Below are 130,561 nucleotides of genomic sequence, written 5' to 3'. Positions count from 1 at the left end.
TTTCACTGACTTACCGAGCGAGCCGAGGTTCCCCAAAGTGCTCCAGATGTCTCTGCCTTAGGCTTGACTACTTTAGTTCTGTGTGGTGCCAAGCTGAAAAATAGTGGGAGGATGCTGAGACGTCCATGGCATGTAATCAGAATTAATTATGCTCTATAGAGCCCAGTCACAGAGATTCCTACTGTACGGAAACTTATTACCTCTTCCATTATTATGAGGTGGGGTTTTTTTTGGTGCATTATTTCACAGGGAAAATGATTTTGTAATAGGAGAGCAACCCCTTTAAAATCAAGGCAGAGCCTGTGTGCTTTTGTATGCAGAACATACAGAACAGTAGAGTTCTGAATCTATAGTACATATGAGTATGTACCGTATAGAGTACATGTGTTAGTTTATATATAATAACGCCATTACTTTGTCTACATGCTGCTGAGATGCCATTTTTCTTTTGCTTTAAAATTTTTTGGAGCAGTATCGGTATCAATTTCCATGAAGCTGCGTTCCAAATCTGCCTTCAGGTGCTGCTGAAATTGAAATTTATGTAAGCTTTCCAGTTACTCCAGAGAAAGTGGACTTTCAATCCACATATCACCACTAAGATGAAATTCTCATTCGTGAGCATCATCAAGTACTCTTAGTGTAAAACACTTACTAGCTCACACTGTTTTCAGTACCATCCCTGGTTTTGCCTTTGTTGTTTTCCGTATGTACAAAGTTTGTCCTTGTAAAGTACAGGAAAAGCCAGCCAAGAGTTTCACAGAGATAGTTTATTTAGCTACAGCTTTGAAGGAAGAATTGGGCTTTGTTTTTGTCAGTTTAATTAACTTACATCTTGAACTGTTTAGGGAAGTGTTTTTTTATGTCTTTCATCACATGCAAAAGCCCTTTGAGCTTCAGTAGAATTATGTGCACAATAGAGCAAATTTTGTTCTCTAAGAAACTAATATACTGTGTAGCTACTGTAACTCTGAAATGCTTGGGGTTATTAATTTAAGACAGTCTAGGTGTCTAACCTAATTATACATCTGTATCAGTGTTATACATTTTAGAGCACAGCCACGCAGCAACCTGTCTACATCAAACCTTGTATTCTTGCAGGGATCCTTTCACTCAAAAAACGGTACTGCCCATATTGTGTTCCTTTTATAAAAAAAAATAAATAAATTCCTCTGTTATTACAGGGGGCTACAGGAATGGGATTTCAATTGCCTTGAGTATTTCCCTTGAGAATAAAACATAAGAGTACAGCTGAAAGTCAATGAGAAATGCTCTTGCCTCACAAATGTATGCTCAGAACAAGGCTTTCACATATCAAGGTTTGTTAGGGTTTTTTGTTGGTTTTTTTTTCAGAAATAGATAGAAAATGGTTTTAATATTGGTTCTTAGTTATAAGGAAGTCTTATTCTTGCTTTCTCCATTTCTGTTCCCATCACTAATTTGAATTGTTCTGTGGGCTGTTTCATGATTTGTGTGTTGTGTAATAGAGATTGGTTTGCTGTTCCTATAATGAAAGGTAATGTCCACTATTTTGTTATCCAGGTCACTGATAGTACCTTGGAATTCATCCTTGGAAGGATGCCTTGGAACATGGACAAGGGTAATGTAAAAAGAATTTACCAAATCCTTTTTTCTCTCTCCCCATACTGTTACAGAGCCACCAAGCTGAAATACATGGATCCTAATATGTGTTTAGATTAAGTGTAATATTCCCCCCTTTGTTTCTTTCCATGAGATCCAACCTAAAACCAGCCAGCATGGCAACAAAAGAATCCATTGCGAATCTCAAATGTACTTTGTATGGTTATAGTGTTAGAAATAAGGCATATTTCTAATTGGAATGTGTAGGGTAATTATCTTGGTCACCATGAAATGATTTATAGAAAATTTACCACAGTTTGAAGTGTCAGGCTGCTACCATTGGAACAGGAATGTGAGAATCCTCATGTGATTAAACTTCAGTTGTCACTGCCTTACCTGACAGTAAGAATTTAATAATCATCGCTGTGCCCTGGTGGTATGGTTGGGACTCTGAAGTGCCAGATTCAGACAAATAAAATGCATGAAGCTGCACTTTTGAAACAGCAGAACGAGTGAGAAATCTAAGAGTACTGAAATTATACCTACAAAATGTTGGTCAGGGCTGAATGTCCCAGAAAAGTTATTTCTGTTCATGGCTCATTTATATGAGGTCATGTAACTGTTTGTTGAAAACATTTATAATTTCATCAATGCCAATGCTCTAAATACTTATTCTTCAAAATATTTCATGTTACCGCAGTTTCAAATTGATGTCAACGTAGCCAAGTTGAAGAAAATGAGGGAGAAAATATGAATAAATTTGAAATAGCAGGCAAAGCAAGGCAGGCAAGCTTGTGCTGGCTGTAGATTCAGCTGGGTAAAGACTTTAGAGTCAAAGGCTGCCAATCCAGTACATTTTGTGAACGCTGACTTGAATTTACAGGGTTTGGAAGTGATGTCATTTTAATCTAGAAAAATGCTTCCTGGAAGTTGCCTAGACAGGAGTGAAATGATGAAAGGAATACTACCCTGAGGACAGAGCAGGAGCAGAAAAGCCCCAAAGAGTTACAGCTAACAGGGAAATAAAACAGGTGTGGTATTTTATTAGTAAAGGTGCTAGATTATTCATAATTTTCTTTTAGAACATGGATTTAATACCATAACTATTTCATATTTGTTTTGGAATTGCAGTCAAAATATAAATCTCTCATTCTTTTTGCCGGATTGACTTGATCAAGATGGGCTGGAATTGGAGTGGGACAGGGTTTTGTTTATATGGATCAATCACTCTCTGGCAGAATTTTTGTGTCCTCCTCAAAATTATGAGATATATACAATTCAGGTTTCAAAATTTCCCTTGGCAGTGTTCTTCAACTGGATCAAGAAATAGTTTTTCTAAATTGAAACAAAGTGTCTCCTAAGAACCCACAGCAACATATTTCCTTGAAATATTGTCAGAAACCTGAGTTCTGTGTTACTCTCTCCCGTTCTTTTTCAGCTTCTTTAAGCTGAATGAATGAAGTAAAAACAGATAGCACAGCTAGCATTTATTATAATAAAATATCAGGAAATATATTCAGGTTCTTGGACTAAACTACCATAGCAGTAAGACCTTGCAGGTCTATGAGGTGCCCAAGTGAGTAGATGTACACTTAAATAAGACTGGGAAAAGTAATGCGGAAAAGATCTTTTAGGGAATTATGACCTGGGGTTATCCTTTACCAGAACTTCTCTGACAGGTACATTAACACTGTTAATTTGAAAATAAATCTAACCTGTTTGTTGAAAATTGTACTGTAGACACTAAGACCTCCTTGTTGAAACCAAGTGGTTTAGATTTAAGAACCAGCAACATGCAAGAAACCTCTAGTAACAATTTCCCTTGTGGAACAACTTCGTATATCACATGCCAAATTATTATTTTCCTGCTTTATTAAAAAAAAAAAATAAAAGGAAGAGTACTTTCCCTCAAGAGACAAAACTGGTTTTCATTTGCTTGAAGTGACAGGTGAAGAGAAGCAGAAAGATAGTCATGGTAATGCTAGAAATAGAATCCAGGTCATGCAGTACATTGAACCCTTCTCTAACGTGTGTGTACTACTTTCACAAAAATTGGGAAGTTGGTGGGAATAGCAACAGTGTAATGAAAGCAAAATTGGCCTTCTTTGCCTCATACTGGGAATTTGCCTACTTGCCAAGAACCCAGTGTTTTCAAGGACATTTAGCTCCTACATCAAGGACTTCTATGAAAGTCTAAACAGGTTAAATCAGCATGAAGGATAAAGAAGGAGTGATGTGATGTCACTGATCTGTAAGCAGATCTCAGCCTCAGAACTAATATTATGGTTTAAGGCTTTTTACATGAGATGAAAAGACACATTCCTGAGACTTGAGCCTGTAATTTCAGGCACCCTGTGCAGCCATTCAGGCCCATGTGAAGTGAGTGGGTACAAAATGCTGTCAAATCACCTACTGCAAACCAGGCCCTCAGAGCTGTGTGTTACAGTGGTATTATGTGGTCTACTTTGTAATATTAGAAGGCTACTGAAATGCCAGTGGTACCATTAGATAGACACTGGCTACATTTTCCAAGAGAAAATGGACAAATACTCTTTCTTTTTTTGGCATTAAGTGGCAACTGTATGTACATTTACGTATTTGCACCTATTGGTTCCTTTTGCCTTAAAGCAAGCCAGGTATGTCTTTAGACAAATCCAATCAATTTTTGAACAAATCCACAGGATCCTGAGACTGTGCCAATTAAGTATTATTCCTCTCTTTTCAGTCCTACTAGTAGAAATTAGAAGTTAGCAGAAGTGCCACTTGGAAAGGGACTGCAGAATCAATTCTCTTGTCTCTGCATTGCCCTGGGGACTGTATGTAGCTTATAACCACTGTAAAGTTTACTTTCCTAAGATTTGCTTATCATTTATATATAAAGGCTGGATTTTGTTTTCCTTAGATTGGTTTTCCTGTCCCTGTGTCAGCCAACACTCCTTCAAAATGTGAACATGAACCTTAGCCTGCAGCTGACTGCTGGGAACCACGTGATAAGTAAATTTATTGTCACAAGCCAACATCTTTAAGAAATCCTTTTTCTTTTTGACAGTGATTCAGATAGGGGCAGGTGGGTGCAATGTGCCCTCCTGTCCCCTTGCTGGTTGATAGCAAAAGTTACTGCATGGATATTTCCAGTGTTTGAACTAATGAGGCTGAGGGTTGCAATGGATGTGTGGAGTGCAGAGTAGCTCTTATTTTAGCAAGTTATCAATGATTTCCATCCTGTGCAAGTAATTAAGTCTGAGTATTTTTGGACACAGTTTGATCTTTCTCTAATTGGGGGATTTGAGTCACTGTGGGGATCAAAACAGGGGAAGCAGGACATAAAAAAAATAATAGCAAGAGGCAAAAAGGTCAAGTGTTGAATTAAAGCAGTTAAAGTGGGTGATTTTTAAACCCAGAAACAAGTAGCTTTTCCACACTGTTTTGTGTTGTAATATATTTTAATTTGTAGGCACATTCTCACTTGTGACTCCTTAGCAGAAAGAACTTTAAACAGTAGCTCACAGGTATGAAAGACAAACCTGAATGACAAGCATGGCTCTCTGAGGAGGAAAAAAATCCTTCATCCAGGTATGCACCATTCTAAGCTCCCTTATCCAGGGTGTCTGGTAGTTTTGACTGAAAGGTCGCCTCATTCTGCCATAGTTCAGAGCCTACTTTCCTTAAATCTCATCGTTGGATAAATACCATCTGGTCCTAACTCCTTGCTGTACCTCAGAGCATTAAACTCCTCTGGCTGGAAGAGGAGTAAATACCACAGTGCCCAGTGTTGATTGAAAATGTAATCTCTCCTCCACGGTCTGCTGTGGAACAGGTGATAACACTCCACCAGCGGTGCTCCCTGTTTGAGTGACAGCAGCTCAGGGGTTGATCCCAAAACGCTGCTTTCCATCCTGCATCAGAGGGATGGGCAGCTACGAGAGGGAGGAGATCAAAGGAAGATGCTGCTAAGCAGGAGGAGGGAGCACATCCTCCTGTGCAGCTCCAGAGTCATTTGGGGACAAGAGGAAAAAAGCCTCATTATCTGGTACAGCAAAAATGTTTCCAGCTCTACCAAATAATTCCTACCCTTGAAATGCTGTTCAGTGCCGAGTGAAGGGCTGAGCACTCTGAGTGTCATCATTCCCAGGGGAGCAGGAGACAATACTGGCAACGGGTGGGTTAGTCTTAAGCCTCCTGGTAATAAATGTCTCCTAAAGAGGCCACATCTCACTTCTCTGAACTAAGACAAACTAAGATCCAGAGACATTCATTAGGAATTAATCAGAATTTATATCAGAGGCATGGTGAAGCCTGAAGTCGGATTAAAGCAGCCACAGGTGCCAACACTCTGCTTTTCCATAGAATAGAACATGTTTAACTCATGGCAAATTCAGGTGTTCTCTGAGGTTGGGGATCCCATAGTCTGTGTTATGAAATGAAAACGAAAATCCTATACATACTTCTGTTGCAGTTTTCCTGCCTTGTATATAAGAAAAGCTAATTTTCATAAAAAGGAGCGAGGAAATACCAACATTTCTAGCAATTGAGAGGTGCTCAATAACAAAAAGAAAAAAAAACAACAAGCAAACGGGATATTTGGAAAAAGTATTCCTGTTACGCTTGCTGGTAACAATCTTGGAAGCAACTGACAGAGAAGATGAGAAAGTGTGGGAGAAGGGAGATATGACATTATTATAAATTATTCCCTGCAGGCAATTTAGAATATATTAAAGATACAAAATCTTCTGCCATGAAAATTAGAATAACTCTTCTGTTGTCAATAACAGATAATGTCCCGTTGAATTAATATGTGTTTTGGGAAGGAAGAGGTTTGTAGAGGTAAAAATATGGGAAAAAACCCTCATCACTCCTGTCTCCCAATGATCCACTCTATGCATGTGCGACCAGGTACTGACACAGAGGTATGGACATCACATTTCTCACTTCACTTTCCAAATTAAGGAAAGCAAAAAAAAAACCTTTAAGGATCTTGTCCATTTTATTGGTTTGTTTGTTTGTTTGTTTTTTTGTGCGTTCAGGTCAATTCTATCAATCCCATTGCAACCACTTTCAGTGAAGTTTGAGATTCATATTTGGCTTTCAGTAGAAACAGTAACCCATGAAAAGCTGGGAGAAATTTTCCTAGGGTTTCAGAGCAGAGCCAAGTCCAGCTGGACTGGTACCTCAGACAAATTAAGGAGAAAAGGTAAAACTCAGGAGACCCTCACATATTGCATTAATTTTTAAGACATTCATGTCCTGGTTTTCAGGAGTAGACTGCAACTACAGCTCCCATTAAAACTTATGAGATCTGAGGTGCTTATTCAGCAGAAGAGCTTCAGTAGAAAGCCAGGTATTTTGTGGTAACATGACAGACAGACACAAGGAAGTGTCTTTCATGCAGAAAGCATTTATACACTTATAATAGAGATATTTCCATCTCCCTCAGTATTCTTCATTATATTACCAGATCTGCTGTGTGGAAACTGCCTGCAACAATGAGGGCTTTGTCTAGGAATCCCACCCCCTCAGCTTCCAGGTTCAGCTAACAGGGATTTCTTTCCAATAGAGAGCTTAAAGAAAATTCATCTGAATAACCAGAGGTGGAGAAAGCCCTGAGAAATTGAAATCCTAAGCATCAAAATTAGTCCGTAAGGGAGAAGCGATACAAATGGTTTCCTTATCAGATGGAACAGCTGTTGACAGAAATATGTGCCTGGCAAGCCAGAGATTTTGGAAAACTGGGAATCTGCACACTGTGGACTTTGATGTGGGAATAGAATTCATCTGACGAGATCCAAAGGTTATTCAAGGGCTTGTTAAAATCAGATGAGTAAATATACATTAAATATACATCCTGTGTGTAAAGCCAGTATGTTGAAAGACTTACAGAAGCATTTAAAAGAAGCATTTAAAAACTTGAATTGTAGCTAAAATTTGGTTCTCAAATTAAAAAAATCCCTTTTACACGTGTCATCAACAACAACAAAAAATAACTAACCAGCAATATTAGATCAAAAAAAGAAAACTTCAAGAGCTTCACACACTTAAACTTCCTAACATAGACATTTGCATTGTAAAAAGGGTAATGTGGAAATTATTGTGAACATGAGCAAAGTTCTAAAAAAGGCCAAAAATGATACTCTGACTTGTCCCCAAACCAGTGAGATACATAGAAAATGATGGAGATATTTTGAGGAGGAGGCAAGAGCTTGTTTTGGCCATCTTTAGAGGTGACATCACCACAGAAAGGAGGTAGATATTGAGAGGGGAGCAAGAATGTGTGTATCAGCATTTTTACCCTTTTCTCCCTGTGACATTCCCACAATTAACACAACACAGCTCATTAGATCCTGAAAGGACTGCTAGGCACTGTCCTGAGCAGTGTCTCCCTGCAGCCCTATTAGATTAGATATGCTGAGCCAATCAAATAATCAGCATCCAGTTTTGTGGAAACCACAAATAAAATCCAGATACAAGGTACAAGGGTGCCCTTCACTTGCAAAAGCTGGAAGATCCCTGTCACATACTGAGATGTTAAACCTGACTGTACATCCCATGAAGAAAAATAAGTAGGAAATTTTGTGTTCCAAGACACACAAACCTCGCTTGTTCCCATGTAAGTTCCCTGCTTATATTTCTTTACTTTTCCCATCCTTCCTCTTTTCCCTCTGCTGCCATCCCCACGCAATGCAGCAATAATTACCAGTAGTTCTTGCTGAGGCATCTGGACTCAGTTCAGCAGCAACAGAATATGATTCAAATGAAGGAAATTCAGTGGAACACTCCTGCAAGGCTCTGATCAGTGCATCCTGTTTGTAGCTGTTCAATAGAAATATCCTCTAATGTCTATCTAAAATCAGAAGTGATTTTTTTTATACTGGCACAAAATTGTGGAGATTTGTGAATACTATTGATTTATTCAGCTGCTGAATCGAAATAGAAATGGGAGAGGTAATGAAAATGAATGTGAGCAGCATCGTGCACAAAAACAATTGACAGTTCAAGAGAAACAGACCCAACCAGAGCATAAACACAGCCTTAAATGTTATTAAAATATTAAAGCGGTACATTGGGTCATTCATGCCATTTGATTACTTTAACATTTGCAACCACATGGGACAAGGACTTGACATGAAGGATGGAGTGGCTTTTGCACAATGGACTATTCAAATTGAAAAATTGGCCAAGTGCATGACGGACAATTTGCCTTCCTTTGAAGCATCTTGCATTTGCCAAGCAGAGGGGACAATATTGGAATTGATGGATCATGGGATTAATGGAGCATGGCAGATCCTATGTTTCTATTAAAACTGACTGGCAGAGGGCATTGTTCCAGACACAAATTTGGGATTAAAAGTAAATGTATATGTTCTTCCAAGCCTTCCCTATATAAAAAAAAATTACAAGGTGCATGATTTCTGTTAAAATTCATTAATTTTATGTAGCTTGATTTTTTGGTGCATCACTCTGATTTACAGATTTATTTATGAGACACATGATTTAATATTATTATTAATTATATTACTATATTAGAATAATGTAAGGTGTTAAAATTTGTGTGGCTGAGAAGTGTGGTGGTCTTGTGACAGAAGTACTTCTAGGTAATATGAAGGGAATAGTCTTGGGAAAGCAGAGATACAATTCAGTGTTGGCTGTCTTTATAACCTTTCAGCCAGTGTAATGCAACAAACCTACCTAGCCCACAGCCATAAAACCTCTTATCAGAATTAAGCCAGAATTAAGAAATTAAAAAAAAAAACTCCATTTAAACCTTTTTACAGGCAAAGGCAAGGCTGGAATGGATAAGTATCTCAGAATGACATCATCTTCCACTCCGTCCTTTTTGTGGCCCTTAGAAAAAGGGCAAGGCAGGGCATCTGGTGCCTAGCTGCCCATTAGTGCTACAAAATGCTCTTCCTATATCTAAAGGGACTTATCTTGAAAGTAATTAGGTGTTTTACCTGCTTCTGTCTTGACCTTTGTTGGAAAGCTACTCTAGAACCTTTCATCTTTGTGCAAATAAATCATTTTCCATTGCTGAACACTCTTTTTGTTGAACAGTTTTGTTCGACAATGAACCACATTGTTGTTGTCTAGGGACTACATGCAGCAACACGGTGGATTTGTGCATGTCATTTTTTCAAGCTAGAAAACTATTGCATTATAAAGGCAAAGAGCCTTTAAAATCCATCTCCCTCCAATTTACATCATAATTATTAAATTGGCTCAGAGCTCAGGTGACCATCCTGCAGTGAGCCATAGCAGGAGCAGAGAAGACTATCACACTGTATAACTTCTAAATTAAGTAATGAATTAAGAGCCTTCCTACCTCCCTTATGTATCAGTGGGGAAAAGGAGCAGCTCTTCCAGTCACTCTAAATGCCTGCATTAGGGAATGTAACTAGGGATTTCCAGTTTAGCCACCAAAGTTTGGTCCCTGAGGTCAGGTGGTACATTATGGTCAGAAAGGGGAAGCTCTGAAAGGGATTGCTTTACCAGCTTTATCTAAGTTTATCTTGGCACACTAGAGGCATGGTAAGAACTTCTGAGATAACAGCTCTACCGAAATCCACTGCTGGAAGTGGGGGTTTAAATGCCAAAAGGGTTATTGCAAGATTTCTTCTGATTCCTATCAGACTTGGATACTTTCTTGGAGAAGGATGCGGGGAAAACGCAGGTAGAGGACACGAGGGTCCCAAGTACAAAAGCTGCCTTGGATTTCTATTCAAAGCTTGTAGTGTTCAGCTTCCTCCTTCCTGGTAATCCCAACTCATTCAGGGAGCTTCACATGTCAGAGTGATGTGAACGTGACAAGTGGGCACTGCTTAGCAGGGCCCGTGGCCAAAGTGCAGAAAGGAGACCTGAGTACGCCTGAATTTTGTGCTTCTTAAAAGTGTTTTCACTTTAGACCTTTCAGCGTTGTGCAAGCACTCGCCTGGGAACGCTCGTGTTGCCATATGAACAGATGCTTAATGCTTACAGAGTGCTTCAGGTTTTTTCCAAAGAGCTTAAAGGACATAAATAATTGCTATGGTGTACCCACTACTCAAAATGTTAAGTTCATTACAAGTTTAGGGCCAGATGATCTGCCTGCACCTTAGAAAAGGTTTGAAAGTGCTTTCAAAAGCAGTCATAGCTGGCAGCTGTAAAGAGATGATGATTATTTCTTCCCTTTACAGCAGCCAGAGAAGACACTGAAAAGGCACAAGCTGTCACAAATAACAGCTTTCCTGTCACAGGACAGGCAGGATTTTGTGAGAGCTGGAAAATGATGAGCCAAGTAGTAGTTTTTCACACTGATGACAGCTTGGGCACAAGCTGAAGTCATCTCTGAGAACCCTGAAAGTGGAGGTAGCAAAGAAGATAGCAGGTAATAAGCCAAGACAGTTACATGAAGAGGTTTCTTCTCAAGTTTCCAGGGCTGATGATTCCTGCTGCTTTCTGAACATGTTTCTTTAGAGCATGGAGGTAAACAGGTACGTCCCTTGATGCTGCAGATGCCTGCAAATGAGTCCTGGCTTCCAAAACACAGTAAAACCTAAGTTTTACTACATCTTTCAGCTTGAAGGGATTTATGAGAAGCTTGCCCTCATCTGTGCAGCTCTGTGCAGCCAGGGAATATGAGGTCTCAAGGGCTTTCCTTTTTATTAGAACAAACCCATTAGTTTTATGAGCTTTTAAGTAAAGCATTGGCAAAAAGCAAAAAAATAGTAGCTGATATAAAAGATGCATACCTCTTTATCTGTGCATGAGAAATTAAATAATTTTCATTAATTTTCAGGGATAAAAAAGGACTTTGACATACATCTAAAATCAGGCCAGGTTGGGGATAAGGCAAATAAAACATTCTGTGCGGGGCTGCTCTCAACCAACCAAAATGTTAATTTCTCATTCACTAAGTCACAGCTCAGGGAAATATATTTGGGTCACTGCCCAGCTCCTTTGCTCTGAATTTGGATTGGCCATCTTGCTGCTGTATTAGCAGTCCCTGTGCTCTATTCCAGAGAATGCTTCTGGGAATACATTTTTGTGTTGTGATTGCAGTAACAGTAAATACAACTGGTCTTTCAGATTATGAAATACTGAATATGTACAGGTCACTCCACTTAGTCTGGCTGCCTTTTAAGTGCATTTCCTCTCCTGCCTTTTGAGACAGTAAGGTCAATAGGTTGGCCAAATGTGATGAGAGTTTCTTACTCAGATTGTGGAAAATGTGTATTCGTATACATCCATTACTAGTGTACAGAACAACATATAAATTATGCATCAACCTTTCTTACCTACAAAGCCAGTAAAGTAATAATATAATATGTCAGGGGTTGATTAGGGGATACCACATTTAAATGAAAATCTGCTTTGCTGCAATAGAGGTCTGTGAAACCACAGATACGTAGGACCGTGTATAATCCCAGCCATAAATTCTGTTCTCTGAGATCAAGTGTAGTAACTCACACAGATATTTGTATAGCCTTTCTTTGGCATGCCCAGCAATGCAGATTTCACAAATTCTTTAAACTATCTCCTTATTGCTAAAATGTAGATGGAAAAGTTAGAATTTTTAAAATTATTTTTCCCTTGCCATGAAAAAGTAGATTTAATTTACAAAATGAGAACTCTGTAATTTGTTCTCTTGGTGCACTCAGGGCCCCTGAAAATGCTAAATAACCTCTTGCTAACTTATTTCCCTACTCTTCCCCTTAATATTTTATTTTTTAATTTCATTGTGCAATGTGTAGATCAAAAATGGATTTATTGACTGAAACCATTCTAACCTAATTTGACCTATTCTGAGTGCAGCTGTGGCACCTTAATATCACAATCTTTTGAAACCATAGGCTTCAAGGACAGTTTCCCTACAAAGACCTCACACTGGGAGTACTTTATCCACTTATTTCCATAGGCTGGTATATAAATAATTATTTTCACACTGGATGGACTATTACATTTCTATTTTCCAGGTGGAGTGGTACAGCTTTGACATGTAGAAAAAGTTATTTTGCAGAGACTCGTGGAATAGTTTGGAAGAGACCTTAAAATCACTTCGTTCCAACCCCCTGCCATGGGCAGGAACAGCTTCCACTAGACCAGGTTGCTCCAAGCCCTATCCAACCTGGCCTTGAACCTTTCCAGGGATGAGACATCCATTTATAAGGCTCCTTTTTTTCTCCCCAGTTACCCCTTGGCTGCAACTCGTCCATAAGTGGGGGAAGTATCAGGCTGCTTCAGTATCTTTAAACAGATGAAACAGAGAGGTTGTGCACGCTCTTAATAATAATAAAACAATTTTTCTAGCCATTAATAATAAGTAAATAATGTTGAATTGATAAAAATAGAAGATCTAGCCCACTCAAGCATTTTTTTTAAGGGATCATAGTTCTAGCAGCATGGGATTGGACTGCTTTGCTTTTGTATATGGATTTATCAACATTTCTGAAGGTAGTATCACTGTTTTAGTAAGAAAAACACTGTATATTTTCACTGGCAGACGTGCAACATTTTTTCACTAAAGCGAAGACCACATCACCAGGCATGGGGTTGAATGTACAAACTAAATTAACAGGATAACTTCACCATCTTACAAAGCCTGCAAGTCTTCATCTCCTGACCAGCCAGCTGAGGGAGATGCAAAATACTTGGCCAGACAGAATGTGTGCATAGCCTTTATAGGAGCACATGAAAGAAATTTTTTTATGAAAACAGCATTTTTGCAGAGCCTGGTGTGGAAGAGGAACCTGCCTGCTGCTCCTGCTCCACCTGCCCATGAAGGAGTGGACTGGGCCTATTTCCACAAGTACCAGTAAGAATTTTCAGAATTAGGGTATCCTCTCCTCTCCTTCTCTGAGAAAAGGTGTTTGCTGGGGAATTACAGCTTTGCCTCATTCTTTCTCCCTGTTTTGCCACAAGTCTTGGTGATGGGCTGGAATGATGTCAGTTGTCCTGATAATAAGAAATGCTGATTTCCTCACTGCTGTGAAGTAAAACAATAAGCTGCTTTTTGATAATATTTGCCTCAAACCACACTTAGACAATGCTCTGAATTCCCCCTGAGAGGCTAAACTAATACTTTAAACTCAGCTCTGTGGGTTATTTATAGATCCTCTGCTGGCTGGTGATAATGATCCTCCTCAGGCTTAAGTCACAGGCAGAGTAATCCCCTGAATTGGAGACCTTTTATTAATTGTTCCTGTAATTTTGCTTTGTAGGAGGAGAGCTACGTCCTACCTGCGTGCTTAGATGCTATTAACAAAACACCTCAAAGAGCATATTGTACTGTTCCGAAGGAGCCTTACCTCAGAGAACAGGGACCTGCAGTACCTTGGCTCAGATTCCTAAGAAACTGCCCAAACTTTATCCTGAGGAGAAGAAAATTCTCAGGCTTTATCCTGAGAATTTGCTTACTCCAAACCACCATGGCTGAGGCATCCTTCACGTGCCCACAGCAGCAAGAGCCAAGAAAGAGCCAAGAGTAGTTGTCCCAAACCACACAGCCAAGCAGCTGTGTTGTCCAAGGTATTCAACACTGTAGAATGCTAAAATAATTATTTTCCTCCTTTTTTTTTCCTTTAATTTTTAATTAATTTGGAATGTAGCAAGCCCTAATCAGATAACAGAAATGATCGCTCATTATTCAGAAAGAAACAGATGCAGAACAAATGCTCCCTCCTCTTTAATGTGCCTTTGGGAACAAAGAAGCAGGAAAATTGGAAAATTGAAATTGGAGCAGAGAGTCTTAGAGCCTCTGTAAGGGAGGAATAATGTTGCCTTTGCTATACAGTTCCTCTGACCTCCTTCACTCAAGCCTCTTCCATGATGTCCTCACTAATGGTGCAGGTCCTGCAGAGGTATTTGGGAGCAGAAGGTGTTAATAAAACAGTTCTCTGCTTTTATTCATTCCCTGAAGGCATGTGTAAGTTTAGGGAGGGAAAGAATATTCTTTACACTGGTGTATGGAAAATGAATGTGTACTTTGGGGTTTGTCATCATGTGTAGCAAGGTGTTATTTTCATGTGAATCTCACTCTGGCAGACAGGTATTTTCTGAAGTGATAAAATTCTTTTCATCACAATTTTATTTCCTTCACCAGATTTTACCCAGTTTTCTGCATATGTATGTGATGAAAATGATACCACATTCCATGAAAATCTCGAGAAAGATGGGAACACTTGAAAAATCATTGGCATTATAGATTTCCTACCAGCAATTCCACTGAAGAGTGCAATGAGAAAGCAAATGGCAGATTATTTCCCCTCATTTTTCATGCTTCCAAAAGAGTTACAGGTGAGAAGTATTATCATAATGAAGTCAGTAAAAATAAGCTTTACACTGCCCCACAAATTAAGAAGGGTCAAAACTTTGTTAGAGGGTCAGGTCCTACACTAAAGGAAAAATAATTATATAATCAGACAGTTCATTGGTGACACAATGGAGCACTACTTGCACCACCAATAGCTGCTAGAATGCAGCTCCATTCTGGAAAATGTTTTAAATTAATTTCTAATAGACCATGCCTGCTGTACAACAAGTTCTCAGGAGATTCCTTCAGAGAAACATCTTACTGAGGGATCTGAGGAGAAATCTCTCTGGGAAAACTCTTTTAAGTTGCTTTTAAAATTAGAATGTTGTACTGCCAGATAAAAAGACAAAGTTAAAAGTGCTGCAGATTTTCTGATAGAAAGAGTACTTCCTGAAATTTCTTTGTAGTCTCCAATGAAAGTTGAAAATATACAACTTTCAAATGTTGAAGAACTGGTCTCTGTTAACCTGCTTCAGTATTTCAAGCAATGGGAACCCAGGAAGAATAAATTGCCCAAATCAGGGTTTTGTGTACGATGTGGGTTAACTCTCAGAAAAAGAAATGCAAACATCGCAAAGTTAGGAATTACTCAGTGAAGAGGAGGAATATTCAGAATAATTAAACGAGGAATACTGATAATGTTTGACTAGGTGATCCTTCACAGGTATTTTGTATAAACTACACAGTATTACAGCACTGCACTGATATGTGTGCTTATGCTTAGAAATGAATATTATAGAAGATAACAAAAAAATAATCTTTTTAACCAAATTTGCTGTATCCATATTAGCTTCATGAGGCTCCACTGGTAGTTATGGAAAGGACCCACATAACCAACCACCCCATTTGATTTCAAAGAACTAAGCTAGTAGGAATACAGTGGACACAAAATATATTATTTAGTCACAGTTTTGCAAAGCATCTACAAAATAAGTATATAAACAAAACCTCAGAGATTTTTTCAAAAACTCTTCAAATGAACCTACAAAACAACACTTAGCACAGAACTTCATTAAGGAGAATTAATGACATAATCTCTCTGTGTGTTTACTTCTTCAGAACAATTACTTGAGGCAGGAAATCTTCAGATAAAAACCTTTAATGATGCTAAGTCTCCTATCTAACCTCCTTCCCGAAAACATTACAGTTAATGATGACAAATTCTTTCCTTTTGTATCATAATAAAATTCAGCCTTTATATGTGGTTCAATAAGAACAAAAGACAATTTGCCCTCCTTCTTTCTGATTATAGATTGACACTGGTAATTAACTTATGAGAAGTTTAAGAAGGTGGAAAAAACTGTTTTTCTTCTTTTGTCAATGTAGTTTTTATTTCTTCTGAACTTGCCAACAGATCAATTTTTTCAATTTAATGAAAGACCAGCGAATTCAGAAGTTCTGGGGTACGGTGAATGAGGAACTCTGCATTTGCTTTTCTCTTTCACAGGCTGCAACCTACGAGATGCAGTCAGAGCAGGTGAGAAGGATAAAAGTATAGCTACAAATGGAAGAAAAACTACGTGGTGGTATGTACAATCCTATGAGGGTCAGGAGCTGTGAGAAGGATTTATGAACCAGGAAACTGGAAGGGAAAGCAAATACTGCCAGCCTGGAGTGTGGTATGGAGGTACTGTAGCGGGAAAGCTCATTTTCAGATAGTCCTATCTAAGGGCCACATGCTGCTTGGGAGCACATAAGTGCCAGCAGACCTGCTTACTTACTGATACCACCAAATATATTGGGAGTTTATCACAAGTTTTCAGTTACTGTGCAAAAAATGAACTTGGACCAGTTCTGTTTGTATCTAATGAGAAAAGAGTCAGTTTTGCAGAAGAAATGACAGAGCTAGGGATTATGCATAGAGGACTGCAGGCTTGCTCTTCAGTTTAATTATAATTTTGCAATTGAGTCTAAAGTAAGTCCTGTCAGTGATGCTAGTGGCAATGAGTCCTCTAGTACTCAAAGGATTTGCAGAAACCTTATGCCCTTTAAAGGACATGCAGGTAGAAAAGTCTCTGGTGCACTTTGATAACATCATGTACTCCTGAGAAGGTGACACCTGGGTTTAAATCCCAACAGTAATTTTAGTGTTTCCTATACTAAGGCTGTGTTCTGACAATCATTGCTGGGAAGGTGGTGGCAGATTGAGACACACAGAGCTTCTGGTTACTGCTGTGCCAGAGCTCACCCCGTCAGTTCAGCCTGGGGAATGAATTCCTGGAGTGCTCCTCATCAACACCACTGCAGAAGCCAGCCCCTCTCATCTGTGCTGCTGCTGTGGCTGCTTGAAGTAACTCGTCTGATTTAACGCTGGAGTGGCTGAGGAGAGCTCATGTAATCTGTTCCCTGGCTGAACTGTGGGGATGGAGCTGCTGCTGACAAATAGGAGAGACTTTCTGCATAGATCATCTGAAGGACACCTAATGCTGCTGCCAGTGCTACCTTTGGCAGGCTGGAATCAATACCAGTTGCTTTAGAGGCTCCTTATCAGTCTGGGTAAAGCCAGAGACTCTACAGAAGCAGCATCTTAAAAGCATAAAAGCATAAAACTGATGTTTGAGGCAGTGTAGGTCCACCAATACTGGATTTTTTTTATGAAAGCTCTTACTGAAACAGTAAATGAAATTGTCTGAGCAATTGTCCCTTAGTATTGCACATGGAAAAGAAAAAGAAACATGTTTAATTCAATACTGCAGGTCTTTGTCTTTTATGGGACCTGGGTAACAGTAAGGAATTGATAAAGTTCAATCAGGAACTTTAGGAAGTTCTTAGCTGAACAGAAGGTTCTGGTAGGCACTTTGTTACTGGAGCTGGGCCAGGGGAGCTGAGGAAGGACCCCCACAGTTCAGAGAATTGCCGATACTTTCTTGTAGTCCGGCACAGAATGTAAAACAATACGTGATAATCTTTTGAAGTACGTGCTGGAGTTTCCACTTTTTGAATTTAAAATACACAGCCCTGAAGTTCAGGCAAGAAAAACAAAACAGCACACACAAGAGTGGATTCCTTTGCCTGAGTCTAAAATGTAAACAGAGCACACACCCTGAAACAAATACCCACCATAACCCCCAACCCCAAACAGCAGCCCTTCTGAGTATACTGAATTCTGCTGTTATCTACAGGTATTATCAGCTTTTATTATCCCCTTCCTTCATTAAAAGTAAAATTATGTTCAATTTCAGCTCTCAGATCACTGTTTTTTTCCAGGCTGAAAGAAAACACCTTTCCCAGAGAGGAGCACCCAAAGAACTCATTGTTGCTGTAAACCACAAGAGCTCTGTTTTAAAATGATTTTCCGTCTTTGTGGTTGCTGGAGCTCGGCTGAGGCAGAGTTGACCATCAGAGGTGAATGGGGAAGTAGGAAAGAAGCTTGATGCTCATTTTCTCAAGGTGATTAGGTCTCAGCCATGAGATCAAGGGCTGCACTGTGTGTGCTCACACCTCATCCCAGTTGTGTACCAGACACAGCCCTTCTGTGAGAGAAACTGGGGTATTTTCAGCCCAGGACTCCTGGTGATACCCTCAGCTGGAACTGGTAGACCAGAGCTGCAAGTTTTCAGCACATGCCCCTGCTAGGCAGAGTTGGCATCACCTCTAAGTCCCTATCAGACCCACACTGAGGCCCGTGTGTCCTGGGAGCTGGAAAACTCTTAATACCAAAAGGCCATGTCAAGGTCCAAGTCAGGGGTTGTTTGTTCAGAAGACAGATCAACAACACAGCTGGAAAGCACCCAGGTACAGTTTCCAAGCCCTTTCTGAGCTCCTTACCCTCATCATAACTCTTCTCCTCTACTCTCTTGCTTCTGCAGAAGTTGTATCCACCTTGGAGAGGGGAGCAGGAGCTGCCAAGTCACCCTGTCAGAAGCTCACTGCTCTGCTGGTGTGCAATTTCTCCCTGTCCCTGCTCTCCCTGCCTCCTTCCAACTTATCAGCACCAACCTCCTCCATTCCCGCTACATCAGATACACCCAGGGCTCTGGAGCTGGGGAGGGGCAGGTGGGAGATGCATCAGCAAGTGTCAAAGAGGGAAACATGTAGGAAATTGAGAGCAAATAGTAAAAGAATAAATAAATATTCAGGAGGATTTTGTGTTTGCAGATAGTTACACTAAATCCATCACTTCTGTCATCATTGTCAGAGCCCTGTGACACAGCCTGTCCTCACTGGTTTTAATGGGCTTCAGATTAGATCTTTAATCAATAAAAAGTATGAAAAGAGCTGATTAAGAAACAACTCCAGGAGTCTGGCTGGTCAAAAGCCATTTTGGTGCTTGAATGATGCCCCCTGCTCAGCAGTCAACCGCATCACTCTTGGGCCCTTTGCTTTCAGAGGACGTGTCTGTGGGTGACAGCGACAAAGAGAAATACACCTAGGGGACACCATTTGATCCAGAACTGCTCCCTGCCAGGAAGGGCTGACTCTGGACTCACAAAGATGCTTGTTTTTAGATTGAAATACTAAGCTGGCATCTACATTGCAGTAGGCCAAAAGAGAGTAGGCTTGCTTTTTTGTGGGAGTGCTGGTGCTAAAGCCAGCAGTTTTCCTGTTTGCTAAGTCTGCAAAAGCAATGACTAATATGGTCAAAGTCAAAGAAATACTGTCAGTTTAGCAGAAGCCCTGTTTCTAAAGATTTTGAAGTCTCACTTTTAAAATCTGCAAGGAGAAGAGTTTCTTATATTGCACAGTTAATACTGAAAACGCTTTCCATAGTAAGTTTGATTTTTGGTTTCCTTCCCTGCCTCTTGCAAATGTAAATTGAATAAAAATGAAAGTGTAAACTCCATAAACTCATTTCAAAGTCTGTCAACAAACTCTTTCCTGTGCACGTGTTGAGCCAGGGAAGTGGGATAACTGCAGGCTGAAAGGGAAACTGTGCAGCTCCTTCTGCCAGAAGATAATGCTTCCCTATCTCCCCATTCTGGCCACTGCCATAGGAAACATCCAGGATTTCAGATAACAGCTTTTGAGGCAGCACAGAAATGGTGACCAGTGTTCTCTTTTCAACAACAGCAGTTTCAGTAACTTTAACCTGTAGTTCAAGGGCACCTGCTGGTGTTGACTGTTTTCAAGGATGGCTCAGGTAGGCAGAGAAGACACACTGTGCAAACAGAAAATGTTGAGCTGTCATTTGCCAGCTACCCACGAAATGGAAAAAATGAAGAGCTGATATTATTTGAAGGGAAAAACCACCTCACTCTTGAAGGGTGGTGAATGGCAGAATGGCCAGCATATAATCAAGGAAGCTGCTTAGTTTAATGAAAGCAAATGTGATAAATTGCTTGTTTATAAATTACTTACTCCTTGTAAATGTAACTAGTGAAGTATTTATTAGTTGAAATCGCCAAAATCATGTGTCTCCAAGCTTGTGAGCTGTATATTAGCAATGCTAAGTGTTACCACCAGCAAGTTTTCATCATCATATTTTATTATCAATAACAATATATTTATTTGCACTGCTTTGTGCGCTACCCAGGTGGGATCTGCAGTGATCACACTGTGAAAGTGTCAGCAACACTCCCTCTTAGGAATATTAATGGCATACACCCTGCCTCCATGGATGTCATGGTCAAAACTTCCAGTAATTTCTCTGAGAACAGGAGCAAGCCTTACATGTGCTGCTCTGCTCTCTCCTGGCATGATCCCACTCTTCAAGCTGAGGGCTTGGGAGCTCCTGGTGGGCCAGAGCTCCATGGTCAGCTGACAGCTCATTGATTTATTCCCTGGATGCAATGTCTTGAAGCCTTTCCTCATCTATTTCTACTGCTGCTTGTTATTTTAGGGACATTTTTGAAGTCACCTTGCTCACGCTGAAAGCCTGGAAGGTAAGGTGCAGGATCTTTGCAATTTGACACTGTAGCATTTGAAAGAGGAGGTATCCACAGTGAATTAAGACACTGCCCTTACAGCTTTGTCAATGCTATATTTTTCCAATTTGTCCTGGAAAATACAGAAAAATACATGTAAAGAAGTCACTTTACCCACTCACATGAGCAGGCACTGCTCTAGCTGAGTGTGGTCACCTCTGTGGCCTCAAAGCAATCCTGCCAAGCAGCTATCCACAAAAGTTTGGGAAAATATGACATTAGAGGTGTATAATGTGCCAGAGGATCTCCTAGGCAACTTCCAAAGCCCTTGGTCACTTAGGGCACAAGCATTTCAAGCACTGAACACAGGTAAGTTGCATTGTAATTTACAATAATAAACCATCACTGTTTCCTGTGTTTAATGGCTCTCCACAAGCACAATTTTGACAGCCTTTGGTCTGGTTTTTGTGCCACAATTATTACCTTTACATGTCTTCTTTCACGTCTAAATCGTTTTCCTAAAATCTCCACTTAAGCATCATTATTCCCTCAGTGGCACAATTATATCACCCCTTAAATCCATGTTATATTTGAGCATGAAGAATTCACTGTTGGATTCCTCCATCCTTTTCAATTTTAAACCAGAAAATGAACAAGTAATGAAAGGTATAAACTCCCACAAAGTCTCAGTATGGTCCTGCCACACAGCAGCCATTGAGACACCAAGTGAAAAGTAGCTTCTCCAACAAAAAGGCTGGAGGAGGTTTAAAAGAAATGTAGGTGGATATTTGCTATTAAAAAAGGCTTATTGTACAGAGCTGGTATTAAACATGGGGTGATACCCCTGTGTCTGTCTTTGTACACCCAAACTCCAAGCCTGTGGGAATTTCCAAAGTGCAAAGAACATGGAGTATAAGCCAGAATTATTTGTAAACATGGGATAGCTGAGATTTATATAACAGGCTACTGCAGATTTATGAATCCAGGAAAGGAAATAATTACAAAGGAAATTAAAGTTAAAAATAGTCATGAACCACCAGAAAGAATGTGCTTGCACCTCTTTCTCTGGCAACAGAGTGTAACACCCACTTGCTGTGTGGCAGTTCATTCTTCTAGATAATTAGTAGTGCCAGGAATGGGGTCTCCAGTTTAAAAAAGAAACTTTACTTGGTAAATACTTCTCATTATATGTTCAAAATGGGTTTTAGATTGCTTAGACAAAAGGCTTATACTATATGCCTATACATCTAGCACAAAAAGTCTAATAATAGTGTATTTCAGTATAATACACTTCTTTTGAGAGCCGGAATAACTAAAAATAAGAGAAATTTTAAAGGCTAAAGCTAACCTACCATCTGACGCCATTTATTACCAGCAGAACAGCATAAAACTCAGTGTGTGAAATGTAAGATATGAACACTGGAGGAATGGACACAGCTGCTTCTAGTTACCCTGCAGATAACTATTTATAGGGCTGGAGACACACAGTAAAATCCAGTATAAATCAAGAAGGCAACTGGCCAGAAACAAGATGGGGAGAAAGAGCTCTAAACTGCTGGATATTGCTGTCACCTGTGGTGCATACAGTGGCACTGGGACCATGTCAGGAAGCTGGGAGGATGTCCAGGATCTTTAGGGGCTTCCAAATACTGCCCTGAAGCAAGGCATGGGCTTTTAGTGGGTTCAGTGAACAGATCATAGGAAAACACAACAGCAACCATTTTTTTAAGAGTGAAAATGTTATAACCCATACCAAAAAAATCCATACTGAAGAAAGGAAGCAGTAGCACAATTAAGCTTTACATGTGCACATCCAGCAAGTGATGTGGCGTAGAAAGGTGGGATTTTAAAATAATAAATGAAGGTTTTTGTGAAAAAAAAAAAACAACATGTGCAGGTACAACACAGGGACACTCAAGTGTGTTTTAGGGATTGCCAAGATACAGCAATGGGATCTTGTGGAATCCCTACCTGTTTGCTTGTTTTCACCTGTCATTTTCTGAAGTTAAAAGTACCAATTTTTTTCCAGAAATAGCATGTTTAGTGCTGTCTAAAAACAGTTTTGATAGATGATTTTTAGAAAATTTTTGGTTTCTACAAGCTATACCCTGGGCTTGCTGAAATCACTGTTAATTTTGTGTGTTTGATGCCTGTTTCCTCACAGGATAATCTGTGTCCAATAGGTCTGAATGAGAGGCACAAGAACAGTCCTGAGAATCTGGCTAAACAACACTGGTCTCTAAAATGCAGATTTTATTATCAGTGTTGGTTTACAGTCACACTCATTAATTACAGCAGAAGGAAACAGTTTATGAAAGTGATACTTTGAAGAAACTAATAAAAGTGAACATGTTTTGTTAGTATTCTCATATTCTACTCTGACACCTGATCAAAGTGAAAATTATATTGCTTAGTTTGGAGGACTGTGACAGCACAACCTTTATGTAAGGTAAGTTATATTGTCCTTTGCAATTTTTTTAGGGATTGAATGAAGAATATCTTCAAATATAGATCTTTCTACATTTTTCTTATATTCACATAAGATCTGGGTGCACAGATGCAGACACCAGTAAATTACTCACGGAGCAAGGATGCTTTCCTCAGTTAAGGAACCTGTTCGGGAATCAGTTTTTGGCTGCACCATGAAAAGGGGAACTCCTTTGAAAGACAGGCAACATTCAGTGAAACTCCTTGAATAAATATTCTTTGGAAGTTAAAAAGACACTGAGTACTGAAAGGTCAAGTATGGAGTAAATTAATTCTGTAATTGATAACAAGCGACTTCCAGCTCTGGCAAATTATGTACTTAAACCAAATTATTAATATTTGTTTGTTTTCTGAACTAAGTGTCTGTGATTTTATCCTCAGATGAAAAGAACCAAGGAATTTAAGATTTTGCCCTGAAGTTAAATGATGTGGGTGTTTTGACCCAGCAGCTTCTGGCTTGTTGAAGTGAGTTTTCGCAGTGTTGTGAATATTTTGCATAACGAATATTTATATTTCTTTATCTCTAAGCTCAGTGTTTGTTTGTTTTCAATGTAATCTAGAATGAACTCTTATAGTAAATACCGATGTTACTTAGAGGAAACATAAATCAACCACTGATATCCTCACAGCTCCAGCAACTTCAAACCCCACACTAAAGCAGAGTTGAAGACAGAATTAAGTTTCATAATACACAGAGTAGTAGAAATGTGCTTTTTTCTTTCCTATTTATTTGCAATTGATGTCTCAGAGCTGGGAGCAAGAGGGAAATATTTTGAATTCTGAGTTGATTACCGTGCTGCTCTTCGTCCACCAAAGGTGTGAGACGCCCACGTCTGCACTCTGCAGCCTCTGATACCAAATGCAGCATCAGGAAAACAATTCCCTGGTATTCTAAGAGAGCTGCTCCCTGCAAGAGGATTGCCTGACAAGGGCTTTTCAATCTGATAAGGCTATGGAAGGGCTCTTTACAGCCTCCTGATTAAATGAATTGTCTCTCAAGTAACTGATGCCAGTGAATCAGCTTCCAGCTCCACAATGGTGAATGCCTGATTCTGCTTACTGGGCTGTTGCAGGATTTTTAGAGGGGTCATACCTGTGAGTGTCATTTAATGTCAGTTGGGAAGTGACTGCTCCATTCCCCTGGAAAATGCCAGGGCTGCTCTAACAAGGTAAATGGTTTAAGTCCCAGAAAAGACTATGAATATTCAGTCATATTTTTGCTTTTGTTAAATAGTGTTGAGTACCCTGCAGCTTCTGGTTCTTTCTGAATAAATTCTGGCAGCCTTGACATCAGTTTGTCTTTGACCCTTGGATGGCATCACCCAAAGATAAAGCAATGGGCTAAATGACTTGGGAGCTTTTAGAACAATGTTCAGAGAAGCATCTTCCACTGCAAAGCAGAAGAGGCATAAATAATTTAAAGACAGTGCTTTTACTCAACTACTCCTCTTTGCTTACAAAGAAAGTCTTGGAATTTCAGGCATGAAAATAAACATACTGAGGTAAATGGGGATGCCACCCAATGTAAAACAAGTTATAGCATAGAGGATGTAACTTTCCTTAACTTGAAAGTTATATGATGAGACAACATTTATAAAATCTTTTCAGCTGCCGTGCTGATAACTAGAGATGCAACATATGCTGGGAAGAATTCAGGATGAAATATTCTCTGTTTTTTAGGCCATGAGAAAAATTCGGGCAAGATTGAAAAGTTATACCCTAGAGACAACATTCAAGCCTGGGCCATTTGTGCTGTGTGCATATACATACACCATCAGAAGATGCCAGTTTTCCCCCAAAAGGGAAGCCTCTGGTATGTTACAGAGCAGACAGGAGTGGAAAAACCCCATGATTTAGCCCCACCCTGAAAAATGTGAATCTAGATATTACAGTTATTTTGTTACTTTACTTTAAAGGTATTGAATTGTGTTGCAGTGCATTGTATTTCATCTGTTAATCTCAAACTGCCTCGAGAATGGCTCAGTGTGTCAGGAGAGGCTTTCCTGGAGCTTCAGATCTGAGTCATCAACTGGGTTACAGAAGACAAAGGTAATTAATCAATTCATTTCTCTTATGACATGAGCTTTTAGGTTTGTGTGGCTAAGGTATCTTGAAGCTTTGATTATTAGTTTACCCTTTTAAAAGTAATTTCTACAAGTAAATTTCAAATGTCAAATGTATTTTATTGGCTGGAATCAGTGTACAGAAGGATGGGCTGAGAAAAGCAATTTGGCATCATTCCTTATCAGAAAGAAAATGAAGGGAAAACTCCTTTAAGAAGAGAGAATGAAAAGAAAGCGGGGGAAAATATCAGGAACTCATTTGTAGACACTCCCCCAAAAGGTCATGGGAGGTAATGGAAGGAATGAAACTGGTGATGCAAATCAGCATCAGAGGCAAACATCCCAAAAATGCAATCTTCAAAAAAGCAGCAGGCAATCAGGCAGGGGTGCTGAGAGAATCCACAAAGCTCACGTCAGCACTAACCTACAGCAGCCACCAGCTCCAGTCCCTGTCACACCCAGGCAACACCCCTGCTTCCAGGGAGCTGCACTCAGGGGTCAGAAACTTGAACATAACACCAGGAGCCCCCCTAAAAAGAGGAAATCCTGGCACCCATTTTCCATGGCTCCAGGCTGGGATGCAGTGACTCACTGCACTGCCCATGTGCAAGGCATGGTGAGAGCCTGAGAAGAACCAGTTTCTTTGAAGTGAGTAAAATGATGCTGAAAAAATAATTCTCAGGTGTAAAAATAGAGGGATGTGAAAACAGGACAAATCTAAATCTAAAAATGATATAAATTTTTGGTACTAATTGCTAAAATTACTCTTTGTTACCAGTTTTATTAGAAATAGTTCTAATTCTTGCTGCATTAACAAAGAAAGGAACAAAGACCTAGAAAGCTGCAGTGCTGCTGGCTGTCCTAAGGCAAAGTGAAGCTGTTAAATTGCAGGTTACAAATACACACAGGGGCTCATTTTTCAGACAAACATTTTGGACTTCAGCCAACCTTTGCTTAGAAATACTGCATGGAATAACCTTTGGGCTTGATTTTATCTGTTGCACAAGCAGACTTAAAGCCTCTCCATTTCCTGCTCACCAATAGAATTGGAGTAAGACCCAGAGTTTTGGCTACCCTGGATTTTCTATTTCAAACCTGGTAACTTTAAGTTGTGGTATTACACTAAGAATAGAAATAATTTTTCCCTCTGCCTTATTTTGGTTGTTCTGGGACACATTCTGCCCTGTATTGATAAGAGTTTAAAAATAAGTCTAGTCAAACATAAAAATATTTTTGTGAGAGGAAAGCACACGTCTCTTTTACAGAGAATGTAAATATTAGTGTCCTTTAGAAAACAAATAAGTTCAAAGGTGTAGAGGGGTAAATATTTTTCCTCGTATTAATTCTGTATTTCAGTTTTCCAGCCAGGCCTGTGTCAGCATTAAAGCTTTTACCTCCATCTCTTACAGCAGGCACAGGCCCACCTTCCCCAAGTTCTAGTGATAGCTTTGAGCTAACATTTCTTTGTGTGACTTATCTGCATGGACCTCATCAAAGCCTTCAGGCACCATGTGGGTAAAAACATTTGGAAGAGCCTCCCAAAACTCCATCCCTTCAGCACAGCAGGTCAGGGAATAGTGCTGGAGCCCACTGCTCTAGCAACAGCAGGGAAGGAGGTGGAAGGGGGGGCTTCAATATGAAAACCAGGAATATTTAAACAATATTTTTCTTACTATGCTTGGTATGATGGGAATGTTATAGAAAACAGTGAGGATAAACCTCGTTAGGTAACGCTGGCTTTGATGGTGGTTCATCTGCTGGGTGGAGGATGCATGGAGCTGCTCTGAGCACGGCTCTGTCCAGCAGGGTGCTGGGGACAGCTGGGGTCAGGGCTCACCTGTGGCACTGCTCAAGGGATAATCCTGCCAGTGCCTTTCTGTGCCAGGTTAAGAGCTCTTGTCAGGCCCCCAGGGGCATCCATGGCCTTGTGCAGCGGGCAGGATCATGCTCGCTGTTTGCTGATCCAGCTGGAAGTTGTCTCTGCGGGGAAAACCACGCGGAATGCTTGAGCAGAGACGAGCCAGGAGGCAGGAACACGTGGGCCACAGAGCGGAGCCGGGAGCCCTCTGCTCAGCTGGGCCGTTTCACTTTGGCCCGAGTAAATCCAGGCAGCCCGTAGACAGGTCTCACTGTCAGGCCAGCGAGAGCAGCACCAAGGCTTAGGGAATGTGTGTTTCTCACCCACAGGATTTATTTTGCAGCTACCAAGGGGTACAACCAGCCTTCTGATCCAGGTGCCCGAGGATGGGTACCCCTCAGGAGACACGGGAAACCTTGGGGGCCTTGAGGGAACGTGGAGCTCAGCACCAGTGTTGACAGTGTGCAAGGACCTCGTGGAAGAAGGTACGTGTACACACACACACACACAGTCACTGTTTTGGTTTCCTCTGGTGCACTGCTGAAGGCTGGAGGATGCACGCCTGGGTGATTTTAAAGAAAACTAAGTGTTTCATCATCCCTGGGCGATTCTAAAGAAATGTGTGTACTTATATTTGGCTACACAGGGCAGTCAAGCCACGGCCACACGTGTTCAAAAACGTTTGAAAATTCACTTTTTAAATCTCGTTTCGAGGGGCCAGCTTTCTTCACCTGCTTTGGAGGGCACAAACAACGGGCGGGAAAACGAACATCCCCTTACCGGGCGGCTCGGCCAACAAACTCCTCCGGTGCCTCGCAGTTAAACGCTGCGAGGACAAGGGCGAGCGGCAGGTGCCGCGGGCGCGCAGGCGCTCGCTCCGCCAGCCGCCGGCCGGCGGGCAGCACCCCTTCTCCCGAGGTAACGGGCACCCAGCCGCGCCGGGGGCGGTATCCATTAGCCAGACTCCAATTTCGGGCCCCTGTGCCCGCCGGCCCCGCAAGGTATCGGCTCCGGCCACGCCCGCGGGGCCAAGCGCGCCGCGCACATCTGGCGGCTCCAGCTGTGCCCGCGCCTGCGCGCGCCGCGGAGGGGCGGGCGCGGCTCCCGCACACACACACGGGGGCGGCGCCGCCCCTCGCCATTGGCGGAGCGGCGCCTCGGTCCCGCCCCCTCGGGGGGCGGACGGCCCCGCCATTGGCTGCGCTGGACGGCGGCGCCTCTCGGTTGGCTGCGGGGGCGCCGTGGACGGGGCCGCGCCTTCACCGTGAGGTGCGGGAGGGCCCCGGCAGCCGCTGCCGCCGCCGCCGGTTCCGGGTCCGCGGGGAAGAAGCCGCGGAGGGCGATGGCGTAAGTGAGGGGAGGGAGCTGAGAGCGGGCTGCGCTCCGCTTCCCGCTGGGATGGGCCCGGCGCGCAGGGGTCGGCCCCGCCGCTCGCCCTGGGCCTGCCGGGAACACGCAGCCGCCCCCGCGCCGGGAGGAGCCGCGGTTCGGCGCGGGGCTCTGCCGGGCCGGGACGGGGAGGAGGCCTGGTGCCTACCCCTCTGCCCCGGAGGGCGGTGTGGTGACCCCCGGGTGCTGGTCCCGCCGTGCTTCCCGTGGTCCCGGCCGCTCCACGGGGGAGCGGTGCCAGGAGAAGCCCCTCCGGTGTCGGGGATTCCGTGTTTTCCCTTTGGCGTGGGTTAACGCCGTGCAGAAAGGGTGTGAGGCCAGGGGGCGGGAGCTCAGGCGCCTCCGCTTGTGTTTGGCCTGCGAGGGAAGTTTCTCTGTGCTGGTCCCTGGGCGGTGAAAGACGATCTCTGCCAGTGCCTCTGGTCCTGAGAGGGTTTGAGACACACACAGTGATTTAACAGGACTTGCACCTGCTTTTTGGTGCGTCTGAAGCTGTAGTGGTAGTGATTCGTAATGATGTTTTGATAACGCGTTTGCACTTTGCATTATCAATAAAAAACCCGATGTAGTTACATTATGGATATAATTAATACATAACATAACACTGATACCGTGGAGGTGTGTTTTAGAGGTGGCCATGTAGCAAATATTCCAATCACAATCTCTAGACTGGTTTTCCCATCCTAAGACACATCTCCACAGCAGCCTTCACTCAACTTTGTGAAAACTTCCCAAGCTGGTAGTTTGCTGCAGCATGTAACTTTATATTCCATTAGCTTAATATTGAAAAGGCCACAGTTGTTGCCACGTGAGTTCTTCTGTTGTGTCACTTAATCCAGTAATTCTGCTTTTCTGGCTTGTTCCTTTTATTGTGGCCATGTAAGGTTTTTTCCCCCGCCCTCTGCTTTTTATATGTAGTGACCAGCTAAACAATGGGGCCAGAAATTTTGGCAACTGAAAAGAAAAACTGGTGTGGAGGAGGGAGTATTCCTCTTGTTTGTAAAAGTATGTTAATAGGTTATTCAAACAGCCATTGATAACAGCAGTATTGAGCGTCCAGTTAGGCAGTTGGCTCTGAATGGATGTTCAGGGATGTTCGTTTAGGAACATGGCCTGAGTTTTGCACATTCTGACAGTGTTCATGAGTAGGTTTTTTTGTAGTGGATCGTCTGGGCTCATTGTGTGAAGGTATGGACACATTTAGGGAGATCTCTTATCCTCGTGCATGGCGTGCTGAAGTCACTCACCCTTTTGGGAATGCTGTTAGAGAACTTTGGCATGTGAAATGTGCATCAGCTGCTGTTTCGTGATTGCTCTTTTGCATCGTTTTATCCCGTGGGAAATAGGCAAGAGGTTTATGCTTTTGGTTAGCAGTGTGCAGAATTACCTTGTGTTTACTGTGATATGTAATACCTTCTGCTAGTAACTTCTTATCTCCTCACATAACTTGTTCTAGCACTTGTTACTGCATCAAAATCTTTTGTTGTGACTGGTCTGGTGTGAACCTGTAGGTAGTTCCCTTAAGGATGGAGGTATTTGTAGCTACAAGACTGACTCTTACTTTGATTGATGGCAAAGACTTCCCCTTTCCTCAAATTGTGGTGATGTGTCAGAGGAGAAATTTAGAGGAAGTATACTTCTAGAAAAATTCATGGGTATGGAGTAGATGACTTAGTTTCATAGAGTATTTCAAAGGTGCAGTGCTGTGCTCAAATTAAAAAAGCGGAGGAAAAGAAAAAGTTATTGCCTTGTTAAGACCAACAACAAAGGCCCCAAAGGCAGTAATTTTATTTTTCTCTCTAAGCTGAGGAGTGTGCATGAGGGAAATCCTTACTTATTTCTACTACTGTGAGCCTTTAGGTTCTGGTTTTTGTGGGTTTTGGGGTTTGTTTTTTTGGTTTTGTCCTTTCTTTCCTCTTCAGTATCAAAGCCTGGCAGTGTGAGCAGGAAAAGAACCAGCTCTCCTGAAGAAGTCTGGGAGGCAAGGTTGAGCAGTATTTTTTTACTTTTTAAAAGGTACATTAAAAACCATCCCAATCAGGGATCCTAGGCTAGCAGTGGTGTGTTGGTTGCCATAGCAGGAGTTTGTCTTTTATCTTTTCTGCTGGAAAACTCACGTCATGTACTATTAAAAATAGATAAATAAAAGATACCACTTGTGCTGTGAAACTCTAGCTCATTGGGTAGGCTATTGTGAGAATGATTTTTATCTTGTATCTTACCGTTTCTTTGAGTATGCTTTAATTCTGATTTAAATGGTTTTGAAGCAGACCTGTTATTTACTAAGCTACTGTAGTGCAAATTTTGTTTGACTAAGGCTGTCCACACACCGGCTCAACCAGGTGTGGCTCTGCTGAGCTCTGCTTTCAATGCAGCTGCTTCTGCTGGGGGTTGTAGCGGGATTTCATTAGTGTAATTAAAGCTCTAGTTTATTTTGTTTACAGTTTACCGCTAGTGGGACTTCAAGCACTGGCAGACAGGGCAGAAAACAGACCTGAATCTTTGCTGATTTTTTGCAAAAAAAACTCAGACCTGCTAATTTTAATTGGGTGCCAGCTATGAAGGCAATGCAATTTGTCCCGTGGCAGAATTGCTCTGTGGCTGCTGTCACTTCCCTTGGTTTTTTTGTGTGGGTTTGTTGGGGTTTTTTTCTGAGAACAACCTTCCTCTCTTCCTTCCTCTTCCCTTTGCTTGTTGGCTGAAGAGTAGCTGAATTTCCTAAGCTGTGCTGGGATGGGTTTGAAATGTTTGACCTAGCTGGAGAGTTTTGGGACAGGCGCCAAGGTTGGCAGCTTTTTGTTTTGTGAGATGTGTTTAATGTGCCTCTGGGTGCTGACAGTGTAAGAGTATCCTGAGAGGAAAGTTGTGTCTATGTTTGTGAGCCTCCTTTATAATATCATTTACTTATCTAAACCTCTGATTTCACAGCGGGAGTGCTGCAGACCCTTTGAAAGGCAGTGATGGAGAGGGTAATGCAAAAACGCCTTTTCTTTCCCTTAAGGAACTGCCTTAAGTCTGGCTTCTTTTTTGAGACGAGGCATCGAGACATGTTATGTACATCCATTTATTGAGATGTGGGGGACTTGCCTCCTGTCATTTAATGTGTCACTTTGGGTGTAATCGTCACTCCACCAGTTACTAATTGCTGTAGAAGCTGGGAGTGTCCTCAGAATGGTAGTTAACCTCTAATAACACAAATTTAACATAAACTCTATAAGTACTTGATTTCTGTGAAGATTTGAGGGATATGTCTGGCAGATTTAAACTCCTGATTTATTCCCCCCATGAATTCCAGCAGTAATAAGGGAATTGGCCACGTCAATTATTTCCCTACCCACTTCATAACCATATAAAAGTATTTCTTCTCAATATGAAATGCCAACTTTTCCCCCCACCTTTGGACACCCCTTTTATTCAGCTGTTTCTACAGGGGCGTGCCAGGAAAATGACTTTACAAAGGATGTGATAAACAGACATTTCTTTTTCTTTCTCCTCTTCTTGCTCAGCTCAAGACCCACGTCACCTTAATGCTCCCAGGCACTGAGTCGAACATTGGTTGCCTTTGTGCTCATCTGTAGGTGCAGGACAGACCTTTTACAGGTGGGTGCAGCTGTCCCTGCCAAGTGGCTGCACTCCGGTCACCGAGTTTCTGGTTTCTCTCCTGCCAGCTCTTGCATATATGCATGCCTCCTGTAAATTTTTTATGACTTAGCTCAAGCAGAGGTTTGTTCTTGGTGTTGAGTTAATTTGCCAGGCTGAGGTTAAAACGAGTTTACCTATCTGATGTGATTGAAATGAGTTTATAGATGTTAGGAGTAGCTGCTTTTGAGTATTTGGCTTTTTAGGGATGGAATATTTGCAGTGAAAATTGGATCGGGTTTGTAATACTGGAAGCAGGCTGAAAATTAAGTGCCTCCCCCCAGGATTTTAACTTCCCTTGTATCTTTTTGGTACTGTGAAGAATGGATTATGTGTGACACAAGAAATTAAAATTCACTTTTTAAAGTCTGTTAAGTATGTGTTTTTGCTATAAAGACAGCCTGGCTGACTGCAAGGTGCAACTTCACAGTAAAATCGAATCCTCATACCTTTAAGGCAGTCCAGTGTCTTCCTTTAGCTTGCTAAGTGCTCCAAACATGCACAACCTGAAAAGCAGGCCCCTAGTATTTCAGTATGGGCATCATAAATAAGGGATTTGGCCTTTATCTCTTCTTGCTTCAGATATTCATTTGGAGAAAGATGACTACACGACACCCTAAGGGGCTGCTGTGAAGATAAAATATGAGTATCAGTGTTCTGTCACCTCAGTGCCACAGAATACTCCTCCTGTCTTCTTCCCAGGAGAAAGCTAATACATTTTTTATTTATTAACGTGGTATGTGGTAAATGAGAGCCACAAGTGACATAATGAATAGTAAAAATGTGTTTAAAAAATAAGGCAGTGGGGAAAGCAAATAAATCCAAACACTTAGGGTTTTGGACTATATTTCAGCATGCTGACTGGGCTGTTCATCACAGAACAGCAGAGACCTTGAGAAAAGATGATAAATAAATGCAGAGATACAAATGTGAAGTTCTGGGTTTCTGTTCCTCTTTGTTATATTTTCTGTTGTGTTTTTTGCATGGTTGGCAAGAGTCAATTTCACACCTTCCAGTCTTGTCATTCCAAGAGTAGCTCCTGGTAGAGTTTACTTCAGAGAATACAGTAGGCTGTATGAAGGAGCATTCCAGGCTCAGCAGCCTATGGATGACTGTTCCTGGAGAGCTCAGCCGTTTGCTCTGATGGCAAAGTTGAGTTTGCACCCAGGAGTAAATGTAGCAGAGTGTGGGCAGTGAGAGGCCAGGGGAATTCACACCTATGGTTACAGTGTATAGGGCATGGCAGAGGAAGGCTGAGAGGTCCAGGGCTTAAACCAATGGCTACATTGTATAGGGGGTGGAAGGTGTGGGACTGTGGATCCAGAGAAATGCTGGCTACTGAAAGTAGCAAATATTTGTTCTGAAAAGATTGCATCTCTTCCTCTAAGCAGCCTTGATGGTCTCGGTCCCCTGCTGCTTCATCCTCTGGGCCTTATAAATGCACGGGGACGTTATGAGCAGTGTGTACTCCTTAAATCTCTGGTTGTATCCCCATTCTATTACAATAATTCATAATCTAAGTGGATTAAGGACCTGATTACTCTGAGAGGTGTGTTGAGAGTTCACATCCAGTGCAGGTGTTGCTACTGCCTGGTTTTGGGTAGTTATGCTTTTATTGCCAGCATCCTCCCTCAAGGAACTTGATCAAGGGCAAAGACTTACCCTAATGAAAAGAAAAAAAAAAAACAACAAAAAAATCGTTGGGCTAGAATGTTAAAGGATCATCTTTGAAGCTCAGATATGTTGTATTGACACATGATGAGTGATGGGGGATTCCTGAATTTATTTGCATGCAGGTAGAAAATGTATCCCAGAAAAAAATTGAAAGTATGTCCAGTTTATGGTTATGGATAGTGATGATAAAAAAAGTGATGAACACTGTATTTAAGTAGCTATGTGTCGAGACTCAATGATTTCAGTCTCCAAGTTGTCTTGCCACAGTCCTATTTAATGATTTTTAATCATTTCTTAGTATAATGTAATTTTGGATGATAATTTCTTAGGAAAAAGCCATGGTTCACTTCCTTGGCAAGATAAATATTGGTGGTTGAGGCAATAGAATGACAGTCCTCACCTATTGACAACTTTTCCATGGTAGCCTTGGTCACAACAGAGTGACCCCGTTGCCCCTTGGTGGGAAAGGGAGAGAACAAGTTCTTCCATCCTTTTATGCTGGAAGTGTTGATTTGGCTTTCTCTCTTTACCCTCTGATTCAGGGGTTAAAGGCTCTCGGAGGCTGCCTGCAGAGACATCATCTGCCTCATCATATGAGCTGACATGTGCCTTTTTTATTAGGGTACTGTGGATGTCTTAAAGCAAATCACAGTGCCATTATGGGATTTAATTTGCTGTTCTAAAGTCCCTTCTGAAACAACAGCTCCTTTCTTAGTCTGTGTACATGTGTGTGATGTTTACTCCTCTTATTCCTCCCCTCATAAGGGAGTAAGTTGGTAGCTTTTTTGTCATCCCTGCTGGAAACTGGTGCTGGTTCATTGTGTTTCTTTGTTGTTTCTTTTATTCTGTGTGCTGCTTTCATGTTCTTCCCTCTCCATTCTATTCCTTCTTGGAGAAGGGGTAATGGACAAATTATTAACACTTATTCTTGGGACTGTACTCCTGTTGTAGTTCTAAACACAGGCTCTTAGTTCAGCAGAATACAACAAGAGAAACAAGTGCATTAAAGGCAGTTTTTTCCCAACTTCTCCCAGTTAAAATAATGATAGTACTTTCAGTATTAAAGGAAAAAACAGATGAATTGCTACATTTATTGCTAACATTTGCCAAAACTGACTACTCCAAAGCTGTTATGCTGCTGAAAAACTAAGGACTCATCAATATGAGTTTTATGTTCTAAAGCTCTTGATGGAGAAACCAGCAGAGACTTTGTAAAAAATGGCAATAAAGTCTACTCATTTTTTGAAGGTTGAATACTGTCAGGAAGACAGGCTGCCAGGAGCTGGAAGGTGTTAGAAAATAAAAAAAAAAAAGAAGCAGAATTAATACTTCTTTTTTTGTAAGAAGATTTGACAGATAAGGTCCAAGGGAGAAGACTTCAAATAAAACCAATGCAACAAAAATACTGCTGTGTAATTACAGATGTTCCTGAGTTGAGCAACTCCCTGCTAATCACATTTAATTAATATAATCCAGTTGCAAGGTGATTTATGGGTGATTTAAAGAAGTCAGAAGAGGTCAGGACTGGTTTTCTGTTCTCTATAACAGATCAACCAGGTAGTCAGTTTTTACAGAATGATGCAAATCAATCCTTAAACAGAATTAATGGATACAGGAGGTTTTGGGAATTTTCTGTAACTGCTAGAAGTGTCTCCTTTGGCCTTTTCTTCTGCAAGGGCAGGGGTTTAGTCTTGTTACATTTTTGCATGTTAGTAAGCTTAATACAGCCTTATTTCAACTTGTATGTTCAGTTGCCTTTTGACTTACTGCTGTTGCACAACAGTTTTAGACATTTATTTGCTTTTGTATGCTGTAGAGGGCATTCAGGGTACTAAATTTGGAGAGCATATTTTGGTGTTTTGTTGATATGTAGGTTGTTTGGGGCAGTCATGTGCCTGGAAACTGTTCCAGCAGAGATGAGTGGAAGCGTTTCTGGAGCTCTGGAGTAGAAGAGGTAACTGAGAATCATGAAGATGTTATTGAAGAAATAAAACAAGTACATTTGTATTTGTGTTAAACAGACTGCTGGAGATGATTTAAGATGGTACATAGTCCATTCTTTCCTGTCCATGTTACTCATTTTGATTTTGAAATGGTTTTCTTTTTCCTTCAGTTCTATAGGTGCTGATGCAAAAACAGTGTAGCAATGGATCAAAGAAAAAATGATAGTTTTGTCCCAAGTATCACGCAGCTGGAAGACTTCCTGACAGAACATGACTCTAACGTGGTTTGGCTGTTAGTAGGTAAGGTTAACTCTTCTGTTTTGGTTAAATTTCTTTTATGATACCGTAACAAAGGATTAGCATGACAGTCAGCTACAATAACTTCCTTATGCCAATATGTGCCTACCTGCCATTTAATCTGGTGTAGTTTGGAAAGTGATCTGAGGACTATTGTGTTTAATGACACAGCTTCCAGTCTGAATTGTGTGCCACAATGAGCCTTTAAGCCAAGCTTTCATTTAATCATTTTCAAGCTGGATTTGTAAGCATGCCTGATTTAGTTATGCTGATTTATTTTTTTTTTTATAGCACTAGTGCTATTGCTTATATTGGTATAGGTATTCTTATTTTCTGCATCTATAAACAAGTCAATCAAGGACAGGAAAATAAATATGAAGTTGTATTCAGGTCCACATAAGAATACTGAAAGTGTGCAATGGATTCAGACTTTTCCAAAGGTAGATAATGCCTGCTTTTCAGCCTTGACTCTTGGACTTGGAGTGAGGGGCAACACAGGATCAACTTTATTTTTTCACTTTCACTTCTGATAAGTTAAAGCAGTCTGTTGGCTATTGACATACTGGAATTATTTTTCAGTAGGCCAAATTAAATAGAAAGGACATAGGTAAATTATTTGAGGGTGCTTACTTTTTGTTATTTATTTCACTTTTAATGTGTTGAAATGGAAAAAAAATCTATGCTCAACATAGATTTCTCAGTGTAGTCAAGTTGAAAATAGGGGAAGTCGGTGGTAGTAGCTCATGGTGAAACGTGGGACAGATGCAAATAGATCTGAAAATTTTGTTTTCAAAAGCTTTGACTTGTTTTCTGTTATGAAGTTTGGATAGAAACACATTTGAATGATTGAGTTTATTAACTGACTCAGTTTCAACCAGCCTTTCCTCCTTTGCTTTTATCTGCTGACCTATGGCATTCTATTATAATGGGACATAAAAAGATATCAGTAATTTCCTCTCTTGAATGGTGAAACAACTAACTACTGGTCTCAGTAAAAGGTGATGATGAATTCCAGAAATGAACATGCTCCTCAAAGAGCTGTTGCTCACTTCTGGAATCATTTCTAAAAGTCACATGCAGTAAAACTTTGGAGATGCAATTTCTGAAACTTGGTTTCAGTGAATAGGCTTGAAAACTCAAGAGTATAATAATGAAATTAATGAAGTTTATGGGATTTGGTGAAGGACAAGGCTACAGTTGGCAGCAGAGGTGAATCTAGTGCTGAAGGCAAGGGATCAGGACTGGAAACTGCACTGGTTTCCCAGTTTTTCTCAGAAGGTTTCACCTTAAGAGGGCATCTTCTTGACTTAAACCATCTAGCAGTGTCTAGTTGAACTTGAACCTCAAATTAAGCTTTATGGACCCTCAGAGTAAGAGTCATCCCACCTTTCTCCCTCCCCACAGAGCACCAGCTGTGAGGAGCTTACTCACCTGAAAGTGGGGGAGGTGAACACTGTCCTTGGAGTGTGACTGCCCTCAATGCCAGCCGGAGTTTCTTTCCTGGGATGTAGCTTCCACCCTCCCTGCTCTTTCCTGTGTGATCACCCACACAGATTTGGTTCGTTTAATATGTCAAGCAGCATATTGCCCAAGGGTATGAGCTGCTTGAATTTTGGTCACACTGGATCCATTTCCAGTAAGGAAAGGACAAAAGTCATGGGAGCCATTTTCACCCTCTCTTTCTCTTTCAACTAAGTTTTGTTATGAAGCAGTGGAGTATCCCACTGAAAAAATTAAAGGGACAGTGGAAGAACAGATTGTTTTTGTAGTTTTTACTTTTTTTTTTTTTTGAGTAATCACCTGAACTCTCTTCAAAGTGAAGTCATGCTCCTATGCCAGTCTGCACTTCAGCATTTCCATATAAGTTTTCCATTTTTAACATAAATTAAAAACTTCTGTTACAAGGTTCAGGTTTTTTCCCTACTTTGCTTTGGGTGAAACAGAATGGTAATTATCAGTAAGGTGAATTGGAACTAGTCCATTCCTTGGCATTACCATTCCTTTTGGGTTTGTCCTTCTGGAAGCTTAGAGAACCCTTGTAATTAGAATTAGGTTACTAGCTCTTAATCAACTAAAGTAAAAATTACTTTGGGGATTAGCAGACCTAATTTAAAATAAAAAAAAAAAAAGTGTTTCTCATGGGATTGCTATTTCCTTTTTTCCCTATCAAATTCCATGCTTGAACTGTTGAGATATTTTTGCTAACCCAAGGGCTGGTATATTTCTCTCAGGATGTAGCATCATAGGAAATGGTTTCATGTATGATAATGTTTCCTGTGATAATATGTGAAAGACTGGAAATTTAAGTTACAGCTCACAATTTGGAGAAAAGTAGGGAAGGGATGTAGTATGACTTTGGAAGTGTTGGGGTTTTTTAGGGTGTTCTGAAATAAATGTCCCTGTGGGACAATCCATGTTACAATTCAGTCTGTAAAATCTAACTTCTTACATGATAAGTGATGTAAAGAAATAATGTGGTCCTCTGGGAGGACAGGGTTTTTTTATATTGGGGAATGGAAGAGCACTGAACAGCCTATATTTTTCTGGCCTTCCTATTTCCCCTTTTTTTCCCCCATCTCTTCACACCCTTCTCACACCATCTCTCTAGAAACACCCATTGAAGTTTCCCATCAGTTTAAATATTTTTTTGAAGAGCAGGAAGAACACTGCTATGCCTCATAGTCCTAATAGGTAAGGTTTTTATCTGGGTCAGTGTACTTTAAAATATGCTTTAATTCACTGTAATCTTTCAACAGCAACAATATTGTCCTGTGGATGGATTATCTACCTAACTTACTATAATTCCCGGAACATTGGACTCATTTTAACGCTGGTTCTTAACAGATTATATAAACATGGCTACATCCATATTGGTAAGTTGTGATTAATGTAATGCCGCTCTTTGTCCGCTGCTTTTTATCATACCTCAGTTTGCTAAAACCTTGAAGTAAACTCAGTGTTCCTTTGTTAGTGTGATTTGAAAACATTCAGTGGATTCAAAGCAGAGACTCAAGCCTTGAGTCCCTGTTCCAACACTGTCCTTGCTTTCTAAATAAGTTGTCAGAACAACTAACCACCGGTTGATCCATACTGGCACTATGATATGTAGAATTGATACTGGCTAGAACATTTTGCATCAAAATCCATTAACTTTTTATTAAAATATTTTAAACTTTTTTTCAATAAAACAGGTCAGTGCAAATCACTTGGGCACTCACCCACTTACAAAAATATCTGGTGCTGAGTCACAGAGGGCTGTAGCCCACAACCTCACTGATCACACTTTTAATTTTCTTTCACTTGCTCCTCTGCCTTCCTCTGTCTGCTTCACAGAATAGCTATGACTTTATTTCTGGGCTTTTTCCTGCAACTATACATCATAAATGTAGTGAAAACTTAAAACCAAAAAAAAATCCCACTCACACTTGGCCTGCCAGAGACACCCTTGCAATTTATTTGCTTATGTCTTGAAGAATCTGAGAACTGTGTTCCAAACCATATTCAAATCCAGCTTTTTTGAAGAGCAATATAGGTGAAATACTCACTGGCTTCTACACTTGATCTATAGGCTTTTATTAAAATTTATCTGTGAAATTGCCATTGAGTAAGGCCAGCTGACGTGGCTGAGCAAATATGTGGTATTCTTTATAAACCTCATCACTAAGTAGAACATAATGTTAATCAAATCCCATGATTGACAGCTTGGTTTCAGTTGTTTCCTGTTGATTTTTTTTTTTTTTTTTTTTTTAAATTATGGTGTACTTAACTTTCTGTGAGTGAGGTGAAAAGCCTTAGGAAAAATTCGGGCTGTTGCATTACTTGCTGGTCTTTTCATACTTATTAATCCTTCTTGCTGTAAGCATAATTTGTCATAATAATTGGACCAAAATCCTTACAGCCATTTAAAATTTTTGAAAACAATTCATCAGGAATCTTTGTTTCTCTGATTATGGTCTTGCACACAATGGCTTGAGACTGTAAATGTTCTAAGCAGCTTTTCTAACTCTCTTGAGCTTTGCAAGGCACCTGGATGTTTCTGAGTGACTCATGTGCCTCAGGGGCTTGGTTGTTTTGTTGTGCCAAACTCAGCATCCTTTAGTTGTGTACTTTGTCTTCTGTGTTGTGAATCTCTGACTTCCCTTCTAAGGGAAAACTCAAGATACTCAGTTAACCCATTTCAGATAATTTAATGCTGTATTCTCTCTGTTCATAAAATCAAAAGCTTTAGGCTAATAAATATTTATTTTTTTATATATAATTAGGTTCCTTTTCATTCTCTGTGCTGTCTGGAAAAGTCATGGTGCGTGAAATCTATTTCATCACGGAGGACATGTCCATCAGGTACAAACATCCAAGGGAGTTCCCCTTCTAAATAAGTATTTTAAATACAGGTCTAAACAGCACAAATCAAAATGCAGTTTTTCCAATGGGCAGTATATTTATAAGTGCTAGACTGTCTCTTTTGGTGCTAGTATTTACTACTCCAACATACTTGTGAGCTTGTTTGCTGCTTTAGCCTTATCCTTTGGAAGTGAGTGCTGGATAAGATTGTAGCTGTCCTTAACATTTGTCAAATAAGCAGCTTTGGAATATGCAGGAGAATTGCTTTTTAATTTATGTCTTTGGCTCCCTTATGCTTCTGCTGTTAAGTCTGGAAGCTTCATGTTGGCCGAGTAGTTGGCATGTATTTGCTGGGACTCAGAGGAATTTGTTTCGTGAACTGCACGCCAGCAAATAGTTTGTAGTTTTGATTTTTGCTATCAGATTTGGAAAGCCTTGAGGAGGCAGTGGATAGGGGGTTTTATACAAGTTTCAGCTAAAGCAGGAATTGTGTAATACACTGTGTAATGTAATGCTTTGTGCTTTCATGTTGCTTGTACACTGCCTCAGCTGCAGATCTCTGCACAAACTGCATGTGGGATGTTGGATTGTCACTCTCTCAGCTTCTCTTTTATTCCAATTTATTTGATTCAGAATTCAAGATGGATTTATCATTTTTCGCTGGTGGAAGATGTACAACCCTAAGCAGAAGCAGCACGGTAGGTTTCAAAGTTGACATTTTCAGGTAGCCTACAGGAACACACTTCCTTTGCACAATCACAGGCATTCAATTGCTTTGTAAATATGTACCTGAAGTACTCTGGATTCTCAGAAGATATGGATTTGTTCACTGGTTGCAGAGTAGATTAAATAAATACAGGATTCATTATCGGGGACATGAACCCTTCTTGACCCAAACCGTTCATTAATCTTAATAGTAGCTTTCATTAGCAGGAGTCCAAGCATAATTGTCTCTGTATCGAAGTTGATAACTGTGATGAATAGAGGTGTCTTATGTTCTGCAAGTGGCTTTAGTTTCTGGTTTTCAGTGAGTGTTGTGCTTCCAGTGTTTTAGGTAAAGTGTTATGGGAAGAGGTGTTCTTAGTATTTGACAAGCCCATGTCTTGATGACATCTGTGGTCACAGAAGTGGGGAAGTGTGAAAAATTAATTTATTTTTCTTCCTTATCTCTGGCTGAAGATGGGTGATTAACACAGATGCAAGAGATGAATTGTATCTGCAGAAAACACAGTGAGAAAGCCTAAGTAGCCTAGGGCTGTGCGCTTAATCATTTATAGGAGTAAAATCTTGTTGAATGGGACTTGGGTCCTGCCGCTTGTGACTTTTGGAGCCATCACAGCTGCGTCGCTCATTCAAGGAGGTCCAGAAATGTTAGCTGTCTACAGCTGAGTACACTAATTAAGAGGGTCATTGAACTTTAGAGGGCTTTTTTTTCCTGTCCTTGACTTTGGGAGTGGTTTCTGCTGGTGTGAAGCCTCTTAGACTTGTCGGCAAGTTCGTGGAGCTGTTGCTGTGTCAGTACGAGCTCAGCAGTGGCAGAAGTATGGCATGCAATCAGTCAGGTGAATGTGAGACACCACTCTGGGCAGTGATAGGAGTTTGGAAGAGCTGCTCATTTCTGTTTACTGAGGCACTACTCACCCTCTGAGGTGGTAGGGCACAATTCAAATTTGTTATACCATATAAAAGTCATTCAAGAAGTGGAACATAGTCTTACAGTTAATTAGATTTTGCCAACCAAAGGTTACTTTCCAACAGGTTTTCATAGGTTTGTCCTGATCTGCTAGTTAAAACATATTTTTCTAGTGGATCAGAGAACGAAAAAAGGAATTGCATTTAATGCAGTGAAGATGGTTGCCTGTCCTTTATGGTGGCATTTTTGCTTTGCAATGTTGCAAGGCTTTAAGGTTTCCTGCTGGCATTTAAAGCTACATGATTAGTGGACTTCTAACAGAAGTTAGAGGTGTCCAGGTCTGACAGCAAAGTAACGTGGCTAAAATACTCTTTAAATGTTAAATCATGCTGGGGCTTGAGGTTTTGTATATACTTGAGAAGTGGAAGTGGTTTAGGAGCAAAAACTGGAGGATCATGTTGTGGACAGGGCACACCCTGATGACTTGGCTTAGGTGCCACAGCCCATTATCAATTTTCACATTGTGAAACAATCTGGTAGTTACTTACACATAACCTACATAAATGCTTCTTTGAATCATTTAGTGTCATAACATTCAGATTTGCTTGTCTCTTTTTCCTTGCCCTTTTTCCTTCTTTTTCAAACGTGTTTTAGCCAGCCAAATTGATGTGTGGAGGTCAAACCTTGGTTTTGTTGTTGGGAAGAAGAGATACTTGTCTCTTTAAATCCCCTTTAAACAAATGAATAAGAACATATGATTTCATTTAGTAAATGAAGTCTAATGCTTGCATCCAGGAATTGAAAAATTACATTTATTTGTGTTCTTGATGCTACTGAGATCTTCCGGGTGAGCAATTGTGTGTCCCGATCTTTGTCCGTGTTATTCTTTGTCTGACTCTTATTGATGCAAGTTAAGGCTGGCAACAAATGGATTTGATGGTGCTTTTATGAAAACAGGAAGGAACTGAAGCTGGCTTATTAACTTTCCTGTCTCCTGTTCAAGAAAACTGTGATGTCAATGTGTTCTGGAAACTTGCTTTCCATATGTATATATTTTTGTAATTATATGGAAATACCTGGTACTGTAGGTGTGATGGGGAAAAAGTGGGTTGTTGTTGGGACAGTGTCGCAGAGATGTATGATTTTGGGGGACAGATGAGTTTTTTATTAAATTGGGTGCATTTAATCAAGCAGATATCTCTAAACCTTTCATCTTGGGCATCTGCATTTCTTCTTTTGACCCTGACAAATGTTTGCTCTGAGTTTTAATTTCTCGTGTCTTTGGGAAATGCTGCCTTCAGTTAGTACCCCCTGAGTTACAGTTTGGGGACTGCTGTAAAAACCATTGATTCTTCAGCTGCCTGAAGTCTGTTTGACTTAAGAAGACCAGATGAGGTTTTTAGAGCATCTCAGGTCTCTTGAGTCAACGTGTAATGGGCACTCTTTCAACTGGGTAATTAGGGGGAAGTGGTGTGAGCTTTTCCCTCACATTAACTGCATAATTAGGTCACACTTTCTGAAGCAAAAGTGTGTCAAAGTATGTCACAGTCAGCTCTCTATTTCATCAGCAGATGTTAAAATAGGTTTTAAGGATCAGAGAGCCAAGCTGATAGAACAGTTGAAATTTTAATTCAAAATTAATTTGACTGATTACACAAAATTAGTATGATCCTGTTAGTTCTGCATATTAATGTTTTCTGTTTCTCTGTGAGAGAGAGCTTTTTTCCACTTCAGGCATGCTGTACCAGGGAGCTTGGCTGGAAAACCATTTGGGTTTTGAGATTGAATTGATCTCAGTGATAATCTGTGCTAAAAAGCAGAAATTTTCACTGATGCTTCTGGTCTATGCATAAAGAGGGGTATTTGTTTGTTTGTTTTCATACATGAGACTGAAAAACTTCATTTACCATCTTGTGCAGTTTCTGGCTGGATTTATTTTTGGACTGTGACCTAGGGGTGAAATGCCTTTCAGATTTAATATTTTGTATGCAGCTGTCTTATTTGCCAAGTTTTACTGATTTGCTTAGAATGCTTCAATTACTTTGTGGAGTTTTTTACTGCTTTTTAATATATACTTCAGCAGCTGTTCACTACTGTGTGGATTGGTTTTGCAAAATGTGCAAATTTGAGAAACTGTAAATATTCCTAGGGAATATTGAAATAGAATTAGAACCTCTTTTCCTACTATTTGATTAGATCCAAAGGCAGAAACTCGACTGTATATTATGGTGAATGACTTTGAATTTCACGTGTACAACCGCTCTGAACTTTATGGACAACTTCAAGAACTGTTTGGCTTGGATCCCACAATAATTCCAGCAAAAAAAGATGATGAGAGAGCACAAGTGAATGGGAGGCAGAGAACACACGCCAATCTTGAAAGGTAAATAATTATTAATTTTGCTATTTTGTCGATGCTTTGTTCTGCAAAGCGCTGAACTAATTGGGGAATGTTTTGTTAATGTGTGCTCTGGAGGCCAAACAAGGGAAGCACAGCTGAGAGAAATTGCACTGACAAGCCTGACAGTCTGAATATTTTCCCTTTCCTCAGATTTCTTACCAATGATAATTAAAAAACACAGCTCAACAAACCAAGCAGTCTTGTTTAATGATCAGAGACAGGCTGAAAAATCTATTTCAAATACAGTGTGGAGAGGAAGCATGTGTTGAAGAGGATTATGCTGGCAGAATAATAGCAGTTTTGCTCAGTAGAAGTAACAGCTGCTCAAGACATTGAGGAGGCAAAATGTGAGGATCTGTATGGTCTTGTGTACAGCACACAAACTGTCTTCTGTTAATTCCTCTCTATGGGGTACCCCAGAAAACATGGTGTGGAAATACAAGGAGTTTTACATGGCTTGTGTGCAGTGTCATCAGAGGTTCAACAATCAGCCTCTCTTTGGGCAGGACCACACCAGACTGATTTACTGTCAGGAGCAGAGAAAATCTAATGAGACTTGAGTCCTGCCACTGCTGCTGGCCAGTGGGCAGCTGCAGGATGCTGTGGCAGTCCTGAGTTTGAGTAAGGGCTCTGCCTCCCAGCCAGTCTCATTGTGTTTTTATCTCAAGCCCTTATTGACAGGCACAGGAAGGATTTCTGCCTTTGAGGAGGATGTGTCTTGGGAAATGAAAAATCCCATTCCTCAACAGGAGTATTTAGAACAGGCCAAGATCCCATGAGGAAGATTTATTTAACTATTGCTCTGAGTTAAACAAGGCTAACAAGGTTTCCTACCTGTGTCAGCACCAAGGTGTAGCTCCATGTGCTTCCTGCTGTTCTCCCAGGCTTGGGAAGCCTGGAAAGTTGTCTCCTAGCAAGTCCTTTGCAGGAGGCACCTCTGGGGAAGGAGTGTTCCCTGAGATCTGTGCCCTGAAGACCTCTGCTTGAAAAATTTGGTTGGTTCTTTTGCAGAAAAGACAAAATAATAACCTCCCCCCCCCTTTTTTTTTTTTTTAATTTAGTGTTAAAGTAAAAACAGAATCTCAAGACCCCTCTTCTTCATGGAGATCACTTATTCCGGTCATTAAAGTCAATGTGAGCACGGTGAGTGAAAATACCCTTATAAGGAAAATATTTATCAGTATTTGCTTAAAAATTACTCTTGCCATTTATTTTTCTTACACATTCTATTTAAAGTTTTTGTTTGCCTTCATGATTTAAAGAAGATAAAATTATGCCATGAGCATTCCTCTGACACAGTCACAAATCCTGCTGGTGCCCGTGGAAACACGGTTACGTTCTAACTTCTGGGAAATACTCTTGCCTTAGACTTAGTAATGATTTTCAGAGTATCACCAAGTAATTAAATTGTGGGTGTTGTACAGTATGGGGTGTGTTGGGGTTTTGGCAGGTGTTTGGGGTTGTTTTCCTTTTTTTTTTTTTTTTTTTCCTTGCATGTTTTAATAGCAATATTTGGACATATTTTTTAAAATTTGAAGTTACATCCCAAAACCACACCCCCCCCCGCTCAAAACAACCCAAATTAACAGCAGCATGAAAGAACCAGGAAAGCTGTTATTGAGGTAATAGAAGAAAAAATTCAGAGTTTAACATATAAATATTTTTAGCTATGCACAGGTTATGGCCAGAACTTTTATCCATGTTTTTTATTTTCACATGGCTGGTTCAACTGCATTTATTGTAGGTAAATAAATACTCAAATGTAGGAGATCAGTGTAAATAGATATTTAGATATAAGACATCAGTGATTACCTGTGAATTACTGGGTTTGCTTTTTGGTTTAGGGTCGCTTGGCATTTGGGAATCACTATCAGCCACAAACACTTTGCATTAACTTTGATGATGCCTTTTTGACATACACCACAAAACCACCTTCAAGCCACCTCGATCAGTTCATGCACATCGTGAAGGGAAAACTGGAAAATGTTCGAGTCATGCTGGTTCCAAGTCCAAGATATGTTGGCCTTCAAAATGATGAGTAAGTTTGGGGTATTTTTGTATCCATATTATTTTATTATTTATTTTAAGAGCACAAAGAAGAGAATGTTTGTTGTGCTTCAGTGTCTTTATTTCACTCAGTTGCCGTTTATTACCTGAAGCTCTGGAGGTTTTTAATTTTGGATCTTGAACAAATTTCGTTTATGGAGAAAAGCGCTGTTTTTTGTGTTTGTGTGTGTCTGTGTTTGGCTCTATTATTAAACATAGAATCGTAGAATAGTTTGGGTTGGAAAGGTTTCTTTGAAGGCCATCTAGTTCAACCCCTCTGCAATGAGCAGGGACATCTTCAACCAGATCAGATTGCTCAGAGCCCCTTCCAGCCTGGCCTTGAATGTTTCCAGGAATGTGGCATCCTGTGTCCAAGGTCTGTTTTCCTTCTCTCAGGTACTAGAGCTGTACCCAGGCTTTGCCAGCACTAATTTTTTATCTGAAATGCAAGGTTTAAAGTGTAGACTTCTGTAAAGCTGATTGATGGTTTAGGAAATACTAAAAAAAAACCCAAACTGGGAAAAAGTTGTGTGATATTTCTAGAGGGGAAACCATGTTATCTTCTGAAGACAGATTGCTGATCCTTTTACCTCTGTGTATTCTGCATAAGTGAGGTTAGGCAGCTTGAAAAAACTGAAGTCAAACACAAGCCTGAGTGCTTGCATGAAGTAATAAAATAAACTGTACATCATTTGTACCTTAATTGGCTTTTTATCAGCCAAATGCTGCTGTTTGTAACATGCCTTTATGTTGTTCAAAGAACATTTGGTGGCTGTGTACAGAATCTTACTTTTCCAACATGACGACAAAGGAAATTTCTGCAACTAATATTGAAAACAAACAAGATTAAAACAAAATAGGATTAAGATACTCAAACTATTAGCTTTTCCTCCTGCTTCCTCTAAGTATTTGCTTTTTATGCTCTTACCATCCCTCCAGTTCATGATGGCTGAAGGATGGCATCTGTGCACAAAATGTGCTCTAATTTACTGGTCAAATTAAAAAAATTGCCCAATTCACTGGCAGTGGAGAACGTTTGACTCTTTAGAGCCTGCCCTCTTATACTGCTTTGGCTTAAATTTTAAGTTGGGTGGTTTAACTTCACCTTGAAAACTGACATTTTGTACTGCAGACATCCATCGCAACACTTTTATCACTCTTTGCAAATAAGTCCTCTGAAATTCAAGGAAAGAACAAAAAATGGTGCTAGGTAAAACAGGTCAAAGTAGAAGAAGTTTGGAGGCAGCAGGCTCAAGGTGGTAGTTCAGGATAGATATTAGGGAATACTTCAAAATTATAATAATAATCTCATTTTAATTTACTGCCATTATCTTGTTTGTGTTAAAGTATTTAATCTTTCACTGCTGTCATTACTCTCAAAGTAAACTTAGTTTCAAGGTTCCTGCTCTTTTGCTTTTGAAGAGTTTCTGGCAGTACATGACTTCTACATCTGCTGTCTTCCACGTTTTCCAAGGCTTCCTGCCTTTGGAAATGAGCTGTGATAAAATGGGCAATGTGCTCTAACAGGTCACACTCTTAAACTGTCGTAGGAATTGTCTTTTTTTGTCAGGAAATGACACTTTATGAAAGTGGCTGAGAAGCTGCAATAGTGTCTTCTGCAGTAAAACCAGAATTATTAATATGTAAATTAACATGGAAAAGGGATTGTAATATACCAATTTTAAAGTGTTAGGAAGAATGTTTCATCTCTTAGTTTTATTACTTAGATCTTTTTATATTGAGGGAAGTGTTATTGAGGCAGAACAGCTTTTACTTTTCTATTTTTTTATTAACTAATGGTCTAATTACTGAAAGTCTTGTCCCTTTGGTGTAGAGGGCTATTTTAGTAAGGAAACAATTAGCAGGTGAAAGAACAATATAGGACAAGGAGAAACGAACTCTTGACTGAAAGAAACGCTGAAAGTGAAACTCCAGTGGTTACTTGTGGTTTAGAATATCTGAGAAATACCTTTGTGGAGAAGGACCTGGTATCTTTGTGCTCAAGTTTACTAAACCTTCAAGTTATTTAAAGTAATAATTATAATAATAATAATAGCAACATCATGATCAGAGGTTTGGTTTGTTTTTTTTTTCTCAAATCATTATGCAAATCCATTATGCATAATATGTTGCATTTAAAGTAACTTGAATTCTTATAGATCTTAAATAATCTTAGCATGTGGATTTTCACTCTTTATCTTTGCACTCTTTCCTTGCAGACCACCGAGGCTGATGGGTGAAGGTTTTGTTGTAATGCAGTCCAACGATGTTGATATCTATTACTATATGGATGAACCAGGTACAATCTGTTAAATACAAAGATAGTTTATTTTTTTTTTTTTTTTGATGGTGAAAAAATCTTTATGCTAAGAGAATTAATGCAATGTTTTGGAGCCAATAGAAGTAGCATAAATACACTTTTGCTCTGACTGCCCTTAAAATGTTGCCTGAATCTTGAACAAGGACAACACATTTGGGTAATGGTGTGTACAGGTGTAGGGTAGGTGGCAATTTTTGGATTATTTTTGATCATGTTTTTTGGCCTTCCACTGGAAGTCTGCCTTGAATTGTGTCTTCATATTTATATACTGTAGTGCTCTCCAATAAAACTGTCATCAGGACGCTTAATTGTCTTGTGCTTAAGCAAACATTTCTCATGCTAATTTGAAGCAGCTTCCTTTAAGGATGTGTTCATTATTTGATGTAATACAGGTCTTGTACCAGAGGAGACAGAGGAAAGTAATGATGGAGAAGCCAGCAATGAAGACAGCAAGTTACAGGACCTGCCACCATGCTGGGGTTTGGACATCGTGTGTGGAAAAGGGACAGACTTCAACTATGGGCCATGGGCTGATAGGCAGAGGTATGACAGTGATTTACAGCTTTCATCTTAATATCCAGTACTGCTGAGAAAGCTTTCTCAAGTTTCCATTGTGTGATTGCTCAGACTTTTCTCATTTGTGTGTGTCCTGGAGTCACCCCACGACAGTGTGTTTTGGGATAGACCAAGTCTGAAAGAAGAGTCTTGCCACAGTGGTTTAAGATTAGTAAATTCACTGGAGTTTATCATGTTTGCCTTCCAAAGTTGGGATTACTCTCGTTATTAAATTAATAGATTATGTTCCTTTTTTGTAAGCAAAATATTTTTACGGTGTATAAAGTATCACATACCTAAAGGTTTTAACTTGTTAATTGGCGATCTTTAGATTTATCAAGCTCCTGTTAGACTAATATGGGAATAAACTGCATATTGATGAGGAAATTTTAGGGAAGCAGAAATCTGGCTGTGAAAATAATGAGGGAGGAATAATTTATCCCTGCTTAACATAATCAGCTGCTTGATGTTATCTCCAAAGTATTTATTATCTATTTACTTCAATACAAGATACTAGGCTAGAGTTCTACTGTTCTTCACTTGTCCCTGGGTGTTTTGCACATGAGCATTTTTTTGTGAAGACAACAGGATTGTTTAGAGAGTAAAGGACTATTAAGTAAAAGTGACATCATCAGTGCTTTCCCTCTTTCCCCCTGTTAATTACAGGCTTGTACTTGGCCTTCACTAATTCTCCTGTGAAACTGTTATGATTTACTGTCTCTCAGGAGTGTGAGGATGGCAGCCCAAAGAGTAGTCATTAGATATGATAGTGCATTTAAGAGAAAATGTCGCTTTCTAAAACCCTTTGCTAGAAATATGAGGTCAGTGAATCATTAATGATCCTTTTAATACTCCAAAGAAAGCTTGCCCAGTAATGGAGTGGTTTTTTTAATCTTAACTGGCTCAGTAGGAAGCAGTTGAGTGCAGAGTGCATAGACTTCCTAGATACATACTAGGAACGCTTTTGCATCTTGAATAGATCATGGATGTTTGGAAACTTTTGAGCTGCTACAACAGCCAGGTGTTGGGTGCAGGAAGGAATTCCACTCCTTTGAGATCTATGCAAGCTCTGCTGTCTGTACTTCATCAGTCTTCTGTCTTGTGCTTCATCTTCATCTGTTGTGTTTCATGGCATGTTCACCTATAAATCTGTAGAAGTGTGGTTTCCATTCTGAGGTCCTAAAGTTTTGTATTTTCTTTATTTCTGGGTTTACATCAATTATTTAGGCAGAAACTGAAGAATAAATAGATCACTTCCTACTATGCTTTTGTAGCAGATTTTGTAAACCAAGGATTAGAAATAAGAAGAAAAACATGGTTTGTTTGCCTTCTGAATTAAATATATGGCTTTTGTCTGAAAGTTAACTTATTGCCATTGATGCTTTTGGAGGTTTCAATAATGAGTTGGAAGGCTCCCATGATGAAGATTTTCAACAAATATTCTTATCACATCCACTGGTTCTCTAAAGACTCAGCTAAGAGGAATATAGTTAAATGAACCAAGTAAATGCATAAATACATATATATATTTCTTCTGTGAACCAAAAACAGCTCTTTTTTTTCTTCTTCTTCTCCACTAGGGATTGCTTGTGGAAGTTTTTCTTCCCACCAGACTATCAAGTTATGAAAGTCTCAGAAATTGCTCAGCCTGGGAAACCAAGGCAGATCCTTGCTTTTGAACTGCGGATGAATATCATTGCAGATGCCACCATTGATTTGCTTTTTACCAAGAACAGGGTAAATAATGAAACCTTATCAAGAAATTAGCTTTGTCTAGTGTGGTTGTACTGTGCTTTTTGGTTGTGCACAGTTTGATTTGTCTTAGGTGTTTATTACAGAGCTATGTTTTAAAAGCTGGGTGATTTTTGTCTTAGTTTTTTATAATTATGAGCAAACTCTTTAAAGAGAAATGTATTCTGAGAGGCATTATTTTAAGTTGCTTTTAAGCTTTCAAGGTACATCTTAAGGCATGCCAACTCCTACAGTCTTGGGGCTTCATGATCTGGGTATGTCCTGTGCAATCTTATATTCTGATGAAGAATTTCACCATGATGAAAAAACAATTGCTTCTTATATTGAATGAAGGAATGACACTGGGGGGAACAAAACTTGTATGTGTAGGAATTTGGATTTTTCTTCTCCTTGTTGCTACTCTTCTAAATGGGATGCAGCATCACTTCATTGTACACCTGTTTTGTTGTTTTGTGGTGGGTCTGAAAGGGTCAGAATTGTAGTGTTAGAAATGTGTAGTAGTCTGCCCTCCCAGGCCTTGGATCAGAGTTATTTTATGCTGTTTCTCTAACTGGACAATATTTGTTCAGCCTAAAAACTGTGTTATTTTGTATCAATGCATATTGAAAGTTCATTAGTGATTTTTCTGAAGGCAAGAAAGACTTTAATCATCAGGTGCTTTAATCCAGGTATGAATAATGACAGCCAGAGGCATAAATAAACCTAGAAATCACATTTGCACTGTTTTGCTTTCTTGTAATGCAGGAAACAAACGCTGTACATGTAAACGTTGGTGCAGGATCCTATTTGGAAATAAATATTCCCATGACAGTGAGTGAAAATGGTGAGTTGAGGCTAAGACTGATTTGTTTCCCTACTGTTTTTCCTGGATAGTTGTCATAATTCCTGTGTGTATGAATGTCTTTAACTGTTTTTCCTTTACAATCTTGGGATGTATATTCCTAAGGAAAGGAACAAAAATACTTCCTTGTACAGTTCACTGCAAGTTATTAAGGCAAATACCCATCAGAATACTTCTTGTGGAATGCTGAAATCACTGGTAAAAATTGTTTAAATACTGGTGTAACTCTTGTATCTAAATGATCATTTGATAACTTTTGTTTGCCAGGCTATTCACCTACAATTAAAGGGCAGCTCCTCCACGTGGATGCCACCAGCAGCATGCAGTACAGGACTCTCTTGGAAGCAGAAATGCTGGCTGTAAGTGTGCATTAATAAGCACAAAGCTTCAATCTCTAGAGGATTTTTTATAAAGAACATATTTATTTTTCTTTGGAGCAGTCTTTAGTTTCTTAATGCAGGAAAATGCCTTTTTAACGTGTCTTGCCAAGACCTAAATATATAAGGCATTTATATATACCAACATAATAATAGTGAATGTGTGTAACCTTTAGTGACTTTAGAAGCACTAACTTGGTGTATAAATTATGGATTTACAAATGTTGCTTCATTTCCTATGTAGCCACATGTTCATACAGGCTTTGCCTTAATCAATTATTACACACACTAGCTCTGCTAAAGGATGTGTGTGCACAAGTACTTAAAAGCACTCCAGTGTGCTTGAACTACTTGAGACAGATTTGATACTGCATTATTCTTTTGTTTGCCTAATATTTCACTTCTGCAGTACTGTAATTGTGTAGATTACCCTTCTTATGGGTTTTTAAATTATCTTGAGTTTTTTTACTGTGTGAATTTGAACAATATATCAATGGTTGAAAAATATTCCGGGGGATTTTCCTTTGGTGTGTTGTGAAAAGTGATGCTTTTGATGAAAGCGTTGCTTTTTAAATTGCTTTGTACATCTACAGCAGCATATGTATCTGAAATTCATAGTATACCTTTCCAAATAAATGAATATACTAACATTTGACCTTCAAACACAGAAGGAGAGACAGAGATTAAATTATTAAGGAACTGGAAGGGCCTTCTGTTCATCTCAGCAGGAAAACAGTTTTAATTATTCAGTAGGGTACATACGTGAAAACTGCTGAGAGACAGGGTCGGGCATTGTCGTCTTTTCAGGTAATCCTGATGCTTTAATTTCTTGTCCACAGTTCCACATTAATGCCAGCTATCCCCGGATATGGAACATGCCACAGACATGGCAGTGCGAGCTGGAGGTTTATAAAGCAACCTATCATTTCATCTTTGCTCAGAAGAGCTTCTTTACAGGTAACCTCTTTGCTAAATAAATTACATGTCAAATATTCTTTCTTTGGGATTTCTTTTCAAATTTTGCTGGGCTGTGCAAGGTCAGGTTCTCTGATTTCACGTATTTAAGGCAACAAATTTTTTCTGAGGACAAAGTTCCTGATACCTATTCAAGAATGTTCAACTACATGATACTCTTGCATTTAAGTAGAAACACAAATAATTTCATTTTCTAATATCTAAATAAATGTGATTTGCAGTTAAGTGATACTAAATTTATTTCTTACTAGAACTCTTACCACGGCTACTGATTTGCTTAATATTTATCATCCATGATGTTGATTTCTCTTGATATCTCTCTTTGCTTGGCTCATTTTCAACTACTTGGGCTTTGGATTCTGTCCCTGTGGCTGACAGATGATGAGGAAAAGTAATTTGCTCCTCAGGATTCTGGCTGTGAGGAAGAAGGCAATGCAAGGTGGTATAGCACCACCCAACTGTTGCTGGAAGCTCCAGCTGCAGTAATGGAAAGAATGCAGCCCCATCACTGCGGTGCTGCCTGGGCTAATTAGCCCTGCTGGGAGGAAGGTTTAATTAGTGCAGGCTTGGTGCCATGCTAATGAAGTTATCCCCTGAGTGAGGCCAGAGCCATTGTCTGGGTAGTGCCACAGTGCCCAGTGTAACCTGCTGCTGTGGTCAGAGCAAACATCAACTTCTCCAACACGAGCATCCTAAGAAATGACTCACCTGATAGCTGTTAACTCACCTTTTCTTGCTTGGTGTGGCTCTAGATTTGATCCAAGACTGGTCCAGTGACAGTGCACCCGATATTTTTTCATTTGTTCCATATATGTGGAACTTCAAAGTCATGTTCCATCAGTTTGAAATGATCTGGGCAGCAAATCAACACAACTGGATTGACTGTTCCACCAAACAACAGGAGAATGGTGAGATCACATTTTTTTAAATTTGGAAGAAGTAGCATATACAACAAAAATCATCAACAAAAGACAGTGTATATAAATATATGTAGAGAGAAAGTACTAGAATTATACCCAAAACTTGCTGAGTAAAGAAAAGCATCAAGATACTATAGTTAATTTTATTGTTTGCCTTAGATTTCCTTGTGCTAAGTACAGTGTCTTTCTAGAAAGAACGAGCTGTAGGCAGTAAATACTTCCAGAATAATTGATTACTGTAATTTATTACTCTAAGTACAGTGTAGTTAAATGGCAATATTCAATGATATGAGTTCTTTAATATCTTTTCGTAATTTCTACATGTATGTTTGATATTTCATCTAAGAAGAAAATAGGGAGTAATTTTGACTAATTTGTTTTTCCTTTTCCCTCCCAGTTTATCTAGCAGCTTGTGGAGAAACCCTGAACATTGTTTTTTCTCTGCCTTTCACTGACTTTGTTCCAACCACATGCAATACTAGATTCTCCTTAAGGGTAAGATCTTTTGTCTTGTAAATGTGAGACAGCTTCCCTTATTTTCTTGAATCAGGAAATTTTGAATTAACGCTTTCCTGAAAGAAAAATAGTCTTTTTCACTTCCAGTTCATGGAATTTTTCTTTAAGTAACCCAGAGGTAAATGGTTTCAGTTTTCTTGTGTGAAGCATTTAATCATAGGCTGTTTTAATTTATATACACACATATATAGACAAAAATGAAAATATTTCTGAAAAACACAAACATGCATATGCTTCACACATACATGTAGATAGACATTTAGTATGTATATTTATTATATATACTTAAATTGTGTGTCAGTCTATGTGTTTTATCACTTGGAATTCTGTTCCTCTTTATTTATGAAATGTGAAAATCAAAGGTGGAATGGAATACTGCACTAGCTACTCCCAAACCATTTTGGAAAGCCATCTTCCAGATTTTTAAGAGGTTCTGTAGCATTAATAATGATCACAAATTGTTTTTAACAGATGCAGATAATTCTTTGAATTACTGTACTTTTTGTCTTCCTTAAAATAGAGGCTGTCTACTGCTGCCAAAAATAGAAAACTAGTTGATGGTGATGTTGCTAATTTGGTATCATTTGATAGGAAAGAAATCAATGTTTTATAGGTTTCTTTCTTTTTAAAGTGTGATTTTGTTGAGATGTGGAGTAAGCTTGGGTTAGTTATTTAATTTCTGCAGTATGGTTTGAGCAACAGAATAACAGGGATCTCCTGTTGCTCTCCAATGTTTTATAGATTGCTCTAGTTATGTGCAAGGTACTGGACTTGTAAAGATCCAGAACTACAGAGCTCTTGGGATTGTACTAAAACTTGGTGGGAAACAGAATTCTTGTCTAATTTTGCCTGTAAAATGAGGATGATGGCACATACAAACATGAAAATAGCGTGAGCATTACACATAAAGTGAATGCAAATTAACTCTCCTGTTGCTGATGTTTGGTTTTTAGGGAGAAGATGTTGATCTTCATTTGTATCTGCCTGATTGCCATCCTAGTAAATATTCCCTTTTTATGCTGGTGAAGGATTGTCAGCCCAATAAAATAAATCCCGAGTCTTGTATTTCTGCGGAATGTCAAAGCGGTCAGAAAACGGGCAAGCCCAAATGGAGGAACATTACTCAAGAAGAGTGAGTTTAATTGAGATATTTATATATGTATTTATATCTTTATGTTGACTTTTCTTACTTATTTCGTTTGTGATTCATGAACTTTTGAAGTTGCTTTAAAGATACTTAAAGGAAGTATTGTGCTTGAAATAAAAGGGTGCTGTTTCCTTTTGAAAGGGCTGGATGGGTTGAATGCTGGACAGTCCCAAGTGTTGTGTTTACAATTGACTACTCCTGGCACCCAATTTATCCTCAGAAGGCAGATGAGCAGTTAAAGCAATCCTGTAAGTGACACTACCTTTTCCTTGTTAGCATGGGTCATTTGGGACTTTGGATCACGCTGCTTCCATCTGCAGAAATGAACTTGGAACTGAATTGCTGTTTTATGTCTCAAGGGAATGTGTTGATCATTAGAATGCACTGGGATTGATTTAAAACCTGACAACATTCCATACTGCTGCATTTCAGGATGTGTCCCAGTTCCTTGTGTAAAAAAGAGGATGCTGTCTGCAGTTCACTTCTCCTTGTCCTTAACAAATTGTATCCCTTAAATGGGTTGTTGCAAAAGTTAAAATATCACTTGGTATATTAAACATCAGTATATTAAATAGGAAGTCAAATATTTTTGGCCATATCATGTTCTTTAGCTTTTCTAAGTTTTTTTCTTTTGGATGTTGTGATCTCATCTTATGATTTAAATGCTTAAATACATTATATATGTGGTGTAATAATATTGTCTTCCTTTTATGGGTATCAAACTGAGATTTCATTGTTCACTGTTAAAGTGAACCATCAGAAATGATTGTTGGACTGGTCAGTCAAATTCTAATATCTAAGAATTTATTTGAACTGTCTAAATACTTCTAGACAAATATCCTATAAGTGTGTGCTTGCAAAAAAAAAAAAAAAGTTATAAACACAGAGATTAAAGTAAGTTAATTTAAATGCAGAGGGAGGTATGTGGGAAGTTATGGGGTTACATAAAACTCTTTCAGGTTGAGATTCTGGAAGCAGAACTGATGGAGATGTTAGAAGAATAATGAGGGCTAATTTGAAAGGTCCACAATCAGCAGGTGTTAGGAGACATGCTGGATGGCATTTTTAGGGTTTGAGTTCCAACAATTGACATCTAAAAGAGCTCTAATTTGCAAGGATGAGGCAGAAAAGGTGAGATTGATTTTGCAGATGCTCATTAAGTGCTCTTGTGAGACTGTCAGCTTGTGTCGAATGTGTGTTCCTCACATTCTGAGAACATTTCCTCATAATCGCAGCAATTGAAACCTGCATTTGCAAGTTTGTACATACACAGGTAACTCATCTGCAGCTTCCTCCAGTGATTAATTCAGCAGTCCACCTCACTCCCACTCCGTGGTGCTGATGGAACCTGTTTGTTGCAGTAGCAACATCCGCATTTTGAGTCAGTACATAAAACTCTGAGAAACATGTTGCACTACAAAAGATGCAGTTTCCATAAAAAGTGGTCATCTCACTGCAGCATTTGGCTAATGTGTAACTCGTAAGATAGTGTGCAAGCACTGAGCAAGAACTGTAATGGGGAAGTTCAAGCCTTGGAGGTTTTTGGCTGCAGGTGTCTGTAGTTGTGTATGTGCCAGTTCTTCCCGATAAACGGGCACCTGAAATCTTCCTCCAGCTGGAGCATCAATTTTTGATGGTTTTCCCATAGAGTTCTCTACTCCCCAGCAATCAGTTCACATCCCCAAAACCTTTCCCTTTACTCACTACATTCTCATTGCCTTTCCTCACTTAGGACAGACAGGTTTTGGGCTCTCTTGTTCCCATCTCCAACTAGAAAGAAGGGGTAGAAAATAAGATTTGAATTTCCAAACTGTTTTGTGACCAGAGTAACTGAGTTGTTGGAGACAAAATTTTGGCCTACAGAGCTACTAGTTCAGAATAGATTTTTAGTACAGCTTTGCACTTTGCATGTTTATTCTTTCTTGTTTATCCTGCAGTAGCTGTGTGGTTGTGGGAAATCTGCTCTGTTGAAATGAAAGCATGTCCTTGTTTAACTTCAAAAGCAAGATAAATACACTAAATACTTTTTTCAGAACTTGAGGGATTGTTTTTCTCTTGCATAATTAACATTGACTAAAATATTCAATATTTTCTTTTCTTCCCATAGTTACCAGAGATGAAAAACCAGTTCTGTAGCATAGATACGCTAGTGTAACTATACAAATTAGGTGCCAAAAGTTGTATATTTAATACACATTCCTGTTTGCTGAACTTTGTCCAACAGAGGCCTAAGTTGTAATCAAAATCTGTTTTCTACTCTTATTTTGCTCCCAAGTGTCAGAAATGGAAGAAACAATGTTATCTGTGCTAAGGCCGTCGCAGAAAACCACCGACAGCGTGATTTCATCTCCCACAGCTTCCACCCGCCTTCCCCTCGACCCCTCGGAGCTGCCCCCGGATAAGCTCCACGTGGAGCTGGAACTCTCCCCAGATTCCCAGATAACCCTGTATGGACCCTTGCTCAAAGCCTTTCTCTCCATAAAGGTAGGCAGAGGAGCACCACTCGTAAAATTTATGGGTTGGCCATTTGTAGCAAAAGGCAAGAATTAGTTCTGAAATGGAAAAATTGAATTCTGAAGAATATGTGAATTTGGATGGAAACTTTTGGTAGGCACTAGTTCTAGTCTAGAATTACTTTGGTGATCTGGTATTGCTGGAATGAAAGTTATTGTCACAAGCTTGGGAGAAGACTTCTTACAAATATATATATATATATATATATATATATTTATACACCCATATCAGCATAATTCTTCTTTCAAGAAATACTGCATGTTCTGGACATGTGCAGAAAATTTCTTCTTTCGATTTTCCACTAATAAAATAAAAAAATATTCCATGATTACGACTAGAGCTTATCTAAACTCCAATATTTATGCAGAGTTATATCAGAACCCATGCTTTTGGTGCATTTTAAGTTTTGCAGTGTGCTGTTTTTCTTAATTAGATTCCATGACATTTCTGGAGTTAGGATCATGGAGGGGACTGGGGAAGGACATGAGAATAAGCTTAATTTAAAAAGCTTCTTCAGTAAATATTGGAGAAGGATTATGTGTCCTTTCCTTGACATTAATCTATTATGCTTTAGAATGTGTGTTTGGGTTTGTTTGTTTTTTTCTGTCTTCTCTTCCATAAGTGATTTTCTTTTATAGGGTGTCTAAGTTTAATTCCTTCCCATCTCTCTCACCCTCCCTTGTGGTGATAAAAGCCAGGACAGATGAATGTGTCCATTCTGTTTGACTAACAGCAAAATGCTTGAATTTGGTTGATTTTTGTGGTTGTTTTTTTCTTTGTGTGTGTGGTTTTGGGGGTTTGGGGTTTTTTTGGTGGGTTTTTGCTTGTTTATTTTTCTCTGAACATCTGTATCAACCTGTGCAGATCTAGGCTAAGGTAATGCTTCTGGAGCTGACATTTTGGAGCAGAGGTTGAGGAATTTTCTGAGACAGGTGATCAATATCAGGACTCACTGAAACAGTAATTTTCATTAATTTCTGTGAGGTACAGCATATAAGCAAGCAATAGCAGAAAATACTGGTTTGTAGAGTACAGGACTTGAATATATGCTCATGATTTTTTCATCTTGTCGATAAAATAAATAGGATTAAAATTAGGCCAGTACTGCATCTTGAAGACTTGATTTCTCCTGGTACAGAGCAAATGAATCCATGTTTGAATTGTTTATTGAACCCTCTTTTTGAAGCCCCTAAATTCATGAGGGAGCTCTGGCTTTTCAAGCAAAAGCAGCACATTTATTTTATGCCTCTGGAGCTAAATGCAAACAGTACTACATTAGATCACTGATTCTATAATTATTTCATTTTTAGGTGCAGATTTCTCACACAAAATTTAGCTTTTCTATTCTAATTCTCTAGAGAAATTTTAGATTAATAGCTTGTTTATGAAAATGTGCATTTATTGCTCTTTTTAGCATTTTTGTGACTCTCTTTGGAACTTCTGGTCCAGCTGCGCTGGGACCATCTTTGGAAAGATTTCTAGCAGGGCTTTTTATGTTTCTCTTCCTGACTTGTGGTTGTTTTCAGTTTGTTTTCATTGATGTTTTTTTAATACATGGTGTAGAGATCCCTGGACACACATTGTCCATGCAGCTTTCTTAAACCTTCTAATCTTGGGTGGTGGTTTTTTGGTGTAGCACACCCTGCTAAGGGTTTACTGTCTGGAAATTAATGATTTATAGGTTCTGGCATTTGCAGCAGGAGTTGTCAGGAGTGACTTACTGGAGCTCCTACTGCTCCAGACCCTCTGCTGGGTCTGCCTTATTAAAAATCACTGTAAGAAAATTCTTCTTGAGAGTTTAGCTTTACTTTTAAGGGAGAAGATGTGATAAATTGCCAGAAACCTGATGGATTTTTTGTTTCCCAGTAGAATTTGGCAGCGTTACTTTAGTCTTAGATAGCTGAAGAGGATTTGCTTAGACACAAGCTGGCTTTTAGACCCAAGCAAGAAATGTTTATGACCTAATATTTTAGAAACATGCTTAAGACTTTTAAGTTTGCTGAAAAAAAAAAAAAAAGTTTAGAGAATTGAATGAAGGTGACTTCCTGCAGGATGTGTGTTGTGTTCTTACTCTGTTCTGTTTCTTTAAAAGCACAAAATCAGTTTAAAAGTGTCAGTAATAACATTTCAGAGCAGTTGCTTGTGTTGCATGCATCTCAAATACCAGTATTGGGAGAACTACGGAGCTGCCTTCATTTTCTGTAAAGCACAGTGCCTATAAATTTGCAAGTTTAAGCTATTGAGCTTTCATAAAATGAAAGTATCTATGTTACTCTAGCTATGGATTATAGCTATACCACTTATTTTAGGGAGGATTAAAACCAGAAGATCTGATTTGTATTTCAGTTGATTGCCTGCATGTTTTTCATTTGTTTTCTGTATGATCATAACAATTCTTTCTCCTAGGAAAATTATTTTGGGGAAGATGACATGTACACTGATTTTGAAGAGGTCATTTCAAGCCCTGTTTTGTCCCTGTCAACATCCTCAAGCTCTGGCTGGACAGCTGTAGGAGTGGAAAATGACAAAAAAGAAAATGAAATTTCAGTCAAGCCCGTTCACCCTCTTACTTTACGCCCATGGGATATCACTGTGCTTGTTAATTTGTACAAAGTGCATGGGAGATTGCCAGTGGTAAGTACTTTATAATCATAAAAGAATTTTTTTTTTTTTTTTAAATTTCATAATCTGGATCCATATTTAACTGCTTGCAACATTTAGTTGCTGTGGTGCTTACCAAAATGTGTAGATACTCTCTGCTGAAACTGTGGCTCTCTAAACAACTTTGGGACAGGATTTATTTTGCTTATCTGGGAGGCAGAACTGGATAGTTTTTTAATATGCTTGTTATTCTCAGAACTTGATTTGTATGATATTTTTGATTGACCATTAGGATTTGTCCACTGATTAGCGCATTTGTCTTCTAATGGTGCTGTCTGGTCTGTCCACCTCAGTTCTGAGGGAACCCCAGGAATAAAAAATCCAGATAAAACATGGGGTTCACCCAAATCTTTTTGAATTGCTGTTTATGCCGTTGTCAAAAGGTGTTTGAAGTTGCACAGGCTTCCTTTTGAGTGTCCTCTTAGAGGAAAATCAGCATACTTCCTGCTCACAGGTTTGCAACTAACAGTAAAGTTTTAACTCTGTTATGTACTTTCAGGCTCTGAAATAGATCTGTTTATTTTCTATTTCAGCACTGCAGTCCAGATGGTCCAGAGTGCCCTACAGCTTTCTTGGAGAGGCTGTGTTTTGAGATGAAGAAAGGATTTAGAGAAACAATGCTTCAGCTTGTACTGTCTCCAGTGAATCTGTTTCTGAATGACAATTACCAGGTAGTCAGTCAGTGTTTTGCAGCTGTATTTGTGGAAGTTTTGTTGATTGTAAAATTCTTTTTTTGGTAGGAATTTTCCTGTTGTGCAAAGGTTTTATTGAGACTTACAAATCATAAGAAAATTCTGATGCATATTTTGTAAAAAAAAATCTTTATTTTTGTCCAGATTTTTTGGGGCATTTTATCAGTAAAATAAATAGGATTAAATTAGGCCAGTGTTGCATCTTTTCCAAGAATTTCTTCCCACTTCCTTGTCCTTGGCAGCGCCCTGCAGTGGACGAGGTGCTCCGGGAGGGTCACATCAGCCTGTCGGGCCTGCAGCTCCGTGCCCACGCCATGTTTTCTGCGGAAGGGCTACCCCTGGGAAGCGACACTTTGGAATACGCCTGGCTGATAGATGTGCAGGCTGGAAGCCTCACAGCCAAAGTGACAGCACCACAGGTACCATCTAGAAACCACTCTGAAGTACTGAAGTATTCTTTTTCCTTCTAAAACTGGCGTAGCGTGGATTTGCATGATCTGTGCCTTAAGTAACCTTTACTTTATAGCTTTATAATTTATTTAGTTTCTGTAATTTCTGTAAAGTGACAGGAGATGCCAGATGAGCCATTCCCACAGTCATGTTTTAAAGCAGGAGGCAAACGATATCATTGGTGGGAGAATAGTATGGACAGGCCTCAGGAGTAGCTGCTCACTGCATAATTCTGCTCCTTGGTCCCACTGGAACATAGTTTGCTTTCCCAGTATTGCACTTTGTTAGGTCAGTCTTAGCACTAAACCCTTTTAATTTTGCCATTTATGTTACATTTATCTTTCCACCTAGGTGAATGGCTCCAAGTATACAACAGGGAGATGATTTTGATTTATTTCTCATGTGGTCTGCCAAATCTTTAGAAAAGACTGGCTTTGCCCAGTGTATTCTGAGGCACAAATAAAGTACATACATTCTATGTAGTAGTTACCATTTGCTTTAATTATTTTTAAGACACCTCTACATCTTCTTATTCCTCTAAAAATTGGTGTTATTTTGTAGGATTAAGCACATATTTCACTGGGAGACTTCTGCAGCAAATAAAATAAGGCATACAAGCAAGTTTAGTAAATCTAAAGAATAGCTGTTTTCTAGCTACATATACAGATATTTGTGGTGGTACTTCCCAAAATGCTGCCACTGATTTAGATGATCTGTAGGATTTGCTCCACTGCTCTATGGTTCAAAATTAAACTTAATTGATTCAAACTACTCCAAGGTTAAAGAACATTTCCTAAGGCTTAATGCAACTGAAGGTTTTTCTTCCCTTATAAAGCCATTCTCAATTGTATGCATCATATAGGATTTTTTTTTTTTTTTTAAATTGTCAGCACTTGAATTTACTGTTTCAGGTTCATTGGCTTTTTTCCTTCCTTAGTGTGATGTATTGCAAGAATTTGTGAAGAGACTACGCTGAACAGAGGAGGAGAGATTCTGTGCAGGACAGTCATAGCTAGATTAAATTCCATTCAAATTACTGCTGATTTTAAGTGCCCTTTCCTTTGGCAAGCCAAAGAAAACCCATTTCCCTCTCATAACAGAGACAGACAGTCATGAATCATTTCCTTTATGAGCGAGCTAACTATATAAAAGACTTAAATCAACAGTAGGCTAATTACTAGGTCTAGCAAGATTCAGCAGTGTTTTGTTGAGCCAGTTTCCTCCTGTGCTTTCTAAATGTTACTTTGTTGCTTTTATAGAAGCAAATCTGACATTTAAATTATGAATGGTAATGAAGTACCTTGAGCTATTCTTTGTGATAAAGTTGGGGGAGCTCTGTCTTTACAATGAAGTTCCCAGCTGACTGAGCAAAAACTGCTGCCTTTTATTAAGAAATAATGTAGGAAATCGTTTAATGTCACTGTGCTTTTCCGTGAAAAAGTACAGACTTGCGTGTTGTGGTGCATTCAAAAATAAAATGCAGGCCTGAGTAGCAGGAAGGTGCTGAGGCCTCCTGTTCACATCCCAGCCCTTGGGGTTGTTCTCTGTCCTCCATGGAACACCATAAGTCCATTTTTTGGTGATGGACTATGTGCTGTTGTTTGCTTACAGCTTGCCTGTCTTCTGGAATGGGGGCAGACCTTTGTGTTCCACGTGGTGTGCCGGGAGTTTGAGCTGGAGAGGCCCAAATCCGTAATCCTGTGCCAGCACGGCATCGATCGCCGCTTTTGTGACCCAAAGGTACCTTTTCATCCATCCCTACTGCTCACTGGATGTGCACAGGTTCTCTGGAATACTTCAGAAATCCACCCTTAATGTTACCACAACATAAAAAAAAAAAAGGATTGGCACAAATTAATAGTTGTTTCTGTATTTATTTTCCTTTATTCTTTCCCTTTTCCTTCAGACAAACTCTGTGCCTGGGCCATGCCCAACATCAGATGACTTAAAGTACACGATGACACGCTTAGCCATGGATGGAGCAGATCTGTATGTGGTAGAACATGGCTGTGCCACCAACATCAAGGTAAAATATTTCTCTTAACAGCATTTAAAATACTTTGTCAATTTGTATTTTTTTGACAGAATATCGACCTGAATTGATGGCTGCTTGCATGCAATGGATTAAGCAGAATTTCTAAAACTTTTAAGCGATAAAAGGTCATCATGGACTGGGCCAGGAGTAGGTGAATTTGGCTTCTACTTAATAATTCCATTAATTATGTTGGCAAATGGTAAGGAGGAGTATATGTCTCCTAAAATAGAAGTGGAAGCTGCAGGATTGGTGTAAAATAATTGAGAACACCTCAGGCAATATAAATCTCAGTGTTTGTACCCGAGAGCTGATAAGAACTTGTGCTGTGAATTATTAATTCAGCAAATGGAGATGATTGATGTGGATCATGTACAAGTCAGTGCTGGATAACTCACGATCCTCTGGTGAGAATTTAGATGTATCCTTGGTAGAGAAAGGAAAAGTGTTTTTGCCACTGCCTGACTGAATCCTCTGTTCAAAAAGGGCTGTGCAGAGAAGAGCTGTTATCCTACTGCACAACAACAAAAAAAAGGAATAATTTACTCAGTGTAGCAAAATATAAGTTTGGATACAGTTGAGTTACGGTAACAACAGAAAAGATGAAAACTGCCATGCTGACATAGCTGAGTAATAATTGTGCTGTTAGTTAATAAATGCAGTTTTAAATGGTAGACTTAAAATTAAAACTTTTGGGCACAGATTCACATTATGAGCAAGAATCTAACTAAAGGGCACTGGTAATTATTTTAAACATTTTTTTAATGACGTGATATCTCATCATTTGAATGGCTTGCTGCCATGTGGCAGTAAAAAATATGTTTGAGCCTCCAAATTCTTTTGAATCCAATATTAAAAAGCACCATCATAAATATTAACGGTGTCTGCAGGCATAAATATGAATGGCAGTACTTTCAAAGGCAGCCTAATAACCTGAACCACTCTAGAAAATTATATCCTGAATGTGTTCCATTCAAATTAAAAATAAAAAGAAAAGAAAAAGAAAAGGTTTTCAGTAGTCCTTTATAATCTGTGACAGAGATGAGAAACAATAATATTAACCCTTTAGGTAGCTCTTCTATGGCTGGGTTACCTTTCAGCTTTTCTTGATTTAGAGATAGCAAACTTCCTCTGAAATTTCAGGTGCTTCATGGTGACATTTTGGAGAGGACTCAAGCTGTGCAGGAAACTTGATCCAGTGTGTTCAGATTGTGAAGTTTGAAGACTAAACAAATTTGAAAGTTTCAGTTTTTTTGGGTTTTAGATGTCAGTGAAGAAGTTAATGATTTAAGTTTTTTAAAGTTTCATGACAGTGTCTATTGACAGTTGTTTTCTGTTTTGATCTGTTTACAAAGGGATGTTTCTTAGTAGCTTTTTTATTTTCCTGTTACGTAAAAAGTGGCTGAGATTAATTTCTAAGCTTGCCTTCTCTTGTGTGTGTGCTGATGTGCATATAAAACTGCTTCCCCCGAGAGAATTTTGCTGAGATCTTTTTGGGCTGCAGTATGTGATGTGTTAACTGGTTTAAGGCCACTCTTGCTTTGTTTCACTGACAAATAGCCAGAGTTCTTGTTTAAATCCTGTTTTCAGATGGGTGCCATACGCATTGCAAACTGCAACCTCCACAACCAGTCTGTCGGGGAAGGCGTCAGCGCTGCCATCCAGGACCTGCAGCTCAGGCAGTACGTCGAGCAGGTGAACAACTGCAGAACTGGCCTGCAGCCAATACTGAGGAGGGCATACTGGCTGGAAGCTGGCTCTGTCAACCTGGGCCTTATCACTGCTGACATTGCTTTAGCTGCAGATCATCCTTCTAAACACGAGGTGCAGAGGCATTTCTTGGAAACGCATGATAACCGAACCAAGAGGTGAGCGATGCCGTCGAGGGAGGTGCATTTGAGAGGGATATTTGTTAATCTTGCTTTCAATGAGCTTCAGCATGGTCATGTTCTGCTCTTCTGCCTTTTGTAGGTTGTGGTTTCTGTGGCCTGATGATAATTTGAGAAACAAGAGAAGCAAGAACAAGTGTGGCTGTCTCGGAGGTTGTCGGTTCTTCGGTGGCACCTTAACGGGACTGGATTTTTTCAAACTTGAGGAACTGACACCTTCAAGCAGCTCTGCTTTCTCAAGCACCAGTGCAGAATCTGATATGTTTTATGGGCAGTCTTTACTGCAGCCAGGAGAATGGATAATTACTAAGGAGATTCCTAAAATTTTAGAGGGTGAGAATGCACTGTATTTTTACTCTGTTTTGCCCAAAAGTATGATTTCTTAACATTTTGCTATTTTTAGTGTTTATGAATCTGATTAATAACTACAACTGCTCAGGCTCTTGTGGCCTGACCCCTTCTAAGAGCAGACAGAGCTCGAGCAAGCTTTCATATGCTGGATTTTTATATTAGCATGCACCTCCTTTCTCAGCAGAAAGGACATTTTTGACTTGTTCTACTTATATAGGAAGGAGCCAACTGAGACAATCTGATGTTTTGCTGACATGATTTTATTAATTTTTGTCAGGACAACATGCTGGGATGTGCACACATTTCAAAACCAGGGCTTTTATTTAATAATGATTTTTATTCCAGTAGTCAGGCAAGAGTCCACTGCCATTGTGTCATCAGAAACTCTGTTTTGCTTTTCCTTCCCTGATCCTAGGTAAAGCAAATGGTGTCAAAAGAAAAGATTGGGACTGCAGATCTGTGGGGATAGAAATGGAAAGGAAAGCACAACACCTGAGCCTCCAAGTGCCGCTGCGCTCCCACAGCTCCTCCTCCTCTTCGGAGGAAACAAGCAGCTCCAGTGCTGCCCTGCCCTTGCTTGCAGGGGAGAAGGACAGCCCCTCATCCACTGCTGAGGATCACCTGGGACAGAAGGAGTTCCTGGCCAGTGCAAAAAGGGAAGATGCTCACGGAAGGTCAGTACTCTTGTCCAGGTAGGCATGTAACTCAACTCTTGAATGCTCTGAGATGTAAGAAAAGCGTTTGATTTAGCAATTTTTCAAGTGTTAATGGTGTCGCTAATATGTGTTTCCTAGTTTGACTGCTGATTTGGATCCCTAATAGGGAACGGTTACCTGAGGAAGGTAGAAAATCCAGCATGTAAAGACACCAGCACTTGCTGGTAAACGTTTGTTTTTACATCCTCTGTATGTAGACAAGCGGCAGAGTTCAGTATGTAACCAGTGTTACCAAAATAATGGCTATGCTAATAGAGAGTCACAGAATCACTGATGCATTTGACAGCTGCTACAGTGTAGGAAGAGAAGCATTCATAAAGAAACAAGCAAGTGAAGTGTTTGTTTCCATTCCCAGTGCCACGGCAGAGGGTGCAGAGGGCCGGCCTGCTTCCCCTGGCCCCCAGGAGAGGCCTGTGGGTCAGTCTCCCATGAGGTCCCCGCTGAAGAGACAGGCGTCCGTGTGCTCCGCGCGGCTGGGCAGCACCAAGAGCCTGACGGCGGCGTTCTACGGGGACAAGCAGCCCGTCCCCGTGGGAGTGCAGTTCAGCAGTGACGTGTCCCGCAGCGACGAGAACGTCCTGGACTCCCCAAAGCAGAGGAGGAGCTTCGGCTCTTTCCCTTACACGCCGTCAGCAGATTCAAACTCGTTCCACCAGTACCGCTCCATGGATTCCAGTATGTCCATGGCGGATAGCGAGGCTTATTTTTCAGCTGCGGAAGAGTTTGAGCCGATAAGCAGCGATGAAGGCCCGGGAACCTATCCGGGGAGGAAGAAGAGAAAAAAGCAAGCTCAGAAAACTGAATACAGTAGGGGATCTATTTATCACAGCGTGGAAGGACCCTTAACAAGCACAATCCATAGAGAAATCAGTCAAGATATGAAAACGTTGCCAATTAAGACTCATCCTTCCCAGGCTTCGTTTGTTTCAGCTCTGGGAGGAGACGATGAGCACGCTGACAACATGTATGTCTTGGACTCTGAGAAGACTGTGGAACGTGAGCAAATCACTTCCCAGCAGCCTGTAATGGCATGTTACCAAAACTACCTGACGCAGTTCCAGGTGATCAACTGGTCAGTAAAGCATCCAACTAACAAAAGAACTTCCAAATCCTCATTGCATCGCCCTTTAGACCTCGACACACCAACAAGTGAAGAAAGTTCCTCATCTTTTGAGCAACTGTCTGTCCCAACTTTTAAGGTATGGAAGATGGAGGAGTAGAGAAAGGAGTAAGAATTGAAAATAACTTAAAATGGCTTAGTACCATTTGTGTGAATAAGTTACAAGAAACTTGAAGTTTCGTAGCTTTTAGTTAAAATGAAGAATACCTTGAATTTCTGACTTCAGATTATGGGCCTGAGTGGCTGGAAGGTTGTGGGACAAAAAAAGGTGGAGTTAGAATTCTGTGGATGTGTGTTCTGCATTATCATTGTTGCAGTTAAGAATGCTGCCTGTTGAATGATATGCAGCTGGAGGACATTTGTGTGAGTTTCCTTTCCAACCCAAATGAACTGCAATAGCAGCACATTTAATACTGATAAAGTATAATTCAGGTCCTCAGTGCTTTATTTCAAAATAAAATTGCGACTCAGATTTAGGAAAGTTTTTTTTTTAAGGGGCTTGAGCATACATGCTTAAGGAAGGAGCTGAAATTAAATAAATGAAAAATAATGGAAATGACTTGATAGAAAAACAGGTGTTTGAAGTCTGGAATTGAATTTGTTATGATTTTGCAGAAAAGGTTTGTGTTGATGCAAACTTTATGTAGATTAGTATTTGCAGGGGTTTTTAAAAGCAGTAAATCAATGTTTATGTAAAAGCAACGTAATCTGATTTTTCAAGGAATTTAAAAAGCTAACCTGGCAGTTCCTGGATCCTGTATTGGAGAATATGCTTCTAAGGGTTCTTTTAGGAAAACCAGCTTTAAGGGGAGTTTTTTTTAAAGATCCCTTTGGGGTTTTTATCATATATGGAAGGAATGTAATCAACTTCTTTGCACTTTTATCTTAGATTGTTAAACAGGGTCTCACAGCTAATTCATTACTGGACAGAGGCATGCAGCTTACAGGATCAACATCTAAGTAAGTTGAACACAGCTTGACATTATTAGCATATTTTTCAAGAGTAGAATTTTCCTGGTACTCTCTTGAAATACTTTCGCCCCCGCTAACCCTTTCAAAATTAGATTTACAGCAGTAGTTTTTGGTGCCAGATCTATTTCAGAACAAATCATTCTATATTCTGAAATATTTGGGTTTGGTCAAACAGAAAGTACACAGTGCAAGCATTAAATTATTTCACTTGTACGTTTTTCAAGATTACAAATGGTGGTTTCCTTTAGGTGAATTTGGAGGTGCTAATGGCAAGTGTCCATTTGATTGCCAGAAGCAGAACTTGAATCGAGGGAGGCCCTTATCCTGGAATTGTATTTTTGTACTTTCTAAGATATGTGGTAGAAGAAACTTCTATTATGTGGATTTTGTTTAAAAATTATGTGGATTTTGTTAAGAATTGAAATGATACCAGAAGACTTTGGTATTTGTTTTCACAAAGCCTGATCATTGATGTGTGTTTGACCTCTTTAGCACACCTTACACTCCTTTGGATAAGAAATCTGCAGAGAACACGGATGATGAAACAATAACAGAGGAGTGGACGTTGGATCACCCGGTCTTCCAGACACGGACAACGGCAATCGTGGAAGTAAAAGGAACTGTAGATGTAGTTCTGACTCCTCTTGTAGCAGAGGCACTGGATAGGTAATTTTATTTTGATAAAATAAAAATTTAGACTAAAAATTGTCTAAAGTCACAGCTGTTCTGTTCAGCAAAGGCTTTGGTAAAAGGATTGAATAACATGGCTGATGGAACAGCAGGGCCTGGTGCCCAGCGGATGTAATTCTGCATTTCCGATGAGGTAGCTGGAAGAATGGGAAGTGCCCTTTGTGTCTGTCAGTGCTTGCTTTTTCCTCTGTGTGTTCATTACATGTGGCTGATGGTGTGCCATATGAAACTGGGAGTTTCAGTGGTCTCTTGTGGCTTTTTCCTCCTGGCAGGTACATCGAGGCCATGGTGCACTGTGCCAGCTCCCGGCACCCAGCAGCAATCGTGGATGACCTGCACTGCAAAGTCCTGAGGGATGCTGTGCAGAACAGCAAGACCAGCTTCTCAGAAAATGTGAGGAAGGAACAAGGGCAATCCTCATGGATTTGAGAGAACGCTCTGTTCTGTGTCTTATGTATAAAATATTTTAACTGAATTTAGTGTTTTGAGATATAGTAGCTAAATTCTATATTGATTTGGAATGCATACTTACATGCATTTTCATAACTCAAAAATACATATTGTCTTTCACTGTCCAGAAATCTTTTACAGGATTGAAGGTCTGGGGTTTTTATTTACCCAGATTTACCGGATTTGGATGATGGTCTAGAGTAATTTACTCTGAGATCAAATGACACATTATGTTCTTTGAAATTACTATAGCTGGTATTCTTAAGTTACCATTACATTCATCTCAGTGAGATGTTATTTATTATTTTATAGTAGTTGGGGAGAGTGGTGAAAGTGCCTGTGGGTTTTTTTGCAGTTCATCTGAGACCTTAAAAAATTAATTTAACTTAAAAAGAATTGTATGGTAGTTCAACAGAATTAGGTGTTCTTTCTGTCCAATGTAATGACCATATTTATATTTTATGATTTCTTAGTCTTCACAGTGTGGTGGACACTAATAATTTGCTTCATAGTAAGTTGTTTTATTTAGCCTACGTGTGTAGAATTCAAACTTCCAGCTGAAGTCTGGTTGTTAAAGTTTATTGCAGAATGGCACTGCTGACCTTACGGTTTTCAACCTACTGTACCTCTAAGTGCTGCAGCCCCTGTTCTGGAAATTGTGGTAAATTGCCTAAAATAAAGTCAGAATCTCTTTCTGCCTCTATGCTAATAAAATTTCCTGTTACTACTGAGCTCAGCAACTCTTGAGTTTGTGCTAATAAATTACTTTTCTCTTCTCTTCAAGTTGTCTTCGAAGCAAGACATCAGAGGAACAAAAATAGACACTACCACAACAGGAATAACAAACCAGGGACCAGCACAGACCAATCTCTCACTTAAGCAAGATAATGTGACAATTAAAGGTCTTCAGGCCAATGTTACAGTTCCAAAGGTAGCAATTTTTTTTTTTATCTTATCAGTAGGAAAGTGCCTCACAAAATTACCTTTATTTTGCATCCCTGTTTGTTCCTCTAAAGCTGAAGTGAAGCTGTGCATTTGTGCTAGAGAACTAAAGTTTTGAATACTTGAGCTGCTTAATTTTATGATGGTAGACATGCAGTACTTAAATATTAACTACCATAGCGGTAACTGGCTGCCATGTCTTTAAATTATGTTCTAGGTGTAATGGTTTTAGTTTTCTTTTCACTGAAAGTATAAGATAAGGTTGTATCAGAAATCAGTGATTAATGTAACATGCTTTTCTAAATGTCTTTTCTCTTTGATGGATTTTTATGTACAGGTGAACCTGTGTTTACTTCAAGCATCTGTGGATGAATCCCCAGGAGTTTCTTCCAGCAAAACCGTGACTCACGTTTCCTTAGTAGCTTTGTGTTTTGATAGAATTGCTACTCAAGTTCGTATGAACAGGTAAGAATAGTACATGTCACTATTTGGCATAAACTTCAGACATATTTCATTTGGTTGTTTTTGTTTGTCTTGAGATTTGCTTAATTGTTTTTTTCCTCCCTGATACTGAAAAGGGGTATAGTTGAAGAGCCTTCAAACAATGCAGAAACTGGGAGGAATTCTGTCACATTTGATCGTTACATCCAAACCAGCAAAATGCAGCCCCAGTCTTCTGGCTCGCTGAGATCCAATTCTGGAGCAGAAAAAGGAAAAGAAATTGCTGCTAAATTGAACATCCATCGTGTTCATGGACAGCTTAGGGGTCTTGATACAACAGGTATTAAACTTTTAAATATTAAAATGTGGAAATTTCAGTTTCAATGGAAGCAGTTACAGCTGGTCTTGCTCTTGTAGTTTGGTTGGAGGTTTCTTATCAACGTGAATAAAGAGCAACTTGCACCCAGAGCTTTTGCAGACACTTGAAAAAGAAGTTTGGGATGAATTATTATTCCACAAAGTGCTGGATTTAAACTTACGCAAACTAAAAGCTGTCAAGACAAACTTGTAAGCAGGTTGTGTGGCACATGTGTGTTTCCCTGTAAATAATGACCCACACTGCTGGAGTTTGAGGCCTGAGCTCCCTTCCTCCCAGCTGATCTCTTTTCAGCTACCATTTTTTGTCACCTTTTGCAGGGAATGAATTACACTTATTTGCTTTCTTACTCCTTTCTAACACTTTCAGTATTGTGCTTGTCATACCAGCAATTCAGCATGACAACCTGGACATTTTTAGCTATAATGACTCTAAAGCTGAAAATCAGTTCTGCACAATTGACTTTTTTGTTGTTTGTGTTAAGGAAATGCCTTCAAGAAGCTATGAGTTCTGCTATAACTCCTGATCCTGGAAAAACTAACCAGGAAAAGATGACCAAAAGTAGAGGCAGTTTTTGTTGAACTGCTTAGTTTTGACGGAATTTATACCAATTTTTACTCTGTTCCATAAGGAACAGGAGTCTTTAGACATGAGAAAGCACTCTGTAAAGCCAGGATGATTAAAAAATACACAATCAATAAATAAATAAACAACAGAAAATCCCACTGCTGTGCAAAGATGAGTGAGCAAATGAAATTGGAGGAAAACGAAACAGAGAAATTGTTACCTCCCTTTTTACTTGGCTATGGGTAGAATGTTAGCAGTAGTGCCCTGTGTCAAGTAATCTACAGACATTCAAGAGAACCACTTTTGGAGTTCTAACCGAGAAAAGCCATCATCTTCTGTTTGAAAGGTTTGAGAAGAGCCTTTCTAAGGATCTTAGCATTTCATGTTTACTTCGAAAGTGAATGCAGTTATAAATTGGAGGCAGAGAGTAAGGATTAGAAGGGCTATAAAGTGACTCAGCCTAGTTCTTTTCCTGAGGTATTTGACATTTAGGTATAAAATGATTTAAAATATTGCTCAGTGCTTGGATTTTTTTCAAAGTTCAAAATTATCCTGCCCATATTAACACACCAGGAGCAAGGCTATTTTCCTGGTTTTTTGTACATATTTTTCTTGCTCATGCTTCAAGTTTAAACTTTTTCTTTCTTTTTTTTTTTTCTCCCCCTCCTGTTTGAGGAATACTCAAGGCCTAACTACCCCCCAAAACACTCTAAACTTCAGAGAGCCTTTGCAAGATGTAAAGTTTTCTCAATTTTGGAACAAAGTAGTAAATATGTTTATTTTCACAGATATTGGAACTTGTGCAATAACAGCCATTCCTTTTGGGAAATCAAAAGTTCTTTTTACTTTGGAAGAGTTGGATGAGTTTACTTTTGTGGATGAAACAGATCAACAAGCTGTTCCAGATGTAGCTCGAATTGGTCCTAGTCAAGAGAAGTGGGGTTGGATCATGTTTGAGTGTGGAATTGAAAATTTAACTATAAAAGGTAAAGCTTTTTAAGGCTGTATATTATTTTGTTTCATGAGATTACTGACAATTCTATTCTTAGGTCTTCTGGCTTAGAAATTATTTGGTTAGAACTTGTTGAATCTAGGTGATACTGAATAGTACATGTCTGTGGTAAATAAATCTCATAGGTTATACAATAAAGACATTTTTAGTTGTAAGTACCACTAATAATAAAGTGTGAAATAATTTCATATAAACTGGTTTCATCAGTTTCTGAACTTAAGGTTGAAATTGATGATTTCAGTGATCACTCAGTGATCATTATCTACAGGAAGTACATTATAGAGCCAGAATTTTGCTCTGGGAGGGGAAAGCTAGCTACAAAAAGTAAAAAAACCCCACAGTAAATGTGTTTTTTCTGTCATCCAAGTTATTTTTCTTTTAGAGAATAATATTTTAAAAGCCTTTATGTGAGTACTCTTCATCTGCTTGTGGTAAGCCATCAGAAGCTCGAAATTGTAGTGATAAGCTGTTGAATAAAATGGTAATGCATCTTGTTTAACCAAAACCATGTGTATTTCTCTGCTTAAGTACAGATCTTTTCTATGGGGCATAACTTAGAGCTGTTTATGTGCTGCCAACCTTTACAGTCTGGGTATTTTTACAGGGGGAAGACAGTCTGGGGCAGTGTTGTATAACACATTTGGAGTCATGGGTAAATCAAGAGACACAGAAAGAGGCGGATTGCTTGCATCAAACAACTCCTCAGATTCCCCCACTGGTAGTGGCTACAACACTGATGTGTCTGAAGATAACCTCCCTTGTGACAGAATCAGTCCCTCTTCAGATATTAATGGAAATTCAGTTTCAGATGAGCAGGTGTGTTCAAGCTGGGTAGAAATGACTGGTCACTTATCCTGTTTGCTTAGACACTAAAATTCCAGCTTTCTGCAGGGTCCTTTGGGAGGATTAGTGGACAGCATTAGGTTTTTTTTTCTTTACCTAAATGCCTATGAAAAAAAAATTTATGAGCATGTATGGTATGTTAGTGCCTTTGAGTGTAATAATTTTGGAAGACAATTTCCCTTCTAACTTCATGATTCCTTGTTTTTGAAGGATGAAGGAGTTGAATCAGATGATCTGAAAAAAGATATCCCCTTGATGCCTCCTCCCCCTGACTCCTGCAGCATGAAGTTGACAATCAAAGAAATTTGGTTTAGTTTTGCGGCTCCCACCAATGTGCGCTCCCCAGCCCATATATATTCAAGGTATATTTTTTTCCCTGTTTAAAAGAAAGAAAATGGCAGTTCTGCTTTGTTAAGTCACATTTGTATTGGGTAGTTTCTGAATGGAATTTCAGTAATTTTTGAAGTTTCTTTGGAAATGATAATTTTGAGTTTGTATATATCACAGTAAGACTTGCTTAATTTTTTACTGTTGTAATTTCTGTGGAAGTGTTGCTTGAAAATTCTTAGTTAGATGTGATTAAAAGAAAAAGAAAGGAAGAGTAAAAAACCCAAATGAAACTAAAAGCCCTCACTAGCAACTTCTGGTGAGAGGGAAATGTTTGAGGGAGAAAGGCAGGGGAAGATGTTTGTTTTGAGTAGGTGAGATGATAGTGAAGAAAACAGCTCAGTGCTTTTGGTATTCAACCTGATATCATCCATGATCTGACTGCCATTGCACTGTAAATTTCAAGATGTGTCTTTCTAAGATTTGCTTTTTCAGATTGTGTATGTAGAATAAGCCAAATATTTCAGTCTGTCAGTACAGAGCCATAAATTAGAAAATACTCTATTACTCTTGCTTGAGCCCTTTAGCAAAAGTCCTTCATGACATATAACACTTCATGTGGGATTCAGACAGTGATGAGAATTTCAAACTCTATGATTTCAGTAGGGAATACAAATGGGGAAAGAAAGGAATGGCAATAGCAAAAGTGAGAAGAATCATGGGTGTGTGAGTGAGTAAAACAAAAATTGCCTCAGGTACTTTTTGCCAGTTCTTGTTTTCTGGGCATTAAGTCTGTATTTATTACTTTACATCAGTGTCCCACCGATTTGACTGTCGCTCATAACAGCATCAGAAAATCCTGCTGCTGCCGCTGCCTGTGAACACCCCTTTCTCTTTATTTGTCTCCACAGGCAGCTGAACCTCCTGAGCACAGCAACACCTGCAGTTGGTGCTTGGCTTGTTCCCATTGATCAAGTGAAGTCGTCATTAAATAAACTGGAAACTGAAGGAACCCTGCGAATCTGTGCTGTTATGGGGTGCATTATGACAGAAGCTCTAGAGGTAAATGACCTTTATAAAATCAATGAGCATATCAGAACAGGACAGTGTGATAGCTAACATGTAGTTTGTGGAATTCTGGATGTTTTCGCTGGCAAACTTAAGAGGATCTCTTATGAGCATTTGGTGAATTGGTCACAAGAATTCACAAAAAGCTGTGCTTTTTGTACACAGTACTTCAGAGCTGTTACAGGTGAGGAAGTCTCATGCCTCTTAGAGGAGTGCATCTCCAGGTAAAATAAGAGTAAGAAGTATGGCTATAGTGCCTAGTATATATTTTATCAAGTATTTTTGTTTGCTGTTGGTTTGATTGGCACTGTCTAGTGGGAAGATTTTGATGGGATACCCACGCTGAAATCCTGTCTTGCGCAGTGAGATGGATGACTTAATAAACTAGGAATAAAGTGTTTCTTTGGAAATTGCAGCTGGCTTTGGTCTCTTAGTCCAGATGTAACTTTATAAGGCCTGCAATTTCAATCTAGGCTTTTCTGTTATTGCTTCATGTAAATAATTATGCATCCAGAATGATTTTTCACATGCAGTATTTAAAATTAGGTGGGTACCCATGAGGCAAATCTTTGTTGCAGAAAATCTTTGTTGCAGAAGTTCAAAATGGGGTTAGAAATTTGTTGTCTCATAGGTGAAATCTTGTCATTGATGCTCTGTTTGCAGGTATGTTCATATGTTGAAAATGTTTTTATTTTAATTTAGAATAAAAGTGTACACTTCCCTCTGAGAAGCAAGTACAACAGGCTTACCAAAGTGGCTCGTTTCTTGCAAGAAAATCCTTCTTGTTTACTCTGTAATATATTGCACCATTACCTTCATCAAGCAAATTACACCATTATTGAGGATGCCACTATGGTGAGTTACCCAGGAAAACTGGAAATATCTCAGTCCTTTAGTTTCAAATATGTCAATTCTAATATCTTAAATTTGGCAACAGTTTGAGGAAGGTTAACAAACAAGAAAATATAATCCAAACTCATATGCATCTTTAAAGTGATAAGTAGATATGGTTTCTCTCATTTCATTTTCTTTGACATCTGCTATTTTTGTTATGACCTGTATATATGCATAATGCTTATCAAAGTATTTTATTAGTAAATACATGAGATCATAAACCAAAAAGGCACAGCTTTAAAACTGTGTATGGCTTTTTTTATCAGGTTTCATTCCCTCTCTATCATATTTCAATGGCCTTTTTGTAAGATTTCATTTTTCATGGTTTTAAAATTGAGTAAGTCTCAATTATTGAGGCAAGTGCATGAACTGGTTACTTTATTCCAAATTCCCTCCTTGAAACTAGTTTTCATGTCTTCTAGAAACTGGGGTAATGCAGACAGTTTAAGGAAGGAACTAGAATTGTACAAACTTCAGGGTTTAGGAATCAAATGTTTTCCTTGATGCCTTTAGAATGTAAATGTCTAGATTGTAGTGGGAAATAGCTATTTGAACAAACATCAGGCATAAGGGAGGAGTGTTTATTCCTGATTTTGTGTCATTTTCATAATCCAATTCTACAGCTGTCAGATTTAAACACTTCGGTTTTGAGCATATTCAGCGGAGAGCCAGTGATCAGGAATAGCAGAGTTTGCGGCACAAATAGCACAGTTTGCTTTGTGGTCAAAATACCAAGCTTTTGTTTTCTTTAGGACAATTCAGTGATGTAATCAAAACAATCCCTATATTTAGCCTCAGATTTATGTTCCTAAAATACTGCTTATGAACAATGGAAAAAACAATCTTTTTAATGGCGTTTGTATGGAGTTGCTATGAATCTTAGCCCATAGTTCAGAGCCTGATAAATACTCAAGTACTTTTAGCTTCATATTTAACAAACTGGCTTCCTGTTGTTTATTTTTGGCCCCTTGGGCTAGATCCTCAGGTCACATAGATAAATGTATTTGCTGTGTTCAATGAAGCTATAATTTTTGTTTCTCCTTGGCTTCTTGCTTGATGTCTTGTGGTTGCCAGCAAGTTTGTCATAAGCCTCTTAAGCACAGAGATTTAAGAGAGCTTTGACTCTTTCTGCCTTCCAGTTTGCTTCATTATGCTGTGATATGAATTTTTCATATTTCTTTTTTATTTAAAGAGTGATGGCCTTCCTGCCTTAGTGACCTTAAAGAAAGGTCTGGTTGCCTTAGCAAGGCAGTGGATGAAGTTCATTGTGGTCACCCCAGCCTTTAAAGGAGTCAGCTTGCACAGACCAACCCAGCCAATGAAACTGCAGCCAAATGCCTGCCACGAGCATGAGGATGGCCTTGGACTGGACAATGGAGGAGGCCTTCAGAGTGACACGAGTGCTGATGGAGCAGAGTTTGAATTTGATGCAGGTATTTTTGTGTTATCATCTCCATAAAGATTCATAGGGACAAGCAGCTTCTCTCAGACATTTTTATCTTCCTTAGTTTTAATGCTTGAGACATTACAGTCTCCTTTTTTAGAATTATCAGCTTCTTTTTTTTATAACCTCCATTCTCAAGCTGCTGCTAACAATAATAATTATAGTATTCCAATAATTAGTGCTTGTTCAGGGAAGAACAAAACAGGAGATCTCTCTTTCTTCGCATTTTCTATCTTGTTTTTTCCTACACAAAATAAATCAACTTATTTGCTACCTTTCAATTAAAAGCCAGGCAGCTGTTAGCACCTTTAAGAGAGCAAACACAAAGATGTTTGTGTGAGAAACTGGTATGTAATCATAGAGTATAATGGAAATTTTTACCCCCTTCTCTCAAATATCTGTTTTTGATGAAGCACAAACACTTGGATTATTAAACAGAACCCAGCAGACCCCTCTCTGAGGTGTTCTTATTTGTCTGTAAATCAGACAGCACTGTGTAGGTGTGTGTCAGCACTTGGCAATTCGTGACTGCTTGTAGATAAATGTGCCTGATAATAGATCATCTTGGTCCTCCAAATATATCTGAATGAGGAAAACTGTTTGCTTGGATGCAGCTACTGTGAGCGAGCACACGATGCTCCTGGAAGGAACAGCCAATCGCCCTCCCCCTGCCAGCGCCTCCTCCGGGCCCGTCACTGGTGCTGAGATCATGAGGAAGTTGTCCAAGACTCACACTCACAGCGATTCTGTGCTGAAAATAAAGGTGAGTGCACAGGGCTGGGCACCAGGGCAAGGGAGGTCATAGCTGGCCTGTTCCGGAGCAGTTCTGTGGCTGCAGATGAATAAAGGCATGCAAAAAGTAACTAGAGCACATGGAAGGTCTGCTCCTGACCTCCCAAAAAGGATGCTCCAGCAGTTGGTCTATATTCTACATCTATTCTTTTTTGTTTTTCTTGCCAGTTGACTGCATGTGCATCATTAAAGGATGCACCCAATCTTATAGCCTTTGATCTTTTATTTATGGCAGCAGAAACAAGGATTTAACTGTCATGATACAAAGTCTAAGACTGGCAAAGCTTTCCAGTAACTTGTAGTAAAATAATTGTGTTCCAGCCTTATATTCAGACCAAATGCTGCTTTGTTTTTGCAGTTTCTACAGCACTTCATTAATTTCTTTGTTTTCTGCTTGCAGGGCATCCATCCATATCATTCCTTGAGTTACACCAGTGGAGATACAGCTACGGATTCGCCAGTGCACGTTGGCCGCTCCGGAATGGGAGTCAGGGAAAGTCCAAGGAAGGAAAGTCTGCTCAGCTATCTCACTGGGAGCTTTCCTAGCTTGCACAATCTTTTGGAAGGGACTCCTCAAAGAAGTTCAACTGCAGTTAAAAGTAGTTCTTTAACAAGAACAGGTATGATGTAGCAAAAAAAAAAGTATGATGTCACATAAACAGATGGAATGCAGCATAATTTTCAAGTCTTTTTGAATGAATAAGGAAACAACCATTTTGTGTTTGTTTTTTCTTGACCTTGTAAGTAGATTAAGAAGAGAGCTGGAACTAATATTTCAGTAATGTATTTTGCATATGATAAATTGCAGATTTTTAGCAATTTTCTATTCAACAAATATTTTAAAAGCTTGAAACATTGAAGTGTTTGTGGTCTGTATTGTTTTTCAGAGTGCATTGTTATCAGTTTTTCTTTATATGTAAATTACATACTGTATATGTTACTGTATCTTCTCTAAAACCTCTCTCCTTCGCTGTCAGGGACTGAAATACTGTTCAGAAAAAAAGGTATTTTGGTTTCTTAATGACTCTTTTCCTCTAATTAATGGTAGAGATGAGCAAGTGCAAAGCCATGTGTAGTGCAACATCCATTAGTGCCATGTATAACTTCTGTGGTAGCACCTGTAGTGCTGTTTGACACATAATTTAGTTCAATAAGCCTTGAGAATTAGGCTTACTTTTATAGTAAGTAGGTGGTGTCAGTGAAATTGTGCCATGTTCCTTGTTTCTGCTGACTTGGATGCAAGAAATGCTGAAGTTGCTGCTTTATCTGCACAGGAAATACCGTGGCCACAGACATGTTGTCTGAGCACCCTTTGCTGTCTGAGCCCTCCTCTGTGAGTTTCTATAACTGGATGTCCAATGCTGTGGGCAACAGGGGAAGCGTCGTACAGGAAAGTCCAGCCACCAAGTCTGGGCACAACAGCCTTCCAACAGGTATTGCTAATTTGCAGCTGAGTTCCAGGTGGTTCTGGGCTGGCTGTGCCTGTGTTTGCCGCATTCTGACTGAAAGCAGTTGAGAGAGTGATTTATGTTCAGCAGGACTTAATTGGTTCAAAGTATTACTTGTGGGACTTGCCAGCAACCTGGAAAATTAAAAGATGGGATTTAAGCAAAACTGTTGTTTTCTTTTGCCTCACCCTGGCTCTGAAAATTCAGCTTTTTCTTACATTTGGAACTGTCAGTGTAGCTGCTGAAAGTTAAGCCATGAAATCATCTTCTGTGGTCAAGTTCCTTGGTTGGGTTGGCTATTTTTGATCTAATTTTCATCTGCTTATTTTGTGATTTGTGCACCGGAATCCTTGCTCTTTCTCAGTTCCGTTTTGGGACTAAACATTAACATGTATTTTGGGAGTAACTTAGGAATGGGTGTAAGGGAATGAAAAAAAAATACATTTCTGAAAGTGTTAGATGTATTAAAAACCAGATGTGTAACAATTTATTGCAGCTCATTTATTTTTCTTATTGGCCTGTCATCATTCCAACTTCTCAATGTGTGTCTTAATTTTCTTTTTCGCTAATGCTGTACTTGAATCTTTTTTCTGTTAACGCTCCTTCACCTGTGCTGTATTAATCTTAGGCAATAAGAAATTGTTTTAGTTTGTTTTTAATATTGAACCAATAGTCTGATCCTACAAATGACATCGTGCTGTACGTGTTGCTTAACTGTTGTGAACTGTGTGAACTGGAATGTGTTTCTCTGCAGAAAGACTCTTTCCAAATTTGAATTGGACAATCTCTACCTGTTCCAGCAATATCAGGCTGTTTCTTTATCCTGAATGCCACCTTTGTGAGGTTGCAGACCTTATTGTGGCTTGTTTATCTATATAAATAATCTCGCTGAATTAATCGAGTCAGTGGTGGTGAGATTTGCTGTGGTGTTAGTGTTCCATGGGTATTTATTTTCCAGGTGTGGCACCCAATCTTCCTACTATCCCCTCTGCTTCAGACTTCAACACAGTTCTGTCCAGTGACCAGAACACCCTGGATGGCACCCACTCGCAGCACAGCACCAGCCAGGATGACATTGCAGGAGTAGAAGAGGGCAACCAGGGCTTTCCTGCAGTCCAGCTGGCAGATGCACAGGTAACTGGGCCTGCACATCACCAAATGGATGAGCAAGAGGGTGGAAATAATCGAGGCCTTCATAACCAAATGGGTGGGTTTTGTTTTGTAGGTTGTTTTCAAGCCTCTGCTAAGTTACACAGGAATTCAGTCGCAGGATGCGATGCCCCTGTGCTACAGGATGTACTTTGGAGAGTACCTCTCCTTCTCAGGAACTCTGGATTGCCTCAGAGCAGATATTGTAGATTCAGACACAGCAAAGGAAAGGAAAAGCAAGAGAGCCCGAAGGTATGATGAGAGATGTAAAAATATGTGTACTGGCCAAAGAACAGAAATTAGGCTTTTCATGTCCTGACAGATTTTCAAAGCACTTTCATCGGATAAGGAGCAACCCCTTTTTTCTTCTAATCTTTCATTCTGTCTTCCTGTTATCTTCCAGTGGAATGGTTTGGGAATTGTAACTGTTTGAATCTCTGCTGCTTTTGAAAATTGGAGAATGGGAAAGGGGGAGAGCTGGTGGGAATAATAGTGGGGGAATTTGAGTGGCTCTGAAATGGTGTTTAATAATTAATCCCATAAATAATAATGATGTGACTTTTTGTGAAAATGCTGAATCCTCCCCCAGACCAATTTTGTGCAAACCTTTAGGATATAATTGAATGATTGCATGCCAGTCTAGGTTTCATGGAACTGGATGATTGCTATGTTAGTAACACACCGTATCAAACTGTGAAAGTTCATTTTATTATATTTACAACTGTGGTAAAAAGGTGCTATCCTAAGGGAAATAAAAGGCTGGGTTCAGTAAATGAGATGTAAGCTGTGTAAAAAACGTATTTGACTCTCATAAAAAGCAACACAGTAGTGACTTGTACCTTTCCTTTCCTTAGGCAAGGAGCTGTCAATCTTCCTCCTCTGGAATTCAAACCAGCTTTGATGTTAGAGACTTTCAGCATTAGCGCTGTGGTGATGGAGAAATCCATGTGCACCCCTCACAACTCCACCAACGCCCTTTCCTTCCACGACTTGAACAAGCGCTATTACAACACCTTCCACTGCAATTTCACCATTTCCTGCCAGTCCATCAGCCAGCACGTGGACATGGCCCTGGTGCGGCTCATCCACCAGTTCAGCACCATGATTGATGACATCAAGGCCACGCAGACAGACATCAAACTGAGCAGGTACACGGCTGGCTCGGCCTCCCCGACCCCCACCTTCAAAACCCGCAAGCACAGGGACTTCCGCTCCTCGGATTTCAGCCGCAGCTCCCGGGGCAGCCTCAACGGAGGCACCAGGGTGAACAACACCAAGAGCAAGAGGACAAACAACGACAACAACAAGAAGGAGTCTCGCAACAAGAATTCCCTGGGGAGGTCGGAGCGAAGGACGTCCAAAGTGTCCAGGAAAGGCTCCAAAGATGTGGTTGACCACGTGACGATCCATATGGATGACTCCGACTCCATTACCGTGTCGGAACAGAGCGAGCCCTCTGCGGAGTGCTGGCAAAATATGTATAAGCTGCTCAACTTCTATTCACTCATTTCTGATCCAACTGGCATCTTAGAAAAGTCTTCTGAAACTTTTGGGCCAACAGGTAAGGTGGTTCATGAGCCCAAATAATAGAGTGTGTGCGCTTTTGTTTAAACGGGGCGTTCTGAAGCTTGGTCGTGAGGTGGCTTTTGAGAGTCTCACACCCCATCTAACTTGGATCCAGAGGGGCAAGTGGTGAGGATGCACAAAAGAAAAGCTTTAACATTTCTCACTCATTTTGTAGTATGGATTGAGTTTGTTCCTCCTGAGGTGCTGTTTTGTGTTCAAGGGGCTGCTGGAAATGCTGCTTATTATCATTCGGTGAAAATATGCAAGCAATAAGCCAAAATAAAGCAAATAAATAAAAAAATAAGCAATACATAGGCCATTTAGAGGGAGAAAATTCCTGCCTTGAGAATGACTGAAAGTAGGAAAAAAAAATCTGTGAACTTTGTTGTGGGAGCAGGAAAGGTGAAATACTGATTTTTGCGAAGTCCCACAAAAGCTACAGGTGTTTGGGTCATAATTTCACTTGAGATCTGGTGTAATTATTGCTATTTCCAATGTATTTCAGCACACCAGAGTAAATATGAGAGCTGTCTTAGTATCATTCTTTTTGTTGCTGAATTTAAGTTGCTGTAAATATGTGGGGGATGGCAGAGTTGCTCTATAGCTATATAGCTTTGGATTTCTTTTAAGTAAAGAATGAAATCTAAGCAAGTCTCAAATGAGAACTTTTGTTAAATATATGCCAGTATCTTTCATGCACAGAATATCATATCCACAGTTCCAATATCTGCAGAAAATGTAAATTTTCTTACATTATTTTTAGCCTCCTGAGCATTTGAAAGGAAACCTTGCTCGTCCAAAACAGAAATATAATAACCTTTGCCTGTGGGATGATCAAAAAATAAATGGGACCATTGGAAACTGTCAGGGCATTTTTCTGGTACAACAATAAAATCAGATCATTGCAAATATTTATATAAGGTACATAGGAGCATATCTAGGAGTAATAATGAAACCACATCTCTCATTATTGTCTTCACTGTGTCTTGGATTTGGTTCAGTTGCAAAGGTATTGGAGTGAAGTGTGCAAGGCACAGATAATTTTCCTGAAGAGTTTTCTTGACGCGAAAGATACGTGATCCACGGTTTGAAATACAAATATAAATGGGATATGCCAAGGATTTATTATAAACAAAGCCTTGAATAACTGCTGGTGTTTGTGTAGGTGTTCGAAGCCCCACGGAGCCTGCCTGCAGGGTGGTGTTTGAGAACGAGCAGGACAACGGGCGGAAGCGCAGCCTGGTGACCTCGGAGCCACAGCACGTGACCCTCATCGTCTTTGGGATAGGGATGGTGAACAGAACCCACCTGGAGGCTGACATTGGTGGCCTCACCATGGAATCAGAGCTGAAGAGGATCCACGGCAGCTTCACCCTGAAAGAGAAAATGAAAGGTGGGATGAGCTAAAAGCATTATCTGTAATTGAATTCCCTGGCAGCTTTACATGTGCATGTGCAGTGTGTGTGTACATAATATAATAATATTCAACAAGTTCTTAAAAAAACTATTACTAGGATGCTGAAGGATTATAAAAGGATGCAAGGTCTTCAGAAAGTGCCATGGAGGGAATCCTCTTAGAAGACAGTTGCTCATTTTCAAGAGATTTCTTCCTGTCACAATTTATAGCTGGCATCACTTAATGTGACTGCTAAAGCTGTGATTTTTCAGTTTTTTTCCTGTTGCAATATTTTTAAAAGCAGTAGGCATATCTTTAATATTTTACTGACTGAAATGCTGTTAAATATCTTTTCTTCCTAAAGATGTGCTACATCAAAAGATGACTGAGACATGTGCCACTGCTCACATTGGAGGTGTCAATATCGTCCTGCTGGAGGGAATTACCCCAAATATCCAGTAAGTAGGAAGTTTCACAATGTAAAATTGTTTAAGTGCATAGAAGTGGCATGAGTTGTGTGTTTATTCTCTTGTGCTTCTAATTGATTTTTGAAACTTGTAGGTTCAAGCCATATGAATTTGTCGGGAGTAGTTAATCTACTGATGCTGATTATTCCTGTTTAAGATCTATTGTGTTTCTTTAATAGATGTGTTTTTCAACCATTTTTCATCATTCTTTGTTCTCTCATCTTATTTTTACAGTTCTAATATCCCTTCTCTAGCCCTTATGTAACTGACACAACCTGGCAGGGGAGGGGAAGAGAACCACTTCTTGTGCATGAACATTGTCAGTCACTTGCTCAGCATCCACATCCTTCTGGCTTTTTTTATTTCTGCCAGGTTCACAGACTCAGAAAGCCCATGTATTATTTTAAGTTGTTCCCAGCTGCATCTCTTTCTGTTTGAGTTTCAGAATGAGCTGAACCACAGTTCTTTGTAGCACAGATCACCCTCACACGGTTTGGGTGTTAGCTGGGTAACCCTCAGTATGTGGACTGGTCTTAGAACAACACGACCCTTGTAGAAAGGGGCTAAACAATGTCACTTGAGTTTCTCTCCCCTCTTAATTCTTGGGTAGTTCGGAGGATGCTACATAGAAATTAAAATACACAGAATTTTATCATTTCCTCAGCTAAATTGCTTCCAATAAGTTTGTTTCAGAGGGATAAATAAAAGTTCCAACCTGGCATTCATGAAGGGTTTCTGAATGTGACCAAACCTCTTCATGTCTGCTTTACATGTAGGGAGGATAGAAAAGGATAGGGGGGAAATAATGATAAATCTTAAGAACACCAAGAGCAAAGAACAAACATGAGCAAAACCAAAACCTTCAGCTTGGTAATTTTGAAAGTAAATGTCATATTGTGGGTTACAAGTAATTAACTGACTAATTTTGCATGACTGTTTATTCTTTATTTGCTTTGTTTTTGTTTTTCTTGCTTTCTCTTCAATCTTCATCTGTAGACTGGAGGATTTTCCTACATCTCCTACAAGCACAGCCAAACAAGAGTTTCTGTATGTCATATTATTATGTTTAATAGTCTTGCAATTAACTCTGTGTTGTGTAGCTAATGGCTGCATTTCTACTGTGTGTGATTGTGGAGGCAGATGTTGCTTGAACACATCTAGTATTACCTAGATAAACTTTTTAATGAAGCCTGCTAAATATTTGCCTTAAAAAAGCCCTTGTCAATGTTGGCAGTATAGTTTTAGCAGCTACTATTGCACTGCACTCCCTACTGTAATGTTAGAATGGTTTCACTGGCCCTTAAGTTCTTTAGATCTGCTCCTGTACTTATTTTAATGAGCTTAAATACTGTTGATAAATGTAAGGGAACACAGAGGTTAGGTTTGCTTTGGAACTGCTGTGCTTGGAGTGATAGTTGTGGTGTCATCATGAGCAGGGCCATTCCTTTTTGTCTTTATTTTCCTGTGTGCTGGTTTAACTCCCAGACATGCTGAAGATCTGTGTGGGTGGGTGCAGGTCTCCTCTCTCACAGAGTCTGTTTATTCAGTGTTGTGGTAATACAGGATTAACTTAAAAATGTCCTTAGAGCTCTGGAAGGAGAGGTGATGGACTGTAAAACTGCAAGTGATGTAGGGAAAATAATGGGGTTTGTGTTCCTTTTTGTCTGGTAGCAGCATTAAACCAGCGCATCACAGAGTTGTTGTATTTGCTGCCTTATGATGTGGTCAACAAAAGTACAAATGATTAAAAGGATTGAATGAATCTGTGTGGGATAGGTCTTGTGGCGAGTCATGAACACGATACAGCCTCTGGCTTAGAAAGTAAATTCCTTATGGCTGGAATTAAGGGAAGGATCCCTTCACTTACACCTCAGGTATCTGCTGCTGCCTGAGTTTTCAGCTGACTCGGTGCAGTAGTTCTTGTGTGTTACAGGCCTCCTGATGGCTTTTTTCCCCCCCACACTTTTAACAACATTCCCAAAAATCTGTTGAGTACTGGACTTGTAGTCAGTTCTTTAGTGGGACAGAGCCCTTTTGTCACAAATTTGTCTGGAGAGCGATGATTTATGGTATTGATGTGAGAATATAGAATTCTTACTGGAAGCATTACTGGTATGTAACTTAAATAATGATTAATGACTTTAATGAGATACAACCAGATGCATTACAGGCACATCACTGTAGGTAAGCAAACTGCAGCTTTTTAATAATAAATGGATAGCCAGACAGTCTTTCCACATTTCATTCTGTCATGGAAGTAGGTTTTTTGTAGGCAAACAGCAGTGAAATTAATTTGTTGCATGAAATATGGAGAAAAGCACACTTAATTTTGCTGAGGTTTTATTCTCCTGCAACAGCTATATGGTGTAATACATTTTTAATTAAGGAAATGTTTAAAACGGATTGAATGCAGTAGTATTTTGTTTTATAGATGGAGATGCAAATGTGTTGTTTATTGGCTTCACAACAGCTGGGTCAGAATGGTAGCAGGGAGAGAGTAGGAAATGAGCAGACATCAAGAGAAATAATTATGTTTTTCTTTTAAAGAGGTGAATTAAAACAATTCTGGCCCTTTCTTAAGTAATGCTTATTTGTATAATGTTTTTCTGAAAATTGTTGTGAACTGTTTCCTCCTTCATCACGTATTTTGAAATAATTTCTACTCGACAGCCTGCCCTAAAATATTAATTCTTAACTGCTTTAGGTGACTTGCACTTCTTGCATAGTTATGAAAATATGAAAATGTTCCTTGAGCTTCAGTCAATTAATTTGCTGTTGATAGGCCAGTGGTTGCCTTAGAGTGCTGTGTATTTCTTGATTATAAGCAGAAGGGTGATGTCTTTTTTTGTTTGTTTGTATTTCCACATCTGGGTTGTTTTGGGCTTGCTGATATTTTAACATAAGAATAAGAAGAGACATTACTTAGAGAGTGGAGTTCATAGAATATTGTATCTTCCACCATGAGACCAAACTGTCTAGAAACAATTTAAATAGGATACAAAAAGTGTTATAGCTATACCCCTTGAAATATTGTATTTGAGAAACTTGCATTGAATGGTGCAGTTTTATAGTCTATTTTCCAGACATTTTAGCTGATGTATTGCATCTTGACAACTATATTTCCTTCTCTTTGAGGCTGTAATTCTGTGTTGGCTGCATAATATACTTCCATTGGGTAACCCTCCAGGAATTGACCATAGAAACATTAATGTGTTGCCACAATACATTTTTTAGTAGGAGTTTAATGAATTCTGCTATGCCAAAATTCTGTTAGGACATCAAAAATTGCCAGCTTTGTGCAGTTACAGTTTTATCTTGGGTAACCATTATGAACCATATCCTCCTCAACATTAAAATAAGGTTTAGATGATGCATTTTGGAATAATATGTTTGAATTAAACATCAGTATTAATTCACAAATTCATCATGTGCTGTGTATTTACTGTTAAGTATTTCCTCCAATGACCTATTTGGATGCAAAACTCAGATTTGACTTTTGACCAAAAGGGTGATTGAAGATTATTCCTGAACAGGAGTTGAAATGGAAGGCTCTTTTTTTGTTTCTGTGTGTGCAAATTTGTCTGTCTATGTGCAGCCTGGTGTGTGTGCACTGAAATGACCCTTACTTTAGGAAAGAATAGCAGTTTTTAGCAGGTATTTTTGCCATGCATGATGTGTAGTTCCCTTAAGTGTAGCGTAGTTGTTTGTGGCATGTAGTGAGTGCATCTGTGTGTAAAGTGAAAGAAAAAGGAACGTGGGTGTAGTTGACAAACGATATTGCTTCAAAATTCAGCTAACACTTAAAAACTCAGTTTAACCTACAACCTGCAAATGACTGCTGTTCCCTTTTGCTGTCAGAACCGTGGTGAAGTGCAGCATTGCCAAATCCCAGGCCCTGTACAGTGCCCAGAGGGGGCTGAAAACCAACAATGCAGCCGTGGTGAAGGTGGGAGCCATCAGCATCAACATCCCGCAGCACCCAGCCACGCTGCACAGCATGATGGTGCGCAGCTCCCACCAGCTCTCCAAGCAGATCTCCGACCTCATCCGGCAGCCCTCCACCGCGTGAGTGCTCCCAAATCCCTCCCCCTTCCAGGATTTTGCCACCCTGGGTCTCTGTGGGACAGCCAGGCAGATTAACAGGAAGGGTTTCCCGCTCTTTGTCTTGGCCCACAGGCCCCAGCCAGCCAAAGAGGATGTGGCGACTCCTCTGCCCTCGGAGAAGACGCCAACGAGCATCAATCAAACGCCGGTTGAAACCAATGAATTCCCACAGCTGCCAGAGGGCTTGGAAAAGAAGCCCATAGTGCTGAAGTTCAGTGCCATGATAGATGGGATTGCTATTGGAGCAGCACTCCTGCCATCCCTGAAGGCGGAATACAAGATGGGAAGGATGAGGAGTCATGGGATGACAGGTAACAGTTCTCTGGAACTTTACAAACATTACTGCTTTTAGTTTGGCCTTCCTATAAGCATCCAAAAGCACTCAGTGTTTCTGTTGAGTTATAGCTAGAGCTTTGAATCTGTTGCCATCAGCTTTTTTTTTTTTTTTTTTTTAATGTGGGCCCATATAGAGAATTTTCACTGTGGTTGTTACACAATGCCCAGAATTCAAGACATGTATACATTCATATGTAGCATCCTCCCAGGAAGCTTCCCTCTCGCTGCTGAAATCTGTTTATGATCCTTGATTAATTAAACTTTAATTTGTAATGCTGCTTGAGAATAGTCTTACAAGGCCTCAGTACACTCGAGGTGGTTTATATGATTCCCTTCTCAATCTTACTACTGTGGAGTCTTCGTTCTCTTTAGAAATTAAGGCAACCCAGAATCATGTGCGTGGATACTTATAGTTCTTTAGGTCTGTGCACTTCAATAACATTTTAAACATTTCAGTTTTTTTTATTGTTCAGAAGCTGTTCTTAAATTTAAGGATAAATAAGAGATTCTTTTCCCAGTTCATACCTTCCTTCCTTTTACAGGTGCCCAAACCAGATTTAATTTTGAGCTTCCAAACCACAGACTCCGCTTCACTTCAAAAGTTTCTGCCACTGACATGTCAACCATTCCTCCTTCGGCCAGTCTCAACCTGCCTCCTGTCACCATGTCAGGGAAATATGTCATGGAAGAGCATGACACTTACTCTGACCAGATCTGGAGCATTGATGAGCTCCCTGCCAAGCAAGGCTACTACCTGCAGGGAAACTACCTGCGCTGTGTGGCTGAGGTAGGTCTTGAAGGCTGCAGTCATCTTTGGTAACTTATTTCCCTTCTGTTACAATTCCTTACGTATCTTCACATTTTTTTAAACTATCTGCCTCCTCTAGAACTCTCAGGTTTACAGGTTGAATCCAAACACTGAAAAACTGGAAGATCATTTTATTGTTTTATAGCTGGTTGTTGGGGTTTGGTTTTTTTTGTGATTAGGCAGCTCCTTAAGTGCAATAATGATGTAACATGGAACCTTAATGATATGAAATTTTCTGCTCGACACAGAGTGTTCTGTTCACAAGTTCTACTTGTGTGCCAATTTCCATAGTTAATTTTCCCAGAGAGAAAAGTGATGCTCCTTAAAAGAAACCTACCTGCTGGGGAGAAGGGGAGCATTTCTACTAACTAATTCTTTAGTCAGAAAAATAGGCATGTTTGTAATTGAGAATTCTGATGTTTGCAGCTAAAAAAAAAAACCAAACACTAAAAATCCACCATTTTTAAAACTAAGATTTGTTCTCAAATGTTCTATTTCTTCAGGTTGGCTCCTTCGAACATAATCTCACGACTGACCTTTTAAACCATTTAGTGTTTGTGCAGAAAGTGTTCATGAAGGAAGTAAATGAGGTCATACAGAAGGTTTCAGGTAAGCAGAACACTTAAAAGCAGTTTTAAGTAAGATCCTCAATCCTTGTTTGATAGCTCTCAGGACCAGCTCTTTAATTTCACAGATACCCTCATTTCACCTCTAGCAGTGCAAGAAGCAGCAGGAAGCAGAGCTGGACTTGGAAATAATAAGAGGCTCTGGAAATTATTCTAGGTCTATCATAAGCAGAATTTTTATTGGGAAGTAGGATTGTTTGGCATTCTGGACATCAGCCTCTGTGTCTCTCCATGGTGTGACCTTGGCTGGGTTACTTTATTCACTTAGTTTGATTTGAACACTTTTTGAGTTATCCTAGAAGGCAGTTACAGAAATGCAGCTGATTTTGAGTGGAAAGATTCATCAATAGCTGGAAACATCATGAGGAAAGAAAGAATAAAAAGTGGTAACTAAGTGAAAAGAGTGTCTGTGTGTACATCTACCTCCTTTCATGGCCCTCTGTGTGTGTGTGTGTGATTTATGTTCAGATATACAAATATTCAGATATACAAATGCTATAAAAGAACAGTTCAGGTCCATGTGATGTGGACTGCCCTCGAGGCACTTAGAAAATGCAGTGGAGAAAATGGAAAATGTCAAATTCCCTGAAGGCTAACAAAAAACACCATGATATTTGTTCCAGCCAAAATATATTAGTATTGGGTAGTAAGAAAATGCTTAGGTAAAGAATAAATCTTCTGACAGCTGTCATTATTCTATTAAGAGTATTTTTTGTTTGTAGAGGAGCATACAGTGCTGAACTAGACTCTGCATTTCGATCTGCCTGGCATTTTTATGTGAGGAATTTATTACCAGTGCTGGTTCTCTGCTTTTCCAGACTGTAAATTTGTATTGCAAGTAGCAGCCTGATGGTTTTTGAAATGTGAGTGTTGCCTTCCGTATTGGGCTGATTCAGCAGGGATATGGTCAGGTCAGCAATCCGTGGGTCTGGATGCTCAGAGTAGAACAATGGGGGCAGAAATTGGCTTGGTCCCTCTGGCTTGGAGCAAAGTAATTTCCTCAATGGCTTGAAAATACCAATTAGTGTGATGTGCTACAGTGTATTTTCTAATTACGGTTTGTGTTGCACCAAAATATTGTTTGCATATTATCCTTACATAAAAACTGTGTGAGTACCAATTACTGAAGGTGAAGTTGCACAGACTGAGAGCTAGTTAATAAACAGAGCAGTCCGTAATAATTGCATCTAGAAGTTAAAGGCAGTGTTGGTTAAAAGAATATTATCCAGATACAAAATGGAGTGATAAAAATTTATTGTGGATTGGGGTTTTTTGAATCTGTGTTTTAACTGCCTGTCCTTAGCACCAAATAACTGTAATCAGATCATTTGGCATATTTAGAGAGAATTAATGGCTTAGCCTTTTTCAGCAGCAAGCTCTTTCTATAAACTAAGTTGGGATGTAGATAAATATCAAGGAGAATTAAAACCAGGGTTGCTTCTTCAAGGGTGCATAACTTGGGATGAAATGTGCCAGGATGAGGAAGTAAACCCAAAAATAAAATAATTGCAGAGTATTCTTTCCTCCTCTCATGGAAAAATACCGATACAATTTCAATTCCTCATTTTCATGGAATTTGCATAGTATTTGGTCAAGTGTTAAATTTGGATTGTCAGATAAGTAGGAGATGCATTGGTATCAAAACACCTTTTTTTTTTTTGAAAAGTAGGTGTCACTCCTTACAGGTTTTGAGAGTTCCTGAGGAAGGTTTCCCAGGAGGGTGGAACATGCCTCTTTTCCTTAATTTTTAATGGAGAGATATTCATTGTATGTCAGTAGATGAATTTGCACTGATATCTTCAATACTCATTTGTTTTTGTAAACCTTCAAGTAGTCACTGTTTAAAATGAGGCTTAATTCATGGTCTTTTTATATGTATTGGTTTTAAAATGTTTTCTTTGGTGAAACTGTGACTGTGCATATTTAATGTGTGCAGGAGGGGAGCAGCCAATACCTCTTTGGAATGAACATGATGGTACAACAGATGGAGATAAACCAAAAATTCTTCTTTACTCTTTGAGCCTGCAGTTTAAGGTAATCTGATGATGACAAAACCATGGTAGTTGGTTGGTTTTATTTTATTTTCTCTTCGTGTCTCTAAACCAGATGCTCATAACTTTGTGCCTTCCTTATCCATTAGGGAATTCAGGTGACAGCTACAACTCCCTCAATGCGTGCTGTGAGGTTTGAAACAGGGCTGATAGAGCTTGAGCTCTCCAACAGACTGCAAACCAAAGCAATGCCTGGAAGTAGCAGCTACCTCAAACTGTTTGGAAAATGCCAGGTGGATTTGAATCTGGCACTGGGACAGATTGTTAAACATCAGGTTAGTGCTCAAAATCTTTGCATGTAATGTTCTTAATAATGTTATGATTAAAAAACTACATAATCAAACCAAGAGGCTGTTGTACAGTGCTGGGTTTTTGTTTGTTTGGGTTTTTTCTTCCACATGCTATTAATATCTTGAAACTTCTTAGCCCCTTAGAAGGGTAATAGCCTTTCTACTGAGTCAGACTCAAAATGTTTGTTGATACTGATACAATTTTTAGAATATTTGAATGAAAGAAAAAGATCAGAGGAGATCCAAACTTTGCTAGACCTACATTTTGACCTAGTTTGTCTGCTGGTACCTGGAACCACTCATTCTAGGACATGAAAGTGTTTTGTGATGCCTAGAAACAGACAAGTACAAATCTTAGGACCTACAAATCATCTGTCACAATAGAGGATCTGGATATATAAATAGCTACATAAGTTAACAATTTATGATAAATAAAATAATGCTGTGATCAGAACTTAATGAAAGAATATTGAAGATCCTCATTGGGACTTTGGCTAGAGAAGAAAAAGAGGAAAGAACACAACTTGTTTTAATTTTATATTTTGTCAAATGCAGTGATTTGGGTTTTTTTTTCTTCCCATTCCCATCCCTGAACTCTTCCCTGGTGCAAACCCCTCCCTCTTCCCATTTTTTTGAACATTTTAAGGTTTATGAAGAAGCTGGCTCAGACTTCCATCAAGTTGCCTATTTCAAGACAAGAATTGGATTAAGAAATGCTCTCAGAGAAGAAATCAGTGGCTCATCAGACAGGGAAGCTGTGCTCATTACTCTGAACAGACCCATTGTTTTTGCCCAGCCCGTGGCCTTTGACAGAGGTATTGTAGATACAATTGCTACAAATTCGTGTTCATACTGAGGAAGAGATATTTTTTTTTTCTCAAAAGGCTTGTTTATTCAAGACTCAATACATTTCATGTTAAGTAGCTGAGAAATTTGGGAGATCTCCACCTTGCCAACAGATTGATAATTCTGTCATCAGACATGGAAATTCCATATGTTGAGGTGATTGGTTTTCAGATGGGTTTGGAGGAAGTTGCTGTTGTAAATATTCACAGATGAATAATGCTGAAAGCACCAGGACTTCCTCTATTTCAATGTATTAACTCTGATGGTAAATGATCAGGTTTGTCCAACTTGTCCTTTGAAGCACGAGCCTGATCAGTGCATCCTGAATGTGTGTGTGTGTCCATTGTCATACATCCTCTGACTGAAAATAATGGAGGAACTGTAAAAAGGAAAAAGAAGATTAATTAGTGAACATGGATTGCTTTTCTTAAAATGTTGATTTTAATTAAGCATTTTTGGTTTCCTCATCAAGCTGTGCTATTCTGGCTGAACTACAAGGCAGCGTATGACAACTGGAATGAACAGAGAATGGCTTTACATAAAGATATTCATATGGCCACGAAAGAAGTGGTGGATATGCTGCCTGGAATCCAGCAGACTTCTGCACAGGCCTTTGGGACCCTGTTCCTTCAGCTGACTGTCAATGACTTAGGAATTTGCCTGCCCATCACAAACACACCCCAGGTAAGCAAAAGTGTGACTACTGGAAATCTGTTAAAACACCAATTTGTGTGTAGTACAGACCAGAGAACCAGGTGATACATGTTTCAAAAGAGGTCTAGTTTTATAAAAGGAAATATTTGGGCTTTTTTAAAGGGAAATATAGGTGTTAATATGGGGAGGTAGAAATTAATCAGTCAATCTGTATACTTAGGATAGTATATAGTTGTACACATCAAAATAAACACCAAAAAAATCACATTAAATTGAAAGCTACTTTTTGTCATTGTTTAATCAAGTCATCTGTCATCTTCCTTGGAAAAAAACAATTGATCCTGGACTTGTGTTGTGTGGTCATGGGGCCATATGGATTATAGCCCTTGATCAAACATGGATTTTTGTTACTTTTCCAGATGAACTTGACACCCGCTGCTCTCATAAATTTCTAATGTAGGCATTGCATTTAGGAAACAGCACTGTGAGGCATTGTAGGGGCAGAGGTGATGCTTTTGAAACTCTCTGCAAAGAAGCAAAAATACAAGGAGATAGGAGCAGGGGATCAGTTAATAGGGAAAGATAAATGGCATTTAGTAAATGTACAATATCACTTTGGCATTGCAGTTACCAGTAAATTCTCCTTGTGATTTTATTTTCCAGTCTAACCACTCTGCAGATCTCGACACTGGCTCTGCTTTAGTCCTGACTATTGAAAGCACACTCATCACTGCCTGCTCCTCAGAGTCTTTAGTTAGCAAAGGTCATTTTAAAAACTTCTGCATCCGCTTTGCTGATGGCTTTGAGACAAGCTGGGATGACTGGAAACCAGAAATAAGAGGAGATCTAGTCATGAATGCATGTAAGTGGGGGTGATCTCATACTGGACAAGAGTATTTCAGATACAAATCCACTTTTGCCCTTCCCATTGGCTTGAATAACAGTTGAGCTTTCCCAAAAAACCTGAAAAAAAGGACTTTGGCCTTTTGAAGGCAAAATTATATGGACTTAAGAGGTTATATTCCTTTGTTGTTGTTTTCCTTTATAAATAAATTTTGCTGCTTTATATATCATTGTAATAATTTAAGCTCTGTCTGAGAGATGTTGGAAGAGTTGAATGCATTGCTTTTATAAAATTTCATAAAATCCCAGTAACTTTTAATAGTCTAATATAGAATACTTATATATAGAATGGTGAAAATTCTAAAATTTGTATGGGATTTTCAGTTGATCCAATACATATATATATTTATACAGAATACATATTTAGAATTTTGTATGTTACCAAAATAGGTTCGCCTTACTAAATAAGAAAAGCCCTTGACTGGGAAGTAAAACTAGATCTCCTGTCATTCTTTAATTATGGCAGGCAGGAGACTGAGGGTGGGATTGGGAAGGGCTGGTCTAGATCAACTTTTACTGGCTGCATCATCAGTGCATTTGCTTTGTATGCTTCATGTAGGTGTTGTGCCAGATGGTACCTATGAAGTGTGTTCTAGGACAACAGGACAAGCTGCAGCAGGTAGTGTGCTTGTTTCAATAAATAAAGTCCTACAAAAGAAAAGCATTCATAAAACATGAAATTAAAGTCCTTTAACTGTGTTTTAATTTAATTGGGTGGAGGAGAGTCAGCAATAGTTGCCCTAACACTAATGTCATCCCATTGCTTCCTGTCCTACTACATCTTCCTCATGCTGAGGCTTTGCACCCTGAGCTGCCATCCCTTTCTCTCCTCTCCCAGAAAAGGCTTCTCTTTTTCCCAAATTCCCTCTCTGCCTGGTCAAAGTAGTCTGGACCTACTCCAGAGCATTCAGAAGTAGCTGCAAGTCTCTGTACTGGTCGTACTTCCATCTAGAAAGAAAACCGTTATCTTGTGTAGTCATGCTTAGAGCAAGGTTGGTATCTTGATGCTGAAAAGTGGCACCCAGAAAAGTCCTGGGTAGACAGGATATTTACTAGGCGCACAGCACATATAATATAACATCTTCCAGCATCATTGTTCAAGCCTTGAATAAATAGGTCAGCATTTGTACATGCAGAAAGACATGTTTTATGTTTCTTGCTGTTAGAAATTCTGTTTTGGAATAGTGTACTTGCCTGCATTTGTATGAACTGAAGCTTGAGATGCTCTTTACTCACTCTGAGAGGAATGTGTTTTCATTAGGTCTGCCGGTGTTGTATCACTTGTTAAAGAAATACTGTGAAGTATTTTCATCAAGCATTTCCATTGTGGAATGTATTTTTCTCAGAATGGGCAGAAAAGACACTTCTGTGTAAGACAAACACTGTCTTGGCTAATGAGTATGTAATTCACTATGATGGGTTTTTTAAAAGAGGAAAACCTGTTTAAACTGATTTTTTATCTTTTTTTAACACAGAAAGTAGTAGTGCTGGAACATGGACACTGAATGTGTTGTGGAAGATGTGTGGTATTGATGTCCACATGGATCCAAACATTGGGAAAAGATTGAATGCTTTGGGCAACACTCTCACCACATTGACAGGAGAGGAAGATATTGATGACATTGCTGACCTCAACTCTGTGAACATAGCTGACCTTTCAGATGAGGATGAAGTTGACACCATGTCTCCTACTATACATGCAGTAAGTGAATCCACCAAAATAAGTGCTACTAATTGGAAAAAGTCTTCTGTCAAATGGAAAGGTCTTAGTCTTGAGTCCAGCATGCTAGTCTTTATAGCTCATACAAGTCTTGTTACAAATCAGAAACATTTATGTGTGTGTGTTTTCTAGCTCCATATTTCAAAGGCATCAAGTTGCAGATCATATTTCTACTGGTATTATGTGGAAATACTGATCTGGATTTGAAAACATGGAGGGGACATTGCACCTAACCTCAGGTACCCGAACTGTAAAAGCTGTGGCTTTCTTCTAGGTTTTTTCCACAGGAGAGGAAGTTACTAACACGAAAAATTTAAAAAAAAAAACTACTTCTACTCAATATGCTGCTGACCTTGCTTTTTGGTTTTCTACAAAACCATTTTAACAGCTGTTCCTTAATGTCTCTTGCCTGCTGACAGTGGAAACATTATCCCAGCCCACTAATGCTCCTGTTTGTTGTTCAGAAATCAGGTGGAGGTTCCTTGGGTGGAGATGCACGCAAGCTCACATTTGGGCAGCGGATTGTAAATCACCTGCTGGGTTTGAGCCCCCCAACCCACCGATACTCTGTTCCTGTAGAATATCTCTTGGGCTCAGCGAAGCGGGATTTGCTCCAGCCTAGCAGAGCACATATGAAAGCAGGCAGATCCTGCTCATGGGGACATGTATGTAGTAGTTACAGTGTGTCTAACTGAATGATGGGCTTTGGATCACTGCAAGAAACCCAATCAGCTGCCTATTCACATGAATTGATTCTTTTGCATGCACTAGTCCAAATTTGAAGGTGTGAAATTCACTTTGCCTGTTCACAATGTACTGATGACCAATTTTTGATGAGGGCTTTAATGAAATGTTTATTTTAAACAGGAGATCGTTGATCATCGGCGGCAGGGAGCTTCCAGTATCCAAACTGGAGAACAGCGAGGAAGGAAATTCTTGAAGCGTTTGGTTGATATTAGAGAGCTCAATGAGCAAGCGAAAGTCATTGATGACTTAAAGTAAGTGTGGTTTGCTTTATGTTCTTATCATACATCTTGTGGCACTGTTACGGTTCAGTGCAAATCATTGCCTTTATTTAAAAATAAAAGATTGTCCCTTTGGATTCCAAAAGCAAAGACTGTATGTGCAAGTATTCTCTCATATCTCTCTGGTTGTTCCTTAAGTGTCTTTATTTTTGACTCTGCATTTTAATGACTGATTTATAGTGTTTTCCTATTAATTCATGTTCCATCTTGATTTATTTTCAGGCTGATTACTTTAGCAAAATATATTACTTTGAAACTGTAATAAGCTGAGGAAGAAGAAAAATATTTAAATTGACTTTTTTTTTTGCATCTTTTACATTATGTTTTCAAGATAAAACTTGAAAACTTTCTTACACTTTACTTCAGAAAATCATTAAGAAAAAATTATTTCATATTTCCTGAATTTCATCTGACCTTCTGTATATTTTATTAATAGTATTTGCAAGCAAGGTTTTTTTGGCTTGTTTGGGCTTTTTTCCCCCTTTTCCCCAAGACAGAGTTACTATAAATGGATCTGTCTGGGATGGGAATACAGAGATTGGTAGTTACATGTTAAATTATGAGAAGGGATGCATGTTTTACTGTTTGTACTTAAAATGAAATTGCTGTCACCATTCAGAGGGAAATTTTATCTGAAATTAAGATCTTAGGTTAAATGTTTGTTTTCATACTTCTGTGGCTATATTTGGCACTGGTCATAAGTATTGGGACAAAAGAGAAAATGGGATAATTCCCAGGGATAGCATTCTTACAACACAGGTTTTTGAAACTGTGGAAATAATATCTGTAAGATAACTCAACCATGCTTTATCTCCAGGAAATTAGGTGCAAGTGAAGGGACCATAAACCAAGAAATTCAACGCTATCAGCAGCTGGAGTCAGTGGCTGTGAACGACATCCGCAGGGACGTCCGCAAAAAGCTCCGTAGATCCAGCATGAGGGTGAGCAAGATTAAGCTTCTTTGAGAATATTGTAGCACTTTTACTTTGCTGGCACACCCATGTACAGTAGCATTTTAGCTTGCCAGAGTTTCTTCTCTGTGTTCTCAGTTGTTGCATTTCAATATTATTTCTGGTTTAGGCTGCCTCCTTGAAAGACAAGTGGGGTCTGAGCTACAAACCCAGCTACAGCCGATCTAAGAGCATTTCGGCATCAGGGAGGCCACCTCTGAAAAGAATGGACAGAACAAGGTGAGCCTGTGGGAATCAGGGATCTGTGATAGCCACAACAGCACATGGAACAACAGGGGAAATGTTGGACTTTGGCCTGAAGGGTCCTTTTACCACAGGCAGCAGCTGTTTGTGGTGGAACTGGATAGGAGAAGGTCATTTTGCAAGGCAGGCATGTTCTAAAAAGCATTTTTTCTCATTTTTCTGAAACCTCTGAGAAGATTTTACTTCTCCAGCAACTTGGGGTTTTCTACAGGATCCTGTTTTCAGAACATATTGAAGAAATATATGTAAGGAAAAATGGCATAGTGTAATCTTGTTTTGTACACCTGACTTACAATCATCTGCTTTTTCAAAGGGCTGTTGTAATGAGAAGAAAGGGAGATGCTTTTTCATATGTGAATAATTGTCCCATGTGGCAGATTACAAATAGCTTGCTTTTCTGCAATTTCTGCATGTTGCCCCAGGATTGAAAAGCTTGCATAGAGAAATTAGCAGAGATAGAATACAAGTCACATGCAGCTTCTCTTTTCTTCTCCCCCTCCTTCCTTTTCATGTACCCAAGTGCTTCAATTGTGATTTTATATATTCCTCTCTAAAAACTTATAAGTATGACCTTATATTTGTGTAGCTAAATGTTTTCATGACCCTAAAATCCTGTAGTACAACTCAAGAAGCTGTTTTGGTTCTGTTTTGCTTGCAGCTCTCGACTGGGAGACAGTGAAGACCTCCCAGATATCCGTGTGGATGCTGCATCCCCTGGGCCAAGAGTAACCTTCAACATACAAGATTCTGTAAGAATTCCTTTATATGTCATATAATTGTATTTCCTGTGCCATTTGGTCACCAGCTCATGAGATAATTATATCCAGGCAAACCTGAATTGGGTCTGCTTCTGCTGGCGTTTGCATCAAATTACAGATGTGCTTTTGGAATATAGACTTATTTCATTAGAAAACAGATATATTTTGGTTCCTTGGCACAGGAATTAATTGACTCATGAGAGAAAAATATTTTAAAATGGCTTGATTTGTTTTTTAGGTTCACACAGTAGTAATTTTCTTGGTATTTTTGTCAGTGGTGCGCAAAAAATCACCTAGGTTTTTTTGGTGTTGGGATATATTTAGAGTTTTGGAAATGGGTATTAGTCAGTTTGCTATAGCTTTACAGATGTATCCTCCTCAGTGTTTGAAATGGATTGTTGAACTGGTTTGGGGTTGGTTATTATTTCTGGGGTTTTTTTTTTTTTTTTTTGTTTGTTTGGTTTTGGTTTTTTCTTTTTTGTTCTTTTGGGGTTTTTTCTTTTTTTTCTTTTGTTTTTTGGTATGTTTTCTCATCTTTATAATGTTCATTTTGCATGGCTGAGATTATTGTAATTGTTTTAATTTCTATATTTTTTTCATTTCTATTAAGTTGAATCAAATAGCTTTGGGGATTGCACAACAATCCAGCTGTCCAGGGGAAGGGTATTTTCAGGTATTTCTGAGCAGAAACAAGTATTTTTTGCCGGAGAACTAATTTATCTCATAGGGAGCTGCTTTTCAATATTTCATCTCTTTTGCACTCAGCTAAACAGAATGTATATCGAGCTTGAAAATATTTAAGTATGTAAACTAAGCAGAGGAACGTGATTTATTGTTGATCAACAACAATCAAAGTGCTTCTACACACTTATGTAGATTTAAAACTTCTTGTAAAATGAATTACTGGCTTTTTGCTTAAAGACTGAGCAAGGCTGATGTAAAGTGACCCAAGTCTAGCTTTGAAATGTGCTTTAGAGGATGATTTCAGTGTGTGCCTTCACCTGTTACACTGTGTCCTGATGTAACGGCAATCAACACTGGTGGTACAAAATAATTACCAGGTGGGAGGACATCTTCTCACACTCTTAGTTCTGTTAAAATTCTTATATTTAACGTGGAACAAGACATTTTCAAATAATAGCAAGTAGGCAATGTTCCAAAACTTAACATCCTGAGAACAAGCAGAGTTTTTAAATTGCTTTCAAAACCATGTTTAGGGAAAAAAGTATTTTTCTTAAAAAAAAATAATATTAATCAAGCAAACCCAAAATTCAAAACAAATCAAGAAAGGCAAAACTAAACAAACAAACAAAGAAACCAAACAAGAGACAGTAATGTATTTTTCTTTCCTTCTAACTCTCCTCATGCTCCCAGGAAATAAATTCCTATTTCTGAGAGAATGGTGGAAATGATACCTGGGAATGTACTTTGCACATTTAAATATGTTCACATTTAAAAGCTACCCTACCTATTATTGTTGTTATGTAAAAGCTCAGTTAGCTTAGGTTTTGTTGGCATAGCAAAATACTATCAATCACTTAGGGGTATCAAATGTTGAATATTTAAAAAAAAATACATTTTCCTGACATCATACCTGTTGCTCAGCAGAGCTCTAATTTGAATTTGCAGACAACTGTGTAGCTCAGTGACACTGCCTAGGAAGTGCTGGTGTTTAACACTTGTAGATGCTTTTCATAAGCATTTTAAGAATTTAATGTTGGAAAATTGTTTGTGGCATGATTTCTGTTAGAAGCAGGAGGCTCCTTTAGGATGTTTGGTTCCATGCTTGGGCCAGGATGCCCAGGGAGCGGTGCTGTACATTCTGTGTAGTGCCCTGCATGCCCTCACTAATGCTTCCTGCAAGTCGTGGGCACCTGGGCTGCCTTCTGTCCTCCTCTTTCAAAATAGTTGTTAAATTTAAATGAAATGTTTCCTTTCCTTCTAAATTGGTAAGAGCATGATGAGTCTTTTTCTACCAGGCTGAGCTCAATCACTAGGCAATGGCAAAGGTCTCCCCGCCAAGCTTTCATTCCCTTCTTTTTCATAATCCCTCTTGCAATTCCTTTGCCTGCTCTCTCCGTGTTATGAGGAACTCAGAAGTGAGAGTTTCTCATAACACTCTTGCTTCTTTATTTCCAGATCTACCTACTGCATTCTTGGTGGAAATCATATCTGTGGAAATTTACTATCTTTTTGTCTTTTCACAATCAGTTTCCAGAGGAGACAGAAATGGACCTTTTGTCCGTAACTATTGATGGTCCCTCCCATTACTCATCTACTAGTGAAGGCTCATGCTCGGTATTTGGTTCACCCAAAACTCCAGTTGTCTTCTCACCCGGCATTCCCTTCCAGCCTGAAGAGGGACGCCGGGATGACAGCTTATCCTCCAGCAGCGAGGACTCGGAGAAGGAGGATGACCATGAAAGGGAGAGGACCTATTTTTATAGGAAACCACCGTAAGTAAACTGTCCTGAGGAACAACACAGAAATTGAGAAGACACCTGAATATACTTTCAGTAATTTCAGTACTCTCAAACTTGAAATATTGAATTCAAAGCTACAAATTCTGTTGCTGATGAAGTACTGAATACGCTCAAGTGTGTGTGTGGAAGGCAGGTGAGGTTGTGTCCACTAGAGGTGACTGTGTGGGAAGGAGGGATCCTGATTGGAAAAGGAGGTAACTTAGAGATTTCAGGGCTTGGAACAGGATAAAAGAACTTGGAAAGTGAGGTTTTTGAGGCAGAGAACAGGGTGTAATTCCAGAAACTGCATGTAATACTTAGAAATATGGAAGGTATTGTGTCTATATATTTTTGTTCCTTTTTTGATTGAGAATTTAAGAAAAGCTCAGTTTTTTGTACTACCCTATATTGAGAAATGTAACATGTTAATGCAAGGTGTGTCACTGTACTGCTGCATATCAGATAAGGCCTTTTCCAAAAAGGTTTCTATAAGATTATACACTTAAGTGTGGACATAGTTTGGGAATGCCTTGTAGCCCCTGCTGAGGTAAATGTCCTGCTGATACCTGGCCCCCACCTGTGCCTGTGCAGGAGCACTTCTCGCAAGAAAGCCACGGGCTTTGCTGCTGTGCACCAGCTGTTCACCGAGCGCTGGCCAACTACACCCACCAACAGGAGTGTCACTGGCACCACCACGGAGAGAAACATCGACTTTGAGCTTGATATCAGGGTTGAAATTGATTGTGGGAAGTGTGTGCTGCACCCCACGATGCTCCAGCAAGAGCATGACGATATCAGTTTGCGAAGGTAAGAAATGTGTGCGTTAGTTCATTACCAGCACCATAAGTTGCAATTGTACTGGCCCAGTGTGATGCAGGAAATTACTTTAATAACCTGAGTGTATTTATTTCAGAAGCTATGATCGGAGTTCCAGGAGTTTGGATCAGGAGTCCCCTTCAAAAAAGAAGAAATTTCAAACTAATTATGCATCTACTACTCACTTACTTGCTGGCAAGAAAGTGCCATCATCTCTGCAGACAAAATCCAGTGATGTGGAAACAACAGTGTTTTATATTCCTGGGGTGGATGTAAAGGTAAAATGAAGGGATAAATCGATGTTTTCTCTCCAACAGTCAAACTGTTCACTCCCTTGGTTTTTTAATCATTGTTTCTGTATCCTAGCATGAAAAGATCTCCACACAAATGTCCTTGTATTTTGTGACTTGAAATCCTAATGGAGTAAGAACAGGGAAAAACCTGCCACTACTGAAGGAAAACTTCAGTTGAGGCAATGCCATAAATCAAATGCTCCTCACTTGATACAGCTTGGCTTTTCTAGTCTTTAAGTGTGGAAGTACTATGTGTGTCCATGTCCAGTATTCCAGGCTGTCTTCAGGGATAACAGTTACGCCTCAGGTCCTGCCTGTTGCTTTTAATCAAATTCAGGAGTAACTAAAGATCTTCTACAACTTCTGTTATGTTCTGTGTTCTCAGTAATAGCCTACTGTGCACTTAGAGGAGGTGTGAACTCCTGGAATATCTTACTTTGATTTTTTTATGCCAGTTTCTGTATGCCTGTGTTTAGTAGTGGAACAGTGCCACCACACATTAAGACAGAAAGGAGGCTGTGTGTACAGGTGGCACAGGATGCATGTGATGTAACAGAGAGAGAAACAAGCTTTAGACAGTGTTCCTAAATAATGAATTTCTTCTGATTCTCTGTGTTTTGTTGAATTTTTTAATGATTTATTAATTTATCTATATTTAATTTTTTTACTGAGTTTTCAGTTCTTTTTGTGTATAGGATGTGAATTGGAACGTAGTGTACCTGGCAGTGACAGTTCTGTAAATAATGAGAAGAAATGAGTTTTAGAGGGAAGAAGTGACACCAAATGGCTGTACAGAAATTGAGTTCTTTGTGTGAAGTAACTTGATCTTGCTTTGCTTTCCAGTTGCACTACAACTCCAAGACTCTAAAGACTGAATCACCAAACACTTCTCGAGGATCCTCCTTGCCACGCACCCTTTCCAAAGAGTCCAAGCTGTATGGTATGAAAGATACTGCCACATCTCCTCCTCTCTCTAGCACTATCCACAGCAAGACTAACACCTTACTTCCTCCCCAACCCCCACCCATCCCATCAGGTACTTATAGACAAACTTTCTGAACCTTTCATGGATATATTTTTCCTTGGTGTAATCTACTGCCTTTAGATCTGGCTACCCCTTACCTGGAGCACTGTGTTTATCCAGGCTTGACTTTACTGCACAAACATGACCCCAGAAGCAAGAATGCACTTGATAAAGCTGCATTTTCAGACATTGTTTGCCAAACCAATCTCAGTAATATTTTTGTCACAGTCACCATATCCCAGTGTTGGGCTGTCACTGCCTTCTCCCAGTTTTCACTTAAAAGAATGTCAGAAAGCAAAGGGTAAATATCTGTAAATATCTCTCCCATTGAAGGCCTTTAAATAGCCATGATTTGGAGTAAGATGAGCTCTAATACAAGCTTTGTTTTGTCTCCAGTGATTCCTGTTTTCAAGCAGCAGGCTGTTGCTACCTCATGTCAGATCCAGAGGCATGTAGATCGCATCTCCAATTTCTGAGACTTTCACTCTTCTCTCCTTTGGCTTTTTAATATTACTTTAAACACAAAGCCAAAATTTTGTCAAAATTGATGATCAAGCAAAATGAATAACCGGAACTTGTGCTTGTGGGTTTTGCCTTATAAAATCACCGGAGATGCTGGGAGAGAACAGTGAAATGGGGATACCTTCATCAATTCTCATGCTGTTGAAGCATTAGCTCTTACTCCTTTAGGTGGCCATCTTCTTTATGATTACCAGATGTTGTGTAGTGGTTTATGCTACACTTTTGTTCTCTACTCAATCTTCTTTCTAATCTTTGCCTTTAAATTCTTCCCACATTGTGTCCAGGTACTGAGTCCTGCTGGTTGAATGTCTGTAAGCTCTGCATTTGGTGTGGAAATTGCACTTTGTATGATAACATAAATGCCTCCCCAGAATTAGAGATTTGGTTGTAATTGCTTCATTTCTTTAAAAGTTGTATTTCTATAAGTATTTATTAGTCCTGAATGGTTTTGAAACACTTTTATTGTTGTTTATACTATTTATTTTTTTAATAGTACTTTTTCTCAGGAAACCACTCCTCTGGAATGGAGACCAACTTGTATTCTCTTTGGTTTCCAGTAAAAGTAAGATAGGACAATGTAGTCAGAGACATGAGGCAGAAACCTTTGCACAGAATGAAAAGTCAGTGCTTTTTTTTTTTCTAGCAAATGAAAGGATTTTTAATCTCTGTTATAGTAGTTAATTTTTATATTTTTCTTGGAGAATTTTAAATCTATGTCTGCATTGGTGTATATTCATTCTAATAGCTATATTGCATAGAGACAGTAAGTGAGCTGGTACTAATATCTTCTTTGGATGTTGATATTTTGATGAGCATGGATTCAAGACTCCTCTTTCACAAATTTACAAGAAAGTAACCTTTTTATTGGTTTATACTGGCTAGTTCCAAGTTTTCAAAAATTATGGTTTAGAATCTTTAGTCATTCTGTGCATAAATATAGTAGGACTTGCCATTTGCAAGTTTAATTTTTTGATGTATTTTCTTTATTTAAACTGACATTCTTTCCAGACTTGTGCATTTGTTTTTCCTAATACCATTTTCATTTCCAGTCAGCTGCAGTTACTTTGCACTGGGAGAAGAGCTGTCTGTGTTTGCTTTCAGTGCTATTTTCTACAAAGTGAGGTGTCGACAATGACAACAGAGTGCTTGGTTGAGAATATGAGCAATGGAATTAATACAATTAAGCCTTACAGACTAATGGTTATTTTGGCAAAGTGAAAACTTAATGACTTAATTTCTTCTAGCAGACCTGATCTAGAGCTCTTCAGATGATAGAGAAAATTAGAGGGCACAGCTTGATAAGTTATGAAGTGTCTTCTAATGTTTATCAGTGGTATTACCTTAGACAAATGTATCTTTTCAATATTGCAGCCAAAGGGAAAGGAAGTGGTGGAGTGAAAACTGCTAAACTCTACGCGTGGGTCGCGCTCCAGTCACTGCCAGAGGAGATGGTGATCAGCCCCTGCTTGCTGGACTTCCTGGAGAAAGCCCTTGAAACCATCCCCATCACACCCATTGAAAGGAATTACACAGGTCAGTTGCATTGTTGTATTCTGGCACTCTGCTTTTTTTTGGAATTGAGCTGCTTTTCCCTTCAAATTCCACTTTCTAATGAGTTCTTGTACTTGTTAAAAGCTGTTAGCTCCCAGGATGAAGACATGGGGCAGTTTGATATACAAGATCCCTTAGAAGAGTCCACAACATCCCTCGTATCATCCTCAACATCAGCATATTCCTCCTTCCCTGTAGATGTGGTGGTTTATGTACGAGTCCAGGTGAGGTTTTAACTCAACACCAAGGGTAGTAACTTGCTTTAGTCAAGTTGTCTTTTAAACAATCCATGCTTCTAAGTTTGATTTTTAAAGAATAAAAACTCAAGTATCCCTTCTGAATGCTTTATTTTCTTTCTTCCTCTCAGCCCTCTCAAATCAAGTTCAGCTGCTTGCCAGTATCCAGAGTTGAATGTATGCTGAAGTTGCCTTCCCTGGATCTTGTTTTCTCTTCCAACCGAGGAGAACTGGAGACTTTAGGCACAACATACCCATCAGAAAGTGTGTCCATTGGTGGCAATACTTCACAGAGCAGCCTAAAGAATTCAGCTAGTAAATCTGGAGCACCAGGTAACATGGGTATGAATGTTGATTCTATACACAAAATATTTAAGCTTTATTGCTGCTAGAGGGCATAATTTGAAGTGCATTTGGTCTGTTTAATACTGCTGTTAACATTCAGTATTATTTCATGTTTGAAAATGCTTTCAAAATCTGATTTTTTTTGTCCCCAAAAAAATGACTCCAGGTTCATCACCTGGCCTAGGCAGCCCTCTGGGCAGGACGAGGCACAGCAGCAGTCAGTCGGATCTGACGACTTCCAGCAGCAGCTCTTCAGGCCTGAGCTTTACTGCCTGCATGTCTGACTTCTCCCTTTACGTGTTCCATCCCTACGGAGCTGGAAAACAAAAGTCAGCTGTTACCGTGCTAACCCCTGGATCAGGAGCCTTGGGTACGGAACAAGGTTTTGTTTGCTTTTATGAACATTATTCAGGTGTGGCATGGGTTTCTGAACTGCAGCTTCGAAAGGATCACAGAAGATGAAAATGTTTCCTTCCTGCTTCCAGGGAACGTGGATGAGGAGCCAACTTCGGTCACTGGCCGGAAGGATTCCTTGAGCATCAACCTGGAGTTTGTGAAAGTCAGCCTGTCACGGATCAGGCGTTCGGGAGGCTCCTCCTTTTTTGAGAGTCAGTCGGCGAGCAAAGCTACCAGCAAGATAGACACCACATTGATCAACATATCGGGTAAATGCTTCTTTCATTTTGATCCCAGCTAATTAGAGAGCTGCTGTTCCAGTGATGGACTTTACTCTTGGCAGGTTTTTTTTGTGTAAGATCTATGTATTTATTTTCTGCCCCTGTACATGGGATCCTGACTTACTGGGCAAACAACAGGATGGTTGTGATTGATCTGCCATTAAAATCTTCCCGTGATGAGTCTGAGGCACATCCAACACAAGCAGGACTCAACATAATCTGTATTCTTGGGTTCTAGCGTGTCTTTATGAAATGCATTTGTATCTAATGTTGGACTTGGAGAAACAGCAACACCTCAGTAAACTATTTTTTCATGACAGCAGAGACAATACTAGTAGGTGAAAGAGAATTTGACTTGGTTACCAAGACCTGTTATTACTGGGAATTTACAGCTGTGTGCATGTGCTTTTTCAGCTGTCTGTGACATAGGATCTGCTTCTTTCAAATATGACATGCGCCGCCTCAGTGAGATCCTGGCTTTTCCCAGGGCTTGGTACAGGAGAAGCATTGCCAGAAGGCTTTTCCTGGGTGATCAGACAATAAATCTGCCAGGTAGGAGACTGCTGCTTATCACAAAATAACTTGTTACATAAAGGGTTACAGTAGGAATTTTTAAAGTATTTATTACCCTTGTCATATTATTGAATAGATGTAAATATATTATGATTTACTCCATATGCAGTCACTCAGAGATATTTGATAGGAAATGAAATACATTTGGACACTCTCCCAATTCTTCTTAGTATACACGAGGATGTGGTTAGACACAAATGAAATAGTTTTTCTGTATTTCCTGTGTTGCTTTTTCTCCAGTAGCATCAGGCCCTGGCACCCCAGATTCAATTGAAGGAGTAAGCCAGCACCTTTCTCCTGAATCCTCAAGGAAAGCATACTGTAGGACATGGGAGCAGCCCTGCCAGTCTGCTTCCTTCACTCACATGGCACAGTCACCCAATGTTTTCAGTGAGCACAGTGCCAGCAGCAGTATGTCACCTGGGACAGCATCTCACAGCCTCAAATCTCCAGCTGTCACAAGGTCCAGGAGCGTCTCTGACTCCTCAGTGCCTCAGAGAGGTGAGTAGATAATGGCATTTTATTTTTTTTAATAAAGTATTTCCATCAGTTGAATGAAAGAAGTATGTCATTACCACTTTCAAAATATTCTTTTCCATAGTGCCTGGCACTGGGGAGTCAATGGCTCAGAGAAGGGAAAATGCCTAAAAGGGATGAATGAAAGTTGCTAGCATATTATCCATAAAATTTCACTATCTGTGTGTGTACAGTGAGTCAATTTCTATGACAACTAATGCAAATCCTCTAGTTCTCACTTATCTTCTCTCATGGTTTTGTGCTATTTAAATATTGTGCTTGTCAGTCCTTTTGTAATATTCACAATGGATATATTCTGCCAGTTTTTCCTAGCATGTGGAATAATTTAAATTGAAATTTTTGTCTACTTTTTTTTTTTCCTGTTTAGATACTCTCTCAAAAACATCAACTCCATTTAATAAGTCAAACAAAGCTGGAAGCCAGCAAGGAACACCCTGGGAAACACTGGTTGTGTTTGCTATGAACCTAAAACAATTAAATGTTCAAATGAATATGAGCAATGTAATGGGCAATACTACGTAAGTATAAACTATGATCAAGCATTATTTTAACAACTGAGGGTGTTTTGAGGGCAAAAAGCCAATTTTTCCCCACAGACTGTTAACAGTCTGTTTCCTTTTAGCTTTAAAATCCTACCCTTTTCAGTTTTGAACTGCGAGTCCCCTCATGAATACTGTAGTTGCTTAATCCTGAAGTCACATATGCCTAAACCATGTTATTTACTGCTTTCCAGTAGATAATAATCAGTTTCTCTTTCGACTACCTGCAAAGTTGTTATCTATTTCCACCTCTGTTCTAGGTGGACCACCAGCGGTTTGAAAAGCCAGGGCCGTCTGTCTGTGGGAAGTAGCAGAGATCGGGAAATCAGCATGTCTGTGGGCTTGGGAAGATCCCAGCTTGACTCCAGAGGGGGAGTTGTTGGAGGTACCATAGATGTTAACACCCTGGAGATGGTGGGTAAGTTGGAAAGCCTCCTGCTGTTAGCATATGATCCAGTCAGTAAAGGTGATATCACTGGAAGAACTGACTTTGATCTCTTTAATTCTGTATTTCTGTATTGCCTTGGTTCTATTTCAGCTCATATTTCTGAACACCCAAACCAACAGCCCAATCATAAAATTGAAATCACTATGGGTTCTACTGAAGCACGTGTTGACTATATGGGATCCAGTATCCTAATGGGAATCTTCAGTAATGCTGATCTTAAACTGCAGGATGAATGGAAGATTAATCTGTATAATAATCTGGATTCGAGCATGACTGATAAAAGGTAATAATATTTCCTGTGTTTAAAATGTATGATGTTTGATAATGTCAAATGTCTTCTGTCCAGTACTGCTAACCAGCCAAGTAAGTGTCTTCTAAAATGCAGAGGGTTCATTGTTTGGTTATGTTTTTGGTTTTTTTTTAGTTGTCAGTAGGAAATATATTAACTTCTGATTTTCTTGCTGTTTTTAATATCTAGTGAGATATTTGTCCATGGGGACTTGAAATGGGATATCTTCCAAGTGATGATTTCAAGGTCAACTACACCAGACCTGATAAAAATAGGAATGAAACTCCAGGAGTTCTTCACTCAGCAGTTTGATACAAGCAAGCGAGCTCTGTCCACCTGGGGGCCTGTTCCTTATCTCCCTCCCAAGACGATGGCAAACAACCTAGAGAAAACCTCACACGAGCAATGTAAGCGCAACCCAAAATCAATATGTTCCCCAAATTAAAATGTTTTAATTGCAAAAATTACCTAGGAGATAGTGTCAGTGAAATAGATAAGAAAATATCACTCATAATTCCATGTTTTATTAAAAATACAAATACAGAAGTAATTGCTGGCATATCTTGCCTGAGATTTGTTGTTCATGTTTGCTCTGCAGTGTTGGATGCAGCCCATCATCGCCACTGGCCAGGAGTTCTGAAGGTGGTATCTGGGTGCCACATATCCCTGTTCCAGATGCCACTGCCAGAAGATGGGATGCAATTTGGAGGATCCATGAGCCTGCACGGGAACCATATGACCCTGGCTTGTTTTCATGGACCTAATTTCCGCTCAAAATCATGGGCCTTATTTCACCTGGAAGAACCCAATATTGCATTTTGGACTGAAGCCCAGAAAGTTTTGGAAGATGGTAATTTAAACTGTTTACTCATTTCTCCAAATTTCTTTAAATGAGTTTTTAATGATGTATTATTACATAGGAAGAAATCAAAGAAAAATTTATTTTCTTTGTCTGAATCAAGAATATTTCCCAAAAATATACTACTTATCTAAAAATAATCTGTTCCCTCCACATCTTTACCACAATTTGCTTTATCTCTGGAATAATGCAAAGTACATTTTCAAATGTACTGGATATGATCCTGATGATGAGCCTATCAAGTGGATGCCTGGCTTTTTAATTATGTGTGTGCATATTTGTTCTTTCTAGCTGCATGATGAATTTTGATGATCTTATTGCTCATATTTGTGTTAATATTGTGAAATTTTATTGTCTGTGGTTACTGAGGATTTAATTTCTCTGTTGTTTGCAAGCTTTACACTAGCTTTTATTCCACTGGCACACTAATTATTCATATTAAATACATGTAGAAGAAAGAGAGAAAATTCCACTACTCTCACTAAGCTGCTTTTACCTTTTTTTTTTCCTCTCCCACCCCACGGTGCCCACACTTTCAATGCAGGTACCAGTGAACACTCCACGTACATTGTGCAAACCCTGGACTTTCATTTGGGCCATAACACCATGGTCACCAAGCCCTGTGGGGCCCTGGAAAGCCCCATGGCCACCATCACAAAGATAACGCGGCGCCGCCACGAAAATCCCCCCCATGGAGTTGCCAGTGTGAAGGAGTGGTTCAACTACGTGACAGCCACGAGGAATGAAGGTTCGAGTCAGGTCCATTCAGTCTGGGGATTATCTGCTTGCAGATGGAGCTGTTGAAAAGCTGCTAAATCTCAAGTGTATAAACAGCAAACTTGATTGACCTTTTCTAGCCATACTTTTGGGAGCAGAATAAAAGACAAAAATCTTCTCAGTAATCATACAGCAGCAGTTTTACAAGTGACTCTTCTTAATTTTTTTGCCTTGTTGTGATGTAACATGTCTCATTGTTCCTGTAGAGTTGAACCTGCTTCGGAATGTTGATGCCAACAACCCAGAGAGCAGCACGACAGTGAAAAGCTCAAGCTTGTTAAGTGGCTTCAGGGGTGGCTCCAGTTACAACCATGAAACTGAAACCATTTTTGCATTGCCAAGGATGCAGCTGGATTTTAAATCTATTCATGTTCAAGAGCCCCAGGAGCCTTCATTACAAGGTGCAGTAAAACATAATCAGTTATTTTTTTTTCTTTGTCGAAAACTATTTCTCATCAATTAGGAGTTAAAGGCAAAGGTAGTGTGCTGATAAGAGGATTTAATCTGAGAATTGCTGCAGATCTGCAAGAAAAGATAACATTTTGTAGTAAAATGTAGAGGAAATTATTTTGAGAGAGTGAAGATCTAGTGCAGACACTGGTCACTATAAAAGAAAACTTGCTAAGAGAAATTAATATGAACATTTCAGCTATATTGACTGTTTTCATAGGGTTGGTTTCCTTATATTTACTGAAATGTTAACTCTGGTCCTTCCTCTCAAGAGTTGCTGGTTCAATGAAAGAAATACTATTTTTAAATGATCTGCATTCAAATTCTAGGAACTTTTAGACTTACTGTATGTACTTGTGTATTAATACTGTTTTTATCTGACTGTAGATACAAATGTTAAACCCAAGGTGGAATGCAGTGTCGTAACTGAATTTACAGACCACATCTGTGTGACTATGGATGCTGAACTGATCATGTTTCTGCATGACTTGGTGTCTGCTTACCTAAAAGAAAAAGAAAAAGGTGAGTTGTCATTCATGAAGTAACACTTGTCTGACAATCTGGCATTCATTTGACAATAAATACTATAACTCATAATCATGCTCCTATTTTGACACCTGGTGTTTTACTTTCTCTTCATAAGACAGTACAGGCAGATGAAAACTTTTAGAAAGTTTTATTGTTATTGCAATGCTTTCATCGGTGGATCCCTTTCAAGACATGCATTTTTTCTGATTTCAGAATTATTTACTTTTCTACCTCAGTATGTTCAGTTGCAGCATTTAAATTTGGCATGTCCATTCTTCAGCAATATGTGGTCTTTTGCAGAAATTCTGGAAACATCAGGTAGTTCTCTTTTTGCTGAGACTTGTGCTTTTGTTTTATTTAAACTGTGTACAAAAAGAATCCAAGTGAGCTGCTCGTGACTGACTGGTGTTTCTCCTCTCTCCCCTTTGTAGCAATTTTTCCTCCTCGCATTTTGGCTGCTCGTCCAGGGCAGAAGAACTCTGTTGGTGTCCTTGAGGACAGCTCCACTGACAAAGAGGCAGAGGAAAGCATTACCTACACTACAGTTGACTGGAGGGAGTTTATGTGCAATACCTGGCATTTGGAACCCACGCTCAGGTAGGAAGCACCTTTAGCTGCAGTCTCTTCTGCTATGCATTAATTTTTGGATTAGAATTTATGCAGATTAAAGGCATTGTCAGAGGCTCTTCTGAATTAGGATGCAGTAAACTTAAACTCATTGATATCAGTCAGGTTTTTCACCTCCTTAAGCATACTCTTCCTTTGAGACGATGTTCTATTGATCATCTTGAGCTTATCTGTCTAAATTAAGTTCAAAACAATGCCTGTTAGATTTAAGCTGGTCACAAGCAACGCTGGCGAAAATGGATTTTTTTGTATATACAAATACCTGTTTCCTATATTTATATATTTGAGACTGAGATGTCTATTTATTGCTTTTTTAGATTAATATCCTGGACTGGGAGAAAAATTGATCCTGTTGGTGTTGACTACATCCTCCAAAAGCTGGGCTTTCACCACGCAAGGACTACTATCCCTAAGTGGCTGCAGCGTGGTGTCATGGATCCTTTGGACAAAGTTTTGTCAGTCCTTATAAAGAAACTTGGTACTGCACTACAGGATGAAAAGGAAAAGAAAGGAAAAGACAAAGAAGAATATTAAAAGTACAATGTGACAACCCTAACTCCATTTGATTTTATCAAAGTGTTTTATTATATTTTAAGAACTTAAATATGGTTTAAAGAGAAACCTAACAGCTTTTTGCTACTCTATTTAAAACTTACATTGTGAGTAACTGTTTACTGTGGTACTTGATACCATTCTGTATTTGAAGTTATTGCATGATTATGATGATGATGATGACGACCAATGTATATTCTGGGAAGGAATAGCTGGAACACTGTAAATCTGCTCCTCAGCGTCCATTTTATGATGTGCAATATGATCCTGCATCTTTACAATACTTGCAGATTAACTGTGAATTTTCTTAAAATTTTACTTGCCATAACACAAACCCCTTGTTGATGTGACCAGTAATTGATTTGTCAATGTAGACTGGTGTAAATTATATATATATATATATATAACTTATGAAACTGTGATTGCCTTAGTGCTAAAAATCATGAAGTTTATTACACTTGTAATAAAATTTAACTACTGTACAGGACCCTTTTTTTGTATTGATCAAGGAAGCTGAACAACAAGAAGAGAGTGTAACTTTGCAGAGTGTGATTTAAGTGAGGTGAAGCCCAGAGGCCAGGGGCTCGGGAAGCAGCCGCAAGGCGGGAAGCGCCGCCCCGACCAAGAAGCGGGGACGCGCCGCTTTCGCTGGGATGGGGGAAGCGGCTGCTCCCGGTCAGTGCTTCGCCGGCTTCGGCTGCCGCCCCTGCCCGCTGGGAGCGGCCCGAGAAGGCGAGCAGGGGGCCGGGAAGCGCTATGGAAGCGGAGCCGGCCGCATAGGGACAAAAGCGGGCGGCGGCCTCCCTGCCCCAGCTGCTCCCTCGGCTCCTCCCTCAGCCGCAGCTGCGGCTTCGCGCCTCGGCCGCGCCCCTCAGCAAAGGGCGGGAAGGGCTCTGAGGGGCCGGCCCCGGCACTGAAGGCCCGGCGGGCTGAGGCGTCTGGGCTGCTCGGCTCTCCGAGGCCATCGCCTCAGGGCGGCTCGCAGCTCCCCGGCTTCTCCACCCTCGTGTGGCCTCGGGCGTGCTCCGCCTGCCCGCGGGGTGTGAGCGCTGAGGAGCCCTCCACAGCAGGACGAGCGCAGCAGGTGCAGGTAATAAACCCTTCAACTCCAGCGTCAGCTCTTTTTGGAAACTGGAGAGGGATGAGCTTCGCTGCTTGGACTCCCCTCACTCCCTTAAGAGTGGCTTGAGGAGTTGGGGTGTCCTCCGAGGGGCAGAGCCGTGTTCCTCATGAGGGAAGGTGGTTTAATAAAAGGGAAAGGTGACCGCCCTGCGGGAAAGGACACTGGGTCTGGCTTCTGCCCCAGCCCTGGGTGAGTTGTTCCTTGTGTTCTTATGAAATAGCTTGACCTAAGAGAACTGCAGTGGGCTTGGTTGTTTTGGTTTTTTTTTGCAGGGTGTCTTTACTACTGGCAGCCTTGGTGCTGAGTTTCCTTAGGTCGGTCGGAAATGGCGAGCAGCAATGGCTGCTTTGAGGGTGCAGCGATGTTCACCTTCAACCTTGCACCTGAGAAGATTTTACCACCCGAGGTTCTCGGACAGCCAATTTCAAAGGATCTCTCCGAGCCTGTGACTGCAAGGCTGAATCCTCCACTTTCTATGAGGTGCAGTGAGCCCGGGGTGATGAAAAATCTAGGTACAGTTCGCAGTTTATACACTGGGATTTGCTGTTAATGCTGTCAAAAGTAACTTTGCTTTTTCTTATCTAACTTTGCTGTATTTTGTTACATGACTTCTTTAGCATCTCCTTAAGCTTGTCCCTCCTCTTCTAAAGTCTTTTTGTGCTGGAAGTTTGTTACCCATTTGCTGTAGGGTGACCTGTGGAGTCTGCAGCATTACCTAATTATAAAGTTCAAGTTAAACATTAAAAGTACTGCAGATTGACAAAATACAGAATATGTTCTGCTGCATGAATTTTCATAAATAACGTCATGTAGGGTTTTAATTACAGTTTGAGGTGTCCCAGGATGTATTTTGAATTGTGTCACTTTGAAGTAGTTGTGTTGAGGTTAAGGCACTTAAAAAGTGAGGATTTATTTTAGTTCTTGGCTGGGAAGTGGTTGTGCTTGGGTATATCACACCCCTGAAGCTGATGATTTTATCTATCCAGTGGTTACTGAAACTCTTAAAGTGTCTTAAAACAGCGAGTCCCACTGCTGCACAGCTTTGTGTGGAAAAAACTCGGGTTCCACTGCATGGTATCTGCCATTAGCAACTTGGATATTATTGTTGATTTACAAGGGGCAGGAGGGGGGGGATATGTGTTGTATTTTTTTTTTAATACTTGTCTGTGTTCAGAGATTACTGGATTTAATACAAGTAAAAGTAAAGTAAAGCTCTGATGCTTTTAAAATAGGATGTACATACCATTTTGGAATTGCTGTTGTTGCTAATGTAGGGTTCAGCACAAAGCAGTAATGCTCTACAGTAAACTTTGGTTTGCTTTTTTAAGAAGCATCTGAAAAGCATCTATTGCAAGCTCTTTCATTGTGAGTTCAGTTCTCTCCTTAATTTTGTTTAAGGACCTTTTCTTTTTAAAGGAGCAGACGACACCACATTTTCAGCCCTTCCCTCACAGAAGGACCTGGATTTGATTGAAAGATACAAACAGGGAGTAATAAACCCAGTGTCTGCCTTGCATCTGTTTGCCAAAATACACCACCTGCAGCTTGAATTGAAAGAAACGAGTGTGGCAGGTAAATACTTCTGCTACCAAATTCAGTAGTATTTGCTTATCCTCGAGGTTATCTGAGTTGATTTGATGGTGCTGATGCAGCTGAAACTTTTTACTGCTGATTGCACTACCCCCACATATGTTGGAGTTTGGCTGCCCTTTTGTTGCCTTCATAGCTGTTTCTTGTGATGAGGTGCTACAGAAGTAGATCAGGTGAATTTTGTTTAGTTACTGCTGTTACCAGAACTTTGTGAAGACTGCTTGAAGCAAAAGCCAGCAAAATTTTTTGGGGAGGTGAGGGGTAAGAGCTGTACTTTGCCAGAATTGCCTTTTTATCTTGTATTTGTTCTAGGAATTAGTATAAGGATGTAAATATGGATGACGTGCCTTAAAATAATTTCACTGATTGCATCTGCTTTTTTTCTTCTCCTTTAAAGGCGATGTCATAAGGCCTTATTTTGCCTTTTGTGCTGTGATAAATGGTGTTTGCTACAAGACTGGGCTGGGAAAGAACAAGAAGGAATCGAAGTTAAATGCAGCTAAACTGGCTCTTGCTGAGCTACTTAACTTGGAAAGTACAGGGGAAAAGTCTTTTGAAGATTCAGGTAAATATTGTAACAACACGTAATTGGACCTTGAAATGGTTGGCTTAACAGTGTCCTATGCAAAATATCTGTGGTTTTATTAAATCAGTATCAGCCTCTGTCAGGTTTTTTGAATCCTTGGGGAAAATCTGTAGTTTGGTTCTGAAATTTTTTTTATTTTTGTCATTTGTGTTTTAACAAATACATATATAGCTGATGCCACGAATACTAAAGGAATTAATTTGTTCCTGTGGCACTTGATTTGCTACTCATTAGGTACAGCAACATGAAGTACATCTCAAGTGGGTTTGAGTTTTGATGACTAAAAGGGTTCCCCACTGAGATACTGCTTTCAACAGAGATCAGTTGCCATAATATTTTATCTTCTTTTGAGTTTTGCTGTCTGAACGTTGGAAGCTTACAAGGACTTTAGAATCAGAAAATAAAATTAGTAGAGAATTAGAAAGTTTGACTTGCTGGAAATAGTGTGAAATTCATGCTTAGAAATAAGGAATGTCCATCCCACTGTAAAATGTTGTTAAATTCTTAGATTTTCCCTATGTTCCTGCTGAGCTTCGACCTCCAGCCAACTCTGCTTGTGTTTCAAGGACTGGTAAGGAATGGTCTATTTTTTCCTCTGTTGGTTCAAATTGCCCAGCAAATAGTTTATTTTTAAAATTTTTCATCTTTTAATACATTGTGATTTCTATGTTGTTACTGTGGTTTTAAATGTTTTTGAAGGCTTTAAGAACTATTACTAGGCTGGTTCTACAAAAGGACACAACTTGAGTAAATTGCTTGGATTCAGTAAATTGCTTGAATTTCTATCACCAGTCCAGGTAATAGAAATAGAAACAGGATTCTCTGTCCTTGCTTGAGCCAGTGTAGAGTAGGTGATCAAACTTGGGCTATAGCTGTTGTTAATATGATGGATGATAAAAGCATCAAGGTGTTCTTGAGCTTTATTTAATCCTGAGGATCTTCAGAATCCTGAAAGTACGTGTGGTTGTGCTTACACCATGCATTCAGGGTTATAATTTGGCAAGTCTTTTTTTTTCCCCTACCTGTGAATTTGTGTCTTGATGGATTCTGCTGTTTCATTTAGGAGGAGAACATATCTATCAAAAGTTCTCACAAATGCTTGAGGAAGTGTTCAACCGCCTGACTGCCCAACACACTGAGTACCAAAGCTGTGGCAGTTCCCTGGCTGCCTTCATCATTGAAAAGGGCAAGTCTGGTTTGACTGTGAATTTTGGGGAGTGGGAAACCTGTTCCCACAAAGCACTGAGAGCGTGGGAGCAGCTTGGTGGGCACAGCCAGGCCAGGTGACCCTACCGCCGTCTGTGGTTTTAGGTGGGCAGCATGAAGTGGTAGCTCTGGGGACAGGAGAATGCAACTACAGCCGGCGCTTCGAGTCCTGTGGGAGGCTCCTGCACGACAGCCATGCCATTGTCACTGCCAGGCGTTCCCTGCTCAGGTGAGAATGTCCCTGCAAATCCTTCCCTTGCAGCCAGTTTATTGCAGCTTTACTTCTGCAATTGAATTTTATGGCTGTACGAACTGATAAATAATACATAATAATGTAAACGTCTATCTACATTGCATTGTGTAAGATATAATTTATTTTTCTTTTAGATACTTGTACAGGCATCTTTTGCTGTTCTATAACAAAAATCCAGCCAAGGCAGAGAGATCCATATTTTGCACAGTACCAGGCTCGAAGCTGCTTACCTTCAAGCAAAATTTAACCCTCTCTCTCTACATGAACCAGCTTCCTAAAGGAACTGCTCAGTTAAAATCAGAGGTGTAAGTACTGTGGCATTTCCCAAGATAAAGTGAAGATTAGTTATTATCTTGTTTTGGGAATATTAACGTACAGGGTAGTAGTGATAAATATGAGATACAGCTCAATGTGATGATACAAAAACGTCTACACGGGTTATAGGATGAGCTTTTGTTTATTACAGACAATAACCTGTTAACCCCCTTCCCAGGATACTGTTAAAATATATTAAATCATAAATTTAACCACTGAGCAAGTGGATGTAGTGACTCAATGCCATCCTGTGCACTACAAGATTGGAGTACAAAGAGCCTTGAATTGAAACAAAAGGCTCTGCTTTGATGTCTTACCCCTTTGTAACTAAGGGGAAAAACTGTTCTGCTTCAGAACAACCAGTGGTTTGTCTCCCTTACGTGTTGTATCTTGTAGTTTAAATATTTTGAATCACAGTGTGAGGTACATTTTCAAGGAGAGTTTAAGAACCTTACAGCTGTCTTTTCATGAGTAACTTCTGTTACAGTTCGAGTAGACAAAAAGTGACAGCTTGTTTGCAGCTGATCTTTTTAATGTGTGCACAACTGGTGGCTAAGATTAGATCAAGTGGCTGTTTCCTATTTAAATACTGATTTCAGTATTCTAGGCACTCAGTCTGGTATTTCTAAGAATTGCAGACACTGAAGATAATACAAGGCCTAGATCTACTGATGATTTTTTTTTTGAGAAACAGCATTGAGATGCCACTTGCTGTGATCTCTGGTCAGAGTGCTTTCTCACTGAAATCCATTCTCTTGTCCTGCCATAGGCATCTCGGTCCCCAGTCTCTGTCTGCTTACGAAGCCAGTGAAGAGCTGAGTCTGCACGTTGCTCTCGAAGGCAGGATTTACCTGGCTGTTTGCTGTCCCCCCAAGACTGTCAGAGTGAGCAGCATGTCAGCTGGTGACAAGCTGACCAAGTGGGAGGTGGTTGGTCTTCAGGGAGCCTTGCTGAGCCACTTCATAGAACCCGTGTACATCAGCAACATTCTTGTGGGTACGTTCAGTGCAGAGTCCAGGTGGGGGGGAGTTTGTGTGTTTTCATATTACAGTTTGTTTGCATTTTATAGAGTATGAACTAAGCCACAAACTCTTTGAAGAATTCCAGAGTTGTTCCTTGAGATGCAGTGGACCAGAGTGTATTTATTTAGTAGGCAGTCAGAAATGCTGTTGGATGTGAGGTAATGTGGGAAAACTCCTCAGCATATTTTTATTCTGAAGGGTTGAAGTTCTGTTTTGGTGGTGTCTTCTGCAGGGAACATAAAGAGTTGGTGAAAAACAGTGGTTCAAAAAAAAGAAAGCATTCAATGAAAATAATAGTGCCTCTAGAGAAGAAAGTGGGAAATCATTTTTGTTCTGTGAATTGAATCTTGGAACTGATCTTTACAAACATGAGTTTTACGTGAAAAAACCGACTATAATAGATTAAGAACGCAGAAATGTCTGCATTTTTAGCTTCTTAATTTGATGCACTTGTTTGTGACTGATCTTGTCCTGTTTACTAGGAAGTGGAACTTGTAAGGATACAAAAGGACTGGACATAACCATAAAGCAGCGTCTTGATGATGAACTTATTTCAAAGCTTCCTGTGCCTTACCTGGTCAACAGATCTCATATTTACTTGGTGAAAGCTGCACTGCCAGTCCAAACAGATTTGAACCAGTGGTCACTTAGCTTGAATTGGACATTGTCAGATGCATCCCTGGAAGTTGTGGATGGATTAAGCGGGAAAACCACTGAAAGGTCCACATTTATCTTCATTTTGTTGGAAATAATGGGTTTGTGCTGGTTTATTGGGAGTATTCAGCTCTTAACCATGAGAGAAGTTCTCTCCTGTGTTAGCTGAAAGCATCCTGTGATTAGGTGAAGTTTTAGAGATCTTGTAAGTTCACAGTGAGATACCAAGACACCAAACAGAACAGTTCTCTGATTGGAGAGCCCTGTAGTCCATTGCCTGTAGTATAAAAAATGTTTTCGCTTTCACAATGCATAAAACTAATTAGGATTCTAATTGGGGTGGATTCTAATTGAGATGAATTCCAGTGTGATGGCATTCACAGAGTGTTAGGAGGGAGGGAAAAAGCCCCTGTAACGATCAGAGCAGTCTCCTTGTAGCGAGTTTGTTCCCGAGTTCCATCCCTGTTGCCCCGCTCTGCCCGCAGCTCCCCGTTCCGCAGCGGCACCTGCCTGGCCAGCCGCCTGTGCAAGGCCGCCATGTTCAGCCGCTTCAGGATGCTCGCCGGGGAAGCAGGACGGGGTGATCTGCTCCAGTTTGCAACATACCACGAGGCAAAGGTGAGCTGGCACAGGGAGAGGTGTCATTTTTTACTGTGTTCATGCTTATTACCTGTTTGGTGGTAAAGAATGCAGATCTCTGTAACCATAATTCTTGAGATTTTTCAAGGTTCTTCCTTTCTCTTTTTTTAGATTAAATCTCAGTTGTACCAAGAAGCTAAGAGCTTGCTGCAGAGCTACTTAGAGCAACACAGCTATGGATCGTGGATTGTGAAGTCTCCACATATTGAACAGTTCAGTGATTGATGGTGTTGGATTGAATGTTAAGTCGGTTTGAACGATCTGTTTCAGTAAATACAGTTTTATCTGAGTAGTAAAATGTTAAGTTCGTGGTTACAGGAAGAAAACAATTCCAGTACTGCTTCTTGTCAGTTTAAATGCCGTTATTAACCGCCTGTAACAGTTCAGTCTTTTCCTAAAATGGATGTTTTCTCATAGGTGGGAGTATTCAAGAGCTTTGTAAATCTTTGTTCTGCTTTGCCCACCAATGGTTCCTCATTTCAGCTCACTGACCCCGACTCCTACAAATCCCCACCCTGTGGAGTTAACATGTTTTTTTTTCTGATAGTTCCAGGACTTTTGTATATTGATTTCTTACTCTTTGTACCTTTCCCTTAACTTTAAAAAAGAAAAAAAACCAGTAAGAGATGTATTTCTTTAAAAAACAAGCATACCTATGTGAGAGGTTTTCAGGAAAGAAAAAAAGAAACGGGCAGTCTGTGCTTTATCTGTAGGTATCCGTCCTTTGCTTGAGAGTTTTGTTTAGTGTCAGTTTGCCAAGTGGCTTACAGTTTATGTTGTTTGTGCTAGAAGAGTTAAAAAATAATTTTTGTACTTACGAATATGAAACCTGGAATGACCAGCTGTTACTTAACTGTTGTGTGACAATCACTGGTTCTGGTAGTGGGTTTAAAGCATTATGTGGGCATCAAAGCTGTAAATAAGAAAATAACGCAGTGTAGTAGAAAAGTCACCAGAAACAAGGTTTTTTCAGCTTTTGTGGTTTGCCTCAAACCCTATCAATGTTAATGGTCTTGGATGAGTTGGACTCCTGCACCCTCAGCTGACTTCATCGCTGCACTGACAAGTCCTAGTGAAATTGTCTGCATACGCAGTAACTGGAAAATGGTGCCTGTCACAAGGGAATTTACTTCCAAGCATTGGAAAGTAAGGACTTAACTTCCAAGGATTGTTCTGGTAAGAACACGGTAGCATTTGGGAGGGAGTTGTTAAGTGCCATGTTTGGAGTTGGTGTGGTGATGTGAACACTGGTGTGTTCAAGCTAGACAGTACACTTGGATTATGTTCCATGATTTCTGTAAATCATGCAAGAGTGGGGAGTTATGCAGTGTTCTCATACATCAGGAATTGTGAGCATAGTGTTGTAGTCATGTTTAACCTTCTTAGTGTTAGAGGAGTCGCAAAAGAAGTTCCTCCTCCTGGTATTTGTTTTTTTCCTTAATCTGTTCTTCCAGCTGATCTGCAGAGTCTTCTGTGGGGTAAACTTAGGCTGATTTACAAGTTGTTGAAACTCGCTGACTCGGTCCTTGACCTTGTTTTTTGACTAATGTGCTCTCTTGCTTTCTGTTACTGTCCCTTAACTTTGTGGGGTTGTGTGGTGGTGTTTGGTTTATTGTGGCACATGTTCCACAGACTGCTTGTTCCATGTAATGTTTTCTAAGAATGCTCGATAATGGCTATTGTATTCCAGGCTGGAGCACAGTGTTGCCCTTTTGCAGGGGTGTTAAAAGTTCAATAAAGGTCCTTGACAATGTGTTAGCCTTGCCTGCATACACACAGATGCTGGGAAATGATACACCTGCCAAATCTGACGTACACATTGCATACCACACGTGTTTGCACTCCATGCACTTTGGGATTGTGTGTTTTGTGTGGACTTAGTCTTCTGCTGAGATATTGGCACCAAGGTGTTTCCTGTAGTTGACCCAGAAGCCTTAAATATTTTCGAATACTGAGCTTTTTCTGTGTGCTTCAGCCATTTTATTGATTCAACAGCCAACTGAAATTCATGGAACTTAGACTCTGCCTTAAGAAGCGAGAGGTTTGTTAGTGAGAAGGATGTGTCTGGCTGGACGTGATCGCTGTGTCCTTGAGCAGTAAGTTGATGGCACCAGTGTAGGTCCACTTCTTTTATCTGGATTGTTCTTTGATTAAGTATTGGCATATGCAGCATGCATTAAGCTAGTAAATGGGCAAGCATGGAGATGCTGTGTCTACATTTCTCCTTGGCTACGTCAGTAATCCCAAAACCTATAATCCTACAAGCTTGAGAGAGGCAAGAGAGCTGCCATTCCAGTGCTGAGGCTGAAGCTGTATTCCCAGCAGGTCCATGCACATGGAGCAGGTGTGCATCCTACAGATGTGGCACAGAGCAGACAGAGGCAGATGAGCACCAGCAGCAGCCTGTGCGCTGAGCTCAGCCTGTCCCCTCCATGCTTGAGAAGAACTCGGCTCCAGGGGGAAGAATGGATGTACATATGGATATGGGTGGTGTGTGGGGCTGTTCTTTCCACTTCCTGGAGCTCTACCTGACTCACACAGGTGGAGTGACACACAGCGACCATTAGAAAAGCTATTTCCCAATTCTGTGCCCCCACTGAGACTCTCCAAACCGCATTCTGGTCTCTCTACTTCCCTGTTTCTCCCTTCAGCTCCCTTTTGCAGTGCGATGGAGAGGAAAATTTGAAGCAGAAAGGCAAAAGCCATGGAGTTGAGATAAGAACAATTTATTGGAAACAACAGTGGTTCACATGGGGGAAAAAACCCCAATAATTGATAGACAGTAGTGGACAGCACCCTCCACCATTTTCTGAACCAGAAGGAACTCCTCCCTGGAAGAGGATCCCTTTCCTCCATCCCTGGTAATGATGTAAGGTGATATAGAACGACCTCTGTATCTTAGCTCTGCCCTCTCCTGGATACTGCAGAAACTTAGCTGTATCTTGGGTGGAACCAGAACATTATTCATCCTTCTTATATATGAACACAGGTCCCATTTCCATAGTCAGTGGCTCTCCCTCCAAGGTGCCAGTTGTGTTAATTTAGTCCATCATTTGGGTTCTATCCATCCTAGATTTACACACAATACAAACAGTATTGCACAGTTCAACCTTATAGACTGCTCTCACCCAGAAATCAAATCCCATTCAGGTACAAATTGTGTTTCCCCATCTCTCTGCAATTACCTCCCCCAATCTGTCCCTGGGTTTTGGGGCAAAAGCAACCCCACAGATGTGGTTTTGTCTCTGCTTGAAGCAGGACTAATCTACTGAATAATGTTGTCATGCATTGGATTGTGTCACACCACGTCTCAGACTTCATATGTACACATGTCAGATGCCTGTCACATAAATGTCACATGCCACATATCATGTCATATGCATATCATGGCACATGCCATACATCTTCATTTTATACTAGAGCTGTACAATCAAGCAGGAGAAGGCAGCTCAGGAAATCAATTTTTTTAATTATTTTAAGGAGTTCTGTGGGGTTTTTTCCAACTTAAAGGGAGAAGGTATGTCTAGTAAAGTTCACCTTGTTACGCATTTTTTGGATGCTTTAAACAACATCCTTTAATGATGTCTTTTAAAGCTTGGAAAAATACAGAAGCTGATCCTGCAGATGGTGTTTAAGAATGTGGACCTATCTATAATTAGATGTAGATTTGACAGACATAACTGTGTGTAGCACAAGCACCTTCCTCACACCTCAGCTAGATATTTGTGTCAGCAGTCTTTATACAAGTATTGCTTTGAAAAAGTGTCTTGAACTTCTTGGTGGAGGTGCTACATGGCAGCCTGAACATGTTTTGAAAATCCACAGCAGATCATGGATACTGTGCAAAAGTGATGTGATCCCCAAAACTAGAGCCAGGACAGGCAAAGTCTTCTCTTTCCATGAGTGTAAACCTGCAGCTGTCTCACAATAGCCCTACTCCAAAGCAGTATGTACAGACCAAATGCCAAAATAAGTGTGTGTAATTTCACAGTGCTTGTGTTTGTGACATTGTTATTGAGCTCCAGCCTTTCCTTATGAATGTGTGGGTGAGTATCTCTTTACCATCTTTTCCTGCTTTCTGAACGATTTTACTGCTCCTGCCTTACCTAATGCTTATTGTTTAGGGACTTGGGAAATGTCTTGGTTATTCCACGTGGGATGTCCAGCTGCACAGACTGACTCCAGGGTAGGTTTTATCCAACTGCCAAAGTTGAGGGCTCCTGTGCTTAAGGAAATGATAAAGGAAGCCTCACTCACTGAGAGAATTTTGTTTAATGAAAGCTGCTCCTTTGCCCTCTCTCTGGTTGCTGAGAGCTGGGGCAGCACTGCAGACGAATGTCTGAGCTGATACTGGAAGAGGTTTATTTGCAAAGCCACGTGTTGCGTGTGATGCTGTTTCTTTCTGCATGCTGCATTTAAGAGGTTTTGGAGTAAGAAAGAATCTCGGTAAAGAGAAGGATTTTTCTACAAAGATTGACAAGGTAGAAGGAATTCTTACACTGAACTTTCTTGCCTGTTTCCTCGTCTTCTGCGTCCTACTGTGTTCAAGTGTTTTTGTTATTACTGTGATCGGATTTGAGGAGAGGGTGGAGCTTAGCTGTGTGTGGCTGAGGTGACTGACAGTATTTACTTTCCTGAGTCCTTGTGGGTGGGGGCAGAGCACTCCTTCACCGTGGGAAGAGGAGTAGAGAAACAGTCTGCAGTGCTGTAAGTATTTTCCCAGTTTTGGCAGAAAGCTGTCATTAACGCCTGTTTTCTCTTTGCAGCATGTAAGGAAACTGCTGGGTTTTCCATTGTTAGTCTGGTTTTAAGTGTAAGGTGAAGTACTCCATACCACACCCACCAGGAAAGCACATCAAAGTCTAAACGATAGCTGTTGTAGTAGGCTCACTTTCATCAGTTACAGCCTGCCTTGTTAGTATTGTCCTGGGGCTTTTGTGTCATAAAAAATGCTCTTTCACTGTTTCTTTGTCACTACTGAGTTCATCTGCTGTTGGGAGTAAGCACATTTCTGAGGTTTCACAGAAAGACTTATGACAGTGCAGTCTATTCACATGGATTTACACCTTAATCTTAATTTCATGTCAGTTTTGTTGTTCTGGGACCTCAGTTACCTGCACTGTTGTTATTTCAGGTGTATTACTGTTTTCATAATGCTTCCCTGTCTTTGAAGAATTTTGAGAACTGCATATTTTGCTTACACCAGTGAGAAAAATGTGTCCTGCAGGAAGCTTGTGTAGCAAAGTAGGTACAGATCAGGAAAAAAGGAGTTTCTTTTTTGAGGGGAAGCAATTTGGTGCTCTATACCTTGTGATGTGTGCCAGTGTAAACTGGCATTTTATATTGCTTATAAAAGGTTATTTGCAGGTGTCTTCCTTTGAGTCTGGTACCTGCACACTTGCATGGTGCTGAGTACTTCATTGGGGCTTTTTGTGTGTTTTTTAAAAAATTGAATATTAAGTCACCCATAAAAAGGACAGTGTCACAACAAAGAAGACTCTAGACGTGATTTTTACTTGTCCATGACATTTATTAAATATAATCTACAAATAACTTTCAATAGCTTTTTCAATAAATAGTTTTCTTGGGTTGTTGACAAAGTGACAACGAATGAGTTTTCCAAAGAACGTTTGAGCCCCTAGGGCTTACAGAAAAGATCAAGTGTGATCTTGGACTCTCTCACCACCCACATTAAGAACATTCAGTGGTCTCAAAATGGACAACAAGCTAGTAGTATGCCACATGGCAAAAATATATAAATTATTCAGAATTAAATATTTCAATAAATAATGCAGCAGTAAAAATAAAAATGGTTATACAATTTCTGTCAGCATGGATTGCAGGAAGTTGGTCATTTCTTGGTGGAATTCAGGAAACTTTTTCTTCTCATTGGATTCACACTTCTTGCATGTCGGGTTTGAGAAATCAGGATCCTGCAATACAGAGAATTTTATTGATTGGTGAAAACTTTCTTGCTAGCTGGTTTTAACCATGATACATCAACTTATGTAAAGATTTTCCTTTAACAAAAACCAGCCCTTAATATTGGTAGCCTGGAGAGTACTCTTAAAATGCTACAAGGATCTCTAGGCTATGGACTTTATTTTAGTAGTATGTCAGGGTGTGCTACATTCATCCCTGGGCCCTCCAGCCATAAGCTTATGGCACAGTTTCCAAAGCCATTGCTATGTAAATTATTGTTATGCTCCTAAAAGCAAGCTTTTTGTCAGCATAAGATGCTTTGCATGATTCAGCAAAGAAAATGTCATATTTTGTTAAATATTGGCTTATATAACCAGTAGGGCTCAGATCTATTTTACTGCACTTTACCATGCAAATAGATATTTTCAGAGTTAATCTTGGCAAATTTTTGTACAAAACCCTGTGTTTTCATGAGTTGATAACAGATCTTGATGCATGAACACACTGATTCTGGCATGGTTTTTCACTAATGGTGAAACACTTATTTCTTTTTATTTCCCTTATTTTGGTAACACTTGTAAAAGATTAAGTACCTCAAGATCCTCGAGATTCTTTTCGATACTTTTAACATATTCCTTTTCCTTTTCTTCCACATCTTGTTTCAGGACCTTCAGTTCTTTCAGGAAACATGCTAGAGTTGTGTGGTTGCACTCCTAGAACAGTGAACAAAATTGTTACGTGTGTGACTTGTTTTCCTTGTTCCTGTTTTCAGATTCCCTGTTGTTTTTACCCTCATCTCAGGAACGGAGCTGTTTGTTTTCTGCAGTGTATTACAGTTCATTTGTTGCCATCAAAGTTGCATGGGGGGATGTTACGTGTGGCCTTAATTCTTAATTTTGAAAAGTGAGTATCCTTTACAAGATGCTTGAAGTGTTGCAGTATCTCTTGGGGACAGAAAGCTGCAATATTTATTCCTGAGCCGAGCCTTACTCCTGGTTGCCATCTGAAAATTGTGGGTTAGCAAACAGTGGCCTCTCCTAGAGGCATCTTCAGTTGGTGCACTTGCGTTGCTCCATCTAATGTCTGCATCAGAACTGGCTTTTGAACAGGGTAAATAACTTTATGCACCACTTTTGCAAGCTATTTCAGGCAGTCACAAATATGTTACTGATCGCCCCAAACATTTGCGTTTAAGCCCTGGAGCTCTGAGATAGCCAGGTCTTAATGCTGCCAGCACATGAGAAAAGGGACACAGATAAGGAAGTGGTTGCAGAATCTGACTTAAAATCTGCACTGAAACAAAAGTGTTGTTAAGTGAGAAGTCTTCTGAATTAGAAACTAAGCATAGGTTCAAAGCAGCTAACAGATAACTCATGTAAAGCTTTTAGCTACTTCCCAGTACTAAATAATTCATGCTCTTGTTTATTGGGCTGTTTGCATGCTGAATGAAAGGTAGTACAAATCAGCAGCCTGTCTGCAGTAGAGCTGTGTTCGGAACACTGCACACTGATGTGCTGTGTTTCAGAGAGAGGTGACCACAATGATGGTATTCTTGTGGGAATTCAGGTATTAACTCAGTGCCACACAATATGATTTACAGCTTATGTATCCAGAAGGGCTTGGTTAAGTTTTATTCATTAAGAGAATTAAGTAGAGCATAACTGAGTTGCATCATTGATGAGATACAGAAAATTTACCTCTTAAACAGAACCAACCAGTGGCTGTGCCTCTAGTTTAGATAAAATGTGGGTGATTTCATGTGGATACTGCTTTAATCTATTTCTAAGTCAGGTTTCATTCTCAGAATTGTCCCTGTGCTAGAATTAACAGTATTGCCTCCTGCAAATCTTATACCATCTTTAAGTTTTTCATGAACCACTTTTTTCCTGTGAATTCAAGCACGTTTTAACTAGGATGAATATGAAGTATTCATTTTGTATTACTTATTGCACAGAAGCACTGAAATAATATTGCATGTCAGCCTTTTAATGCTTGAGAATAAAAAGCAAAAGCAGAAGTTTCTTTAAGAAATTGCACTCCCTAAATTAAATTAAAACTGAACAGAAAATTCAGACTCACCCGTTTGTCATTCGGTGTGTAAAAGTCAAGAAAATTCTGTAGAGAAGTGGGGGGAGAAAAGTTAATTTTTCTGAAAAAATTGCATAGAAAAAACTATACAAATGTATCTTCAGGTAGAAGAAAATCACTACTTACATTGTCGATGTCTTTCAGGAATGCTAAATCAATTATTGAAGCTTTAAGACGTTGCTCTTTTTGAGCAGGTGATAGCTCAAGAGGTGCTCCATAAGCTGCAGTCATGAGAATTACTGCTGCAATACAGCCGAAGGTGAGGACTTTGCACATCATGTCAGTGTTATCTGGGTGCCAATATTGGAGTTGGAATGGATGGTGAGAGCTGATAAGTTGTCATTAAGCTGTTTAGTGTATTTATACTCTTCTTTCTGAGGGGGGAAAAATATGGGGGCGTCATGAAGAAGAGGTTTTATTACACATTTTTTCATATGTTCTACCTGTATGGCAAGAATCATTACTTTTATTTTTCCTCCCCTGATGACACTTTGGAATTTTTATCAAGCAGGAGGGATTTTACCTACATTCACTGCTGTAAGAGAAGCCCACACTCAACTTTTGGCAGCCTCTCTTTGTGCTTCCTGCATGAAACACTTTTTCCCTGCTCTGTCCT

At 39.7% G+C, this 130,561-nt stretch overlaps 2 protein-coding genes across 15 annotated transcripts; both read left to right on the top strand.

The window, feature by feature from the left end:
- Nucleotides 1-28,330: 28,330 nt before the first annotated feature.
- BLTP1 (bridge-like lipid transfer protein family member 1) lies at nucleotides 28,331-115,029 on the top strand. 10 transcript variants are annotated; one of them, XM_088055935.1, is made up of 87 exons: nucleotides 28,331-28,419; nucleotides 35,888-36,017; nucleotides 38,771-38,887; nucleotides 40,277-40,355; nucleotides 40,989-41,053; nucleotides 44,185-44,371; nucleotides 45,451-45,532; nucleotides 46,234-46,427; nucleotides 48,655-48,734; nucleotides 49,148-49,298; nucleotides 50,891-51,047; nucleotides 51,807-51,885; nucleotides 52,171-52,262; nucleotides 53,120-53,237; nucleotides 54,008-54,163; nucleotides 54,573-54,670; nucleotides 55,645-55,823; nucleotides 55,980-56,086; nucleotides 58,114-58,322; nucleotides 60,759-60,986; nucleotides 61,547-61,684; nucleotides 61,948-62,124; nucleotides 63,767-63,895; nucleotides 64,062-64,181; nucleotides 65,778-66,055; nucleotides 66,159-66,409; nucleotides 66,843-67,101; nucleotides 67,499-68,342; nucleotides 69,153-69,223; nucleotides 69,728-69,901; nucleotides 70,198-70,318; nucleotides 71,160-71,306; nucleotides 71,655-71,782; nucleotides 71,896-72,098; nucleotides 73,490-73,687; nucleotides 74,318-74,529; nucleotides 74,767-74,918; nucleotides 75,795-75,945; nucleotides 76,654-76,806; nucleotides 78,038-78,278; nucleotides 78,904-79,052; nucleotides 79,482-79,701; nucleotides 80,356-80,514; nucleotides 81,527-81,663; nucleotides 81,755-81,930; nucleotides 82,533-83,239; nucleotides 84,410-84,637; nucleotides 85,005-85,098; nucleotides 86,104-86,154; nucleotides 88,966-89,172; nucleotides 89,284-89,522; nucleotides 90,090-90,334; nucleotides 90,859-90,964; nucleotides 92,918-93,015; nucleotides 93,122-93,307; nucleotides 93,969-94,137; nucleotides 94,641-94,852; nucleotides 95,486-95,684; nucleotides 96,285-96,344; nucleotides 97,201-97,427; nucleotides 97,910-98,110; nucleotides 98,313-98,443; nucleotides 99,288-99,411; nucleotides 99,551-99,660; nucleotides 100,343-100,433; nucleotides 101,053-101,115; nucleotides 102,654-102,898; nucleotides 103,496-103,711; nucleotides 103,818-103,998; nucleotides 104,857-105,049; nucleotides 106,931-107,092; nucleotides 107,195-107,334; nucleotides 107,478-107,679; nucleotides 107,858-108,061; nucleotides 108,177-108,356; nucleotides 108,783-108,920; nucleotides 109,182-109,442; nucleotides 109,846-109,996; nucleotides 110,278-110,435; nucleotides 110,556-110,748; nucleotides 110,944-111,161; nucleotides 111,353-111,604; nucleotides 112,158-112,361; nucleotides 112,597-112,791; nucleotides 113,228-113,362; nucleotides 113,800-113,965; nucleotides 114,313-115,029. In XM_088055935.1, the coding sequence occupies exons 2-87, from the start codon at nucleotides 35,921-35,923 to the stop codon at nucleotides 114,527-114,529; spliced, it is 15,222 nt and encodes a 5,073-aa protein (XP_087912061.1). In that variant the 5' UTR covers nucleotides 28,331-28,419; nucleotides 35,888-35,920; the 3' UTR covers nucleotides 114,530-115,029. The 10 variants fall into 10 exon arrangements, with proteins under 10 accessions (XP_087912061.1, XP_087912065.1, XP_087912064.1 ...); XM_088055939.1 differs by having other exon boundaries at nucleotides 81,488-81,663; nucleotides 102,795-102,898; XM_088055938.1 differs by having other exon boundaries at nucleotides 81,488-81,663; nucleotides 104,857-104,953.
- Nucleotides 115,030-115,477: 448 nt separating this feature from the next.
- On the top strand, nucleotides 115,478-123,693 carry ADAD1 (adenosine deaminase domain containing 1). 5 transcript variants are annotated; one of them, XM_005530894.2, is made up of 12 exons: nucleotides 115,478-115,637; nucleotides 115,943-116,182; nucleotides 117,087-117,242; nucleotides 117,658-117,825; nucleotides 118,355-118,417; nucleotides 118,910-119,032; nucleotides 119,158-119,281; nucleotides 119,440-119,610; nucleotides 120,390-120,616; nucleotides 121,125-121,362; nucleotides 121,782-121,914; nucleotides 122,047-123,693. In XM_005530894.2, exons 2-12 carry the CDS (start codon nucleotides 115,996-115,998, stop codon nucleotides 122,158-122,160), a joined length of 1,704 nt encoding a protein of 567 aa, XP_005530951.1. In that variant the 5' UTR covers nucleotides 115,478-115,637; nucleotides 115,943-115,995; the 3' UTR covers nucleotides 122,161-123,693. The 5 variants fall into 5 exon arrangements, with proteins under 5 accessions (XP_005530951.1, XP_087912665.1, XP_087912668.1 ...); XM_088056539.1 differs by having other exon boundaries at nucleotides 117,069-117,242; XM_088056542.1 differs by lacking the exon at nucleotides 115,478-115,637 and adding an exon at nucleotides 115,739-115,859 and having other exon boundaries at nucleotides 115,963-116,182; nucleotides 117,069-117,242.
- The last annotated feature ends 6,868 nt before the right edge of the window (nucleotides 123,694-130,561 follow it).

The sequence above is a fragment of the Pseudopodoces humilis genome, chromosome 6 (assembly GCF_049639895.1).
Source record: "Pseudopodoces humilis isolate 2021_Gansu_Grassland_sample_001 chromosome 6, ASM4963989v1, whole genome shotgun sequence".
NCBI classification, from domain to species: domain Eukaryota; kingdom Metazoa; phylum Chordata; class Aves; order Passeriformes; family Paridae; genus Pseudopodoces; species Pseudopodoces humilis.
The sequence above is the reverse complement of the archived record's forward strand: the minus strand, read 5'-3'. Positions and strand labels throughout refer to the sequence as shown.

Bases quoted from the DNA above. Each gene is read 5' to 3' on its own strand.
- BLTP1 (XM_014259623.2), top strand. From the start codon at position 35,921: ATGGATCAAAGAAAAAATGATAGTTTTGTCCCAAGTATCACGCAGCTG. The intron at 45,533-46,233 runs GTGAGTGAAAAT...TTTTTGGTTTAG, and splicing joins TTAAAGTCAATGTGAGCACG to GGTCGCTTGGCATTTGGGAA. The intron at 98,111-98,312 runs GTATGTAGTAGT...TATTTTAAACAG, and splicing joins GATCCTGCTCATGGGGACAT to GAGATCGTTGATCATCGGCG.
- ADAD1 (XM_088056539.1), top strand. From the start codon at position 115,996: ATGGCGAGCAGCAATGGCTGCTTTGAGGGTGCAGCGATGTTCACCTTC. The intron at 117,243-117,657 runs GTAAATACTTCT...TCTCCTTTAAAG, and splicing joins GAAAGAAACGAGTGTGGCAG to GCGATGTCATAAGGCCTTAT. The intron at 119,282-119,439 runs GTGAGAATGTCC...TTTTTCTTTTAG, and splicing joins GCCAGGCGTTCCCTGCTCAG to ATACTTGTACAGGCATCTTT.